The sequence below is a fragment of the Gopherus flavomarginatus genome, chromosome 16, assembly GCF_025201925.1.
Source record: "Gopherus flavomarginatus isolate rGopFla2 chromosome 16, rGopFla2.mat.asm, whole genome shotgun sequence".
Lineage (NCBI taxonomy): Eukaryota > Metazoa > Chordata > Testudines > Testudinidae > Gopherus > Gopherus flavomarginatus.
This window is the reverse complement of record NC_066632.1, coordinates 7499643-7641730: the sequence shown is the minus strand read 5'-3', so window position 1 is coordinate 7641730 and position 142088 is coordinate 7499643. Positions and strand designations below refer to the sequence as shown.

Sequence of the window (142088 nt, the reverse complement as noted above, 5' to 3'; positions counted from 1 at the left end):
GTCCCACAAGGGCCGTGGAATCCGGTGCCTGACGGCTCCCCGGCGCGCGCCGTGGTTGAGCTTATTGCTCCTGCTGCTTCCGTGCCGACGGCACCGCAGCCACACAGCTCATCTAACTCGGATCGCCCGGCACCGACGCCCACCGAAGCTCTGACGACCTCAGTACCGTCGATCCCGGTCCCATGAGGGCCTTCGAATCCGGTGCCTGACAGCTCCCCAGTATGCACTGTGGTTGAGCCTGCTGTTCCCTCCATGCTGGAGGCATTACCAACGGCGAGGGATCTCATTGCCATGACAGAGTCGATGCTGCCTGACCCCGGCACCGCCGGTGCGGGTAATACAGTCTCTTCATGTGACCATCCTCTGTCAGCACAGCAGAGCGGCACCGTTCATGATCACGGTCCCGCAGACACTCCAGATCCTGTCGGCACGCCCGACACCACTTGCAGTCCCGGTGCTGTTTTCCTCATCGGTACTAGTCGCACTCGCTGCACCGGTCGGTATCCCATTCGCCGACCCGCTATCGGCACCGTTCCGACTCCCGGCACCGCGACAGGTACCTTGACTCCTGTAGCCTCTCCCCGAGCCTCGAGATCTCGGTCGACCTCCAGGCACCATTCTGGTTGCGGGTCTGGATCTCGTTCCAGGTACCGGTATGCATCCCGGTGCCGGCTCCCGGTGCCGAGTTGGGCAAGGTCCGATAGAGTCAGAGACTCTGCCTGTGCCTTCTTTTAGTACCTCCATGGCCATTCGGACACGCATGCGTGTCATCCCACATGCGCAGATCTTATGCTCAGGACCACGATTCTGATATGATGGCCAGCGGGCGCCAGCCCCGAAACCGGCCAAGAGTTCGCTGCCGTCTTGGAGGACGGGGGAAAAGAAAAAGGTACCCAGAGCATCCCTCCAGGCCTCGTTCGATGCAGCAGACTCTCCAGCCAGGACTCTGGCCTTTGGTGTCGCCATGAGGTGCATCTCATGGCTCCAGGTTTTAAACCTCCGGCCGGAGCTGCAGTATGCCATTCAGGATTTACCCTTTGTGGTAAAGGCCTTTCGCGGCAAAGACAGCCCCAGGCTGCCAAGCCTAATGGACGATAGGGTCCTAATGCGCTCTCTCAGCATGCATTTGCCAGCGACCAAACACAGGCCTTTCTGCCCCCACCCGCCATACTCTGTGCCTAGCCAGAGACAGGACTTTGGCAAACGGCGAGGCCAAGGCGGTCGCAGACGAACCTTCCAAGGTGTGCCTGAGGGCGGTGTACCAGTCACAGACCGGGATCCCAATCCCGCTTTCTCCTGGCGTGGCCCTAGTTAATTTCAGATCGCTAGATCCTGCGCACGGTGGAGCATAGATACCACCTCTAATTTATTCCAGCCCTGTCCCCGTTCAGGGACCCCTCTCACGAGCAATTCCTCGTACAAGAGGTGCAGATGCCGATGGACGAAAGGGGCAAGGGGTTTTACTCCCGTTATGCCCTAGTTCCCCACTCGAACGCAGGTCTCAGACCTTCCTAGTCCTGCACGGACTCAACCGGTTTAGGATAAGGTTGAAGTTCTGCACGGTATCCCTGGGAACCATTATTCCATCCTTGCCTCCTGGGGGCTACTATGCCGCCCTGGATATGAAGGACGCGTACTTTCGCTACGCCATCTTCCCTCCGCACAGGAGATACCTCCGCCTTCTAGCTGACTGTCAGTACTTCTGGTTTACGGCCATAGTCGCCGCCTACCTTCGCTGATGTCGGATATGCGTTTTTCCGTATCTGGACGATTCGCTTATCCGAGGAGACTCTGAGACACAAACCACTCAGCGCGTGGGCATCGTCACGGTCTTATTCACAGGTCGAGGCCTGATGATCACTATAGACCAATCCACTCTGGTTCCCACGCAGAGGTTGGACTTCCTAGGAGCTATCTTGGTCTCCTACCTAGCCGGAGCCTGCTTATCACAACTGCGGTTTTAGGCGATGGCAACAATCATCTGAGGTCTGCAGGCTTTCCCAACGACCTCGGCTCGTACTTGTCTCAGTCTCCTGGGTCCATGGTTGCCCGCAAGTTGGTAACCAAACATGCCAAGCTCCGCCTCCGTCCTTTCCAAGTCCGACTCACCTCGGCGTACCACCCGGACAGGGAGCCAATGGTCATGGTAGTCACCGTTCCCTCGAGCACCTTAGGCTCCCTAGAGTGGTGGCTAACTCCCTCCCTGGTGTGGGCAGGGAGGCGGTTTCCTCCACCCCAGCCCTCACTGCCCCTGACGACGGACGCATCATCTCTCTGCTCAAGTGCTCACGGTCACCTCCGAGCTTAAGGCCTTTGGTCTTCTCGGGAGCTGGCATTCCACTTCAATGCCCCAAAAATGAGAGTAGTCCGCCTGGCGTACCAGGGGTTCCAGCGGCAGCTGCGAGGCCGTTGTATCTCGGTGTTTACAGCCAACACAGCGGCCATGTGCTTCATAAGTATCCAGGGAGGGACATGGTCCTCCCCCCCCACTTTTTTGTCAGGAGGCCATCCATTTCCGGGACTTTTGCATGGCCTACTCGATGGAGCTGGTGACGTCCCTTCTCCCAGGCGTTCGGAACGTCTTGGCGCTTGGACTCAGCAGGTCTTTCCTGTCTTACGAGTGATCACTCTGCCCATGTGAGGCGTTCTGCTGTCCAGAAGCGGAGATGTTTCCTCACATAGACCTGTTCACTCACCGAGAGAGCAGAAAATGCCAGATGTTCTGCTCCTTCCAAAGTCTCTCCTCAGGATCGATCTTGGGCGCATTCCTGATGCCGTGGAAAGGCCAACTCCATTATGCCTTCCCACTGTTCCCACTGGTTCATTAGGTCCTGCTCAAACTCCGCAGGGGCAGAGCGCGCATCATCATGATCACTCCAGAGTGGTCCAGGCAGCACTGATATACCACGTTGCTCGGCCTGTCAATAACAGACCCAATTACCCTGCCACCCCACCCACACCTCATCACTCAGGGCAACAACAGGCTTCGTCACTCGGACCTGCAGCCTCTTCGCCTCACGGTGTGGCCGCTGCGTAACTGAGCCGGGGTGACAGGAAGCCTTCCACCTGGTCAACGTACCGGGCCAGGTGGAAGCATTTCTTCTACAGCTGCAATACGCTCGATCTTGCTCCTGCTGAGGTCTCGACCCCCTCTATTTGGCCTACCTCTGGCCTTCAGCGGCAGGTCCTGGCGGTATCATCGCTGAGGATACACTCAGCAACCATCTCTACCTTCCAGCCAGGCTAAGGTGGACGTTCCGTGTTCTCATGCTCTATGGGTTCGAGATCCCTCAAGGGCTTGGAGAGCTTGCACCCTCGGGTGCGCCGCCAGCCCCAACCTGGGACCTCAACCTAGTTTTAATCAGACTTATGTCTCCCCCAGTCGAGCCGTTCACGACTGGCCCTCTGATATACCCGTCTTGGACGACAAACTTTCCTCGTAGCTGTTACATCGGCCAGACGGGTCTCCGAGCTCAGAGCTCTTACGAAGGTTCCGCCATACACTAGGTTTCACAAAGACAAGGTGCAGTTATGACCGCACCCGGCTTTCCTCCCTAAGGTGGTTTCGGCCTTTCATGTTACCCACAGCTCAACGCAATGGGCACAACCATTGCACTCCTTGGACATCTGTGGAGTGCTCGCATTTATATTGCGCTGCCAGAACCATTTCGTAAGGTGCCCCAGCTCTGTCACGGTAGCGGGCCAAAGGGAGGGCTTGCTTGTTTTCCTCTCAGAGGATCACATCTCGGGTGATGGCAGACTTCCGAACTTGTTATGATTTGGCTCATATTTTCCCCAAGCCACATCATCGTGCAGTTTACCAGGGCTCAGGCTTCATCTGCCGCCTTGCTGGCTCGTGTTCCTACCCACGAGATCTGTCGCGCAGCTCCATTGGTCCTCGGTCCATACCTTTGCTTCGCAGTATGCCCTGGTTCAACAGTCAAGAGATGCTGTAGCCTCTGACTCAGCAGTTTTCTTTCTGCCACATTTCACTCCGACCCCACCGCCTACATAAGGCTTGGGATTCACCTAACTGGAATGGATATGAGCAATCACTCGAAGAAGAAAAGACGGTTACTTACCTTTGTAACTGTTGTTCTTCGAGATGTGTTGCTCATATCCATTCCACACCCGCCCTCCTTCCCCACTGTCGGAGTAGCCGGCAAGAAGGAACTGAGGAGCGGGTGGGCCGGCAGGGATATATATCAAGCGCCATGGTGGCGCCACTCTAGGGGGCGACCTGCCGGCCCACCGAGTTGCTAGGGTAAAAGTTTTCCGACGAATGTGCACGCGCGGCGCACACACCTAACTGGAATGGATATGAGCAACACATCTCGAAGAACAACAGTTACAAAGGTAAGTAACCGTCTTATCCCAGCCGCGGCCGAGAGTCAAAGGGCTCTGGGCTGCCTGCAGCGGAGGGGAGCCCAGAGCCCTTTGAATCCCGGCCTGCGGCTGCTGATTGCCCGCTCCCCGGACCCCTGCCCCTAACTGCCCCCGCAGGACTCCATCCCCTATCTAAATGCCACTGCTCCTTGTCCCCTGATTGCCCCTGCCCCCGACTCCTATCCCTAACTGCCCCTTGGGACCCCAGCCCCTATCTAAGCCTCCCTTCTCCTTGTCCCCTACTGCCCCCTCCTGAAACCCCCCCAACTTTCCCCCAGGACCCCACTCCCTATCTGTCCCCTGATAAACCCCTGGGACTCCCATGCCTATTCAACTGATGCCTGTCCCCTGGCTGTCCCCTTGAACTTCCGCCCCAATCAACCCCCCCTGCTCCCTGTCCGTTGACTGCCCCCTGGAACGCCCTACCCCTTCTCCAACCCCCAACCCCCTTACCGTGCCACTCAGACCAGCGTGTCTGGCTCCATGCAGCTCCAGATACGTTGCTGCCATGCTCCCCCGCGGAACTCACAGCTCTCCCACTCCCCCCAGCACCTACCTTCCAGATTTGAACACCTCAAAATTCAGGCATGCTCAAGCTCAGTTTGGGCAGCTGTTACTTCATTTCTCCCAAATCAAATATACCGATCCATTGTAACTTTCTGTAGAAAAAGTAGACTAAAACCGAGCAAGAAATGCTTCCTGGTGGTTATTAGGACTGGAATTCCTATTTTCAACAGCCATTGCCTTTTTTGTTTGTTTGTTTGTTTGTTTAAAAGGAAGACAGTGATACTACATTGGCAAATTCCCCATAGAAAGAAAGAGTGGAACAAAATAATAAAGGCACCTCAACTTTTCCTCATTTATGTAGGACAGTCTTATAATATGCATCCAGATATCCTCCAATCACACAAGCTGAAAATTGTTCCACTTTACTGCAGCTCTGTAACCATATGGGAACCAATCCTGTCTGTATTTTGTGCACATCCAAAATTCCTGCAGAATGACTTGCCCTGGGAGCGAGTTACCAGTGACCCAGGGCTGGGGCGGCTGGAGGTGTGTGTGTAGGGGCACTGGTGGGGGAGAGCCCAGGGCTGGGGCAGCAGCGGGGTGGGGGGAGGGCACTGATGGGGAGGAAAGGGGGAAGCCCAGCGCTGAGGCGGCAGGGGGTGTGGGTCAGTGGGGGGAGAGCCCAGGACTGGGGCAGCAGGCGGGTACAGGGGGGATCCCAGGGCTGAGACGGGGGGCAGCCAATTTTTTTTTTGCTTGGGGCAGCAAAACACCTAGAGCCAGCCCTGCTGGGTTCCCCCAGCCGCCGGATCCCCAGGCGCTTTAATTTGACCCTGAGGACTCCCAGCCACCTCTTCAGCTGGGAGCCCCTGGTTGATTTAAAATAAAGTATCACCTCCCCACCCCCAACCTTCCTTTTTGGCCCACAGCTGTTTTGGTGGGGTGGGGCTGGGGAAGGAGGGTTTATTTCCGCAGGGCTGGGTGGCCCTGGGGCGGGGTGTTTCTGCAGGGCTGGAAGGTTTCGGCCCTCAGCTGTTTTCTTTGGAGTAATGTGGCCCTTGCCGCTTTATGAGTTGTGCAGGCCTGATCTAGCTACTTATGAGGCCGGGGCAGGAGAGGTGAACAGCCAGGCCGCCCCCGGTGTGCAGGAATGCAGTGCGCTAGCAGCAGGGGGATTGCCAGAAGCAGAATACTTCCATCTAAATGTGGATATGTGCGCCCCTTCCTTATTGCAGGGAAACTCCTTCCATGGGTGTGAATCTGCTTCCAAAGGGGATCAGGTAATGAGACGCCAGCTAAGTCCCTATGAATGAAAAGCAGTACTGTAAGTGATGAGCCCTTCTGTACAGCCCCTTGCACAAGAGGGTTCCAAGTGTGATCAGGCTGGAAACCAATTGTGTGTTGTGAAAGAATTGGAGGGTTTCAAATTTGTTCCCATTCTACATTGGAGTGAGTCAGAGCAGGACCTTGAACCTGGGTCTTCCACAGCAGAGGTGAGTGCCCAAACCACTGGGTTACTGGGGGGGGCAGGGGTGTCCCCTTTTGACCTGAGAAACCTTAACTGAAACCAATCTGTCCTTGAGAGGTTTTGTTGTCTATAAATCCCCATTTTCTGGTGATAAAACTCCCGCCCAGCTCCGCCTCCTGCGGCCTCCTGCCTCCTGCTGCCACAGCCTGTACAAAGGAGCTCGGCTGCAATTTTTTAATGTAACCTTCGTATTTTTACTGGTAGCAACCTTTGTGCTTTGGGCACAGGGCTGATGCTATTTGTGTGTGGGGATTTTCTTTTCTTAAAGTACCAGTCACCAAACCATGCGAGTTGATTAAAAAGCAATCCGGGCTTGTCTGCATGGGGAAGTTTGACTGGAGTCGCTATGTGCTACTGTAGCTCTTCCAGTTAATTTCCTCAGGTGGAAAAACCCTCCCTGTCTCGCCCTCTTCACTGCAGAGAAAAGCTTGAACCAGGAGACCTTTCAAAAGTCCCCATAGTAGGAAGTGAATAAAAACACCCTGCCAGGTATTTATAAAATCTCATGATTTTGAAGCCAATCTCAAGATTTGGTTTGAGGCCCATCGTTATTTTTCACCAGTTGGGGTTGGCATCACTGGAGCTACGGGAACAAGGCCAATAGCCTGTCCAGTTTCCGCTTTGCAGCATTTTCTCTGGTCTCTGTTGCTGTCTGTCTATGGGCAGATCCCCCTGTTTGTTTGGTGTGGATCTTGAATGAGTGGGGGGCCTAAAAAGCGTGTAAAAATTGGCAGAGGATTTTGGGGTGCAAGGGGCATTGGGCCTAAACTACTTTTAGTTCCTTTTTTAAAATCACAGAGATTGCACATTGACTGTCTTTAATGTGTGTGTCAGGTATTATCCCCCTCTTACAGAGTGGAGCACATACAGAACCCAGGCATCCTGGCTTCCAGCCCCTCCTCAAACCACTAGACACCACTCCTCTCCCACCGCTGGAAATAGAACCAAGAGTCTGGATTCTCCAAGTCCTTTTCCCCACCCCATCTATGTCAGCTACATCTCTGCAGACTGTCCCTGTCCACCATTTTGGATGCCTTCCATGATTAGCCCAGCAGGGTGGCTTCAAGCATGGCCCCTCCTTAATCCACTCCCCCATGTCAGAGGGCATAGGACTGATCGTGTGACCGGCTACTATTTCCAGCAGTGCTAAGAGACCATGTTCTAGTGGTTAAAGTGGGTGCATGAGTGTGGGGGTGGGGTTGTGTGCTGGGACTCCTGGGTTCTATTCCCAGCTCTGGGATGGGATCTGCTGAGTAAGGCCAGGGCAGCTGGAGCTGGGAGTCAGGACTTCTGGGTTCGAGTCCTGGCTCTGGGAGGGGAGTGGGCTCTGGGAGTCAGGGTTGGGTGGGGCTTGGAAGTCAGGACTCCTGGGTTCTTTGCCACCAGCTGTGTGACCTGAGCCCTTCTCTCTGCCTCATTTTCCCATCTATAAAGTGATGATAACCAAGGCTGCCGTTCTAACCCCAGCCCCCTCATTGACCCCCACTTCCTTCATCGTGCCGGCTGGAGCATCATACTCCAAGATGTCCTACACAGAGCTATGCCTGGCACCATCCCTCAGACCAGGGGCCGTTCGTTGAGGCCGGTAGCCACATAAGAAACTAGATCCTCAGCTGGCATCAGTCTTTCATCTCTGTTGACTCTAAGGGAGTGGTGCCGATTGGCACCAGGTGATGCCAATGGCATGTCAATTGGGAATCTGGGCCAGGGCTATCTGAGAGCCAGGTCTGACTGCCAGGTAGCTCCTAATCTGCAAATCCAACCCAACAGCCATGGGGCTGCACACTCAGGGTGAACGGCTCAGTGGCGTTTTCAGCTGGCGTCGGCCAGCTGTGCAGAGAGGCAAAGCGGGTGATGCCAGTCTGCCAGCTGTGCTGCAAATCCTGCCACCAGGGGAGTGGGCAAGCAGCAAGGGCCCTGCAAGGGCTTTTAGGCTTTTGCTGCCACAGTCCTGGGCCCTGGCAGCTGTCTGGGACTTGGGCCCTGTGGTCCTGTGTCTAACGCAGTGGTTCCCAAACTTTAACAATGTGTGAACCCCTTTCACTAAAATGTCAAGTCTCGTGAACCTCCTCCTAAAAATGAATATTTCAAGGGATTTTCTCCTTTACCTGAGTATAAGTTATAAAAGCAGTGATCTTGGAAATATTTAATTGGTTTTTATGACATGCTTATTACACACTATTTATAATTAATTATTATTTATCATTACAATATTTGTATTATATTATGAAAATGGCACCACTCTTCCAAGATCTCACTTATATCACTTTGAATAAGCCTGTTATAAGACCAGGCTCCTATGTTTCATCAAGGAGTATCAGATGTGAAACAGCACAAAGGGATTTAAGAAGCCAACTCAAAGAGTTCCTCCTACACAAGCATTCAGGGCTTGAGCAGTCCAGGCAAACAGCGCACGTTACAACAAAGCTTAAACTTGTTCTTCATAATAATTTTAAAAACAATACTAGCTGCCTATTTAATTTTAAAAACAGCAACAAATATCCACCTCCCTTTCTGTTACTTATAAGGAGTCTTGAAGTTTAAATCTCCTCAGTGTGATCAGGACCGGCTCTAGGTTTTTTACTACCTCAAGCAGATAAAAATTTGGTTGCCCCCACCCCAGTCCTGGGGTCCCCCTTGCACTCCCTGCTGCCCCAGCCCTGGGCTCTCCCGCCCTCTGACCCGCACCCCCCTGCTGCCCCAGCCCTGGGCTCTCCCCGCCCGACCTGCACCCCCCTGCTGTCCCAGCCCCAGACTCTCCCCCCCACCTGCATCCCGTGCCCCCCCAGCTCTGGGCTCCTCCACACACACACCTGCACCCCCTGCTGCCCCAGCTTTGGGCCTCCCCACACCCGCACCCCCCTGCTGCCCCAGCCCTGGGCTCTCCTCCCACTCCCACCCGCACCCCCCTGCCGTTCCACCCCTGGGCTCTCCCCCCCCCCCCGACCCACATCCCCCTGCCATCCCAGCCCTGGGCTCTCTTTCCCCCCACCGGCACCCCCTGCTGCCCCAGCCCTGGGCTCTCCCACTCCCACCTGCACCCTCCTTCTGCCCCAGCCCTGGGTCACTGGTAACTTGCTCCCAAGGCGGGTCATTCAGCAGGAATTTTAGATGTGCACAGAACACAGACAGGATTGGTTCCCATAGGGTTACAGAACTCTAGTAAAGTGGAACAATTTTCAGCTTCTGTGATTGGAGGATATCTGGCTGCATATTATAAGACTGTCCTAAATAAATGAGGAAAAGTTGAGGTGCCTTTATTATTCTTTTGTTCCACTCTTTGTTTCTATGGGGAATTTGCCAGTGTAATATCACTGTCTTCCTTTTAAACAAATACAACTAAAAAAGGCAATGGCTGTTGAAAGTAGCAATTCCAGTCCTAATAACCACTGGGAAGCATTTCTTGCTCAATTTCATCCTACTTTTTCTACAGCCAGTTACAGTGGATCAGTATATTTGATTTGGGAGAAATGAAGTAACAGCTGCCCAAACTGAGCTTGAGCACTCCTGAATTTTGAGGTGTTCAGATCTGGAAGGCAGGTGCTAGATTCCCTTTCTGAATATTAGCCAAATCTGGAAAGGAAAAGTCAATTTCTGCTTCCATGGCTCAGAAGTGGAAATCCTCCTAGGTGCCTGGTACTGTATCTAAAGCTGCCCAGGTCCGGTAGAGCCTCCCCTCCCTTACCTTTCATTTTAAATTCTAGTGGGATCCACGTACCTCCCTTGCTAGGCTTCAGCTGGGGGGGGGGCACTGTCCATTTAGTCCACCCAATTCCTTCCTGGGGCTGCAAACTGAGGTCACACCAGTATCCGTAAGCCAGTCTGGGGATGTCTTCTGAAGGGGATATCTGGCCAAAGCCTTCTAGTCCTTGGGCACACTTGTTCCCCATTCACACTGCCAGCCCTCTCTAGCACTGAGCTCAAGCTGCAACACGAGGTTTCAGCTACCATACTCCCTCCCCTCCTTTCCAGTTGGTAGTGGCCAAGGGAATGCTGGGAAATGTAGTTCTTTCCCTGCTCCAGGGCTGGCTTTATAGGCAGGGAGCTAACCAAGGAAGCCCCCTGTTGGTTCTCAGCTCCCAGGCTGGATCTCTGCCAGCTGCCACCCCTGCAAATGGGCTGCCTCAAGCAGCTGCTTGCTTTGCTGGTGCCTAGAGCCGCCCCTCTGTTGCAGGCACAGAGGGTGCCCGAGGCAAGCAACAGTGGTTCGTGCCTGGAGTGCGTAGCACCAATGAACACACACCAGGATAGAGAAGCAAGCAAAGTTTATTTGAGATCTCAAAGCGGTGCTGGGAGACTTGACATGCCTCAGATCCAGCCCCCTACACAAGCGGCTTTTCCCTTTTTATAAGTTTCTTTTTCTCTTTCTTCTTTCTTCTTTCTTCCCCCTGCCCCTCCTCATTCCTCCCCCTGTAGCAAGTAATCTTGGCCGCGGCAGCTCGTTAGTAAGTTTTCCTTCTGCAAGTTATCTTGTCCTTCTACTGAAGGTGCACAGACCTCATTATTTCTGCTTTAGACCAGTTAGAACTGTTGCAACTGATAACGGTTGTTACACCTGGCCTTTTAGGTCGATTAAAGTTCAAACATGGAGGGACTCTTGTCTGCTGAGGCCTAAAACCAGGAAGGCTCCATACCCTTGTGGCCTTCCACCCTCCTGAGTTACTTAGGGTTATGCTTAGTGACACCAACAACTCCCTCCTTTGAGAATACTCAATAAACTTTTGGCTGAGTGTTCTCACATTTAAAGGATAACATGCGATTAAGCTCTAGGGAGCTGGAGTGCTTTACAGCAAGCAAGCAAGAGAAGAGTAACAATACACAACACCACACCAGTGAGCAGGAGGTGAACAATGCCTTCCCCTAGTCCCCCCAGGTTGGGTAAGCAGCCCCAGAGGGAATCAGAAATAGCGGGTTTCCTTTCCTGGGCCTTCCACTGTTCAAAAGCCTGTTTTGGCTGACAGGATGTGCTTGTTAATATCCTGTGCGCTTTCTGGGACATAAGTACAGCATTCATCCCCTATAAGGGCGCACACCCCGCCCTGGGAAGCCACACTTCCACCCAGGAAGTGTCCATGTATGTCTCCATGATCACAGATTAGATGGTATTTCTGATGCGTCTGTAAGGGCAGTGGGCCAAGTCTGGTACTCAAGATCACTCCAAATGGCCATCAGCTGGTCATACAGGAAATCCTGAATTCCTAAACATACTAGATCCCACTGCAATGCCTTCCCAGCCTCAGTGATATTCAATACCATCTTTCCTTGGTGTAGTACTATAATACACCTGTTATTTAACTATTCTCAGGTACTGTCAAAAGGCATCAACATTAATAGCATGTGGGGGGTTACATTATTAGTCACTCTCCAGGACACAGGGCGCAGCCTGTAGAATAAACCCAAAGCTCCAATCAATACCACATTCCCAAGCATGGGTCCCACAAATGTCCTCCCGCCAGTGTATAATTCTTTGTTTCTTCACCAGGGTCAGTTCTTAATGTCCTTTCTAGTCAGGAATTCCTGGACTTTGGCAATTTCTGAGTGTTCCTTCTTCTTTCCCGAAACAGTTGTGGCTCAGCATCCTACAGGGGAGAGGTTACTAGCACATCAACCTGTACTTTTTCCCTGCTGTCCAAAAGGCACAGTGGAGCTAGAAGGCGAAATAGGCTAATCATCAGTAGGAGAATTCTCCCGATGTGGAGGGGTCTTTTTGCAGTGAGAATCTTGGGTCCAAGCAGTCAGTCTTTGGCACTTCACAGTGGTATTGGTAGGTAGCAGGACTTAATAAGGGCCTTTCCAGGGTGGAGCCAGAGCAGTCTTTCGTTGGTGGACTTTACATCAATCCCGTCTCCTGGTTCCAAGGAGTGGCAGGGCTGCTAGGGTCTTTGGGTAGCGCTTCTTTACCTGTGAGAAAAGAAACTTAACACATTTCATTAGTGCCTGGCAGTGTTTTGCAAATCTCATAGCTGCGTGGGCAAATTCAAGCCCTCCTTTTCCTGATTGTTAGCCAAGTCTTAACTGTGAGCAGTGTCCTTGAGTGGAGTCAGTGTCTTATCTATAGCCTGAGCTTGCTATTTTATATTATTTTTTTCAGTTAATTCATTCTGTTCTTTGTCCTTCTTCCCTTCTTGGCTTCTTTTAATCTGCAAAGGAAACTTCCACTTTTTACTTATACGCCTTTTTCCCAACAATGAAGACATAAACATTGTCATTATACAGTACCTTAGTCTTATTATTTAATATATGCCACACACACCCTTTTACTAAAATAACCTTATTACAGAGCTTTGGAGCAACAAGCCAGGACAAGCACACCCACTTTGAGGAGTTCACTTAATACAACCTCTTGTCCAATAGCTTCCCACCATCCCCAGCCCTCTGCCTAGAAATCTGAGGTAGCCAGAAAGATCCCATGTACAATATGGGGAGTGGGCTAACTTTTCATGTCTTTGCTTTCAAAGACTGTTGGTATGCAAATTTTGACAACAATTTTTGCAATTAACAACTTGGCCAATGAAGTTTCTTTTCCTTACTTAAGGAAATGCATTAGTATAACTTTAGTATATCACATTCTCCTGATTTATCCAAACACTTTGTATTCCAAGTTGAACAAGACAAGTATCTGCATTTTAATTTAACCTTTTTGTTTAATTTTAAAATAGACTATTCTATGAAAATATTAAACACAACAATTCCGGCCACAAGACAAACACCACAGGACAGAACATAGAACACAAGACATAATTCCTATTGTGCCAGTAAATGCATGGTACGTTGAATGCTGTTCAGCTGGCCTCAGTTTTCTCTGGTTATCTGAAAGACAAAAAAACAGAGGTCTACCCACCCCTTCTGGGCAGACAATCATCTCTTGAAATATACAAATACCCTTGTTGACTTCAGGCAAAACAGAGGAATTACCCCATATTTTCTTGTATTTGTTTCATAGGCAGCCCAGGTTTTCAATTACATAACACTGTATACATTCTTCAGCTAATTCAGCTAAATTGTTCATAGCCAAATCAAATGATTGCAATCCAATAATTTCTTTGCCTGAATTTATTTACAAACATTTCACAGACACCAAGAACTTTCTTCTTTAGCATTTTTACAAAGTTCAACGGCTGTTTCCTCCAGCAACTACAGAGTTAACTTCTCACTCTCCCTTAAATCACTTGCTTGTCTCCCAACAGCCACTTTTATCAACTTAACTCATCATTCCAAGTAAGTCCTAGGTATTTGAAATCCCCATGCTTACACTTACTGACTCCTTCCTTCCACTACACCCTTAAAGTTTTCCAATCTGTTTTCCAATCTCTCTGTCTGTTGCCTGCCCACCTGGGCCCGATCCGGCTTTTCTTACTGAACCGTCCCTTCCATGGGCTCCAACTTGTTCCACTACCAGTTTAGCTAGAAGGGTGGGCTTCTCAACTAGCCCCCACCCCTCCTGGTCTTTTCCCTTAAACATTCTTACTCACAAGACTACCCGAGTCCTCCCTCGTGAGGCTTGTCACCTGGACAAAAACACATGGCCCATTGGGCAAAGGCCATTTACTTAACATATAATCCAAACCCCTTTAGAGGGTTTACCCAAAGACCCATCCATCTGTCTGCTGACACTTAAACAGAAGAGAGAATTACACAGAGCAGAGGAACTTACAGTCTAAGCCAGGCTTTCCCACTTCTATACACTGACCGCTACAGGGGACGGGACAGAAGGATCTCAGTTCGACCTCAGAGCTTCCTCGCACGCATGGCTTCCACTCCGAGGAATTACGAACGAGAGGTTCAGTTCCGCCCACACTCCTAACGCCCAAATGAACAGAGCAGAAAAACAACAGTAACCGGTTAAACAGAACAGAACCAAAACCAGATAGCGTTTTCTTATCCTGTTAGGACTCACTTTTACTCATGCAGTTCTCAACATATAACACCAACAGTACCAAGCAAAGCAAACATAAAATAACAAGGGTAAAACAAATAGATGGTGTAAATTCTGCAGGGCTTCCCCCTTTTTAATCACTCACCAAACTGTGACAAATTTCTGTTACCAATCTATCCCTCATGTCAGGTGATCAGGCTGACACTACAGGATCATTGGGGGAAGATAAAGAAAACACACCATATAACTGAATTTTTAAAGCTCCAATAATAAAACAACAACGGAGAGTGTTGGGAACACTCCCTCATCACTCAGGAAAATATTAATGCCCCAAGCCCGAAGCCCCTTTCATACTCATGTAACCCTTCTGCCCCTCTGAGTTGGCAGCAACAAGGGCCGGGTTCAGTATCCAGGGGTTCCATTTCAGTAACACAATGCATAACCGGCTCGAGCCCCCACCCAGTGACCTAGGACACTCACATACCACACCCCCCTGGGCGCCTCTAGGAGGCAATACTTCCCCTCTCGCAAGCACAGAGTCTGAGTGTAGCAAAATCTTTTTAATAAAGGAAGGAATCAATGCAGCATCCCATTGGAGAAACACCACAAACAGGGTTATAACACAAACCATAAAAAAAAACCCACCTCCAAGTACGTTTGGCACTGTCCTTTTTCCCCTTAGGGTTTTAAGTCCAATCACCCCAAAGTCCAACAACCCAAAAGTCTCTGGTCAATGCCACCCCAGAGTTTGAGAGTTTATCTGTAGAGGTCTCTCCCCCCAGCCTGGGTAGAAAGGGGCACCTTACATGGTCCGGGGCCAACTGCCCTGCCTCTCCGTGGGTTCTGCTTCCGCCTTCTCCACGAACTGCTCCGCTTTACCAGCCGCTCCACTTTGCTCCTCCAGCCATCCTCAGAAACTGCTCCGCTCCAGGAGGGACCAACGTGAGGATAGGAGAGACGCTCGAGATGAGAGGTGGCGGCAGGAAGATCAGAGGTGTAGACAGGAAGATCAGAGGTGGCGGGATGCAACGCTGGAGCTGCTCCATGATCAAACTGACATCCTCCGACGTCTGGTGGATCTTCAGGAGGAGCAGCGGGGTCACAGAGTGCCGCTCCAGCCCATGTTTAACCTCCCTCAGTACTCACCATGTTCCATATCTTCCACACCCAGACGTGTAAGAACGCGTGGGGGAAGGCTTTCTGCACCTGGCCACTCCACCCCCATGGACAGTCCAACCAAAAGGCTGTCATTACATTGAAATGTGCTTAATGGCCTTTTCCTTCCCTCCTATCCTTCTCCCAAACCACACCCGGGATACCTTGTTAATTCTCTGCCTCTTTTTATAATTACATGCTTTTTAAACGATAGTGACTTTATTTCCTTAAGCAAGCTGCAATCAAAGAGGGACGGTGGGTTGCTTACAGGGAATGACTTTTAATAAAGAATACATGCTTTTTAAATGATAGTAACTTTATTTCCATAAGCAAGCTGTAATCGAAGGGGGAGGGTGGGTTGCTTACAGGAGGAGTCAATAAAGGGGGGAGGTTCATGAAGGGGAAACAAACAAAGCAGTCACACCGTACCCTGGCCCGTGATGAAACTCGTTTTCAAGGCTTCTCTGATGCACACCGCTTCCTGGTGTGCTCTTCTAATCGCCCTGGTGTCTGGCTGCACGTAATCAGCGGCCAGGTGATTTGCCTCAGCCTCCCACCCCGCCAGAAAGGTCTCCCCCTTACTTTCACAGAGATTGTGGAGCACACAGCAAGCAGCAATAACAAAGGGGACATTGGTTTGGCTGAGGTCTGAGCGAGTGAGTAACGTTCTCCAGCGGCCTTTTAAACGACCAAATGCACATTCTACCACCATCCTGCACTTGCTCAGCCTGTAGTTGAACAGCTCCTGACCACTGTCCAGGCTGCCTGTGTATGGCTTCATGAGCCATGGCGTCGAGGGGTAGGCTGGGTCACCCAGGATAACGACAGGCATTTCAACATCCCCAACTGTTATTTTCTGGTCTGGGAAGAAATTCCCTCGCTGCAGCCATTTAAACAGAACAGTGCTTCTGAAGACGCGAGCATCATGAACCCTTCCTGGCCATCCCACATGGATGTTGGTGAATCATCTCTTGTGATCCACCAGTGCTTGCAGCACCATTGAAAAGTACCCCTTGCGGTTTATGTACTGGGTGCCCTGGTGCTCTGGTGCCAAGATAGGGATATGGGTTCCATCTATCGCCCCACCACAGTTAGGGAATCCCATTGCAGCAAAGCCATCAACTATGACCTGCACGTTTCCCAGAGTCACAACCTTTCGTAGCAGCAGCTTAGTGATTGTTTTGGCTACTTGCATCACAGCAGCCCCCACAGTAGATTTTCCCACTCCAAATTGATTCTCGACTGACCAGTAGCTGTCTGGCATTGCAAACTTCCAGAGAGCCATTGCCACTCACTTCTCCACTGTGAGGGCTGCTCTCATCTTGGTATTATGGCGTTTCAGGGCAGGGGAAAGCAAGTCACAAAGTTCAAAGAAAGTGCTCTTACGCATGCAAAGGTTTTGCAGCCACTGCGAATAGTCCCACACCTGCAAAACTATGCGGTCCCACCAGTCTGTGCTTGTTTCCTGGGCCCAAAATCGGCGTTGAATGGGTAGAACCTCCCCCATTACCAGCAGGAGCTCCAAAGTGCAGGGGCCCGTGGTTAGGGAGAATTCAGTGTCCATGTCTTCATCACTCTCATTGCCGCGCTGCTGTAGCCGCCTCCTCCTCTCCTGCATTTGCAGTTCATGGTTCACCATAAACAGCACGAGAATGCGCGAGGTGTTTACAACGTCCACGATTGCGGTCTTGATCTGAGCAGGGTCCATGCTTGCTGTGCTATGGCGTTTGCTCAGTTCACCCAGGAAAAAAGGCACGAAATGGCTGTCTGCTGCTTTCAGGAAGGGAGGGGTGAGGCTGTACCCAGAACCACCCGTGACAATGATTTTTGCTCCATCAGGCACTGGGGTCTCAACCCAGAATTCCAAGGGTCAGGGGAGACTGCGGGAACTATGGGATAGCTATGGGATAGCTACCCACAGTGCAACGCTCTGGAAATCGATGCTAGCCTCGGACCATGGACACGCACCGCCGAATTAATGTGCCTAGTGTGGACGCGTGCAATTGACTTTATAATATCTGTTTTATAAAACCGGTTTAAGTTAATTCGATATTACCCTGTAGTGTAGACGTACCCAGATATGACACAGGTTATGCAGAAAGTACAAGCCACCTCCAAATCCTTCTCAGTGATGGATTTGGCTAACTGCTTTTTTTGCCATATCCCTACACCCAGAGTCCTAGGATAGGTTTGCATTCACCATAAAACACCAACAATTTGCGTTTTGTAGATTACCGCAGGGTTTTCAGGATTCCCCCACTATTGCACACCGACATGGAGTAGATATGTTGGATCACCAAAGTCAGCGGGAAAGACCATTTGTCTTCTCCTATGTAGACAAGTCTGATTTTTGGGGAAACCAAGGAATAAGTCCGGAAACTTACTGGAAATATTTTGGCATTAATCCCAGAAACAGGGTTTAAGGTACATTTTAGAGAAAGTGCAACGGGTGCAACCACAGGTAACCTACTTGGGCCTAGTGCTTGGGTAGGCGGAGGGGCAGGTGGAGCTGGGCAAGGCGAAAGCGGTACTGAGTGTGTGCACCCCCACGGATGTCACTCTTTATGAGTTCTGCTGGGTGGAGTCAATTCCCTACGGCCACATACGTATAAATATGCAGCGATCACACTTCCCTTATGGACGTTATTAGAGAAAGACCCTTAAATTCGCTCAAGCAAAAGGCTGTCCCAGCCCCGGCTTTACGCTGCCCCAGTGAGTCAAGGCCCTTCGTTATCAGACTAGCTGCAGTGGGTGACAAATTCAGCCGTCAAAGCCCATAGCACAGAGCCAAGTATGGAAGCCACGTGGAGCAGCCGAGCCGATGCTCCCGCCGGCAGCGTAACGCGGCCCTTGGCGCTGGGAGCCAGAAAGGCGCCGGTGAGCACATTTCTGATACTCTGCTGCTATCTAGCGATGTGAGTAATAATTGCAGCCGAACTCCGGGAAACACTGAACGTGGCACATCCGTTTATGTCCGAGAGGACAGCAGGGCCGCCCGGGGGAGGGGAGGCAAGTGGAGCAATTTGCCCCAGGCCCCCACGAAATTTTTTTGGGGCCCCTGCAGCGGCATCCTTCAGTCACTCCGGGGGCCCCGGAAAACTCTCATGGGGCCCAGGCCCCTGGAGCTTCTTCCGCGCTGGGTCTTCGGCAGCAATTCAGTGGTGGGGGGTCTTTCCGCCCCGGGACCCGCCGCCAAAGTTCTGGGTCTTCGGTGGCAATTCGGCGGTGGGGGGCCGCCCCTGCCGAAGACCCCAGACCCCCTGAATCCTCTGGGCGGCCCTGGGGGACAGAAGGGACCTTAAGAAGGCTAAGGCAGGTAGCAGACTGGGAAGATGTGAAGGATGATGTAAGAATAGGGGTGCAAAATTGTGTGCGCTGTGCAAAGGACAAAGCTTGTCCCCCTCACTGGCAACCAATGATGCACCAGAGACGCTTGGGACCATGGCACAGAATTCAGGTGGGTTTTATTGATAAGTTGCCTAGATGCAAAGAAGGATGCCAGTATTTGTTGGTTATTATAGATTCATTTTCAGGCTGGGTAGAAGCATTCCCCACTAGGGATAATAGTGCTAAAACTGCAGCTAAAAATCTCTTCACTGAAGTGGTGTGCAGATATGGAAACCCTGAGGTTATAGGCTCAGATAATGGAAGTGCATTTGTGGGGCAAATTTTCACAATGATGTTACAAGCCCTAGGGATCACCCAGAAATTCCACATTCCATCTCAACCCCAGTCCTGTGGCCAGGTAGAGAGAATGAATCGCACTATTAAAAAGGCACTGCGAAAAGCCCAAGGCACATGCCCATTCTTGTAGTACAACTCCTCACCTAGCTGGGACTTCTGCATCCTGCAGGTCTATCAATGGAGGCTTATCCCTGCACAGTTTCCAGTTTCTTGTAAATCTCTTCTCCCAAAAGGCTTCTGTCTTGAAGTTCTGGAAAATTGTCACCTGTCCTCTTCAATGGCTCTCTGCCTGGGCACTAAGGAGAGACAGTATCTCTCTGACCTTTTGGGGCAGGGAGGGGCAGGGCCAACTTTAGGAAGTGTGAGGCCCAATTCGAACAGTATTGACGGGTCCCCAGCAGGGATGACTAAAAAAAAACCACACACGCATGTAAAAAACCACACAAATGTAAAAAAAAAACACGTGGGGCTTGTACTCACAGGGGGGTGCTCTGAGTCTTCGGCGGCACTTCGGCGGTGGGTCCTTCACTCACTCCAGGTCTTTGGCAGCACTGAAGGACCTGCCGCCGAAGACCCAGAGCAAGCGAAGGACCTGCCAAAGTGCTGCCGAAGACCTGAAATGCCGCCAGGTGAGTAAAAATTAAAAAGGTACCTCTAGCCAGGGAAGGGATTTGCACTGGGTGCGGGGCCCTCTTAGGCACGGGGCCTGATTCGGGGGAAATGGTGGAATAGGCCTAAAGCTGGCCCGGGGGGGGCGGGGAGGGGAGGGCAAGGATTGGCCTGAGAAACTACCTCTAATCTTAGCTGCCATTCGCAGTAGTGACAGGCTGAGAACTAAGATCCAGCCATACCAGATTCTTTCTGGACAAGCAATGAAGTTAATGATTGATCCTGAACACCCAGAGGATCATCCTACAGCCACTCAGGATGATTATTTCCAATGGTTAAAACCATTGCAGGAGGATAAAACCACATTACAGTAGAGGATCAATCAGGCTATTGAACATATGAATGAGAAAATGCAAAAACAAAGAACCAATGAACCCATTTTATAGGAAGTTGGAGATCGGGTAATGTATTTAAAATTGGGTGAGAAGGATCACACCTTAGAATCTAAATGGGTAGGTCCATATTCCATAGTGACTGTCTCAGCCCTCTGGTGCCGCATTGAGAAAGGTGAGAAGCTTAAATGGGTCCATGTATCCCAGAGAAAACTGTTTTCTAAACAGCATGTGCTTCATCCCTTGTAGGAGCCGCTGTCATTGGATCCCATATAAGGAATCTGGGGAGCTTCAGCTGATTGCCTCCAACCGGAATCCTGGTGTCATAAACTAATCAACCGTTTTATTTCCCTCTCACAACCTGGGCAAGCGTCTGGGGGGACACCAGTGGAAGCGGATTGAAGGACACAACAAAGATGTTACTATTTGGGGGATTCCTGGCACAATTATTCGCTTTAGGAACATCCAATGTGCATTGGGGAATCCAGTGGTTTAATTTCACCACTGGAAACCAGATCCAAATTGTACCAACATCTAACCATACATTCTATAGGCCCTTTGAATTACTTACACTACACATCAGGGTAAACATCACACCCAATGACCACCATTGTCTATTCGAGGTTAGCTCACTTACCCAGCCTATAATAGATTACAACCATCATTGTCATCCCGTCCTTCCTGGATACCATACATTCCCACCCTTTAAACCAGGACCCCTAGAGACTCGACAATAACAGTATGGGTGAATGAAACTCAATTAGTAGGAAACACAACCAGGGCCAGTGTTTCCATTAGGCGACCCTAGGCGATCGCCTGAGGCGCCGGGATTTGGGGGGCAGCATTTTGTGCAGTCCCCACGGAGCGTGCGGGAGCTTCGAATTCCACTCCCTTCGTGCTGCCGAAGAAGGACCCTTCATCGACATGCCATGGAAAACAGCGGCAGGCAATTGAGCTACCACTGACGTTTCAGCAATGACTGCCGCTGTCGCCTGCGGCATTTCGGTGGAGGATCCTTCTTCGGTGGTGCGACGGGAGCAGAACTGGAAGCTCCCGCACGCCCAATAGGGAGCGCGCAAAATGCCGCCCCCCCCAATTCTGCCTAGGGTGCCAGAAACCCTGGCGCTGCTCCTGAACACAACAGTACTGGTTTTAAAGGGTCCACAACCAGGGGCGGCTCTAGGCATTTTGCCACCCCAAGCATGGCAGGCAGACTGCCTTCGGTGGCTTGCCTGCGGGAGGTACCCGGTCCCGCGAATTCGGTGGCAGCCTGCGGGAGGTCTGCCGAAGTCGCGGGACCAGCGGACCCTCCACAGGCATGCCAATGAAGGCAGCCAGCCTGTCGCCCTCGCAGCGACTGGCACAGCGCCCCCCGTGGCTTGCCACTCCAAGCACGCGCTTGGCATGCTGGTGCCTGGAGCCACCCCTGTTCACAACCCATAAAAGTACCTCGTTCTCATTTGCTTAAGATGCAGCCTCCCATAGAGGTACAAGTGGTGCCACTAATTGTAACCCTACACCTTTCAATAAACTGGATCAGGAATCATCTGACTGTAACTTGGCCAGAATGTGTGCACCATAACTCCCCCCTGTTTGAAGCATGGTTCAGATCTTTACAACCAGAACATCTCTTCCCTCGTCAGCGACAAGGTATAACAGATACTTCATTAGGAGGAATAGGGACAGGGACCGGAACTCTAAATTCAGCAGATCTAGAAGCCAGTGTGGCAGAAGCATTGCATCGTACTATTGTACAAGGGAAAGAGCACCAGGCTGCTGAATTGGTACAAACTGGGGCAGACACAATGAACTTGCAAGGGCAGATTTGGGAACATGTTAACCAGGCATTCTGGGCTCAATACGCCACCATGAGGGACATAGCAAATAAAACAGCGTTAGCCTTGTGGTGTTCTGAACAAGAGTTATTAGCTATTATGCTGACAGAAAGGGAAATGGAGTGGGTACGAGCTAAAGATATGAGAGTCTTAACTCCTCTGCTGACAAAACATAAGAATAATCTCTTCCTTCCTTATGTTTGTGGATGGTACAAGGCCCTGGAATTGAATGGACACACATCGACCCTCACGGCGCAGATCACTGTACAAGTAATACGGGTCCAGCCTCACAAACATAGTTACTCTGGGGCCATTCATAGCCCTCCCAGTTCTCCAGGGCAGACATCCTTGGGCTCCTCGGTTGGCAGGAACCTATTTGAACGAACAAGGGGAAATCATAGACCATCGCTTGTGTACAAGGTGGACTGCACAACAATAGGTATGTCCTACCTTACCAAAATTAGAAGAGCCCTGGTCATTAGAACATAAATGTCGGGCAAACTGTTACTGGGATGAACTAGATAACAGGACCACAAAAGTGTATTTTGATATAAAAAGTTGTGTCTGTGCCTATGGTGGGACGGCTGCCCCACTCCTATGAAAGATGGGGCTAGAGCAGCCAGAGCAGCTGTGTAGATGGCTAGCCAATTGGGGAGGGCCTGTAGGTGAGCCAATCAGGGCTGAGCAGGAGGTGGCCAATCAGGGCCAGGCTCAGCCCAATATAAAGGCTGCCCAGGAGAGGAGCAGGTAGTCACTCCCAGATTTTCAATGGAGAAGGTCGGTTTCCTGAGTGAAGGACACCAGCACCCTGGACAGTGCAGTGCTAGGCAGGCTCAGGGGGAGCAGAGGAGAGCTCCAGCCCAATACCTGCCAGACTGTGGGCCCTGACTGGAAGGGTCTAGAGGGTGTGAGGGGCCAGAGGGGAATTGGCCCAGAGAGGATAGATGAGCAAGAGGCTACAAGGAGGGCAGGGAGGCTGCCACTAGATGGTCCCTGGGCTGGGGCCCAGAGTAGTGGGTGGGTCTGTGTTTCCCCCACACACCTTTCCCCTCGCATTGCACCTGACTGACGAAGAGCAGCTGTGTGAGACTGCAAAGTGCCCGAGATGTGAGGGGCTAGGCCTCAGGTTGTGGTTGGCTCATGTGGCAGGAGCAAGCAGAAAGACTGTTGTTAAAAGCACCTCTCCCTCCCTCCCGGAAGTGAGTGAGGACAGACTAGGGGCACTGCCGGAGGGCAGTGAGTAGAAGCAGATGTCACCAAGCAGGGAGCAACATGGGTCTGGACACCAATGGGGGAGCAGACAAAGGGCAAGACACCATGTGCAGAAGGTGCTCCAGGACTGGACAGAGCTAATTCCTGGAGCAACCAGCAGGAGGTGCCAGCGGTGGTGAGTCTTTACCCCATTACAGCGCCACTGGATTAGAAGAACTTGTGTGGCAAGATAAATACATCTCAGAACCGCCAGTAGAGCAGTGTATGTGTAATATAACTATGTTAAAAAGTCCCCCCTTAACCTATTAGTTCCCAGCTCATAAGGATAAAAGAACTGACACACTGGATACCAGTAATATTCTAGACTTGAACTTCCCTTTGGGGGTCAATTGGAAAATAAACACATTAGCCAACTGACTGGAACCACATGAACCCAGGTTCAGACCTGCAGTTTGGCTATTTTATATCAGGGATTTGAAATATTAAGAGAATCCGCACAAGCAGAACAAATCATGATGCATCATTGATATGATATTCTTAAAGGATGGTCCCCCTCTTGGTCTTCAACTTTAAAAATTATGTCACATCCAATTGTTGTTTTCTTTATTCTGATAAGTTTAATGTTAATTTGTAATGTGTGGCATGTGCTGCTGGATGAAAAGGCTGTAACCACAACCCTCACATTGTTTCCCAGTATAGAGCCTTAAAACAATTACAGAAAGTGTGTCCCATTCAACACCCCTGGACTGAAGGGTCAAAAGGGGGACAATGTAGAACTGATGAATGAAATTGTTTCTAATTTTTCACTTAATGTAACTTCTTAAGTAAAGTTTTAGGAATGAAACAACATTCATTCATAAAACCAGTTACCCCAAGAACTGGCTAATTGATAATTAAGCTGTTTGTTGAGCTCCTGGTTCACGCTCATTAGAGAAGTCCACTGCTGCTCAGCTCAGTTAAGCTGCTTGTGAAGAGCCACAGCTGTTCACCTGCCTGCCCTTTGTAAGTTTCACTGTCCTCCAATTCCTGCTTAAATCACTGACACTTGCACTGTCTCAGTATTGTAACTTCTGTTCACCGTTTGTGTAATCCAAACTCCGTTTTAAAATGCTCATTCCATTTTGTAATCAACCTCCAACCCCAGACCGTCCTCATGAAACAGAGTTCAAACCCCACTGGCTGAAGATGCAGACAAGAGCCCTAACAAAGTAAGAAGAGTCCACCCTAAAAAGAAAAGGTACAATAGAAGGAAGATCAAAGCCAGGTCTGAGGCTGAAAATCACGTCTGCAATTGATGGGTGTGTGACGAACTGGGAATGTTCTTAATGTTTTCTCTGAATACTGTGTTGGTGCCTCAGTGTCCCCATGGCAGTTCTTAAGTATCTGGCAGAGCAAAGGGCCAGTGCACCTAAATGCCTGGCGCTCTGTCTCCTAGCCACTGATGGCCTGGGCCCCTCCTCTGCAAAGGTGCCAGCTGAAGGTGTTGGAGACAGAGATCAGGTGACCTCCTGGCCCGGGAAAGGGGCTGAGCAGAGAGGAGGGGCTGGGAGGGGTTGTTAGTCAGGAGCTGGCTGAGGGCAGACGTGGGGGTCTGGCTCTCGGACCCCCAGAATGGACCCAGCCGAGGGGTCCGGTTCTCTGTACCTACAAGCTCTGTTTTAGACCCTGTTCCTGTCATTGAATAAACCTCTGTTTTACTGGCTGGCTAAGAGTCACGTCTGACTGCAAAGTGGGGGTGCAGGACCCGGTGGCTTCCCCAGGACCCTGCTGGGGTGGACTCGCTGTGGGAAGCGCACGGAGGGGCAGAGGATGCTGAATGCTCCAAGGAGAGACCCAGGAGGTGAAGACGTGTGAGCTTCTTGCCCTGAACAAGTCTGCTCCAAGGGAGAGAAGGCTCCCCAAAGTCCTGCCTGGCTTGGTGGGGAGCAGTTCCAGAGCATCGCCCGGTGACTCCGTGACAGGGTGATCGATCACCAAACCCAGAGGCAACGTGACACAGCAAAACCTATAGATTCTTGGTTCAAACTAAAGCCTATTTTAAAAAATGGGTGAGATGGAAGACTTTGGGTAATGTTCTGCTGCCAACATCAAAGGGCATCAGTGCGTGCCCAGCAGAGACCCAGCCCTTCCTTGTTCTCGGCTTTCCTGGCCAGTTAGCCGCCAGGAGCTACGAACCCAAGCTGCGAAATGAAGCCACAAACTCAGGCTACATTTAGGACTGGTAACTATGCAGCAGCTGCAGAACATTTGGGGTGTACGTATATATAAGTATTAGGTATCAACTAGTGGTTGTAGATCAAATTGTTATCATAATAAACATGACATCTTTGCCTTATCCCCTGAAACAATCCTGTGTAGTTTTGTCTGCATAACACAGGTTACTATGTAGCTGTTACACACCTCCTGTGCCACTCCCCAGACATAGCTGCATTTCGGTGCTGGGTGAACTATTGTAGAACTGATGTGAATGAAATTGTTTTTAGTTATTCACTGTATCATTGTAACTTCTGTTCACCATTTCATTACAATTGCCATTTTGCCTACATTGTAACTTCTGTGCACTATTGTAATTCAAAACCCATTTTAAAATACTTACTCCATTTTGTGGAAGGCTTGTGCTGCAGCCCCCATTTTTGCAAGCCATGCTGTAATATTATTAGTCTAGTATAAATGTGTGAATGAGGTATGTATGGGTGATAGGATCACCCTCCAGCGCCAAGCCCATCCTAATGAGATAAGGATCAAATACCAACGGCTGAAGACCTAGACAACAGCCCTAAACAAAGTAAAAAGCATCGACCCTAAAAAGAAAAGGACAAAAGAAACAACAAAAGGAAAATCAAAGCCAGATCGGAGGCTGAAAGTCAGGCCTGCAATTGACGGGTGATCCAGCACCAAACCCAGAGGGGACGTGACAAAGCAAGACCTATAGACTTTGAATCCAAACTAAAAGCCTATAAAAAGGAAGGGTGAGATGAGAAACTTTGGGTAACATTCTGCTATCAACATCAAGGGGCATCAGTGTGCACCTGACAGAGACCCGGCTCCTCCTCGTGCTCAGCTTTCCTGGCCAGTTAGCTGCCAGGAGCTACGGTCCCAAGCTGCGAACTCAAGCCATGAACTCAAGCTACAATCAGGCGACTGGTAACTATCCAGCAGCTGCAGAACATTTGGGGTGTGAGTGTGTGTGTGAGTGTATGTGTATAAGCATTGAGGTATTTGTTAGTAGTTGTAGATCAATAATAAATGTGGCATCTTTGTCTTGACCCCTAAAATGATCCTGTGTGGGTTTGTCTGTACAACACTATCCCCACACAGAGTTGTTGTGTGACTGTTACACAGCTGCCATGTCCCACGCCAGAGGTGACTAGATTTAAATGCTAGAAGAATTGATACCTGGACCCATCTCTTGGGGTCTGTGAGACTTCACCCCTTTGTGCAGGCCTGCACAACATGCGGCCCGCATGGGCTCACTGTGAGGCTATCATAACTTTCCTACTCAGATCTGAACCTTAGAGTTCAGAACATGAGAAGCTAGCATGAAACCTCCAAACTTAATTACCAGCTTGGATCTGATATCGCTGCCACCACCAGAAAATTCCAGCATCTGGCTCACTCTGGTCTCCCCAAAACCTTCCCTGGGGAACCCCAAGACTCAGATGCCCTGAGTCTCACCACAAAGGGAACTAACCCACTTCCCTTCCCCCTCTTTACCTCCTCCCAGATTTCCCCGCCCTGGGTACTCTAGGAAATTCCCTGCTTCAAGTCCTTGAAATACAAGCACCGAGAAATCAAATATCTCTCTCCCCTCACCCAGAGGTTATGCAAATTCAGGCTTAGTAAATCTAACACAAAGAGATTTTCCCCCTCCCTTCGGTCCTTAGCCTTAACCAGAAAAAAGAAATCTCAAACAGGTCTTAAAAAGAAAGCTTTACATAAAAAGAAAGAAAAAGACATAAAAATGGTCTCTGTATCAAGGTGACAATATACAGGGTCAATGGCTTAAAAGAGAAAATGAATAAACAGCCTTATTCAAAAAGAAATACAATTTAAAACATTCCAGCAAACTACACATATGTAAATACCAAAAAAAAAACAATATAAACCTATTGTCTATCTATCTTTGTACTTACAGCTTGGAAACAGAAGATTAGAAAGCCTGGAGATAGAGAGATCACTCTCAGAGCCGAGAGGGCCACCGAACCAAGACAAAGAACACCCACCCAAAAACTTCCCTTCCTTGACATTTGAAAAATCTTGTTTTCTGATTGGTCCTCTGGTCAGGTGTTTCGTTCTCTTTGTTAACCCTTTACAGGTAAAAGAACATTAACCCTTAGCTATCTGTTTATGACAGCGGCCCACGTGGGGTGACTCGTTGGGCTCACTGTGTGGCCCATGGGGGTGAATAGGCAAGCGGTGGGTGAGGGACGGGGGCTGAAGAGGCAGGCGGACAGTGGTGGGGGGGTGAGGAGGCAAGCGGGCTGGGGGTCAGGTGAGCCGGCGGCCGGGGATGGGGGCTGAGGAGACGGGCAGGTGGGCAGTGGTGGGGGGCTGAGGGGGCGAGTGGGGGCGTGGGGGGCTGAGGAGACGGGCAGGCGGGCAGTGGTGGGGGGCTGAGGGGGCGAGTGGGGGCGTGGGGGGCTGAGGAGACGGGCAGGCGGGCAGTGGTGGGGGGCTGAGGAGGCGAGTGGGGGTGTGGGGGGCTGAGGAGACAGGCAGGCGGGCAGTAGTGGGGGGCTGAGGAGGCGAGTGGGGGCGTGGGGGGCTGAGGAGACAGGCAGGCGGGCAGTAGTGGGGGGCTGAGGAGGCGAGTGGGGGCGTGGGGGGCTGAGGAGGCAGGCGGGCAGTGGTGGGGGGCTGAGGAGGCGAGTGGGGGCGTGGGGGGCTGAGGAGACGGGCAGTGGTGGGGGGCTGAGGGGGCGAGTGGGGGCGTGGGGGGCTGAGGAGACGGGCAGGTGGGCAGTGGTGGGGGGCTGAGGAGGCGAGTGGGGGCGTGGGGGGCTGAGGAGACGGGCAGTGGTGGGGGGCTGAGGAGGCGAGTGAGGGCATGGGGGGCTGAGCAGACGGGCAGGCGGGCAGTGGTGGGGGGCTGAGGAGGCGAGTGGGGGCGTGGGGGGCGGAGGAGATGGGCAGGTGGGCAGTGGTGGGGGGCTGAGGGGGCGAGTGGGGGCATGGGGGGCTGAGGAGACGGGCAGGCGGGCAGTGGTGGGGGGCTGAGGGGGCGAGTGAGGGTGTGGGGGGCTGAGGAGACGGGCAGGCGGGCAGTGGTGGGGGGCTGAGGAGGCGAGTGGGGGCGTGGGGGGCTGAGGAGACGGGCAGGCGGGCAGTGGTGGGGGGCTGAGGAGGCGAGTGGGGGCGTGGGGGGCTGAGGAGACAGGCAGGCGGGCAGTAGTGGGGGGCTGAGGAGGCGAGTGGGGGCGTGGGGGGCTGAGGAGACAGGCAGGCGGGCAGTGGTGGGGGGCTGAGGGGGTGAGTGGGGGCGTGGGGGGCTGAGGAGACGGGCAAGCGGGCAGTGGTGGGGGGCTGAGGAGGCGAGTGGGGGCGTGGGGGGCTGAGGAGACGGGCAGGCGGGCAGTGGTGGGGGGCTGAGGAGGCGAGTGGGGGCATGGGGGGCTGAGGAGACGGGCAGTGATGGGGGGCTGAGGAGGCGAGTGGGGGCATGGGGGGCTGAGGAGACGGGCAGTGATGGGGGGCTGAGGAGGCGAGTGGGGGCGTGGGGGGCTGAGGAGATGGGCAGGCGGGCAGTGGTGGGGGGCTGAGGGGGCGAGTGGGGGCGTGGGGGGCTGAGCAGACGGGCAGGCGGGCAGTGGTGGGGGGCTGAGGGGGCGAGTGGGGGGGCTGATGAAGTGAGCAGGGTCAGTGGCTGAGCTGTTCTGCTGATCTGGCCTGGCTCCCATCCCCTCTCCAAGGGGTGCAGCTGTCTGGAGGTGCCGCCTTCCTCCGCCCCACCTCATTCATTCACCAGGGCCGTCAGGGGACGATCTTATTCTACTTCTAGCAATACGATAATTATTCTACCTTAGGGGCCCGCTATAATATATTACCAAGGTTCAATAGCGCTGTTTCAGTGGGGCAGCGCTGGGGAAGGAGGGTTTGTTTTTGTGGGGTGGGCGGTGCTGAGGGGGAGTATTTCAGGGGGGCTGAGCGGCGCTGGGTTGTGTTGTTTCGGGAGGGCTTGGCGGCACTGTGGGGGGGTCGGCAGTATCGGGGGGCGGGGTTCAGCCCTCAGCTGTTTTCTTTAGAGTAATATGGCCCTTGCCGCATTACGAGTTGTGCAGGCCTGGCTTTGTGTGTGTGAAGACTGAGGTGTAGTGAACAAAGGGATGCAGGAAGCACTATTACCCTTTGCCATGTCTTGGGCTTGAGACAGTGAATCTGGACGATTGGGGTAGCTAAATACCTGGTTAGGTACAGGATAGACAGAGTGAGGAGGGGGATGGATAGAAGAGAGGTGTGTGTGGATGGATGGAGGGGAGGGGGAATGGATAGAGGGTGGGGGGATGGGTGCAGATGTTTGAAGATGAATAGGGGTGTGGAAGGAGGGAGGGATGGAGTGGGTGGGGGATGGATGGGATTGGTGGGGATGGATAGAGTGGGTAGGGATGGGTGAGAGAGTTTGAAGATGAATACAGGGGATGGATGGGTTGGGGGATGGACAGAGGGGTGTGGATGGAGGGAATACAGTGGGTGGGGGATGGATAGGAGTGTAGAAGGAGGTGGGGATGGATGGGGTCAGTGGGGTGTGGATGGAGGGATGGACAGAGTGGTGTGGATGGAGAGATGGAGTTGATGGAGGGATGGATAGAGGGGGTAGGGATGGGTGGGAGTGTCAAGATGAACAGAAGATGGATGGATGGGGTGGGAATGGACTGAGGGCTCTGGATGGAGGGATGGGGCGGGTGGAGGGATGGATAGATGGATGTGGATGGACGGCTGGGATGGATGGAGAGATGTGGATGGAGGGATGGGACAGGTGGAGGGATGGATGGATAGAGGGCTGTGGATGGATAGATGGGGAGGGTGGAGGGATGAACTGAGATGAGGAGAGTGGAGGGATGAACTGAGATGAGGAGGGTGGAGGGATGGATAGATGAATGTGGATGGAGGGCTGGGATGGATGGAGGGCTGGGGCGGGTGAAGGGACGGACAGACGGCTGTGGATGGAGGGATGGACAGAGTGGTGTGGATGGAGAGATGGAGTTGATGGAGGGATGGATAGAGGGGGTAGGGATGGGTGGGGGTGTCAAGATGAACAGAAGATGGATGGATGGGGTGGGAATGGACTGAGGGCTCTGGATGGAGGGATGGGGCGGGTGGAGGGATGGATAGATGGATGTGGATGGACGGCTGGGATGGATGGAGAGATGTGGATGGAGGGATGGGGCAGGTGGAGGGATGGATGGATAGAGGGCTGTGGATGGATAGATGGGGAGGGTGGAGGGATGAACTGAGATGAGGAGAGTGGAGGGATGAACTGAAATGAGGAGGGTGGAGGGATGGATAGATGAATGTGGATGGAGGGCTGGGATGGATGGAGGGCTGGGGCGGGTGAAGGGATGGACAGACGGCTGTGGATGGAGGGATGGCCTGAGGGCTGTGGAAAGGGGCAGACAGCTGCACACACTCTACCACCAGGCATCATATAACCCAAACCAGGCCAAAGTCCGGGGTTTGGATCAGGTCTGGGGAACCCCAGCATCCATGACCCCCCCACTCCAGCCAGACAGCCCCCGCCCAGCCCCCCAAGAAGGCTGCTGCCCAAACCAGATAGACAGAGACAAACCCCAGATGGGAGGGGGGCAGGAGGAGAGCTTGTCACACCACTGACACCCCCCGCCCCCAGCTGCATGGAGCTGTCAGAGTGAGCAGCCCCGGGGCAGCCGCAATCGATTGGATCCATCACCAGGCTCCCTTCCCAGCTCCCCTTTGGCCCCCAGCCAGCCAGGGGGGAGCAGGGGCTGAGGCCGGGGATCCCCGCGCACCTGACAGCTTGTCAGCCCTGCCAGTTAGTCTCACTCTGCTGAAGGCAGGAGCTCCCGGCCCCTCGGCCTGGCGTGCACCCCCACCTCCATGCGATGCCTGGCATGGCGGGTTGGATGGGGGTGGAGGGAGAGCCCAGATACCACTATGATGGCACATTTTGGAGAGAAAGAGGGGGGCACTGACAGAGCTGGGGGCAGCTAAGGACTGGGCTAGCAGGAGGCTGCGGGTCAGGATTGAGGGGCACCGGCAGAGCTGGGTAGGGGGAGCCCGGGGCTCGCATTGTATGCTCATACTTAGGGCCCTACCAAATTCACGGCCATAAAAAACGCATCACAGGCTGTGAAATCTGGACTCCCTCCATGAAATCGGGTCTTGTGTGCCCCGTACTATACAGATTTCACAAGGAAGACCAGCGTTTCCCATGTTGGGGGTCCTGACCCAAAAGGGAGTTGCAGGGGGTCCCAAGGTTATTTTAGGGGGCCAGAAGGTGGCAGCTGTTGGCCGGGCACCCAACTCAGAAGGCAGCACCCCACCAGCAGCACCGCAACCCCCCCTACAATAACCTTGTGACACGCCCCCACAACTCCTTTTGGGTCAGGACCTGACAGTTACAGCACCTGACATTTCAGATGGAAATAGCCGAAATCATGAAATTCATTATTTCTAAAATCCCATGACTGTAAAATTGACCAAAACGGACATGCATTTGGTAGGGCCCCACTCGTACTGCAACTGAACGCACCCCGCCTGCCCTCCAACACACAGAGCCTGGAGGCCATGAAATGTCCACTGGTGCAACCCCTCCGCCCCTACCCCAGGGCCAGCAGGTGGTGCCTTCCCCTCACCATCAGGCTGCAGGCCCAGTGAGGTGGGCACCAGCCGGGTCCAGCTGTGGGGCAAGGAGAGGGGTTGGGGGAGGCAAAGTGAAAGCCGAGGGCCATGGTGGGGCAGAGGGGCGGCGCCTCCGTCCTCAGCGCTAGGGGGAGGGGAATTATCGACATCTCCACACACACCCCATTCCTGCCTCCCTCCCCACCCCACGCCATCCACCTCCACACACCCCACCTCTGCCTCCCCAAATCCCCCCATCTCACAATCCCACTGCTCACTACAACACCTGCCCATCCCTCCCCCCACACTTCCACACACTCCATCCCTGCCTCATCGAATCTCCCCCACACCCATCCCACAATCCCACTCACACACCTGCCCATCCCTCCCTCCCACTCATGCCTCCATCCACCTCCACACATGACGCACCCCATCCCTCCCTCCTTCCCTCCCCACACACCATCATCCTCCAAGTACCCATCCCACCACTAACAACCCCCCATCCACCCCTCCCCTCCATGCCGACCATCTACCAACCCCCCACCCTCGGCCTGGCGAGTTTCTCTAGTTACTGCCACATGGGCAGGTGGCTCTGAGGACTCCTTCCTGGCCCGGGGTCAGACGAACAGGCAGCGATTGCTGACATGTCAGGAGCCGCGCCCGGCCGGGCTGCCCAGGACCCTGGGGCAGGGGGTCACTGCGGGGCACCCAGCTGAATGGCCAGTCTGTGTGGGGCAGGGACTCCCACCATGACTGCTGCAGGCTAGGACATAGGGAGCCCCCTGGTGGGGACATGGGGCAGCGCAGGCTGGGGAGCCCACGGGTACCACACGAGTCTCTGGGACTGGCAGCCTCCAGGGAAAAGCCCCTTTGGGGTAATCACAGCCCAGGCCCACCTCAGCTCTGCCACCAGGGCCACTCCTGGAGACCCGACAGCGCCCCCTGCTGGGAGAGGCCAGGCTGGACTAGCTGGGAGCTCCCCCCAGCCAGCGCTCCCGCCAGGGTCGGCTCCAGGCACCAGCTTATCAAGCAGGTGCTTGGGGTGGCCACTCCGGAGCGGGGCGGCACTTTCAGGTATTTGGCAGCAATTTGGTGGAGAGTCCCTCACTCCCGCTTGGAGCGAAGGACCTGCCACTGAATTGCCGCAGATCAAAATCACAGCTTTTTTTTATTTCCGGCTGCTTAGGGCGGCAAAACCCCTGGAGCTGGCCCTGGCTCCTGCCCTGCAACCTCGGGCACTGGGTGGAGTCAGGGAACTGGATCCAAGGCCTTTCACCCCTCAATCCCAATGCGCAGCCCCCCCACTCCTCCCTCCCCAACTCTCCCAATCCTCACCCCAACATCCCCCCTCGCCTGATCAGCCCTTGCTTGGCTTCTCCCTTCTCACCTGTGAGTCAGCTGGTGCACACCTGGGGCTCCTTAGCAGCCGGGGGCGGGGGCCTGCAGGGTGTGAGGAGGCAGCAGAGCCTGATTGTCATAAACAGATAGCTAAGGGTTAATGTCTCTTTCACCTGAAGCACCTGACCAGAGGACCAATCAGGAAACCGGATTTTTTCAACTCTGGGTGGAGGGAAGTTTGTGTCTGAGTCTTTTTCTGTCTGCCTGCTTTCTCTGAGCTTTGGAGAAGTAGTTTCTGTTTTCTAATCTTCTGTTTCTAAGTGTAAGGACAAAGAGATCAGATAGTAAGTTATATGGTTTCTTTTCTTTGGTATTTGCATGAATATAAGTGCTGGAGTGCTTTGATTTGTATTCTTTTTGAATAAGGCTGTTTATTCAATATTCTTTTAAGCAATTGACCCTGTATTTTGTCACCTTAATACAGAGAGACCATTTGTATGTATTTTTCCTTTCTTTTTTATATAAAGCTTTCTTTTAAGACCTGTTGGAGTTTTCTTTTCTGGGAAATTTCAGGGAAATTGAGTCTGTACTCACCAGGGAATTGGTGGGAGGAAGAAATCAGGGGGAGATCTGTGTGTGTTGGATTTGCTAGCCTGATTTTGCATTTCCTCTGGGTGAAGAGGAAAGTGCTTTTGTTTCCAGGACTGGGAACGGAGAGGGGGAGTCACTCTGTTTGGATTCACAGAGCTTGTGTCTGTGTATCTCTCCAGGAGCACCTGGAGGGGGGAAGGGAAAAAGGATTATTTCCCTTTGTTGTGAGACTCAAGGGATTTGGGTCTTGGGGTCCCCAGGGAAGGTTTTTCAGGGGGACCAGAGTGCCCCAAAACACTCTAATTTTTTGGGTGGTGGCAGCAAGTACCAGGTCCAAGCTGGTAACTAAGCTTGGAGGTTTTCATGCTAACCCCCATATTTTGGACGCTAAGGTCCAAATCTGGGACTAAAGTTATGATACTGATGTGCTGGCCCGGCACAGACACCCCTGCCCCTCCGATCCATTCCCCTGCCTGAGACTCAGGGCTGGGAGGTCCCATCTGCTCCGTCGCTGTGAGACGTCCCATCCACGGCCCCCACTGCACCCCTTGCTCTGTCCAGCCTCAGCTCCCACGCCCACCCCCCGTTTCCATCCATCCTTCGCTGGACACTCCTCTCTGTCCATCACAGGCTGTGTCTGTCTCTAGTGTCTGTCTGTCCTTCTGTCTTTCTGTGCTGTCCCTGGAGCTGCCTGGCACATGCTCCCTCTTCCCAGGCCATGCCCAGTTCCGGGCAGCCTCGTTCCAGCCTCTGTTCTGTGCAACAATGCGGGATTGTGGGGTGGTTTTGGTTCTAGCCACGTCTTTCTGGCCACTCGGGCAGCACGCCCACCTCCACCGCCTGGCTGCACCCCCATCATCGAGGGAAGGGGCCACCCCTCTGCATCCCCTCCTGGCCAGGCGTGGCCCTGCAGATGTGCCCCACTCTCCCTTCCCCCGGCTGGGGGCAACCAGAGGGGTTGCTTAGAACTGAGCAATGAAACGCCAAACACTCAAATGACCGTGGGTCTCCTTTCAAGGCTGGGCCTTGGATCCAGGGGCGGCTCCAGGCCCCAGCACACCAAGTGCATGCTTGGGGCGCATACCGCGGAGGGTGCTCTGCTGCCAAAGCCGCAGGACCAGCGGACCCTCTGCAGGCACGCCTGTGGGAGGTCCACCGGAGCCGCCTGCCGCCCTCCCAGTGACCAGCAGAGCGCCCCCCGCAGCATGCCACTCTGCTTGGGGTGGTGAAATGTCTAGAGCCGCCCCTGCTTGGGTCCCAGACCTAGGGGAGGGGGTGGGGGGTGACACATCGATCTTTTGGGATCCCAGCAGGTCACTATGTCCAGAGTCCCCCAACCTCCCTGGAGGGAGTGAGTCAGACCCCTGGGAAATCTTGAGGTTTAGGGTCCAGTCTGGTTCCTGTGATGTGATGTCTAGTTAGGGTGAAGGAGAAAACCTCTCCCAGCTGCAGCACTTCTGCTGCTTGACACCACAGAACCTGGTGTCATGGTATCTTTCCCCAATCTGAACCTTAGAGTCCAAAAATTGGGGTACCAGCATGAATTCCTCTAAGCTTAATTACCAGCTTAGATCTGATAAGCTGCCACCAATCAGGAATTCCAGTGCCTGGTACACTCTGGTCCCCCCAAAACCTTCCCTGGGGACCCCCAAGACCCAGACCCCCTGGATCTTAACACAAGGAAAGCAAACCCCTTTCCTCACCGTTGCCTCTCCCAGGCTTCCCCTCCCTGGGTTACCCTGGAAGATCACTGTGATTCAAACTCCTTGAATCACAACACAGAGAAATTAGGTCTCCTGGAGAGACAGACAGATTCACGCTCCGTGAATCTAAAACAAAGCGATTCCACCCTTCCCCTCCCTTCTCCTTCCCTGTTAAGTACAGACTCAGTTCCCTTGAGCCTCAACAAGGGGAAAAAATCAGACAGGTCTTAAAAGCAAAACTTTTAATAAAAAGAAAGAAAAAAAAGTAAAATTTATCTCTGCAATTTAGATGGTAAAAAGTTTCACAGTCTGTCAGCTTATAGACACTAGAAAGAAGCCTCCCCCCCCCGCAAAATACAATTTAAAATACTTCCAGCAAACTACACATTTGCAAATAAAGGAAAACAAATAAAAAGACTATACCACCTGTCTACTTTTGTACTCACAAAATTGGAATAGAAGGTTAGAGAGCCTGTAGGTACGTGTGGTCACTCTCAGAGCCCAGAGAGAACAAAGCAAAACCCAAAAAACACAAACAAAGGCTTCCCTCCACCGAGATTTGAAAGTATCTTGTCTCCTGATTGGTCCCCTGGTCATGTGTGTGGTTCCCTGTTTGTTCACCCTTTACAGGTAAAAGAGATATTAACTCTTAACTATTTGTTTATGACACCTGGTCCCTGGTCTGGCTTTTCAGATGAGAATTTGGGGCCCCTTGAAGAACTTGGGGGTGTGTGTCCCCTTTGCACCCCTAGGAGCTCCCTATAACACAGCCTCATTTCAGGGCCACTGGGAGGGCAGTTAAAGGCTCTTGGAACTGAGCCGAAGTTGGGATGATCCAACACATAAAGGTCCAAAGGAAAATGGCTCGGGGTCCGGTCAGGCCTGGTCCGTGGCTGTGGCCTGACATTGGAGGCTGTGACCGAGGGGGAACATCCTGGGACTGGCTTGTAAAATGATGCGGTCTCTGATCTGCTCCCGTGATGGGGGGAGTGAGGGATTGGGATCTACAACTGCCCAGAGCCAGTGAACCCACCCCCGGAAGTGAAAGATTTCCTGGCCCGCCACCCTGACGTGCAGGAGCTATCCTGGGACAAGGGGTTGGACCCCAGCCCAGCCCACGTTCAGCAGCCTCTGGGGGTGGCTGGTTCTCGCTCAGTCCTGAGCTTCAGACCAGCACTGAGGGGCCCCCGGTGATCTGTGGGTGCAGGCGGGGAATCTATAGAGCCATAAAGGGGAACGGTGCTGCCCCCGCACAGCCTCGCTCTCAAGAACCCCATGATCCCCCAGGACAGTCATGCTATGCAAAACCTCTCGGTGCTGGGAATAAACCCCCCTTCCATCAGCTCTGGGCCCCAGGGGCTGAGATCCCTCTGACCTCTCCCCACTTCCCTGACAGTCCCCCAAGGCCATCCACCAGCAGTCCCAGCTGTCCCAGCCCAGCGTGCGGGAAGCAACTGCAGTACTGCCAGGCAGGGAAGGAGCCAGCGTGTCTGGCATTGATCAGCTTGGAGTTCATCTGCGTGGGAAGCTTTTAAATCCTTGGTCATTTCCCTGGTTGTGTCGAGCAAAGTGGGGAGGGTTGAGGTGGAGTTAAGGCTGAGGGCTGACCCAAGTGTAACAGAGAGCAGAGCCCTGGAGGTGCTTCGCCCTGGAAACGGGAAAAAGAGGCAAAGAAAAAGAATGAAAAATGAAGGAAAGAATCTGAGTCTCCCAGGAGAGCTAGTGCCTGGGTCTGTCTTTTAACCTTGCCCATGGTTAAAGCAATTCCCTCCGTCGCTAGGGGGTGCCAGTGCTGGACCCTTGCTCTACGACACCTCCACTTTTTGGAGGAATGATCCAGGCTCGGCAGCGTTTGAGGCACTTGCTTAAGAATCCAGTGACCTTTTGGACTCATGTTCTAGCATCTGAGACTGTGTGGCTCATTGATCTAGGCCAGGGGTGGGTAAACTACGGTCCAGGGGCTGGATCCGGTCCACGAGTCATTTAAGCTGGTCTGCGAGCTCCTGCTGGGGAGCAGGGTTTGGGGCTTGCCCTGCTCCAGCGCTCCAGATGGGGTAAAGTGTCTGGGCCACACCACGCGGCTCCTGGAAGCTGTGGCATGGCCCCGCTCCGGCTCCTAAGCACTCCAATAGGAGCTGCAGGGGCGGTGCCTGCGGATGGGGCAAGGCACAGAGCCACCTGGCTGCACCTCCGCATAGGAGCCGGAGAAGGGACATGCTGCTGCTTCCGGGAGCCGCTTGAGGTAAGCACGGCCTGGAGCCTGTACCCCTGAGCCTCTCCCCACACCCCAACCCTCTGCCCCAGCCCTGATCCTCCTCCCGCCCTACAAATCCATCGGTCCCAGCCCAGAGCGCCCTTCTGCACCCCAAACCTCTCTTCCCCAGCCCCACCCCAGAGCCCTCCCCCTCCCCAATCCCAATTTTGTGAGCATTCATAGCCCAACCTACAATTTCTATTCCCCGATGTGGTCCTCAGGCCATAAAGTTTGCCCACCCCTGGTCTAGGCTATTGGGTCAATGGCCCTCTAGAACCTAGATCACAAAAATATTTTGGCATTGTTCTAGCCCGCACCATTTTAATGTCTATCTAGAACATGCCACACCATTCTGGAGCCCGAGTCTAGAACACAGCGGCATTTTGTTGTTCGTGTTTACACTGGGGTGCGGCCAAGGATCACCCGGACCAGTACATACATGCAATAAAATGACACAGGAGATGACGGCTGTAGCATTTTGGAGGTTGGCTCTAGAAAGCAGCTGGGGCAATGCAGCCCAGGGGCCAGCACTCTGCCCTGTGACTCAGAAGCCAACAGTTCAGCCCAGGGCTCTGGTAGACCCAGGACTAGAATAGGTGCCGCTACATAGCCCAGTTATTACCATTTCAGAGACTGTCAGACAAGGGGGTTTCCATCTAAACCATCTCTCCACTGCCAGGGAAAGGGACCAGGGCTAGTGTGGAAACAAAACCCCAGCTTAAATACTTCACATCGCAAGGGCAACTCTTGGGGGAGCACGGCAGCCAGGGCTCTCGGAAACAGGCAAAGGAGGGGGAGGAATAGCTCCATTTGGAGTAGGAAAAATAATCACAGCTTCTGACAGGTGATCTGTTATTGACGAGCAATGTGAGTAGGGAGGGGCCCCAGCCCTTTAAAACCACCACAGAGGCTGGTGAAATTCTGGGCTTGATTTTTGGTTCCTAGCTACTGACACAAGCCTGGAAATTAGCAGAGCTCTGAAACACTCCTGGGCTGCACAGCTCCCGCCCACACAGCGAAGGAGGAGCCTGCATCCTGTCCAAATGGCTGAATGGAGTCGTTCTGGATCAAGCCCCAGCCAAGACTGATGTGGTCCAGTGGGTGGCACCTGGGGTAGGAGTCAGGACATTGGGGTTCTTTCTCTGTGCCTCAGTTTCCCCTCCCACACAGGAGATTGTAAGGTCTTTGGGGGCAGAGGCCGTATCTGAGTATGTTTTTCTGCAGACAATGGGGCTTTGATCTCAGCTGGGATCTGTGCAGCACCTGGCACAATGGGGCCCTCCTCTGGGGCTTTCTGTACAACACTGGGGACAAGCAAGCCCTGATTTCAGCTAGGGCCTCTAGGTTCTGGTGTGTTTTTAATAACTCACAGTTTGGGAACACACGGCAGAGGGAGAATTATTCGGATGACGGTTTGGAATCCTGACTGGCTTTCCGTGCTCTAGCTCAATCATCAGATATGGGCCGGGGAGGCAGGACTAGCTGGATGGATTCTCTGATGTATATAGTGGGTCAGCCTGGAAGGCCTGAAAATCTATTCTAGGAATCAATGAAAGTTGCAAACAGAAAGAGAAGGGAAATTCCTCCAGGACATTATTTGTTGCAAACTTTTGGCCCCATTCTAGCAAGGACACTGTTACCCCCTTCCCCCCGACCGCCCCATTTCTGTTAGCAGGGTATCAGTTTTACAATGCATATAGAAGGCAGCACTGCTATTCCATGTTAGGGCATTGGGGTCAGCGCTGAGGGGGGAGAGGGCCCCCTGCTGAGCCCACACCCTGCTCCCTGCAGCACAGCGCCCCCTAGTGCTGCACTGGGGCATTGGGGTCAGTGCTAACAGAGAAAGCACCTCCTGCTGACCCCTCACCTCACAGCATAGCAGCCCCCCCAATTCTTTTCCCTCTCTATGCATCCCCTGTGAAATGGCCAATCACGTGGTGCCAGTGGCTTGGTTTGTTTGGTTCCCCTCCTCCCTGCTCACTCTGTCTCATTTTCCCTCTATTTATTCTTCTTTTTTCCCCCCTTGAGAGAAAAAATGTTGCTCTCAGCACGAGAAAATATAAATAGCAGTGAGCAGCATCTGAGACGGATGCAGGGAGCAGGGCGGCTGCAGAACATCCAGTGGAAGAGCTTAATGATCTGATGCTTCCTCGCTAATGAATCTTCACTTTGTGTTCACACGCAGCCTGCTGATCTAGCTCCCCCTCCAGCCCGCCCCCCAGCAAACAGCCAGCCCTGCCAAGGGGCTGAGCTAGGCCCCATCACCCCACTTCCCGCATGGGGGAGCTGGGCCCATCTCCCCGCTTGCAGCTGGCTTTGGTGGTGCTGTAGAGCAACAGTGGTGGAGGCTTGGTTGCCCCTTTAAGGGATGGGGGAGATCATGGGCTGCTTCCATCCCCCACACCCAACAACCCGGGGCTCAGGGTCTGGGTGAAGTAAATCTGGGTCCATCCAGAGGGGGTGCAGCTAAGCAAGGCTGGCTCAGAGGTGTGGGGAACAGAGCAGGGAGCCTTTCTGCTCTAGGGGGTGCCCGTCTGGCAGGGGGCTGCAATGGGACACAGGAGCCTTTCTCCGCTCGGGGGTGCTGCTGGTAGCAATTGAACTCTTACCCACTGCCCCCCATTCTGCTGCCTCAGGGGCCCCCCTGCTGCAGTTCATTCTGGCTCCCAGCAGATGGGCCACCACAGTCTCAGATGCAAGCAAGTCACATTAGCCCTCTTGGCTGCGGCCTGGTTAGTCACACACAGGCTCAAATGAGCCAGGGAACCTGAACTCCTAAGTGGCGGTGTGGTGCACTCTTCTGGTGAGACACAGGACCACAGGGCCCAAGTCCCAGACAGCTGCCAGGGCCCAGGACTGTGGCAGCAAAAGCCTGAAAGCCCTTGCAGGGCCCTTGCTGCTTGCCTGCTCCCCTAGTGGCAGGATTTGCAGCACAGCTGGGAGACCAGCATCACCTGCTTTGCCTCTCTGCACGGCTGGTCGGCGCCAGCTGAAAACGCCACTGAGCCCTTCACCCTGAGTGTGCAGCCCCATGGCTGTTGGGTTGGATTTGCAGATTAGGAGCTACCTGGCAGTCAGACCTGGCTCTCAGATAGCCCTGGCCCAGATTCCCAATTGACATCATGCCATTGGCATCACCTGGTGCCAATCGGCACCACTACCTTAGAGTCAACAGACATGAAAGACTGATGCCAGCTGAGGATCTAGTTTCTTATCTGGTTACTAGCATCAACCAACAGCCCCTGGCCTGAGGGATGGTGCCAGGCACAGCTCCGTGTAGGTCATCTTGGGGTATGAGGCTCCAGCCGGGCATGATGAAGAAAGTGAGTGTCAATGGGGGGGCTGGGGTGAGAACAGCAGCCTTGGTTATCATCACTTTATAGATGGGAAAATGAGGGAGAGAGAAGGGATCAGGTCACACAGTTGGTGGCACAGAACCCAGGAGTCCTGACTTCTAAGCCCCATCTGACCCTGACTCCCAGAGCCCACTCCTCTCCCAGAGCCAGGACTCGAACCTAGAAGTCCTGACTCCCAGCGCCAGCTGCCCTGGCCTTACTCAGCAGATCCCATCCCAGAGCTGGGAATAGAACCCAGGAGTCCCAGCACACAACCCCACCCCCACACTCATGCACCCAGTTTAACCACTAGAACATGGTCCCTTAGCACTGCTGGAAATAGTAGCCAGTCACACGATCAGTCCTATGCCCTCTGACATGGGGGAGTGGATTAAGGAGGGGCCATGCTTGAAGCCACCCTGCTGGGCTAATCATGGAAGGCATCCAAAATGGTGGACAGGGACAGTCTGCAGAGATGTAGCTGACATAGGTGGGGTGGGGAAAAGGACTTGGAGAATCCAGACTCTTGGTTCTATTTCCAGCGGTGGGAGAGGAGTGGTGTCTAGTGGTTTGAGGAGGGGCTGGAAGCCAGGACGCCTGGGTTCTGTGCGTGCTCCACTCTGTAAGAGGGGGATAATACCTGACACACACATTAAAGACAGTCAATGTGCAATCTCTGATTTTAAAAAAGGAACTAAAAGTAGTTTAGGCCCAATGCCCCCTGCACCCCAAAATCCTCTGCCAATTTTTACACCTTTTTTAGGCCCCCCACTCATTCAAGATCCACACCAAACAAACAGGGGGAGCTGCCCATAGAGAGACAGCAACAGAGACCAGAGAAAATGCTGCAAAGCGGAAACTGGACAGGCTATTGGCCTTGTTCCTGTAGCTGCAGTGATGCCAACTCCAATTGGTGAAAAATAATGATGGGCCTCAAACCAAATCTTGAGATTGGCTTCAAAATCATGAGATTTTATAAATACCTGGCAGGGTGTTTTTATTCACTTCCTACTATGGGGACTTTTGAAAGGTCTCCTGGTTCAAGCTTTTCTCTGCAGTGAAGAGGGCGAGACAGGGAGGGTTTTTCCACCTGAGGAAATTAACTGGAAGAGCTACAGTAGCACATAGTGACTCCAGTCAAACTTCCCCATGCAGACAAGCCCAGATTGCTTTTTAATCAACTCGCATGGTTTGGTGACTGGTACTTTAAGAAAAGAAAATCCCCTCACACAAATAGCGTCAGCCCTGTGCCCAAAGCACAAAGGTTGCTACGAGTAAAAATATGAAGGTTACATTAAAAAATTGCAGCGAAGCTCCTTTGTACAGGCTGTGGCGGCAGAAGGCTGCAGGAGGCGGAGCTGGGTGGGAGTTTTATCACCAGAAAATGGGGATTTATAGACAACAAAACCTCTCAAGGACAGATTGGTTTCAGTTAAGGTTTCTCAGGTCAAAAGGGGACACCCCTGCCCCCCCAGTAACCCAGTGGTTTGGGCACTCACCTCTGCTGTGGAAGACCCAGGTTCAAGGTCCTGCTCTGACTCACTCCAATGTAGAATGGGAACAAATTTGAAACCCTCCAATTCTTTCACAAAACACAATCGGTTTCCAGCCTGATCACACTTGGAACCCCCTTGTGCAAGGGGCTGTACAGAAGGGCTCATCACTTACAGTACTGCTTTTCATTCATAGGGACTTAGCTGGCGTCTCATTACCTGATCCCCTTTGGAAGCAGATTCACACCCATGGAAGGAGTTTCCCTGCAATAAGGAAGGGGCGCACATATCCACATTTAGATGGAAGTATTCTGCTACTGGCAATCCCCCTGCTGCTAGCGCACTGCATTCCTGCACACCGGGGGCGGCCTGGCTGTTCACCTCTCCTGCCCCGGCCTCATAAGTAGCTAGATTATCGATTCAGATAGGACCACTGTGAGCACCTCATCTGACCTGCGTAACACAGGCCACAGGACTTCCCTAAATTAACTCCTGTTGGAATTGGAGCAAATCGTTTAGAAAAACCTCCCACCTCAATTTAAACAGCGTCAGTGATGAAGAATCCACCATGATGCTTGGTGAATTGTTTCAATGGCTAATTACACCCTAGTTAAAAACCTGCCCTTTTTTCCCAGTCTGAATGTTTCTAGTTTCAGCTTCCAGCCACTGGCTCTCCTTAGACCCTTGTCTGCTAGCGGGACTAGCTCATTATTCCCCAAGGTACTTCGAGACAGGGATCACGGCATCCCTTAACCTTCGCTTTAAGAAGCTCCTTGCACCTCAACATAAGGCAGGTTCCTCCCCCCATTGAATCATTCTCATGGCAACTCTCTGCTCCTCTCCAATTTTTCACCTTCCTTCTCAAACTGTGGACACCAGACCTGGCCCTGGCATTCCAGCAGCTGTCGCCCCCCGCCCACCAGCCACAGGGATAAAATAACCTCTCCACTGCTGCTCGGGATGCCCGTTTATCCATCGACTACACGCCACCTCCCCATTTCAGCGGCGACACTCGTCCCTTTGGGTTTTCAACTCCAGGCGAGTTCAGGTACCGTTTATGGCAGTCGCCAACCCCCCCAAGCCACATCCCTGAACTCCTTGGGCCTCCGGGGAGAGGAACAGCTCCTGGCTCATCACAGCAACGACAACTGGCCCCTAGAGCTGAACAGCCCAAATGCCAGTCTGATTTTTTTTTAAACAAAACTTTATTGGTAATTGTTTGAAATATGTTTACAACAAAGCACACTGTTAAATAGGAAGTGAGGGTGGTGGTGGGGGGGTTGTTTTGTTTTTTCCAGTGAAACAAGTGTTGTCGGAGGACACAGACGTGTTTCCCAGGGCGGGGTGGGTGATATCCTCACCCTCTAGATGGGACTCTCAGGCTTCTTTGTGGAAAAGGGGGATTTGGGGGGGGAGGCCTAGCCACAGGGCTCCCCCTCTCTGCTCCAGACAGCGCTCATGTATTTATAATATATATAATTTATCTATGAAACCAAAAGAAGCTCACACCTCCACCCCCGAGAGAAACAAGAAATTCAACCGGCTGGTGAATACACAGGAGTGGGGAACAGGCTGCGGGTGTTAGAACAGGAGCACCACAGGGATGCACTGCATTGGGGCAGGGAGGATGTGTTACGAATCAGACAGGAGGAAGAGTAAATGAAAAGAACAAGCCCCCCCCACGCACCTTCCCCCCTTCAATAAAGCAGGATCATAGCTAGGTATCAGCCCCCCCCCCCCACTGATCTCTCATTGGAGGGGCTAATCATGGCTTAACACCTCTCCAACCTCACCCCAGATCTAATGGGGTCACTCCCTGGGGGGGGGGGCAGTTAGGAGTGTGGGGAGGGGGGGAGATCAGGGCCTAATTCGGATCCTGTGTTCCTACCCACCCTCCCCCTCTTTCTGGTTTCTCCTCCTGCCTTGTTATCTTAAAATGTAAATCGAGAGCATAAAATCAGAGGTGCAGAATGGAGCCCCAGGAGGACTGTGGGTAAGGGGAACCCTTCCCCCCCCCCCACCAGAAAATCCTTTAAGGCTATTTCTGCAGGGCACCATTTGGCCTACGGGAGGAGGGAGGGAGAATAGTGTATCAGCCTCCACTGACCTGGGGGAAAATAACCAAGTGCCCCAGAACCAGAGGACAGGCCAAAGAGGTGGGGGTGGGGGGTTGCTCACATTCACAGTCTAGATTCAAAAGGCAGCATTTTATTTCCAAAGGGAGCTAAAAATACAGAACCCACCGGGCAGATTCCCTCTCCCAGCACCTCCATTCCAGCCTGTAACCGACCCCCAGATCTCCCCCGCCGGTGTAAGATACCCCCAAACCAGACACCTCGCAGAGAACCGTGGGGGTGGGGAAGTACTGTCAGTTTCTACCTGAAAAAAACAGTTCTTTTTTTCCTTGCTAAAACCTGGACACATTCAAAGCTTGGAGAGTTAAAATTCCTGGCACCGTGGAGGAGGGGAAGGGAGGTTTCTCTGGGGATGGCAGGGACTGATGTAGGGAAAGTTAGCTCAGCCCAGCCCCACGCCTGGATCTTTAAAACCTCTTACCACTCCCCCTCCGCGTTCCCTAACAGAAAATAAACTTTATTTTACTTATTTATTTTTAATTTAAAAAAAAAAGGGAGCCCCACCCCCAAGTTTATAAAATGAGACAAGATTTCCCTCCTCCTTCCTCTTTCCAGAATGGTGGGCGGGGGGTTGGGATTTTGTCTCCCCGGGGGGGGGAGGGGGGAGCGGGGAGGGATTCAAAGCTATTCTGGATGCCAGGATATTGATCTGCCATGTCGGTGGCTGTTGGGGCATCTTTGCTCCATACCCTGCTCCCAGAAGCCTTTGCAAATAGCCATGAAGATCTGGGGGGAATTTGATGGCAAAATACGCCCCCCGCCCCCTCCTTCAAAAACTAAAAGCCACCAATAAAGCCGGCCAGGATGGTGGGGGTGCAGCATGTGTGGACTGAGAGGCAGTGTGGGGGTAACCGGATCAGTGTGTGTCGGGGGGGAAGTAACCAGTGGGAGCTGAGTGTGTGTAAATGTGGGGAAATCTGTTTAAACCCCAGGTGAGGAGGGGGATGAAGAGAGCTGCTGGGGTGGGCTGCAGGCTTGTGACGGCCGGGGGGGAAGCATGTGCAAGTGGGGGGAATAGGGATGCGTATGGGAGAATTTAGACTCCTGCCCTTCTCTACTATTGTTTACTTAGTACAGGTTTAGAATAAGGGGTCTCCCGTTCCCCCCCTCTCAAAGCAGATCCAGGCAAATCCCTACCCCCTGCCACAAAAATAAAAACACACAGGCAAGGAACTCTGGTCTTTCTGCTGATCAAATCCAACCCCGCCCCCACCTGCTCTGCACGTGCCCTCCCGGTGGGGGGGCCGCTGGCCCTAGAACTCAGCAAACTCCTTGGCGCACTTCTCAGTGATCGAGACCCGGATCTCCTCTTCCTCGTAGTCGTCGAAGTTACTCGTGTCGCCAGGGCCTTTGCACTTTGGTATAAAGGGAGCTTCCACCTGCAAAGGGAGGGGAGGTCAGGGATCAACATTTGTATACCCCCCTCACTCCCGGGTCACCTAGGGGTGCACGATCAGGCCCCAATGCTGTAACAAAGCAGGCAAGGATGAGATCCCCCACCCCCCCATCCAGCCAGAAACCATCACACTTTGCAATCATGGAAGGGGGAGCCCATGACCCTGCTTAGGAGCCCAGAATCAGGGCCCCCAGTACTCCTAAGGGATACAGGATCGGGCCCCTCAGCAACCAGGTGAGGGATGCAGGATCAGTGCCTCCTCAAGCCCCCGTTTATCTACCCAGAACTCCCTCCTCTCACTTTGCAATCAGGGAAGGGCAGGGGGTCATGAGCCCCTTGGATCCCCCACTTGCATCACCAGGACCTTCAGCACAGCCCTCTCCCACCTGAGCTAGAGGAATAACGCCATCAGCTGGCAGCAGCAGTAGCAGGCTGTTATCCTCAGGGGCTGGGGACAGGACCATGCTTTTGCCACCATGTTACAAACAGGTGACTGGGGGCTCCCTACTTTAAACCAATGCTGGGTGAGCCTATCTCCCCATAGTGGTTGGACCCAGCTACAACACCCTGCTACAGAGTCCTGTAATCAATGCGCTCTAGAGGCCTGGGCACTGATGATCCCAGGTTCAATTTCTGCTGACGGAGGCTACACGCATGTGGAAATTACCCAGGCTCTCCTCTGCCCGCCGCCGCCCTCCTACCTTCCTCTGGTAGACGGCGATCCAGTCGGTGGTAGCAAACCACTTGTGGTTCTTAATGTCGTTGACCCCGTTCTTGAGGTTGCCAAAGCGTTTGGTGAGGTCCACCTGCAGCAGGTTCCGGAGCAGGTCCTTCAGGTCTGAGCTGAAGTGAGACGGGAACCGGACCTGGGGTGTGGAGGAGAGAGAGAGCTCTGGCTTTTACCTGCCCTGCCCTCGTGGCTAGATTCATAGGTACACCTAATACTGTACAGGCCCTAGCACAGAGGCATCCTGGGCTACGCCTGGCTGCTGAGGCACTATTGTAATACATCTAGTAATGTATAGCCCCTAGCACAGGGGGTCCGAGGCTACGCCTGGGGCGCCTAGGCACTACCATAATACATCTACTATGTACATCACCTAGCACAATGGGGTCCTGATCCATGACTGGGGCTTCTGGCACTATCGTAATACACCTAATAATAAATAACAAGCCCTTTAAAAACACTCCAGGACAATGAGTGGATGAGAAGTGGGGGCGCTGCTAAGGACTGACACAGGAATTGAAATGGTTAATTTGCAGCTGCCCCTCAGCTCTTATTGAGCATTTTTCCTCCACAGATCTCAAAGCAGGGCTGCCGCATCACTAGCCTCATTTTACATAACGGGAAACTGAGGCACAGGGAGACATGATTTACCCCAGGTCACTCAGCAGGTAGGAGAACCGGGAACAGAACCCAGGCCTGTTGAGTTCCCCACTAGGTTTAAAGCTGACCGTGTCCAACATGAGTGCTTGGAGATCCTTGGCGAAAAGGCATTGGGGTGGGCAGAGGAATACTATGGGCTCTTGGTTACTATGGCAATGAGTGCTCTACCAGTGCCTGGAGATGACTGATGTGTTTAAGGAATGTTTAATCTTGCAACGTAGGAGGGTTGTTGAGGGTTTTGCAACTCACAACAGTGTCTAAGAAAACTGTTCCAGGAGTCCGCATGAGATGGGAAATAGGGTTACATGGTGAGGGAGGGTCCATGTGTGGGGGACACAATGGGGGCGATGTTCATGCATTGGAGAACAGGGGTACGTAGCAAGGGAGGGTCTATATGTTGGGGTGCAGGGGGAATGGGGTACATGACAGGGAGGATGCCCACGTGTTTGGAATTGGGAGGGCATGAGCATGTCAGGGACACAGCATGTAAGCATCACTCTGATAAGTCGCTGAGACTTGGCACCCCCTTTCAGCTGGGGAACCCCCCAAAAACTATCACACAAGCGTCCCCTCCCCCAGCCCATATACCTTGCCAGAAACAATCTTCTCGTAGATCTGAATGGGCTGGTCTGCAAAGAACGGGGGGTAACCAGCTGCCATCTCGTAGATGAGGACGCCCAGGGCCCACCAGTCCACAGCCTTGTTATAACCCTGCCCGTGGAAAACAGGCCCCAAGGTTACACACCGAATATTTGAGGGGTGGGGGGAACCACCTGGTGGCCAGGGATCAGCTAGAGATCAGGCAGCGGACAGGCCCTTCCCAGCTCACCTTGCTGAGGATGATCTCGGGGGCCAGGTATTCCGGGGTCCCACACAGAGTCCAAGTTCGGCCTTTCACCCGCTTGGCAAAACCAAAATCTGTTACCTGGAGCCAAAACACAGAGAAGGGAGAAGCTGGATCAGCCTGGAGGCTGTGACAGCAGGAGGGGAAGTGGGGGAGCAAATGATGGATGTATTCTGGCTGTGTTACATTTCTGGGGGTGTCTTGGCTTTGGGAAGGGGATGGCAGCAGAGAGAGATTTGGGAAGGGAGGAGATCACTGCAGGGAGCCAGGAGCCAGCGCTGGGATGGGGAAGGGAAGGAGTGTGGGGGAGGGGCGGCAGCCTCACCTCTATGTATCCCTGCTGGTCTATCAAGAGATTCTCTGGCTTCAGGTCTCGGTAGATGAGATCCAGCGAGTGCAGATACTCAAAGGTCAGGACGATCTGAGCAGCGTAGAACCGGGCGTGAGGTTCACTGCAATGAGGTGGGAGGAGAACATGGGCATCCTGGGCCAGATCTGCCCTCTCTCAACCAGCCCAGCACCCTCGGCCCCCTGACGCCCCCACCTTCACCTTCCTTATAGATTCCTGACTCCATCCAGCCTGGCAACCCAGGGCAAGTCCCTCCCAGACCAGCATCTCCCCCTTAGCCCTAACACACACACCCATGGACCCCAGCTCCAACCAGCCTGGCCCCATCTAGCCCTGGCATCCCTGGCCACTGACTGTGGCTAGTGCTGGCAGAAGACCTCAGCAGCCCTCCCCATGGGGAATCCCTTCCTGACCAGCCCAGCTGGGGATCAGGTCACGCCCTGCAGCATGAGGATCAAAGCCAGCGTCGCTGCAGATGCTGCTAATGCATAAAAGGTCTAGTTCTTTACCGAACTAAATCACAAGTTTACAGCTGTGAAAACTGTGGCACAGAGTGATTCTCCCCCCTTCCCACAAGGAGTGAATGGCAGAGGCAGGAATAGGACGCAGGAGTCCTGACTCCCAGTCCCTCTGCTCTAAGGGCTAGATCCAACTGTCCTGCCTGAGCCAGGGATACATCCCAGGAGTCTAACCATCACCCAGCTCTAACCATTAGGAACACTGGCCCCAACATTGGCTCCTGTGGCAATGCTCACCTGAACCTCCCGATCCGCCGTAGGTGAGAGAACATCTCCCCGCCCGGGATGTATTCCATCACCATGTACAGATTGGAGTTATCCTAGAAGCAAATGCAGCAGCAACGGAGTGCAAGGGGGCCCCCTGTCAGAGCCTGCAACACAAGAATGAAACTGCTCCCCACACCCCTGCTTCGTTATTAGCCCCTCCCTTTCAGGGCGTGAACACATCTCCAGCGAGCCTCATCCACTGGTCTGGCTTCTACACAGCACACAATGCAGCGCACTCGCTATCTGGGAGATAACAGCCTACTACTGCTGCCAGCTGCTGCTGTTACTCCTTTAGCTCAAGGGCCAGAGGGGCTGCGCTGTGCTGCCCAAGGTCCCAGGCACACACCTGCAACAGTGGGAGTTGCTGCACAGACATGCCTGGGGAACGGACTAACTAATGAGAGGGCACGAGCTTTATTTGCTTGGAGTATTTAATGCTAGAGACCTAGAAGATCCAACATCTCCCCACATCTCTGGTCTAGGGGCAGGGACGGGCAGGCCCAAGAGGGATTTCCCAGCTGCGATGTCTATGATCAAAGGGGAAACCCAACCTGCCGCCAGGTCGGACACCCCAAAGGAGCAGAAGCAGGAAGTGAAACGTCTCAAAAGCAGAGTGTGAAATTGACCAGGCTGGCTTCATCCTCCCTCGCAGCTGCAAAGTCAAAGAGCAGCCTCCAAACTAATTGTGCTGAACCCAACTAAGCCATTCCGCTAGGGAGACCCTACCCAGCTCAGTGGTGAGAACATGAGCACTAAGCACCCACGCACATGCCAGCGGAGACCACTGGCCCTGCCCTCAAGCCCAGGGTCAATTTCCAGCTAGCCCTGGAGAGAGGGTCCAGGCGGAGCAAGGGCTGAGCTCCCCATGCTGTATGGTCGGAGGCCTCTTTCTGCAGCCAGATTAGGAGAGCAGGAGCCAAGAAGCAGAACGTCACATCCGCACATTCCATCTAAATGATATCAGAACAGGGTAATACCGGGCTGGTAAGAAGGCTTCTGCCCTAATAGTGCCCAGCATCACCCGGCACAGAAACAGATCTTAGGATGCTCTAAGGAATCACTTAGCAGCAGTGTGGGTGTGAAATCTCTACTTCTTGATTGTTTTCCTTTGCTGGTCCCCACTTCTCGATTGTTTATCTGTCTGGGTCTTTGATTGTTTCCGTTACATAACTAATTCTGCCAGGTGCACATCAACACAGGTCATGGTGTACGACGGGGTGTACGACTGTTTCACACTCTGCTCCGATTGGTCAGGGAATTATTTTGTAACACGTCTGTACAATGATTGGCTCAGGTAGAGCTAAGCTGGACTCAAGTTTCACTACATAAACTGGGGTTCAAAAGGAAGTTCTCGGGAACCAGCTCCAGGGCACAACCCAGCGACAGCACTGCCAGACCCCAGCACCCTGCCAATGACTCCAGCTTCTGCACGGTGTCCCAGGACGACCGGATCCTGATCCTGACTGGCCAGCAGGGAAAGTTCGTCTGTCTCATTGGCAGTGATGGGCATTGTGTGAGCAGCGTGTGTATTCTGTTCTGGTAACTGTGATGAAGTGGGGGGGTTTCTTGGTTTTTTCAATGGTTTGCATGCAGAGGGGGTGGGACACAGTCTCCCTCAGTGTTACTGGTTTAACGAGGTGAGGGGAGAGGGAGTTTGTTGTTACAGAGGACTGGGGATGGAACTTGGGACCCCAGCCAATGGCCTGGAAAGTGGATACCCGAGCGACTGGTGACCTGGGCCTCACAGCTCGGGGGTCACAGCTGGTTCTGGCCAGTGGGAGGACAATGGGCTGGGAAGAGAGGACTCTGGTGACCTGAACAGGTGGTTCCAGCCAGAGGCCAGAAGAGAGGAGAGGGGGCCCAGGCGACCCTGTTTACCTGGAGAGAAGACAATGGACAGAGGCGAGGCTTGGGGGAAGTGATATTGGATGTCCAGCTGGGAAGCAGGGGGGCTTCTGGGCTGGAGAGAGAGAGCAGGCAGAGCCCACCTGGATGCAGGCAAGACTTGGATGTGCTGTGCTGAGGGAGCCCAGGCCTGAGGGCCATGAGAGTTTCCTAGGCTGTGTTCAGACACTCAATAAACCGTCCTGTTTTACGCTGGCTGAGAGTCACTCTGGTCTAGAGAACAGGGTTGCATTATTCCCTCTGGGAGTGGTGGCCCTGCGGTTCAGAGCGAGTGGACTCCCTGAGGGGGCCCACGGTGAGAGACAGGTGTGCTAAGGCTCAGAGAGGTGTGGTTCCAGGAGCTGAAGGGGCTTAACCCCCCGAGAGAAAGTAGACCCCTGAGAAGGGCTGTCTCACTGAAGGGGGTTCCTCCCAGGGACTGCATGGGGCCAGGAGTGGGCACGACCTGTGAGTCCGTGACAGTAACTGTTAAGAAACAAAGGTTAAGGTATTTCTGTGTGAGTCTCTCTCACTAGGAAAAGACCCTGTAAACCCGCAGAGTGTGAGGTGACGCCCTGAGTCCACGAAGGGTGAGGCTAGGTGCCTAAATTAAGCCCTCGTCCAGACTAACCCGCGGCATCGGCGGGTTAAAATCGATTGCTCGGGGATCGATATATCGCGTCTAGTCTGGACGCGGTGTATCGATCCCCGAGCGCGCTTACATCGATTCCGGAACTCCATCAATCCGAACGGAGTTCCGGAATCGACACGGAGAGCCGCGGACATCGATGCAGCGCCGTCCAGACTGGTGAGTACCTCGATTTTAGAAATTCGACTTCAGCTACGTTATTCACGTAGCTGAAGTTGCGTATCTAAAATCGATTTTAATTTCTAGTCTGGACGTGGCCATAGAGGGTTACGCCTTAAGCCCCAGGAGCAGGGTAAAGGTGGGTGCCCTAGAGCGTAAGGGGAATGAAGCCTGAACCCTGCTGTCTCTCAGGGGATGAAGGGAGCTCAGGCCATCCTTGGTCTCCCTGCTCAGGCAGTTCTGGTCTGCGTGACATGGGCCTTCCTGACCCTCTACCAACTAAACAGGCCCCAGCTCCTTAGTGGTACCTTGATGGGGCCCAGTCAGCACATACCAGGCCAGACTCCTAGCTCAGTGGGGTAAATACAGACCAGTCGCACTGATTTCAACAAAGTTCTCCCACATTTACACCCGTGGATTCAGAGATTTATTTTACGCTGTGGTAGGAGAATTGATTGGCTCAGTGAGCCAGCCTGTGTAACAGCAGCCGCTGGCCCCACTGCTACTGTGTCACCCGAGAGCTACACGGCCCGGAGCAGGGGTGACATTTCCATTGCGATTTATCCCACAGCCTCCTCTGAGCTGACAACTCTTTGTCACTACAACCCACTAACCTCAGGCTGACAGAAGAGGAGACAGGTCTCCCTTCAGAGCCAGCCCCTCTTTAATCAGGCCAGCCACAGGGGATGCTGTGGAGCTCAAAGGCACAACTATCTTTGCTCTCCCCTCTACACACAGGGTGTAGTTCACAGGCCACAAAATCCAGGTTCAGAGAAGAGGGTCCAAGCCCCATTCCTGGGGCCTGACTTTTAGATTTCACAGAAACTCCGATCAGGAGAAAATGATCCCATGTGGTGGTTTCAAAGTCTCCACAAAGTCAATTGTGCGTGAAGTTAGGACTTCCTCTGAGACTCCCCTGCAAGCCAGGCCTCATGCCCTAGGGTCAGTGCAAGGGAGCTGAAAACTGAAACTGACTAGGAACAAAAGCAAAACTGACCGGGGGGGAGAACCACTGTTCAAAACCTGGAGTCAAAAGCAGAACAGAAGAGACTGAAAAAGGGGAATGTTCCAAACAGATTTTTCTTAGCTCCAAACCTGATCACAGATGTCACACCAGGAATGTTTGCTCTCGGCATATAAGAGACGCAGACTGTGCCCTTCCACCCCTTCAGCACAGCTTTAGTTTTAAACAGGAAAGAAAATTGAGGGGATTGTGGGAGTCAGGGGAGAGACATAGCCCAGGGCCGAGCTGGCAAGCGAAGGACACCTACCTTGAAAGAATACTCTAGTTTGACGAGGAATGGAAAGTTGACGGCTTGGAGGATCCGTTTCTCGTTGAGGGTGTGCTCAATTTGTTTGAGCTTCACTACCTGGGAGAGAAAAGGAAATAGCAACATCAGATCTTCCTCGGCTGGCGCAGCACCCCTTGCGCCTCCTGCACACTCCCCTCTCCTGCATCCCCACGCAGGATTCAGCTCAAATCCCTCCCCCGCATTGGGGATTCAACGGCCCCAGGCCAGATCTCCATGGCAGCCCCCAGCATCTCACCTTCTGTTTATCCAGGATCTTCATGGCATAGTGATTCCCGGTCTCCTTGTGTTTCACCAGCATCACCCTCCCAAATGAGCCCGTGCCCAGGGTCTTGATTCGCTCAAACTGATCCAAACTGGCCGTGTTCTGGAAGGGGAAAAACAAATCTGATGGAAGAACAGACTGGTCCTGGGGGCATCAGGAAGGAACCTGCCCGGGACAGTAGAATTTGCACTGCATGACTGGAGGAGTCTTTAATGACCATGAAGGGGTCAGAGCTTCAGTTTTTATAGCTCACCAGAAAGGCAGCCCCTCCAGGGTCAGCACTGACTGTGATGGGCGAGCGCCCCCTACTGAGCCCCCCACTCCCTGCAGCGCAGCACAGCACCCCCTAGCACCGCACTGGGGTTCTTCTTGAGAAAACTGATATGACAAATTGGCCCTGTCAATACTGGTTCTCCACTTGGGAGGTACTCCCTTCTCTTCATGTGTCATTATAGAATGCCTGCATCTGTAACTTTCACTCCATGCGTCTGAAGAAGTGAGGTTTTTTTTTAACCCACAAAGCTTATGCCCAAATAAATCTGTCAGTCTTTAAGGTGGCACCGGACTCCTTGTGTTTATGGATACCGACTAACACGGCTACCCCCCCCCCCACCCCCGATAATTGATAGGAAGAAGTATTTCACATTTCACCACCAGAGGGCACCAAAGGACCATTACCTTTAGAATGAGACACAGACAAGGGATTCCCTGCTCCTTGGGCAGAACCAAACTCCAGTTCGACAGGTGACCCGCCCAGCTCCATTCAGTGGGGGCTGGTGGGTTAGAGGCAGGGGAGGGGCTAGGCATCAGGACTGCTGGGTTCTAGCCCTTGGTCGGTGAGGAGAGGGAGTGAAGTGTAGTGGTCAGAAAGCAGGAGACTAGGAGTCAAAAGATCGCTTCCTAGTTCCGCCACCAACTTCCTATATCCTTGACCAAGTCCCTTTCCCTTCTAGGCCTCAGTTTCCCCATCTGTGCCATGGCGTTAATGACACAGGGTGTGCAGGAGGCCTAGCAAAGTGACAGTGCTGCGGAGGGACCAGCAGCTCTGCCTCAGGAATTACCCAGAACCATCCCAGAGGGGATTTCCAGTGGGGACAGACCAAGGGCTGACCCCAAAAGCTTTTCTGGCACCTACAAACTAAGGCACTGCACCCAAGCACAGGGCAGCAAATGGAGGCCCTTTGACCACGGTCCCTGTTAGCACAACCCCCTGGGAATCAATCTGGGGCTGGGCTGGACGACCACGCTGGAGCCTTGGGAGGAGGATGGGGGAGGGGGAGACAGGCTGGATCAGGAGGAGTCGCACATGGTTAGTGTTCCCCTCCCCCAGCAGAGAGGAGTTGAACCTCCATTGTTCTTGGCCCTCCAGTTATCAGAGGGCAGATGGGAGGGGGGAGAAGAGCACTCAGTCCCGCCCCCCAGGAACAAAAATAACTCCAGACCCTCAGCGGAGGCTGTTTGGGAAGGGGGCTCACTGATGGGGAAAGAGATCCAGGGGGTGGTTGTAGAGTAATCGGCCTGGGGCTGCAGAGGCCTTGATTGTGGGGTGGAGGTGCGGGGGGAGATCTGGGATGGGGACACAGTACCTGGGAGGGGTTCTCCCATTTCTTCAGGAAGTCTTCTTTGGCTTTGGCTAGGAACTCCTTCACTGTAAGGGGAACAGAAAGGGAGCAGCATGAGGAGCCAGGCAGGGTGGGGCACCCAGGCTGGTGGACAGAGCTCCGCTTTCAGCCCCTCCCCAGTGAAGAGGCATGCAGTCACACAAGGGGGCGGGGATTGTAAGCGTATCAACAGGTTGCCGGTGAATGATTGGCCACAAACGGTGGCTCAGCTGGGGATTGGCTAGAGAGAGGTCCACGCAGCAGCGCTCCCGCCACACCCGCACCCCCGGGCCTGCCCCTGGACTCACCGAACAGCCCCTTCAGGGAGGACTGATGCAGCTCCCAGTGCCTACCAAAGGGGGGGCACTTGTGCCTCTACCCTCCCGCTGAACATGCCACTCAGGGGTGCCTGTTCCACGACCTTTGACACACAACCTGCACCCCACAAGGAGACACTCATACAACCCTCCAGTCAAATGACGTTAAGAGACGTGGATCACGTCGCCCTAATGGGAGGATACTGGATCTACTACTGCTGCCAGCAAAGCGGGTGAAGGGGGAGGAGATTCCCCTTAGCTCAAAGGGCAGAGGCCTGTGTGTAGCCTTCTCTCAACCATGCAGGCAGCCCACACCAATGACACCAACAGCCCACAAGGGGGTGACACACACACACACACACACACACACACACACACACACTGCAGAAAGCTGCAAACCCCATTTGGGCTTTGCCCACAAAGGGGTTAAAACAACCAGCTGCAGCCTCCACAGCAGCAGTCTGGGAACTGCTCTCTGGCACCCAACCAGGGGATCCTTCCTTTGCTAGCTGGGCTCCCTGTCCTTGCTGCCAGATCCCAGAACCATGGGAGGGGGGACAGGGACTGGAGCAATCTGCAGCATCTGGAGGGATATTTGGTACCAAGAGCCCCTTGTATCTTTGCTGCCTCCCGCTGCTCCCAACAGGGACAAGTCCCGCAGCTCCTAATAGCGCAAGAGATGCCCACGGGATTTGAATGGCTGCAGCAGCGATGCCAAGCACAGAGCAGCAGCAGGAGCTGGCTTTGAACCCAGAGCTCACCCCACCTCCACCATCACAGGCAAGTCTCCCCCACACCAGAGTTGTATAAAGTTAATTGCCTCCCGGGGATCACTGGTGCTCATATGCCAGGAAGGGGACAAGCTAAAAGCCTAGATCCAGATCTGGGTGCTGCAGTTCTTGGGGTCACGGACACACAACCCAGGGGTCAGCTCCCTGCCACCCCACTCTCACCACTACAACCCAGTCCCTTCCCAGGAGCCCTAGCTCCCAGCCCCCCACTTGAATCACTAAATAGCAACACTTCTGTGGAAACCCAGCACCACCACGCTCCAGTCCTGTCCCTGCCCGAAGGAAAGGGCTGATAAATAGGCCAGGCGAGGGCCGAAATGCACCAGAGAAGCAGCACAACATCCTACAGATGGGACTGATTCACTGCTGGAGGGAAGGAGACCAAGATTATGGGGATTCCCTTGATCCCATAGGATAGGGCAGGACAGCCCTGAAGGGACCAGCTATTTGCTGGCTAACTACTCCGGCCGATACCGCCTTCACCCTCTCGTCCCACACCCCATTTCCTGTGGAGCCACACAGAAGGGGGCTGAATTCACATCTGCTTCCCCCAAGTCGTGCGCAGGAGCCGCGGCTCAGTCTGTCTGACCTACTTTCACTTGGTCTCCCCTTCTCTCTGGATTATTTATAGAAACAGGCTTGGCTCACCAGCCACTGTCTCCCGCCATCGATCTCAGCCCCGGGTGGGGTGAAGGGGGATCCTTGCATGGACACAGGACAGATAAGACAATTTCCTGCACTGTCCTGGCCAGACCTTACAGAATTAAGTTTAAGTAGCTTAGGAGTTCATTGCATTACAAAGGCAGGTGGTTATGTTTTATTGTGGGACTGTATGTGATGTTTACAACGGAAACCCAGGGAACGGTTATGGGCTTTGAGGGACCATCTGAAACTATGGGGCCTTTTAATATTAAGTACGTTTCCTAGAAAATCTCTAGGGGGAGGCATGTGCAAATGTAACACCTCTGGTTATGCAAAACCTCAGCTACTGGAAGCTGCTCCCCAAGGAGAAACCCACTGCCTGTGAGTTACCTGGCTGGAAGCGGGATGATCTTTGGAAAGCTTATTAGCAGGCGCGTTGGTTCTTTGCTGGGTTTTAAGAGGGTTTCCCTGCAATGCTTTTACCTTAAGACTCCATGTGCTTGCTAACAGCTGTGCGGTACCTTATACCCGCGGGAGACTGGGCTGTTTGTAGCCTCTGAGGACGGAGGGCAAAGCAGGCCGGCTGAGGGGGTCTGACTTGCTGGGGAACTCACAGTATAGGCAGGGAGCTGTGCAGCCTGGAAATCCCCCGGGCAGGGAGGAGAGAGACGCAGGTCTCCGCCCAAGAGAGGTGATGACTGGGAGCCAGAAGCCTAAGTGGCTTCCCTGGCTGGGCCATGGGGGGCAAATACAGGCACAGTTGCCCTGACCTTTTGACACCCCTCCCCCACTGTTCTTCCCTGGCAGCATCCACCCAGCTCAGTGCCTTGGGAGGGGAGATCAGCCATTCTGCCTTTTTCTGGACGTTAAGGAAGACTTATGAGGCTCTGCTAATCAATCACATGAACTGGGGGCAGCCCCAGACAGCGATGGAGAAATCTTCTCTGTACCACCAGCCTCTAATTCACTTGGCCCAACACCAATAATTTGTTCCCTTTCAGGGCCTGTCTCATTTTAGAGTCTCGTTCTTTCTCTTCAAGGCCTTGGGCCCAGGAGCCCTAGAGCCGAAAGCTCTGGGATGGGGATTGTGGCTGACAGCCCCACTCCTCCAGTCCCATGGCACTTTCTACCCCCCAGGTGAAGCTCGTCTGTGAGGGAGCTGACAGAGATTCTTTGGGGGCCCGTCCAAGACGGTGGAACTGCCTGCCACAGGATCTAAGGATCATCTTGAACTTCCCCACCTCCTGCTCCCAGTGCTATGTGCCCTCCTCTGACCAGCCTTCTCCACTATAAACACAGCACAGCACAGGCCTATAAAAACAGACCCTACCAAAACCAACACCTCCTCTGCAGACACAGCTCTCCCCCCACCACGGTGAGAGACTGAACCGCAGGGGACAGATGGGAGTCACCTTGCTTATGGCATGGACTGAAAAGTGCCCAAACACTGTGAAAGTGAGGGCAGGTAGGAACGTGCACAGTGTCTCTGCACTGGTTAGTTTCACTCCTTCGCCAGCAGGGGTAAGACATCATCCTGCAGGTTCTCAGCACTGTGGCAGGACGAAGGCTTAACTGAGGTTCCAATCCCGCAGTTGAGGTATGGACAGACCCTGGCACTAAGCCCCATTGATTTCTAGCGGATCCCCCCATATAATCAATTGCAAGCTCTGGGAGTTCCATTGTAAGCTCTTTGGGGCAGACACTGGCTCAGTTCAGGTCTGTACAGAACCCAGGCACAAGGAGTCCTCGGCTGCAACCAATATCTCTGGGGGTTACTGTAATTAAAAGGCCATTCAATGAGCAGCCAATTCAAATTTGGCCTCCAAAAATGTAAGTTTGGTTAAGCCCCCCAATGCCTTCTAAAGACAAATCTTGAAATAGTCCCATTATTTTTAAAGTAAATCCCTCTTGAAACAGACGAAGGGTCCCCCAACCCTCTTGCAGCTCAGAGAACCCTAAAGTGAAACCGACTATAAGCAGGAGTGACACTGATACCTCTGAGATTTCCTTTGCTCAGCAGACAGACCTACCTATCTCAGGGTTTTATATGGATGCCCAGCTCCCTAGTACCCGAGCACCTTCTATGCAAAAGCAATAGCGGGAACAGGGTAACATTTTCCACAGGGCTGATAGGCTTTAGGCGCCTGCATGCCATTGACAGTAACTTGTAAACAGTGAATGGAAAACTGGATTTTTACAATCTTCTCATTCTAATAACCCTGAGGTTTTGCAGCCGTTCCCTTCCACCTCAGTGGCCTTTCAGTTGAGAGAGCCCCTTTAAAGACCCATGAACGCATTTCTATTCATGTCAGTTTTGTCAGATAGCATGAATCTGGCATATGAAACTAATTGACCAGGTCTAATTACACAATAGACTAACACACTGACCTGCGCCAGGATAAACACCAGAGGATAGCTGGCTAATGGAGATGTTTTCATACCTCTAATCTTTTGTACCACCTTTCAAAGAACTGAGCAAAACCTTAACCTCCTTAATCCTTCCAGGAGGCAGGTACTATTCCCTTTTTTATGGGCAGGGAAACTGAGGCAGGGAGCCATGACCTTGCCCACTGTTGCACAGGAAGTGGAAGAATTGAGAAGAGCACCAAGAGTCCTGACTCTCAGCCTCCACCCCCTCTAACCACTAGACCCCATTCCTCTCTTAGAGCTGGGAACAGAACCCAGGAGTTCTGATTCTCAATCCCCTGCTCTAACCACTACATCCCACTCTCCATCCCAGAGCCAGGAATCCCAACTCCCAACCCTTACTCTGATCACTACACTGCACTCTTGCTTATCACAATGTCCAGTTCTCTTGTATCCAGTGCAGCAGCACAAGGTATTATTCGAATATCTGGGACAGGGATCAATCCTGGTGCATGAGAAGGTCGGACCACTTAGGACCGTAGATCTGGTTAACAAAGCCATTCTCTGCGGAAGGGAAATCAGCGCCTGATTCAAAGCCCAGCACCAGTGCTCTAGGGACCTGTATTAGCAGAGATCAGAGTGATCTGGAAGAGAGCTGAGTCTCCTAATCAGAGGGCAGACTGCTCTTAAAGAGACATGGCAAGTTTTAGACCAAACTTTTGTGATTACAGAAACCTAATGCAAGCCAGCTTCTGGGTAGCAGTTTCCAACCTCACGCTTCACCTTAGAGCCTCTGCCTTTCAAACCAAGTTCAAGTTCTCGATCCCCATCTTCAAGGCACTCCATGGCCTGCACCAAGAGGGATCTAAACGAGCGTATGACTTTGGCAGAAAGATAATGGCTGATAACTCTACTTTCTTGGTACAATGGCACCTACCACCACAGTGAAGTTCATCTGTGCAGGAGACAGTTTCCTCAGGGTCTGGTTGTAGACTGTGGAACTACCTGCCACATGAACCAGGGACCATCCCAAATCCAGACGCCTTTCTTTGACCTACCAGAACCTCTAAAACAACAAGACACTCCACTTCTCCCTCCAAGAAGAAGATGAGAGAACAAGGCACGTGACAGATGTGCAGTCACATTGCTTAATGCACAACTGGAAGGCCTTCAGATACTGGGGTGATAAGAGCAGAATAAGAACCTAGAGAGAAGAGAATAGTCTTGTTTCCAAAATCCCGTTGCAGGATCAGGGCCAGGTCCGTATGAAAAACAATTGTGTTGCACGAAGGCCGGGGTCACAAAACGTAACACCATTTCCGCCCTATTTGGGGGAGGGGGGCTAGGTTGACAAAACTTTAACCCCCCTGCTCCTAAAACCAGCGTTGGGACCACAGCCTTGCAAACAAACACAGGAGAAATCAGAAACAAAGTGGAATCGACCAATCTAATTTCACCACGTCCCAGAGGCACAAAGGGCATTAATCATGAAGACCAGATTAGAGGTTTACAGGGACCGGTCAGCTTGGAACGCAGCCAGAATTTAAAGACAGGCTCGTTCCTCCTCCCATTTGGAGTGTAACTGACAGGCGGTCAGGGCTCCTGAAGGAAAAGCTTCCCCAGCAGCCAATACTAAATGCTTTAAAAATGGTCACTAAAAGGATCATTTCATCCGCCACCAAAATGCAGCCATCTCTGGGGTGAACCAGGGCAGCTGTTTAAGGACATTGTACAACAGCAAAGAGAGATCCTGAAGCTACAGGCGAAAACTCAGGGAGGGAGAATGGCACCGGGGTTAAAACCCACACAGATCCCGGCCCTGCGTGCCCCACAGCCCAGCCACGATTGTCCGATAGGAACAAACGTGCTCACAGCTCCTCCAGGAGCCTGTTCCACTCCCCTCCTTCCTCCCTCTCAGCCCAGCACCAGCACCTGCCATCAGTGATTTAGATTTTAAGCCCTTTGAGGCCTGTTCCCCCAGGCCACTAGATGCAGGTTAGCAACCTGCCTCAGCCCCACTAGCTTTCTGCATTGGACGCCATTGCTGGCCATGGGAGGGTTTCCACTGGGATGACGCCTGACCAGGATAGGGGGAGGGGTGGGGCAAGCTGCAAGCACCATGTGAAAGAACTGTCTCTAGTGCAGCCCCTGGCCTTATTCCGATTCCAGCTACGTCCCGCCCATCTCATGCCCCCAGCTGCTCCAGATCCCCATCTCCTGCAGTGTGAACTCCATCTTCCCTGGGTGGAGCTGAGAATCCACCTCCTCCCCCTCCCCCGGCCCATCCCTCCAGTGCCGGTGGCTGAAGGGTTAAACCCAGCTCTTCCCTGCCACTGGGGAGCCCCTGTCTCTCTCTGGGGAGCACCAAGTGAGTTTCCAAAACAAACTTTTATTTCCTTTAATGAGCCCAGTGGGGAAAGAGGCCCAAGGGGGCATGTGTTGGGGCTGGAGCGTAAGCAATCCAGGGCCAGCTCCTGACGCAAAGGATCTAATGAAGAACTAATACAACCCGGTCTAGTGCCCGTGGCTCATGTTACACCCAGCACCCTGCTAACGATTGCAGAGGCCAGTGCACGACCGTCCTGCCTCTGGCACGGGCTGGGGAAGAGAGCCTTCACTGCAGTGACCGGGGTGGACAGGCCAGGTGGCTGTGGGAGCCAGGGATACGGAGCCCTGAACCCTGACATCCTCCTGCTCGATGGCCGACGGGTGCACTGAGCTGCCAGGTTTTCACCTCCCATGGGGATTGGTTACAGTGATGTCAAGCCTATGATTTTATGGTGTTGACAGGTCCCCACCAGGCCCCGCCCCATTGAGCTAGGCACTGTACAAACAAGCCACGCTCCCTTCCCCAGAGAGACCACAGGCTGCTAGTAGAAACTGGCATAGATAGGCAGCGCGGCCTAGCGGCTAGGGCTCTAACCTTGGGCAAGTCACTGCCTCACTCCAGGCCTTGGTTTCCCCTCCCCTTGCAGGTCTATTTAGACTCTGCTCTTCAGGGTAAGGAGTGTCTCTGACTAGGAGTATGTACAGCGCCCTGCACAATGGGGTCTTGAACTCAGTCAAGGCCTAAGAGCTACCGTAATGTAACCAGATGCAGGTAGAGGTGAGGGTTCGGGTCTCAGAGGGTAAAACTCACAGATGGGTTAAGCAGATCTCAAAGGAGCCGACCAGTGACCAGAACTGGCTTGTGCCTTGCTGAGCCACAACCCAGGAGGGCAGGGAAAATCTGGGTGACAGCAGAATTCACCTCCTGCCTCTAAGAGACATGGGTTGAATTGCGGCTCAGGTCACAGAACCAGTGTAAAACCCAGCACAAGCCACTGGTCTGTCCTGGGGAGAGGCCCTGGGCCTAGACTAGCAAGGAGACAGTGGGTTGGGAGGAAGGGGGCACAGCAGAGCTGAATGGATGGGGGGTCAGGATCACCATGTGCCCGCCGGGAGCCATCAGCTCCCCTTTGCAGGAAGGAAGGAAGGGCCGGACGCTGGCACTTTAACATTCAGGGATACTAAGAGAGGGGAGATAACCACACGCCCTGCCTGGGATCCCCTCCCAAAAGACCCCCCCTTACCATCCATGCTGTGGTTAGGAGGTCACGGCAGGCGGAGAGGGAGATCTGGCCTGGTGCCTTGGGAGGGGACTTTGACCTAGGCAGCAGGAGGAAACACGACCTCTGCTTCGACCCTGGCTTCTCCAGCGAGCCGAGGAGAGACTCGAGCCAGCACAGGGCCCAGTGTAGCTCCAGGTCATGTCTGTGGCACCACCTCTCCCTCGGCTGCATCGGAGGGGCCGGGTTTATGCCAGGCTGAAGGGCCCCATTTCGCTGCCCAGATCCTTCAGTGACAGCTGCCTTCAAGCTCCCTTGGCGCAGGGGTCTGTGCCGGACTCCTTGGTTCCTGTTTGCCACTAGACGTGGATCTGCCAGCGCCGCCAATCCCACCTGCCTGGAGATGGAGGCAGCAACGAGGCGAAGGCAAATCTCCAAAGTGTCCCTTCACCACCCCGGTAAGTGGGGCAGCTGGTTCTGGAAAGCAGCGCCTGCCACCAGCCCTTCCATGAGTTCTGAGCTCTCGACGTGAGGACGTGCACCCAGGGACAGGGTTGGAGAGGACAGGGACAGAGCCAATCATGTGGTGCAGTGCAAATAAAGCGAGACAACATTCACACAGCGATGCTCCAGGGGTCTATTTATACACAAAAACTGCAGCTCCTCCCCTCCCTCCCGGCTGCTCTAACTGGGTTCTTAACTCATCACCCACAACCCCTTGGGGCATCTGGACACTGCCCTGATCCACTACTGGAGGAGGAAGACAGGATCCCCCAACTCCTCTCCCCACCCACTTCAGCCGCCTCATTGTAACTCCTTATCTTCCCCATGACCTATGGAAGCCCTTCTCTAGCCTCCCATCCTGAGGATCTCAAAGCACGTTAGAACACCCACGGCAAGCGACCAATTCCAGTTTACAGGTGGGAAAACAGGCAGAGAGAAGGAAAGGAATCTTGCTGAAGGTCCATGGCAGGACAGTGGCAAAAGGGGAACAGAACCCAGGAATCCTGGTTCGCCGCACCTCCTTTGCTAAGCAATACTCCACCTCTCCCTGCCTTGTGCAGGGAATAGAACCCAGGAGTCCTGTCTCCAAGCCACCTGCCCCTTTCCTGCTCTAACTCACTAGATCATGCCCCTCCATAGGGCACCCCACAAAGCAGAGATGCTAAACAGGGATCTTCCATTCAGCCTACTGGACACAGACACACCCTGAGGGGTTCTCTTTGGCTTGCCACTGCCAAGCCGGCAATACCTGCTGTCACCCCTGTCTCCCCTAAGTTCTGGCCTGGAGTGGCATGGAAGGCACCTGATGTAACCCTGCTACTGTCCACACACAAACACCTCTGACCTCAGTTGGGAGGTGCTAGCCGGCCTAGCTGGGGTTAGGCTCCACTTTTACTCAGGCTGGAACCCACCCACTTTGCAGAGCTAAACCCTTGTGTGCCGACAGTCCCCCAATGCCTTCCCACAATTCCCCTGCAGGGCAGACAAGTTCTCCTGCGATTGCCAGGGAAAGAATCTGAGCGTCTCAGCACAAAGAGCCCTGCGATTTCTCCCCAGAACAAGCACAGAGCCAGTGAGGACACAGTTACTCAAACGGGTGGCTGCTCAGACCCAGACTAGGCTACCAGGGGGCTGATCAGCCTGGCTAACTCTGGAGCAAAGACCCACCCCTAGGCTCCCAGGAGCTGGCTTAGCCCTGAGAAACTTGCCATTGACCAGCGCAAGACCAAAGCTAGCCAGGTCCAGGGGGATTCCAAGGGGCTGTGACAGCCACTTTTCAGCCAACACCAAGGATCGAACCGGGGACCTGAGGAGCTAAAGGCCAGAGTTTTTATAGCTTTCCATTACAGCCAGGCTCTGTAGCTGGGGTGGGAACAGACTCACAGTGTCTATGGGTCAGGGACACACAACGCACACTAGGTTACACTCCCCCCTCCTCCCCCAAGGGAGCATGGGCCAGGGTGGTTAAAAGCTTCAGCGGATGCCAAGAAAGCCAAATGCCTCCTGCTGCCTGGCCATCCCCAGGCACGTAACTGTACCCTCATGCCAAGAGAGAAAGTCAAAGACATGACTTGAAATCCCTTCCTGCCTCCTCTCCTTCATACGCTGGCTCATCCCTAAGCACATTCATTATATACACATGGGACTCATGGCAGCCAGCTCAGAGACAGGAAATGGCAGCTGGTCAACAGCGCACAGCAATGCTGCATGAGGACTGCTCACCCAGCACCAAAATGCAGCTGCTTCTGGGGTGGGGACAGCAGCTGGTTAACAGGCACATTGCGATGCAGAAGAGTGAAGGATCCAAGACACTGGGAGGTGGACTTCAGAGGAGGTGGCGTATCCTTAACCACGCTGGGATTTGGTCAGGGTTATTGTGGGACCTGCTCCAATGTCCAGTTTGGTAATGGGGCATCTTGATGTTGCTTTGGATAAGCCAGGAGCGCTCAGGAGGCCTGACGGACTGTGTGAGTTCAGCCAAGTAGGGTGACCAGATGTCTCGATTTTATAGAGACAATCCTTATTTTTGGGTCTTATTACTCCCCACCCCCATCCCAATTTTCCACATTTGCTATCTGGTCACCCTACAGACACGTCATTTTCCAGTTCTGTAAACTGGGGCTGAGGACTGAGCTGAGGGGCAGAGTTCATTCACAAAAGTGCTTACAAGTTCCTTGGCTAGAGGCTGGCGACATCACAAAGGATAAGCTGGCCACCTGGACTAGTCAACCCAAGGGCTGGCAATCTCAGCGCTGGGCATCCCGCCCCCTCCCCCACTCCTGCATTTCTGACAAGAAGCCCAACTTTCTCAACACTGGGATGTTGCCAGGATCTTTCCCTCCTTGGCAAATGCCACTGGGATCCCCCATCTAGAGAGCGCCAGGCTACTGCCAGATCCTCTACAGAGCTCCTGGAGTTTCCGATCCCAATTGCAGCACGCTGCCCCACCCCCACCCACCATCAGAACAGATGAAGGACAGAACTTTGCCCCAGGCCTGGAAAGCTCACGGAGCCCCGATCGATTTCCCAGAATCCCAGTGGCCAGATTTAATGCCACACTCTATAAACACAGCTCCATGTGTGTGAGGGGAGGGGCCAAAGCTAAAAGCAGGCGAGAGCCCTGCCCCCTTTGAGCAATCTCTAGCCCAGCTGTACATCACACTGGGAAATGTGTCAGGCTGGCTCAGTTTCCAAGGAGGGGAAGCTGCTTTCTGCTGCTTTGAGACAAGGGAAGCAGCGGCAACCGCTCTGGCAGGGCAAGGGGGACTGGAATAGCATAAGGGGAAATTTGTCCACCACCAGCCAGAGATCTGTCGGTCAGAAGGACCTTTGCCTGCAAGGGAAAGGCTGGAAGCTCCCTCCCCGTGGATGCTTAATACCAGAACAATCCTATACTACTGCTCAGCACAGACACCCCTGCTCCGACCACTGGACTGTGCTCTCCCTGAGCTGGAACAGATTCCTTCAGCCCTACGCTAACCATTAGACAACACAGCTCCCAGAGCCAGGGACAGAGCGCAGGAGCCCTGCCTCCCAGCCTCTCACCACTACGACCAATACAGGAGCAGGTGGGTGAAATTCTCTAGCTTTAGAATCCGGGCCAGCACTCCCCTTGCAGAGTTGGGAACGGAACCCAGGAGTCCTGGCTCTCAGGCTATGGCTCGAGGGAATACTCTTAATGTCCCTAGCCAGCTGTTCCGAGGACCCAATGTCACCTACATTGTGGGCCCACCACACCCTACTTTTGTGGCACCTCTGTACCCCGCAGCCCAGCCACCAGCTCATGTGCAAACCCTCAGCTACTTGCCGATGTGCTGGCTGGCGCACAGGGGACAGAACCAGGGACTCGACAGATAAAAGCAGGGGCTGCTTCAGTTTGAGCCCAAGAGTCCAGGCTCCCTGGCGAGGCCGGTAAGATTCAGATCCTCAGCACATCAGACACAGAAGGGGAACCCCTCACACATGCTCAGCAGTCAGTTACACAGGCCCTGCAGAAGAGAGGGCAGCCAGGCAGGCAGATACAAGGGCGTTCCCCCTCTCCCCCTGCCCCAAGACTGGCTCCGCTGATCCTGGCTAGCGCCCCCTCCCAGTAACACACCCCAAAGCAGTCATCATTTATATTCACACAGCATCGGGCCTCCCAACCCATCACAAAGCTAGCGACAGACAAGCTGTATGCAGGGATGCTCAGCTGCAGCCACCTCTGGGGTGAAACATGCCAGCTGGTGAACCCCGCAATGGCAAGAGCAGGGGTTAAGGAGGCAGAATGGAGTCAGGGGAGCTGGGGTTGGGGCCGACCCTGGGCTTAGCCTGGGAATAGTCGGGGTCACAGCACCGTTGGCATTGCATCAGCACCCAGCACCGGAGTCCACATTGAGAGGGGAGAGCACCATCCTGCAGCACAGCGCCCCCTAGCACCAAGTTGGGGCATTGGGCTCAGCACTGACGGAGGGGAGAGAGCAGCCCTCTGACTGCGAAAAGAAAGCGCTACCCACCGAGCCCCCATCCTGCAGCACATCACCCCCTAGTGCAGCATTGCTTGCAAGGCGCAGTGCCCCCTCCGGAACTCAGCACCCCTGAGCTGCACACTGGAGTATTAGCGTCAGCTCCCACCTCTGCAGCACACCACGCTTCCTAGGAGAGCTCCCAGGCATGATGGTTGGGAAACGGACCCCACTTCCTCCTCAACACCCCCCACCCACCCCAGAGCATCCAGCTTCCCGGTGACTTGAATATTCACCACCAAGGCAACAGAGCAGCGTGCTCGGCCACCTGTGAGCGAGGAAAGAGGCAGTCGCAGGCAGCCAGGGGTTAATGCCAAGAAGCAGAGTCTCAGTTACCCAAGGTCAGAGAGAAGCCAGCTCTGTTTCAGATGGTTAAATCTCCCCCCTCAGCTAGTGTCCTGCGAGCTTCCCCCCCACCACAGCACCACCTATCTACAGCGGGTAAACAGAGCACAGACCAGGAGCGTCAGCTCATGGGGGGAGCGAGGGGGCTGCACATCTTTGCTTCCCAGATCCTAGGTGGGAATCAGGCTCCAGGTCGGCAGAGCAATTTATTCTAACTCCACGGCACTTTGAGATGCCAACTGGTTTCACGCAAGGGCTGCTGACCCGATTCCTAGTGGGAATTGCCCCGATTTCTAGTGCCAGTCTAGTAGCAGCCTCAGATGAGGAGGAAGCAGGGTTTGGCACCAGGGGCCCCTCGCTCCAGCCACCAGGAGGGTCCCTCCAGGGCAGACAGTGCATGGGTGGCAGACGTGCTGGGGCTCTCAGCTGGGAGCACCAGGGCTGCTGATCAAGTGTAAAATTAACCAAGGGCAACAATACCGAAGCCTGGATGTCTGAGACAAAGAGGCAGGTGGGAACCAGCAGAGGGAGATTTAGTTGCTACTGGGCAGTGATCTAAGAGGAGTCTCCTCACCTCCAGCCAGTCAACAGTTACTCCAGATCGCAGCTGGATGGGCCGCTGTGGTGTAACTAACACACAGAGGGTCCGGCCCCTTTAAGAGGCAGCAGCTATTAAAGAAGGCAGCACCCCCATAGGGCTCCTCCTACTCCCTTCTGACAGTTTCCAGACCCAGCATGGGTTTGCTAATTGCTGATGCTCCACCCAGGAGCTTCTGCAGTGGTGCCCTCAACATGAAGCAGTGCAACCCCGCCCCCCCCATGCCCTGCCTGGTATCAGTGCCTTGATCTGCTGGGTCAGAGAAGTGGGCAGAAGCAGTGCCAATCAGTGGATCAGACCCTGGCCTGGGAATCAGGAGACCTGGGTTCTAGTCCTGGCTCTGCCACTAACTTCCCATGAGACCCTGGAGATGTCACTTTGTGCCTCAGTTTCCCCATTCGTACACTGGGGATCATAGCCCTGTCTCACAGGCAGGTTGTAAGGATAAATGCATGGACAGTGAGGTGCTCAGATGCTGCAGTGATGGGCCCTCAGAAGTACCTTAGATAAGGAGAATAAACCCAGGAGTTCTGGCTCCCAACCCCCCCGCTCTAACCACTAGACCCCACTCCCCTCCCGGAGCCAGGGAGAGAACCTAGGAGTCCTGACTCTGGGTTCTACCAACCTCTGGCGCGTGGTCCTCACTCACTAGGCTATCAAGAAGTCAAAGCTCCCCGCCCACGCCATGCCTGCTGGATCTGGAGACAGCGCTTGGAAGGCCGAGACAGCAGAGGGTTAAAGGTGCCGGAGAAGCTGCTGGCACCAGGTGCTTTACAATCTGCTATTTTAATCCTGGCTGCACTGCCAAGGCACTATTGTTACAGCCTTGTTTGAACATCCAGCGTGGGGCCTGGGATTGGCGGGTGGGTCAGAGATAGCTCATCCCCGCATCCTCCCTCCCTTCCCTGCCGAGCTAGCCCAGAGCCACCAGGAGAGGGAGCAGAGCCGCTCAGGGTCACGTGGGGACTTCCAGATCCCCCAGGGGAATCCCACACACCCAAAACTACAGCCAGAGCCACAGAGTTGGGACCCACGCGAGTACAAGCTGATGAGCACCCAGGTAACACTTGACAGGCTGAAAATGGGGGAGAGGAGAGGGAGTTTTCATCTCTGATGAGTCCCGGCTGGGGAGGGAAGGAAGAAGTGAAAGTGGATGAGAAGGAAAGAGTGAGCCAGGACGTCAGAAAAGAAGTGTAAGTGACACATGAGAGGGCACAAATCTGTCCCAGCAGCACAGGGAAGTAGCCATGACTATCCCACGGAGGGGAGACAGTGGGTCCTTGTGCCACTCAGGGCAAAGGCATCCGAGCGCCCAGCCTCCCGCTCACACCAAAGATCTGCAGTGATCAAGGATCAAGCGTTTGGCCAGCAGCTTCCCAGGCGCGGTGGGAGGTGCCACATGCCAGGGACTGGCCTTTGGAATGGAGGGAGAGTGGGACTAGAGAGGGGAAGAGAGACAGAGAGGGAATAATGTTGAAGAGAAGAATCCATAGACCGCACTCCCTTCCCAGAGCTGGGGACAGAACCCAGGAGTCCTGACACCCAGCCCTTGCTCTAACCATTAAACCAGTAAGAAGACTGGGAGCCAGGACTCCTGGGTTCCATAGCCAGCTCCACCCCCAATCTTGCGAGACTTTAGACACAGACACCCCGCTCTGTGCGCGTCACTTTCCCCCCATCACAAAACAAAGAATTTCTCCCTTCAGAGGGGTTGTGTGTGTTGGGGCGGGGCGGGGGGGAATTAGCTACCATCTGCAGAACAGCAAGAGCCAATGGAGTAGCCTACGCCACACAAACTGGTTGGGATGCCCGGCGCAGACACTCAGCGAGGAGAGAAGTCACATGCGGTGTGGCGGGTTCAGCCCTCCTGACGTAAGAGCTGCCATCTCCAGACCTCACATCCCACCCCGGCGGCACCACCACCAGCTCCTCAGCATGGCAGGAGGCTCACGCGGCTGGCACAACACGGCCGATGGATCAGGAGTGGCGGGAAGACGAGTCCCTTTACGTCAAGCTGCTGCCAGCGGTGACTGGAAACCGAGAGCTCCTAAGGCCTCATCCGCTGGGTGAGCTCCCCCCTCACCTCGACCCTGCCCCGCAGGGAACCTTTCCACGGGGGAGCTGGGCAGACCAGACTCAAGCCGTGGTCTCCCCACCAAAGCCACCACAAACTTCAATGGCACCTGCATCACAGGAGACCCCTCCCGCCGCATCCCCACTAGGACTCAGACGCTGCATCTCTTTTCCCCAGCACCAAAACATGGCAGCCCGACCTCCTGGGATCTGGGGCTGCACATGGTCCTACCCCCAGGGCTCCCATCCCAACTCACTCTGCTCATTCCAGGCAGCAGTGTGCTCCGACACATGGGCCATCCCGCTGCCAGCCGGGGCCCCCACCTCGCTGCGTGGCCCCCAGTAGAAGAGCCGCCCAGCCAGACTCTCCAGCTTCTGAAGCGGTGACATCTTAGCGCCTTTGTTCCTGCTGGGGTTGGGGCAGGTCATTTCTGCTCCATGGCTCATGTTTCCCTTCATTTATTTATCTCCCTCTCTCCTCGGCCCTCACAACCAGCGTCGACGCGAAGCTCGGCCTCGATCCAGGAACCCTCCGGCCGTGGCCATTTCCCAGCGGCGGAGACAGCAGGATCAGGGACTAGAGGAATGGCCCCAAGCCTCAGCAAAACTCCTCCACTCCCGACAGAGACCGGGGGCTTGAGCTGATAGCTCCTGACTTCTGACCAGGAGAAAGAATTTCCATCCAACAGCTCCCGTGCCCCGCAGCAGCTCCAGAGCGTGGCTGTCAACTCAGAGACCGGCACGCGACTCTTCAGGGCTGGCCAGTCACATCCATGCACACTCCTCCCTGCCTCTCGCTCGAGGTGGGGAAGACCAAGGGACTTGGAAACGGTTTCTTCTCTCCCCCTCTGTCCGGAGAGTTGGCTTCCCTGGTGGAGGGAATGAAGCCAGAGTAGGGGAGTCTGGTCACTTATGCAGCCAGCCAAGTCAGTTTCACTTCCTGGAGGGTGAGGGGAGCACAGATTCTGCTTCAGAACTTATGGGACGGGTTTGCCAGAACAATGGCCAGTGGCAAGGGGCAACACCCACACAGCAGGGCTTGAAACAGTGCCCTGGGTCCCCGCTCCTCTCAAATCCTTGGGCCGAAAGCAGAGGAAGAGGCTCCCTCTTGCTTCACTGCTGATCCTGCATGAACTGGTGGGCAGACCCCTGGAAAAAAAACCATCCTACAAGTACAGTGCCCCCCAAGCCAAGCCACTGGGGCTGCAAAGGAAATTGCGGGGGGATGGGCTTGTGGCTCACCAGAGGCCTGAGTCAGAGGGGTGCAGGTCCTTAAATCCACTGCAGAGACGAACAGCAGGGGGCTGTGGCGCATCAAAGGTGACTCTCCAAGCAGCGTTCAAGAGACCCACACTCAGAAACCCTCGGCGGCACCCTGCAGCAGCACCCCAGGGAGCAGATCCTGAAGCACCACAGGGTCTGACTCTTGTGTCGTGCAGTCCCAGGCAGTACCGACCGCCAGCAGGGGAGGGACCCAGGACTAGTCACCTGGAGGTTTCTTTACTTTGCCTTTCCCAAACAAGCGCTGCTGCACTCCTTGACCTTGGGAGCGGGAAGCCACTTTCAGCGGAAGCCAAAGAGCCGGATAGAGCTCTGCAGGAGAAGCAAGAGGGTGGGATGGGGAAGGAGGAGGTCCTTCCTTGCGAGTCTCAATTTCCAAACAGCTGGGGTTTGCAGAGACTGGGACTCTGCAGGCAGGGGGGAATCCAGAAAGGAAGCTGCTCACTGTGGGTGCAACGGACAAGGGAGCTACTGTGTCAGCCCCCCATTGGCGCGGAGGAGGTAATGGACCAGCCGGCCGAACAAGTGCACCCAGAGGAAGAGCTGGATCCAGAACTGGAAGTCGAAATCCAAGTTTTCCTCAATCCCATGAAGGTCGCTGGATCTGAGCTCCATGCCGCCGCCCCCGGTGACGCAGACCTCGGCTCCTGGTTGCCGGGACCCTGATTCAGGCTCCCCTATCTACGCCACCCGAGGTTCCCCCATGGCTGCACGGCTTCCAACCAGACCGCCGGGACCCTTTCAGGGCGGGGGGGGGGGGGGAGAGCGGGACCTCTGGAGGAGAAATGTCTGGCTGGTAGCAGGGTCGGAAGCAGTCAGCTTCGCTCCTGTCCCTTCCCAGGCTCAGGGCTCAGCCTGCCCTGGTGAGGAGCGCGCTAGGTATTGTTTCAGCAAGCGCCCCATGGGAGCAGCCTCAAAGGGGGAGGGAGAGCCAGGGCTGGGCATGCTGCCAGGTTCATACGAAGCCCTTAAAGGCATCGGCTCCCTGCTCCACATCTGCTCTCAGCTGCCCCATCAGCCGCCGCAGCTAGCCACTGGGCGACCGGTGCTCCTCAGGGATCTCGGCACACAGGCCCATGTGGCAGGACGGTGGGGGAATCCTAACTCCGCCCTGGATCCCATGGAACCTGGCCCGGCAGCTCAGAGCATCCTAGTCAACTCCCTCATCTCAGAAGTGGCGTGGGGTGGAGGTGATCTACAGTATCTCTAGGGCAGCAGTTCAAACCCAATCCAATGTGAAATTAATTTGGCAGGTCTCTGTCCAATTCCCAGGGGGAGAGACCTCCCCATCACAGAATCATCCTAGACAGGCAAGACTCCTGGGTTCATTCTCACCATTAGACCATGCTGCCTCCCCAGGCAAGGACTGGAACCCAGGAGTCCTGGCTCTCAGCCCCCGTTCTAAACACGCACACACACCCCAGCCCCCACTCACTGCATATGAGGCAAGGCCATGTTAGCTGCTCCTATCCCTTTCGGAGAGAGAGGCTGGTGAGGGGCAGATTATCTTCTGGGCTCCCATTCAAGCCCCTTTCAGGCCTTACAATCATAGGACTGGGGGTGGGGTGGGGAGGGGTCTCCCTACACAGTTTCCAAATGGGAGGGAGATGGTTTTGTGATGGGGAGGCCCCTCCTTCTGGGAACTGGACTGACACCTGTCAAACACCTTTCACGCTGCAGTGGGTTTGAGCAGGGTTACTAGGAGTCAGGACTTCCGGGTTGGAGGGCTGAGAGTCTGATTTTACCAGCTCATCTGGTCTTTGTCAATACAGCCAGTCGGGGGCAGCTGAGGCCAGTGCTGCTCCTGCACGCAACAGGATCGGCTTCTTTGAGCTGCGCCTGGGTGAACGGAAGCCTTGACATTGACCAGCCAACAAGATCAGATCAGCTGAACAGCTGGGTGAGAAGGTCTCGTCAGCTGCTGCATGCTCAGCACCCCAGGGGTGGGTCTTGAGATAGACCCTCCCATCTGGGACCTGTGCTGGAGCCCCCCCCCCCCCACTATAAGGCCTAAAAGGGGGTTGAGTGGAAGCCACGCTCCATGGAAGGACTGGAGCAGGCCATCAGTGCCCTTCCTCCAGAGCTGGAGCCTAACCCCCTTTCCATGGAATCCAGGGTGATCAAGCTGTTCAGGTCCGAACAATTCCATTGTCAGCCCTGTCTGAAGGCACCAGCAGAGGGAATTAACTGGCTGATCGGGGTGGGGGTAACAGATATGTAGCTGAGTCCGCACTCCCGAGGGGCTGCCCCCCTGCCATGTGCCAATCTGACAGGCTGGTGAGAGCGGCACCCAAAGGGTTAACCTTCTGCAGGTGCAGCTTTGGCAGGACCGGGGGAATTTTCTGCCATCTCAGGTGGCGGGTCCCACAGGCTCAGCACGAAAGGTTTAAACTATTCCAGTGTGCTCATTAAAAATCATCATCTCCCTGCAGCCAGCAACGAGCAGCAGCAGGAGGGACAAATGGACACAGCACACGGCATTTTGCCCTCCTCGGCAATCGGAGCACCATGGCCCGGCCTCGGATGGTGACCTCAGGGTAGTCAGCCTCATAGTGCAGCCCCAGTGAGAGCCCCACTTGGTACACCCAGTTTAACCAGGGTCTTGTCTGCTGTGGCAGCCTGAAGCTCATTAGTCCTTCATTTCAGCAGCAGAATCCCTGCTCCACCCCAGAAGTGGGCGCATCAGAAAAGTGTTGAATGTTCATTGCCTGAACAGCCCTTGCACCCAAGGAGGCACCACTGGGAGTACTGGCCATTTAACCCAGACAGGTTCATTTTGGCCTAGCAGGCAAAGCCATCCTGCTTCAGAAGCCACCGCAGGGACTCATGATCTTTGAACAACTGAAGCCCACCCAAGCAGTTGCAGGTGTTGAACATAGACATCTTGCCCCCTTAACCCTGCTTCTGCTCCACCAGCAGCCAGCTGGGTCTGCGAACACACAGGGAGAAGGGAAGATGTAACACACAAAGGGGGGTGGGAGGTAAGAGACAGCAGGAAATATAGATGTAGGCTCTGCACAGAACCCTCCACTCCCTAAGTTACCGCAAGCTTTCTGTCCCAATTTACCACGGTCTGGGGCTGATTCTCCAGCACAGGCAATTTTCAAAACAAATGTGGATGCTTTTTTAAGAGATCTGCTCCAAGGCAAACGGACAAGTCCTATGGCCTGTGCCACGCTGGAGGTCAGACTAGCACAGCAGTTTTCAACCTTTTTTAGGGGTCTGCAAATAAACAATTTCAAATGGAGGTGCAGACCCCCTGGAAATCTTAGACACTGTTTACAGACCCCCCAGGAGTCTGCCGACTACAGGTTGAAACCCACCAGAGATGAACACAGTGGTCTCTGCTGGCTTTGGACTCTCTCACAAGCGGCCTTGTGGGAAAGGCAGGGGACTGGGATTCGGGAGATTTGGGGGCCGTTCCCAGTTTGGACACTAACTTCATGCAAACTTAGGTGAATCATTTCCACTCCGCTCCCTGCCTGTAAAATGGGGCTATGAATCCCTCCAGTGTCTGTCTGCTCTCTTTAGGGCAGAGACTCTTTCCAGGTGTTGGAGGACCTGGGATCGGGTCATCACGTGCTACTGTAATACAAATATACAAACCCATCCAATTCTCAAACAGGTAAAGATTAAGCAGAAGGAATGCAGGAAACCAGCTGGGATGTTATAATAATAATAATTGGATATACACCAATCTCCTAGAACTGGAAGGGACCTTGAAAGGTCATTGAGTCCAGCCCCCTGCCTTCACTAGCAGGACCAAGTACTGATTTTTGCCCCAGATCCCTAAGTGGCTGCCTCAAGGATTGAACTCACAACCCTGGGTTTAGCAGACCACTGCTCAAACCACTGGGCTCTCCCTGCCTCTCCCCCATCACATCACATCACATCACAAACGGGCCGATGCAGGAGAGAATTGCACTCATTTTCAGCCCCAAAACTATGCATATTTACAAAGAGTTCCTCAAAAACCAAATGCAGAGAGCAATTTTGCAGGATTTCAAAAGCAAATTCAGCAAACAAAAACAAAGTTTGCTTGAGGATTTAGAGAGTTGTCACTGGTTTAAGGAAACATTACAACAAAAACGAGGTTTCCTTCTTGTGGTACCAGAACCTGGGTTTATTAAACTTAAAGCTTGTTTTTAATATAAATCCCTCCACACTTATTGCCTTTGCAGGTATTTCAGCATGGACAAATTGGGGGGAAAAAACCCAGCAAAGCTGGTCAATTTCACTCCCATTGGAGTCAGTTTAACTTCTGGTACTTAAGTAACTCCACATTGCTGCACTGAACTGTGGTCAGTAGAGGGAGATACCTCAACAACTGCTGGTGCCGATTTCTTGTTTTCAGCCGCTAAACTGCATCAGCCCACTAAAGACTTCCTTAATCTGAATTTGAAATAATGGCTGCAGCACTGGTCAACCCAAATCAAAGAGGATATTGCAGAATTAGAAGGTTCAGAGAAGGGCAACGAGAATGATCTAGGGCCTGGATAAATTCTCCTATGAGGAGAGATTGAAAGGATTGTTTACCTTTAGAAAGGAGACCAATAAGAGGGGCCATAATAAATATCTATAAAATAATAACTGATATGAAGAAGGGAGACCAGGAGCTTCTGTTCTTCCTGTCTCATCCCACAAGAGCCCAGGGACACTCAAATAGAATTAAAAGGCAGGGAATTCAAAACCAATATGAGGAAACACTTTTCAATCAGCCTGTGGAACTCACCACCACATGAAGTTGAGACCAAAACCAGCCTGGACATTCACATGGATAAAGATTATCCAGGGCTATAATTTAAATTACAACAATAATTCTGGAATGGCTATTAAACCTTATGCTTCAGGGTTTAAGCTGAACTACTAGACATCAGGATGAGACCTATGGTGGTGGAAAGTTCCCCCCCACTGCTACTGTTGGTTCTTTACCCTTCCTCTGCAGCCTCTAGTGCTGATGCTACATGGACCTCAGGGCTGACCCAGTCTGGCAATTGCTACATTCAGGTTATTTTTCCACGTTGGCTGTCGCTGCCCCAAGATATTAGGGGATCATGAAGGAGGAGCTGCTTGATGGGATGGCACAATGGGAACAGAGGGCCCCATGGAGATCTCCTCAACCCCACACTATCAAAAGTCTGAGGTAACACTGAGCTCTTAATTAGTACTTTTCATCTGCAGATCTCAAAGTGCTTCATAAAGGAGGCTCAGTCTCACAAGCTCCATTTTACAGATGGGGAAACTGAGGCATGAGGGGGAAGGGACCTGCTAAAGGTCATAGCTGGGAATAGAATCCAACTCCCCGTGCTCTATGCACAAGGCAGCACTGCCTGCCAAAGCAGCTTGCACTGTCACAATGCTGCACTGTTTGGTTTGCAGGGGAAGCTTTAAAAACCAAACTGTTCGCTTTGGAATATCTTAATTTCCAGGGACTTTGGGGTATGTAACAGCCTTGTTTTTACAACCCCTAAATCCAAGGTTTAAATAAGGTGTTGGCACCCCACGGCACGCGAGCCGATTTTGAGCGGCATGATGCTGCCTGCCGCGATCCCGGCCCCCAGCTCCACTCAGTGCCCCCGCCCACTGCTCTCCCCTATGGGGGCAGGAGGCAGAAGCTTGGCCCTGCAGCAGCCAAGCTTCCCCCCTCCCCTACTTCTTCCCCAGTGTGCCGCTTTCCTGCGCCTCCTCCTCTCCTTCCCTGCCCCGAACCAGCTGATGGCCCTTGCGAGGGGAAGGGGAAAGAGTGGCAGCATTGCTGCACCTTAGAGGAGGCAGACAAGAGGTAGGGACGGGGCCTTGGGGAAGGGGCTGGAACACGGCATATCCCTTCCAGCCCCCTGTCATGAGCCACTCAAGGCAGAGGCCTGGGAGCACCCCAGCCCTTTGCCCTGACCCCTGAACCACCCCCCCCACACACCCAGCCTTCTGCCTTGCACCCCCAGACACTGCCATCCCTCTGCCCTGACCCCTGAACCCCCCTCCCCAGGTCTGGGGTCCTGGCTCCTGGCCCCTTGCCAGCCGACGTCCCGGCCGCAGGCCCCGCTTAGCCCGCTGTCAGCCTAGGTGAACAGAACCCCAGGCTGGCAGCGAGCTGAGCAGGCCGGCGGTATAAGATCAGCATTTTAATTTAATTTTAAATGAAGCTTCTTAAACATTTTGAAAACCTTGTTTACTTTACATACAACAGTAGTTTAGTTATATATTATAGACTTATAGAAAGAGACCTTCTAAAAACGTTAAAATGTATTACTGGCACGCGAAACCTTAAATTAGAGTGAATGAATGAAGACTCGGCACAGCACTTCTGAAAGGTTGCTGACCCCTGATCTAAATCAACTCCAGCCCTGTCTACATAAGGAAATGCCCCCTCCTTCATCCCTCCCAAAAAATTCTAACCAGTTTTAAACCAGCTGGAGCGAGAGCATTCACCAGGCTCCGACAGCTTCAACCATCAGTTAAGATGGGCCTGGGAAGCCTGGGCTGTGCCATGACTCCAGCCACTTTTCAGAACCAGTGAGAAGTTTTGGGGGGAAATTTTCACTAGTCTTCAAATAAATCTCTCTAAAATCTTACCTTGCAGCGAGACAATTCATAGGTGCACCGAGTTTAAGGCCATCATTCTAGACTGACCTCCTGCAGAACCCAGACCAGGGCGTTCCACCCAGTCACACCCGCATCCAGCCCAACAAAGTGTAGTGGAATAAGAGCAGATCCTTTAGAAAGAAACATCTAGCCTGGATTTAAAGACTCCAAGCGATGGAGGATTCACTGCATCCCTTGGTAAGCTGTTTCCACGGTCAATTCCACTCCTTGTTAAAAATTTGCTTTTTATTATTCCCAATTTGAATTTCTCAAGCATCAACTTCCAACTGATGAACTGTCTTGCCTTCATCTATAAGATGGAAGAGCCCCTGCTTTCAGAAACCTTCTCCTAGGGTATTTATAGATAGTGCTCAAGCCATCTTCTCTTGTTAGACTGAACAGATTGAGCCTCTTACCTCTGTCACTCAGACCTGGTAGATCTTTTCTGAGCCCACTCTACTCCCCACCCCTCATCTGATTTAAAGCACAGACACCAGAATGGGACACAGCTCGATGGTGAAAGGCTAGAAATGGATTGTGCAACTGGCCAGGTGAATTTCCCTGTCCCATGCTCAGTCAGATGCAAGAGAACATTAACCAAACAGCATCAACTGTGAACACCAGTAACATTTTTAGACACTAGGACACATGTATATGAGTTTTATGTTGACAGCATCCTTTGAATTTCCTCAGCCTGTTTGTCGCAAGAGATGGAGGAGCCAGAATCCTCTTACACTGGGGCTGGAAAAATGATCTTAAGGTATAGCATAACATGCTTGTGAAAAGGGCAGCACATCTAGCATGTGGCCCTCATAGAGGATGACAGCTTACTAGTGCTGCCAGCTACTAGAAATCACCCCGTCAGGTGACACGGTAGAGGACCTCACTTGAACACTGACAATCCTGGGTTCAAACCCTGTCAGGACAGGGTTTGCTGTAACATCACCCCTGCTGAGAACTAAACGACCGTTCCAGATACCAGCATTCTTGCACAGGGGACAGATTTTCCCACATGTTTGGCTGGGGTAACTCCCCAAGTGTCAGAGCAACGAGGGCACCCTCAGCAGAATTATACATGTGCCACAAAAGAATGTGAACCCACAGTTTTGATAGTTACTGAGACCAGACCACGAAGCAAACCCCTCAGGGCAGCAACATAACTAAGAGCTCCACTCATCTCCTCTAGACAATTCAGTCCCTTGTCCCTTTTCCCCTTCTGTCCCCCACCCATATCAGTCAGCTCCTTGGTCCTGCTCCTGACTCCACATATCTCATACAGTTGCCCCTGAGGAGGAAGCAGCTGGGGGTGGTTGAGTCCCAGTGACAAAGGGACCTGGATTGTGACTCAAGAGACCAAAGTTAAATTCCCAGCTCTGCCTACAACTCCTTGTGAGACCTTCCCCTGCCCTGCTTGGTGCTTCAGTGTCCAGATCTCTGAAATACGGATAATACTCTTTTGCCTCACTGTGAGGATTGAGTCTGTTAATGACCATGAGGGGCTCAGATCCTACGTCAATGGGAGCCATGCAAACTCCTAGATCAGGCCACACGCACCTTCCCACCCACCCCAATACAGATCACCGGCACATAACAATCCCATTAGAAGGGACTGCCCTCAAGATCACAGTTCAAATCACGGGAGGAAAGAAGAGACCATTCCTGCCCCACTCCAGCCAGGTACCCGACACATTCCAAGCTGCAAAATTCATTTGAAGACTCACCACCCTCCATCAAGAAATTCAGAGTCAAGGCCCCACCCCTTTCTGGAAGGCTCCTCCCACAGCCCTATGCCAGGACATCACAGGGATGAAAGCATGTTCCCATGGCAACCACCAGTTCCAATTTTTTTAATTCATACCCCTTAATTTTCCTTCTTTTAATTATTTGGTGGATTTAGTGCTGGGATTGGGGCCTGATTCCCAGCACCGCAGAATGAGGCTTCTGAGTCCCCCCCAAAACAGGGGGAGGAGGAGGACATCCCATCGCCCCCGCACACAGATGGAGGCTTGATCCTGAGGGCCCATTCAATCCTTGGTCTCTCTGCCAGCCAGGGGCCCAGTCAGTGCCAGCGGGGTGCTGACACTGGACATCCAGACCCCTCAGACCGAGCCGAGACCCAAACCCTTTCCAGGGGCCGGTGAACGAGGCACCACAGGGACCTCAGGCCAGCCCTGCCCTGCCACCACAGGGTACGAGTGACCCATATCCTATGGGGCAGAACAGGGCCCGGGGCAGGGGAATAACCAGCACCCCCAGAGGGGAGAGACCCTGTGTCCTCATATGTGTCCCATTCCCCGTCCCGCCACGACCTTCACCCCCACCCTGGCTCACCCCCGGCCTCCATCTTGCTGCCTCAGCCTGTGGCCTCCTCTGCGCTCGGCCTACGGCTCCTCGGCAGGGCCAATCCACCCGGGCCCAGCGCCTGCCACTGCAGGGGGCGAGGGAGGCACTCGCTCTCAGCCAGGGTCCCCAGCACTCTGCCAAGCGTGGGGCAGATTGACCCCACCAGGGAGCCGTAGCTGGGGGACGAGGGTGGGGGCCACCCAGGATCTGAGCCCTCTGGGACTCCATAGACAGGCGTGGGCAGGCCAGGGGAGCCAATGGGGGGTGGGGGTAAGGGCTTGGCCCCATGGGGGCTGGAGGGCCCAGGGCAGGGGATGTGCCCCTGCCCAGGGCTGGGAGGGCGACAGATTTAAAGCAGAGGAAAATCAGAGCGAAACGAGGGGGCAAGGAGACACCCCTTGGAAGCCACACAAACCTCACGGGCTGCAGTTCAGAGCAGGGGAAGCGTGTGACATAAAAAAATCCTTTCCCCTCCCCTCCAGACAGTGTGTTTGTGTTTGTCCTAACCGACCGTCGGGCCATTGCTGTCAGAGAGACGGCAGCAGCAATCTCACGTGATGCGGGTTTGCCAGAGTGTGATCGCTGCTCTGTGCCTCAGGAAGATCGGTGCCAGGCTGGCATTCTTCCCCTGCATTTCAAACAAACTCCCTCCAAGAACCGAGTGTTTCACCCAAGCCGGGCGATTTCTCTCTCTAGCATCCACCTACCCCTCATGTTTTATTTAACCAGATCTTTTGTGTCACAGAGGGAGGCTGGTGCAATGGTTAAAGCGCTAGCCTGGGACTTGGGAGATCCTGGCTTAATTCCCTGCTCTGCCCCAGACTAAACTTGGGCAAGTCACTTAGTCTGTGCCTCAGTTTCCCCATGCTACAGAGGGGGATGATAGTACTTCCTTGCCTCACCAGGAGGGCTTGGAGGAAAAATATATTACCAGTTGTGAGGCACTCAGATACTATAATAACTGGAGCCAGATAAGGACCTTAGACAGAAAGATAATGCACTTCCTTATGGTCTATACATTTTTTATCCCCTCATTTCTTGTTCGACAGCATTAAAGAAAAAGCAGCTCAGCAGCTCTTAGTCATTTTAAAATCATTAATTTTATCTCCCTATCCATCAACGAGACTTAATGCACCTCTGCTACTTACCTAGTTTACTCCTGAGGTCTGCAAAAGCCCTGTTTTCCCTTAACCCTTTTTGTGATTTTCTGCTCCAGCTGCCTCTCTGGAGATCTCCTCAACCTTCTCTCGTCACTCAAGAGTCAGAGTTGAACACGCGTGATTCCATTCTGCCTCCCTGAAATACCCACCACAATTCAACTGGGATTTCTTCATCTTCACTTCCTGCCCTAAATTCCTAGGCCCACTCCTTCCCATCCCCTGTTATACTGTAACTGCTACAGGGGACGCAGGCCAGCAGCTCACAGTGAGGAAGCAAGAGGGTGCAGGGGGAAGGTGCAGTGCAGGCAAAGGGAAGGGGTTGCCGGTTTGATCCCTCCTGGGACTCACTCAGGCCTGTCCCAAGAGGTCAGAGGCCCTAGTGCCTCAGTTTGCCCAAGGCCAGCAACCGCCTCAAGGCTCACACAGACTCTGATTCATCCCAGCAAAGCCAGAGTAGGGTGGGCAGCCGTCTACATACTAATCCCACACCACACCCAGGGGGCAGATTGTCCAATTGCCACCCCAGGCAGATCGACTCCCAGATCAGCCGCACCCTCAGGCAGCCAAAAGGAAGGAGACTAGCACCCACTGCCCTTGCACTGTTGCTCAATGCAAGCATCTTTGATCTATGCCCAATATGTCCCCGTTTGCCCAGCTGAAGCAACGGCTCCAAGATGAGAAGAGCTTAGACACATGCTCAGGGCTGGTCTTCACTGCACGGTTAACTCAGGTGCAGCCCTTAACTCGAGTCATTTCCAGTCCACCCCCAAGTCAGCTGGCCCAAGAGAGGCTATGGGCTACAGCCTGAGTTAGCCCAACTCATTAGCTGCTGAGACAACTGCTGTGTAGCATAGACACAGGCCAACCTCCCTCAAGCGCCACTAGTCCTCCAACGGCTTCCCACGATTCCTACCTCCCCTCCAGGTGGCCAGAGAGGACGGACAAGCTCTCCCCCAAGTCACTGGGAAAATCCATCCAGAGGATCCATTTACTGCAGCTCTAAGAGGTGCTCCCAGGAATCCGAGCGATGCACACGAGCAGGGATGCAGAAGCTCATGTGTTCGACTGCAGTGGGGCCTCTCACACTCGAGCTCGGCCAAATGAACGCTGTCGCAGACAGTCCCTCGACGGGTCTGAGCCAGACCACCCTCCCCATCCCACCAGCACACAGCAGACCAGCTCCCCTCGAGGGCCCCAAGGCCTCCCCACATGTCTCCCACATGTTGTGCCCAGAACACACTTCACTAGGAAAGAAGCTTCCCTCACACCCCATGCTCAATCCTTAACGAAAGGCTTGGATGATCCTAAAAGTTAGAGTCACTTGGTGCCAGATCTGCCCCCACATCTGAGCTCCTAAGGCCTCCAGCTGACGTTTACAGTGTTGCTTATGGCCTATAAAGCCCTCCATGGCCTGGAACCAGCCTTCCTGTGTGGTCTTCCCCCACTCCATACTGCCCCAGCTGCCGGCTGTAGTGTACCCAAGCTATCAGGAAGTTCTCTACATCAGCAAGACTGTGGCACGTGCTCCCCACGCCCGCTCCAGTGACCATCTGGAAAAGTGAGACACCCTCCCCCTTCCCCCCCAGATTAGAGGGTCTGAGGAGTAGGGTGGCCACCTCTGAGGTACAAGAAATGGGACACCCGCTATGACCCTGAGCCCATAAAACTGGCCAGCTGGCCCTGCATACTGGGCCAATTTCCCAGGAAAGCTACTTCAAAAAAGGAACAATCTTGGGGAAACCTGGACCAGTGGCAATCCCAGCAGGGAGAGGGCTGAGAGTTTGCTTCCTAGATGAAAAGGCAGAAGAGAGCCTCGGGTGACAGCTGCCAGCTCAGTTCTGGCTGGACCAACCATGTAACACTGCCGGGTTTGAAGCTGTAGTGTTGATGGTGTAGCACGGCCTAGAACAGAGGTGGACAAACTACGACCGGTGGGATCCTCCTGCCTGGACTCTGAGCTCCTGGTCTGGGTGACTAGCCCCTGGTCTCTCTCCCACTGTTCTCACTCTCCCACAGCCTCAGCTTACTGTGCCGACGCTGCAATGCTCTGGGCAGCAGCACAGCTGCAGAGCCGCGGCCTGACCCGGTGCTCTGTGCTGCATGATGGCGCGGCTGGCTCCAGCCGGACGGTGTGGCTGCCTGTCCTGGTGCTCTGGGCGGCGCAGCTGTAGCACCGCTCGCCACCATGCTCCAGGTAGCACGGTAAGGGGGCAGAGAGCAGTGGGGGTTGGATAGAGGGCAAGGGAGTTTGTGGTGGTGGTGGGTGGGGGCAGAGATCAGAGGGCAGGGAAAGGGGGGTTGAATGGGGGCAGGGGTTCCGGGGAGTCAGTCGGGGGGTGGGGTTGGATGGGGTAGTGGGAGCAGTCAGGGGTGGAAGATCTGGAGGCAGTCAGGGGCCAGGGAGGGGTGGATGGGGCAGGGGTCCTGGGGTGGGCTGCCAGGGGGTAAGAAGCAGGGGGGGTGGGATAGGGAGTGGGAGCCAGGCCACGTGTGTCTGTTTGGGGAGGCACAGCCCTCCATACAATTTCAGAAACCCGATGTGTCTATAGGCCAAAAGGTTTGCCCACCCCGGCCGAGAACCTTGGACAGGTGTCTTTTTAAAATCAAAATATGTAAGGGCGGTGCCAGCCCTGTCCCAGGCACATTTAATCATTAACTTGCAAGAGGAAATGCCCATGTCCCCGGGGAATATCTCGGTGGGAGCCAGCTGATGGCAGGGACATGCACACGCTGGGAGATTAGTTCCCTGGGCATCGCTCTATGGGTGATTAGGGGGGTGAAAGTTCCACTGTGCCAACCCCAGAGGTGGCTGCCTCAGACAAACCCAACACTGAGGCTCCAGCAGATTTCCCCATTTGCGAGTTTCTGATCCCAAAGCGCCCCCTACAGGCTAAGGCCTGCAACCAGCACAGTAAGGCACTCAGCAGGGTAAGCTGCTCCGGGCAGAAAGACATGGCCACATGGTAGATGCCTCCCAGGTTCACACTATGATGTGGCTGCTGAGAGCTTGTTTGCCATGGGAAGGACCCTGCCAGCCCTGTGGAGATGCCAAGGAGAAGAGCCTGGCATGATGCAGGGGGCTCCACAGGGGGGCACGGCAGCATCAGGGAAGGCAGTAGCCATTTCTCAGCTGTGGTGAGCAGTGCTGAATGCAAGGGGGGAAATTCAGGACTCCTGGGTTCTATCCCCAACTCTGGATCTAGTGGGACAGAGCAGGTGGGACAAGAGTCCCAACTCCTGAGTTCTCTTCCAAATCTAGGCAAGTCACTTCACCTTCGTCTCAGTTTCTCCATGTGTAAGCAGAGCTGATCCTGCCTGCCTCATCTTTGGGAAGACGCTGGGTCCTTTCCATCCAAAGTTCCCAACCTAAGCACTAAACCACATTGGTTAATATCTTCTTCCCTTAAAGCCATCATCATCCCCAGCCTGACCTCACACACCCAACAAAACAGGGCTCACTGGTCAGAAACCAGCCTGGGAACTGACCTGCAAGCCCAGTGCAAAGAGGCCCACAGGTGGCAGTGCCACAGCCCATCTGCCCCAGCACAGGGCACCCCATAATCACCTCCTCACCACTGCGCACCCACTCCACCAGGAGCTGGTTAGAGCCAGGCTTTTGCTGCAGACCTGGCTGCCAGGCGAAACTGAGCAGTGGTGGCAGGAAACAAACATTTTCAGCAGATGCTGCTCAGTTCTCTCGGGATGCTGGCTGCCCCTGGTGGGGGAGATGGACAAATCACCTCCCTCCCCCACCTGGTATCTCCATGGACACAGGAACCCCCTCATCCCAGCCTGACAGGGGCCAGACTCAGAGAAAGTCACTAGGGGGTTACTGCACCTGCCTCTGAGCCAGTTGGAAGATAGGCGACTGGCACATGCACAGTGGTGTACTGGGCAATCCAGCATGGCACTGCCCACAGCCGTGACTCTGCAAACCCTTATGCCACATGCGGAGCTTTACTCATGGGAGGACAGTTACGCCCCTGTGTCCTTGCAGGATCGGAGCCCAAGTTCCTCACAGAAAACGGATATAAAAGCAACATAAAAAGCTCAGATGGTGCTTTCACCAAATCAACGGCGCAGAGACGCAGCTAGCGTGAATCAGCATGGCTGTATTGACTTGAAAACTGCATTACACTAGCCGAGGATCGGGCCCCATTGACTCCAATGGACCGAGGGTGATTTGCACCAGTCGAGGAGCCGGACCTGTATCACCAATGCTTAACTTTGTTTTCTTAAGTACCACCAGGCCCTGGCCCCAGCCATCACCCGGGGTGCTGAGGGGAATATCCAGCTCATGCCCAGGTCACCATTCGCCGCACAGTAATCCCAGCATGCTCTGCCTTAGGGGGGAAACTCCAACCTGTCCAGGCCTCGTCCCAGCCCTTCTGCTTCTCAACTTCACCTTCTCTCTTTTGGCTGGCACAAGGAGGAAGCCAGGAACACCTGAGCTCACAGGGCAGGTTAGCAAGGCAGCCCAGGGATCGGCTCAACCATGAGAGAGGTTAATCAACCTTCATTACATGGAGAGTCTTTAAACCACAGGGACTGGGTCAGCCCCAAGGTCCATCTAGCCCAGGATCTTCTGCCAGCTGCCAGCAGGAGCTGCTTTGGAGAAGGTGCAAGACCCCTGTCGAGATGAGATCACCTGCCATAGGGGAGATGCCTCTCTGCCTCAGTCGGAGGGCGGCTCATGCTCTGAGGAGGGAAGGGAGGTCAATAGTCTTTCCAGCCACCTTGGTTAGTTTTCTTACTCCTCACTATTATCACTCTGTCCACCTAAATGTCTTATTGGGTTCGGAATCCTGGTCCCTCTCAAAGGGTATGTCTACACTACCCCCTGGATCGGTGGGTAGTGATCGATGTATCGGGGATCGATCCCCGAACATGTTCACCATCGACTCTGGAACTCCACCAAGGCAAGAGGCGGAAGTGGAGTCGACGGGGGAGCGGTGGCAGTCGATCCCACGCAGCGAGGACGCCAAGTAAGTCAATCTAAGATACGTCGACTTCAGCTATGCTATTCTCGTATCTCGTAAGTTGCGTATTTTAGATCGATCCCCCCCAGTGCAGACCGGGCCAGAAACACAACATTGTATGACAGTCAGGCGGCAGTGAGTTCCACAAGTTAATAGCACAACAGGACATCCCCTTTGCTCAGTTTTCAATGCGCTGCCATTCTGGCAAATGTTTGGGCCTCACTAGGCAAGCTGAGCAGAGGAAGGGTGGCCCAGTGGTTAGAGCACTTCCCTGGCTGACCTGGGTTTGATTCTCAGCTACCGCCAGACTCCCTAAGGGTGTCTCTACACTGCAATAAAAGACATGTGGCTCAGCCGCAGCTGGTCTAGGGCGGCTGGCTCAGGGGCTAAAAACTGCACTGTAGACGACATTTCTCAACGGCTCCACGTTAGTTCAAAACCATGTCATTTCACCATCCCAGGGAATTTATACTGAAAAGGTAACAAGAAAAATTAAAAGGTCAAAATAAAGGCCAAGCATTCCAGCTGACCTGCTACCAGGTCGGCTTTCGGATGACCAGCGCAAAAAGAGTTTGACTTCTCACCCTCATTTAGGGACGGCACTTTTTTTAATATCTCCAAAATCCTCCTAGGACGGCTCTAATAAAGCAGGGAGAACAGCACTGCCCCTTCCACACAGATGCTGTGAAGGTAACTGTACTCACATGTGAGGTGCACAGATACTACAGTAATTAGAACCATATCAACACCCTATGCAGAAGCACCCCATATACTTTCTCTATCCCATTCACAGAACGTCACCCGTCGGATTAGTCAAAGGCATTTTGATGGTGCTCCTTCAACCAGAGGCCAAGACACTGCTGAATCGAGGGGATGTCTCTCTCTCTCTCTCACACACATACACACACAAATTTTCTGCTCTGAACGGAAAGTTGATCACGGTAGCTCCACAATGCACAGAATCACTGCTAGGCTACTTTAGTCAAGGCAGGAAAAGCCAGCAGAGCTCCTAATGCCAGTTAAAGGCATGGGAGGATGGGTCTCAATCAAGCTCCCCTGATCTGTCCTTCCACCACGCCATCAGGGGTTATTTTGTAGCTAAGATGGAGAAACAGGCGTCAGGACCCTGAGGTTTCTCTCCAGTTCTGAGAGGGAGGTCTGGTGGTCAGAGCAGGAAGGGCTGGGAGCCAGGACGCCTGGTTTCTTTCCCCAGCTCTGAGAAGGAGGTGAGGTCTAAAGGGGAGAGGCTGGAGTCAGGACCTCTGGATTGTTTCCGTGCCTCAATTCCCCATCAGGAAAAAGTGACTGACACTTTCTTTTTCTCAACCTTTTGCTAGTCTTGGTCTATTCAGGCTGCAAGCTCCTGGCACAGGGACGGCCTCTCACTGCACCTGTGCAGTACCTGGGACTGATCTTAGGATGGTGCTATCACACTTCAAACATACCGCTGGGCACAGAGTGGGGTCTAGTGGGTTAGAGCAGGGGGTGAGGCAGAGGGTCAGAACTCCTGGGTTCTGTTCCCAAACACAGGAGGGCAGTGGGGTCCAAGGTTAGAGAATGGCACAACTAGGAAACAACTGGAACTGGCCTCTGCTACCAACTTGCTCTTTGACCTCAGGCAAATCACTGCACCTGGAAGCCTCAATCTTCCTCAACCCCCTTCCCCGTTTGTGAACGGCCACTGACCGCACCACTCCTATGCACGCTGGGGCCTAACACTGAGAGATGCTTCCGGGTACGGGGACAGCTCCAGGTCTGATCACAACAGACGCCCTCTTCCCCTCACAGGGGCTTGGCAAGATGCAACTGTTCCATGGCGCCTCCAGCCTTCTGACCACCCCTACCCCTGGAAAATGGAGAAGCCCAGTGAGCCTCAGGGAAGGTGGGTCCTGAAATCACCAGCCCCAAACCAAGGCTCACTACAAAGGGAGACCCACCTTCCTGGCACAGCAGAGTGCATGTGGCTCGTGTGGCACTGATGACAGCAAGGCATGGCAGGTGGGCGGCAGATTCCATCCCAGCTGCAGGACTGCTCTCTGTTGACCATTAACTGGGGCTCCACTCCAGCGCCCAACGTATGTGTTTGTACAGGATTCTCTGGTGTTATAGATACTGTCTAGTGGGTAGAGCACCGCACTGAGCCTCAGGACATCTGGGGTCCTGGCTCTGCCACTGGCCGGCTGGGTCAATGTGGGCAAGTTGCCTCCCCTGCCTGTACCTCAGTTTCCCCCTTTGTAAAGCATATTGAGATCTGTGGATGGACAGAGCTGTTGAAGAGCCAGTGATTACCACGTGTGTGTGCAAAGCTCTTAACACAAGGCGGCTCTGATCAGGGCTGTTAGGTGCTACTGCCATACAAATATAGTCACCGAGGGCAGGGGGAAGAGAGTGATCTAGGGGGTATTTGCCTCCTCAGAGACATTACCTTTTGGGCTCAACTCAAGGTTGGATACAGGGCTAGATGGACCCAATGGTCTGATCCGACATGGCAGGAAGGGGAGAGGGGAAAAGATTGGTCTGACCCAGTGAGACAGGGATGCCAGTTAGATGGATTTGGTACAGCAGAGGGGGGTGGATCCCAGGTTAAATGGGCCCTTTGGTTGGATCCGGCATGGCAGGAAGTGTGCGTATATGGGGGGGTGGAGGGAAGAACGGGACTGGTTCGATCTGGGATGGTGCAGGGGGACATCGGGCTGGATGAGTCATTGGTCTGGCATGGCAGGGAAGCCAGTGTTAGATGGGCCCATTGCTCAGATCCAGGGAGGTCACACTAGCCAGCAGTCTACTGGAAGAGCACACAACCAGACAGATCATTGACATGGCAAACCCTGTGTGCGTGAAAGGAGATTCCCCTGTGGCACAAACTTAGCAGGGAGGCTCTCAGACAGAGCCAACTGCCTAGTAAACCTCCCCGTGAGGCTCAATTTTAATCAATTATTTTTGTCCTTAGGAAAATCACGACACTGATGTTCATTTTTATAGAACCTTTTACTCTTTCCTGAGCTCCCTCCTGGCAGCAGCTCGGGCTGCCTCGGCTCTGGCTACGCGGCCTCACAGGCTGGCGCTGGGATTCGGCTGCCGGAAAAGCGATGACTCTACCTGCCTCAGCACCAGCTCTCTGCCCTGCTGCTAGACAAGCTACCCACAGGATCTGTCCAATCGGCTGTTCTCCTTATCCAGCCAAGGGTTCAGAAGAGTCTCTCTGAGCAATGCAACTCTTGAGTTCCACCTTGCATCTTCTACGGGGGCGCGTCTGTCTGTCCTGAGCTCTGGACCCTTCCTTGGTTTTTAAAAGAGCCAGCTCTCTATTGTCAGCGCCCGAGCGCAGCCTGTCACACCTGCCTAAGAGCGATCACAACAAAAGCACATTAGTATCAATGCACATTTGGTAATTGAGGCTCTTGGTGAAGTAACCAGCAACTGGACACCACAAGAAAACATGACCTAATTCCTTTGTGCCCCTCTGGAGCCATCCACTCCCAGCCTTTTCCCTGCCAGGACCCTGCTCCCACTTCACATGGGAAGGGCAGGGAGATCATGACCCAGAGGCTTGGAGGGCATCCCCCCTTTTGACAAAATATTCTGAGACTCAGACCAGTTAGGTGTATTTTGAGGGCGGAAGCATATTCTCCAGCAGACAACAGAAGCACAGACCCAGCCAGCAGTCTATGGCTAATTCTCCCTCCCATCCCAAGCCCCATGTTGCTTCCCAGAGTGGAACAGACACAGAGATCTAGCAAGCGGAGGAAGGTCCCATTTTATACCGCAAGCCTGCTCCTCTCCCTTTACAGCACCAGCCCCCGATCAGCAAACATTCATTTACTAGCAAATTTGGGGGAGCCGAGACCCACAACCCCTACGGCTGGTGCTCCCTGACCCAGCCAGACAGGTTGCAGGCAGCGCTACCAGTGGGACTTGAATCCAGGCAATGCAAAGGGAGAAGGGATCAGCTAACTGTTCTCAGCTTATGGCTAGAGAGGGGGTGAGGGGAAACAGCAATTAAGAGTGAACGCGTAGGAGTGGGAAGACGGGGGGACCCCAACAAAACCACCTCTGCAAATGCGTCCAACACCTGGTTGGAGAGATCAGGGTGCAATACCCCTGGGCGATGGTCCTCAACCTTTTTTTTATTTGCAGACCCTTAAATATTTTTGAATGGTGGTGCAGGTCCCTTTGGAAATTGTAGACAGTCTGAGAAGCCCCAGGGATCCACAGACCACAGGTTGAGAACCACTCCCCTAGGGTCCCCACAGCCCCAACCTGCCCCACCCCCAGGGCATAGGGCCAGAAAGAAACACCTCAGGTGTGATTGGAGAGGGGTGTCCTAGATAGATCCCTCCAGACACACGACGAGGTGCGGTGGGTGAGGGCGCAGGCAGCAGAAGTGCAGCAGTGTGGGGCATGGAGGGACAGGGCGGGTGCCCAGAGATGAAATGAGACTCTAGGACTATGGGCTCACGGGGCAAGGGCAATACAGCCAGGCCAGCACGGAGCTGTTGGATGTCCCAGGCAGAGTGAAGTGGGGGGGCACCGCCCTGCAGCAGCCTGATCTCTCCGAACTCACCCGGCCCTTTCTCCAGAACTGCTAAGCCCTGCTCCCCCCGACCCCCACAACCCCTGGCCGGTACCTCCTAACGCAGGGCGGGTCCCGTATTCATTCCCCTCCTCGATCGCTGATCCCCCACACTCAACATTCCCGCCCCCGCGCTCTCTTCTCCCCCCTACCGGCTTGGGCCCCGAACTCTCCCCATCCCTCCCAGGGCCCCGATCCCCCAGTCAGGCCTCCCATGCCCTGCTCCCACCCCAGGCCCCGATCCTCCCGCCAGGCCTCCCATGCCCTGTACCCCATCCCCCGGGCCCCGATCCCCCCGCCAGGCCTCCCATGCCCTGCTCCCACCCCGGTCCCCGATCCCCCCGCCAGGCCTCCCATGCCCTGTACCCCATCGCCTGGGCCCCGATCCTCCCGCCAGGCCTCCCATGCCCTGCTCCCCCCGGGACCGATGCCCCGCGCTCTCCCCACCCCCAGCACTCACCGCTCTCCAGCTCGCCGCCCTTCTTGGCCGTGGCCGCGTTGCCCATCGCGGCGCTGGGGCCCGGGCGGGGCCGGCTGCGGCTCCCGCTGCCCCCGCTGCTCCCTCCGGCGCCCGCTGCCTGCAGGAGGCTCGGCTGGGCCCGGCCAGGCCCCGATCCCCCCCGCCGCCAGGCGGAGCCGCCGAGACCGGTATCGCCTCCCCTCCCCCCGCGGCGGCGGCTCCTCGGGCTCCGGACCCCGCCCCAGCCCCGCGCACCATTGGCCGCCGCCGCCGCCAGCCGCCCGTGCGATCCCGGCGCCCATTGGCCGAGCAGCGCACCCCGCCGCACCATTGGCCGATTGCTGTGACGCGCGACGCTCCCTGCTGCTCCCTCGACGTAACCCCGGCCCTGACTGGGCCCGTTCCCCTCAGCCGGCCGCTTTCATTGGCCGAGAGCCACGTTTAGCTCCGCCCCTCGCCGCTGATTGGCCTCAGAGGGCTGAGGTCGCAGGGTTCTATATTTAGAACGTCGGGCGAGCCAGCGTTCGAAAGAATGTTCAACGTGAGGGGCGGGGCCTGCGAGCTAAGCGGGAGGAAGGCAATGAGAGGGACAGAGCTATAGCCCCATGGGGTGGGGGTGGCATGGGGCCGGGGAAGGGGTCTAGGAACTACTTTGAGGGGGCATAGGGACCACCCTGGGGTGGCATGGGGGTGGGCAGCGGGTCAGGACTCATCCTGGGGTGGTATGGGGATGGGCAGCGGGTCAGGACTCATCCTGGGGTGGCATGGGGATAGGCAGCGGGTCAGGACTCATCCTGGGGTGGCATGGGGGTGGGCAGCGGGACAGGACTCATCCTGGGGTGGCATGGGGATGGGCAGCGGGTCAGGACTCATCCTGGGGTGGCATGGGGGTGGGCAGCGGGTCAGGACTCATCCTGGGGTGGCATGGGGATGGGCAGCGGGTCAGGACTCATCCTGGGGTGGTATGGGGATGGGCAGCGGGTCAGGACTCATCCTGGGGTGGTATGGGGGTGGGCAGCGGGTCAGGACTCATCCTGGGGTGGTATGGGGGTGGGCAGCGGGTCAGGACTCATCCTGGGGTGGTATGGGGATAGGGAAGTGGGGCTAGGAGGCCGCGGGGGGGTCATGAGGCCAGGGAGTGTAGGCGTGACAGAGCTATGTAAGACTGACAGGGAGCCAGCAAGGACGGGTCCACGGGGTGACCCATTTGTGGGTGTTGCCCAGGGGCACCCTGGTGGCCCCACTCCTTCACTCAGCCTTTCTTGGCGGAGGTTGAGCAGCTGACACCTTAGGCCTGGGAAGAGGAACTGCTCTTAGCTTTACCTGGCCCCTGGGATGTGCCTCCATGACCCTGCTGTTTTAATAAGCATCATTCCTCAAAGGACACACAACTGGGGGCCAGTCAGCATCTGGGCTTCTGCTGTGGTGCAGCCCCAGGATGGGGCGGGGGGCAAGGTTCTCCTCCCTGGACCTGTTTCCCCAGCCTGTCTATTCAGGCTGTGAGCCCCTCACAGCAGCACCCAGCACACTGGGGCCCCAGTCTTGTCAGGGTCCATAGGTGCTATTCTAGGACAAATAAATAGTTTGGTGGGGCCTCAGTCCCAGACTTGGAGCCTCTACACTGTCTAAGTTTAAGTCCCACTAGGTGGGAGCTGCAACAGATTCTAATGCTCTGAGGATTGGATGCGGGGCAGGGTGAGACCCAACACCAGGGGTGGCTCCAGGCCCCAGCACCCCAAGCGCGTGCTTGGGGTGGCAAGCCACAGGGACGCTCTGCTGGCACCACGAGGGCGGCAGGCAGGCTGCCTTCGGCGGCTTGCCTGCCGAGGGTCCGCTGGTCCCGCAGCTTCAGAGGACCTGCCGCAAAGATCCGCTGAAGCCACGGGACCAGCAGACCCTCCGCAGGCAAGCCGCCAAAGGCAGCCTACCTGCCGTGCTTCGGGCGGGCAAAATGCCTAGAGCCGCCCCTGCCCAACACATAGGAAAGAGGGGCTCTCTATCCACACACCACAATACACCATCAGGGTGATGATCTTGGGGGGGTGGGGCAGGAGGAGGGAGAGATTTCCCTAGCCCTGTTCCCCCCGCCTGACTCTCAAATATGTCTACCGAGCAATTTGTCTGTCTTTCACATGATGTGGATGGCATCCACTGGTAGGTATTTCCCAGGGCAGGATCACCCCCTTTGCCCAAACCCCCATTTCAGATCACACTAGACATATGCCCCCCGCTCCATGAACCAAATATAAACTTAGTTAACTTCATCAAGGAGCCTTTGCCCAGGAGCTGCTGCCACCTGTCTGTTTTGAGAAAGCATCTGTTTAAACAGAAATAGGATTTCCCACTCTTGGATTCCCTGCCTCATCTTTGCAGTACACCCTCCCTGGCATGGGGATTTAACACACCCAAAGGAAAGGACACTTGTGAGATTCCTTTGATAAGACATTGGCAATATAGCAAATTGCTGGTCAAGCCACATAGGTGTCACTGAGGACAGAAATTTGCCCTGCTGATCCTGATCCAGCAAGCTGATGGCATGGGCAGAGCCTTACAGTAGCAACTGCTACAACTGAGATTGGGGCCCCACTGTGCCAGGTGCTGTACTTCCACATACACTCCAGAAAGCTCTATACAGGCTGCTGCTGGGAGCCACAATAGAATCCAGCTCCCCCTTTCCATCAAGAAAGGCTGGTCCCATAGTTAAAACACTGGGCAGGGACTGTATGTTTCTCACTGCCAGTGCAGCACCCCAGAGTTGCTACTGCCATATTAAATTAATTGCTTAAGCTGTACTATTTTAGTGTCACCAACTCTTGTAATTTTAGCATGACAAGTGCAGTTGATGTTTAAAGCCCCTGCTCATAGACTCATGGGATTATGCAAAAAGATCAGCATTTAGTTTCTAGCCTCCATTGCTGCAGAGAGAACGTTGAAAAACATGACCTCTAAAGCCTCAAAAAAAAAAAAAAGAAAAAAGAAAAACAATAAACATCACACTTTATTTTAAAGAAGCTCATGGTTGTTTTTTTTTTTTAAATGCTTGCAGTTAGCAATGCTTTTCCCTTGACACTGCTTAGTGCTCCAGGCTTTCTAAAAGCAATTCCTCCGTTTAATAGAAGCTGCATCTTCCCAATCAGGAGGCTAGTCACTATCCCACTCAGGAGAAAGGAAAGAGACAGGCACAAAATAATAAATTAAAAAGCAAAGTCAGACCACCAAAACATTGTGCTTGATGGTAGACAGGACTTGCAGCCGGCAGCCACAGTGAAGTTATGTCCACGTGGCTCTCTCCGTCACTCCTTCCCCTGCTCGCAGCCTGGGAAAACCGTGCCCTGATCTAAAGTAAAATTGATTGCACACAAAATGACCTAGAAGGCAAATCGACTTTTAGATCAAGATAACAGACCAGAGCAGCTGCTGTAAGGCTGCATAGGTCCATTGACTGCAGTAGAGCTGCAGCAGTTGAAGATGTAAAAGTTACTGGTAGCCCCCTTAACAGCTTACAAGCAGCCAGTAGGGGGAAGCAAAACAAAGATCTGGTCCAAAGGTTCCAGTGGAGCCATGTCTGATTTACAGCAGCCTGGGATTTGGCCCAGACTTTAATAGGAAATGAAGGTTGAAATTAGGTAGTTTAACCTCAAAAGGGGATTTTGCAAAAGCTCTGAATTGATTCAGTTTTGAAACATTAAATCAATACAAGATGGGTTTTTAGGAAGTCTGCTGGACTGAAAGCAAACTCACTGGTTTCAGCTTATCCCTGCAGCCAAACACAGCCTGGGCTGGGGGAAGGAAGCGAAACTGACAAGAAAGGGTCACCTTGTGGGGTAGGTTGAGGGACAAAAGAGTGTAGCAAACAGCACCACCTCTGAGAAGAAAGTTTGATCTAAGAGACACAGGTGTGATTAGCTGAGGGCAAGCCAGGGGGGTTTTAAAGACAGATGGGCTGCAGAACTTGAGGTACATATTGGTTATGCTTCAGGGGCCTAAATATCCCTCTTCAACAGAGCTCTTCCCATCATTACCTGTAGTGGGGTAATGCCTAGGAGGCTAGACACAAAAGACCATCCCTACCACAAGCAGCTTAGTCTAGTATTACCATCACACAAAATGACATTGATCCCCCTCTGCAAAAAAAAAAAAAAGCACAACAAATCACCTCCAAAGAACCTCCTAGCCCTGAGTTTTGCCCCCACACTGGAGAATTCGGGCTCCCATGAAGCCCACTAGGGACTTTACATGGAAGATGCTCAGACCTTATGGGACTGGGTGGCTGTTTATGTGGTGAAAGATAGAGACGGTAATTTCCTGCAATATCCTTGAGAAGTGTGTTTATTATTGGGGGCTGGGGTTGTATATAACCTCTCTGGGAGCAGATGGGACAGAGATGAGACTGGGGAGTTCAAAGGACTATTAAAAATATGCCAGACAAATACAGGCTGTTAGGACAATACATTTAAAGTGGATTTCCTGGAGAATCCCTAGAAGGGAACGTTAATGCAAATTTCCCCAACTCCAGTTACTCAAAAACCCAGTTTTGTGTGGAAAAGGGCAGCATCTGCTGATTACCTGTCACAGAAGACCAAGAGCAAAGGCCAAAGCTGTGTAAAAAAATCAGCTCATCAGCCCAGCCTGGGTTCCTGATCTAAGATGGATGACGTTGTAACCACTGGAAAAAAACTGTTGTGGGGCTTTGAAGGACTAAAACCTGCCAGAGCCCCATGGTGGAGTTGGGGAGACCTCTGGTGAGCTTTTTAGCATGTGTTTAGATGCTTTTATTGTTTTAATGTTTTCTCTGTAATGCTTTTCTCTTAAGATTAAACATACTTGCTTAGAAGGAGGTGAGTGGCAACTTGCGCCTGTGTGGGCAAGGCACTCATCTCAGGCCTCAGAAAGCAAAGCAGAGGCACTGGCCTTCTTGGTCTGTCTGTGTTGCTGAGGACCTCACAGCATAACGCAGGGAGCTGTGAAGCCTTGAAACCTCGGGTCAGAAGGGAGATTGATGTGGGTGTCCTCCAAAGAGAGGTGATAGCTGGGAGCCAGAAACCTAAAGTAGGGGCCCTTGGTGAGCCATGAAGAGGGAATACAGGCGCAGTTGCCCTGAAACTGTGACTTTGATGTATGGAGGACTTGTTGGAATTACAAGCTGTCATTTTAATGGGGTGGGGTTCCTGGTCCTGCCTGCAGGGTTTGAGGCTCCAAAGGGAAGTGTGCAAGCAGTCAGTCTAGAATGAACCAGCCTCGAACAAGGTGGGGTGAGTTATGCCTTGCTGCCTTGGGGAGCAGCCTGCTTCATCTGTCTTTGCTTGTAGAGTTCTGAATTCTAAGTCACATTATGTTAGAACCTAGTTGCAAGACAATTTAGGTTTTTATCTAATCTGTGGGTAAGATAGAAACATAAAATGTAAAACTCCAAAGGTAGATTCAGACATCTAACTATCACCTAAATAAAATACCACCATCTAACTCTCATATAGCACCTTTCAGCCAGAGAGCTCAAAGCACTTTGCAAAGGAAGTTTTCCCCATTTTACAGATGGGAAAACTGAGACAGAGAAGGGCAGTGACTTGCCCAAGGTCACCCAGACAGCCAGCAGCAGTGCTGAGTATAGTAGCCAGGTCTCCTGTGTGGTCAGAGCACCGCCCCACTGCTGGCTAAGAAGCAAGTCAGTTTCCATTATTCCTAAAATAAGATAGTCCGACACCGCAAGGTGATCTGTCCTCAGGCTCACAGCACCCGCACAGCAGTGTCTTGATTTTTGCAGGGCTGGAGCTGCTCAGTGTTTTTAGACTGATTCACTAACAGCGAGCTGCCTACCAGAAAGAGTGGGGTGCTCTTTCTTTACAATGGAGGAGGAAGTCTGAAAAGTTGAGGTACCCAGACCCTGTTAAATGAGGGAGATTTCCTGCTTGATTTTCTTCTTGGGAATATCATTAGTGATCCAGCAGGAACAGCTCGAGGCCTCAACTGAGATCAGCACCTCATTGTGGTAGGTGCTGCGCATGCACCTAGTGAGAGAGAATCCCTGACCCCAAAAGCTTCCCATCTGAATAGAAAGGGTAGAGGGCCAGTAGGGAACCAGGAACACAGAAATGACATGACCAAGATCACACAGCAGATCAGTATCAGAGCTGGGAACAGTCCCCAGTTCTCCCCGCTCTAGTGGCTGCTTGCTACTGCTGAGATAAGTTCTCCAGCATGAGCGTGGTGATTTCACAGCCTTTAATGGAACTGTGTGTCGAATTCTAACAGAGACGTCTTTTTCTCCCAAGTGTCCAAACGGCCATAGAATCAAAGAGGCATTACAAAGCAAGTGGGGGAAAAGTCACTTCCTCTTCTAACTTGTCTGGTTGCCCTAGCATGACTTTTGCGATCTGACATTCTTGGCAGTTCTCTAGTTGCCCATACAGCCTTTCAGGAAAAATACGTTAGACAAAAGCCGCATTCTTCATGTAAAGAGAAAAAGATCCTTCTGGCTGTCTGATGATCAGGAAGCAAAAACAAAGTAGAAATAGAAGAGGCAGTAATCCCATTCACCCCTGCTGTGAGGTTCACCTTTCCTGCAGCAAAGGGTGAGATTAAAATACCATGTTCTGTAGTACTGAAAGGTGACAAGTTCAGAACTGATCAAAAGAAATACTCCATTCCTCCCCACATGATCTGGGGAACTTACTGCCATTGGATACTGAGCACAAGAGCTTAGCAGGATTATTATTACTTTAAAAATCAGATATTTATGTGGCTAATGAGACCATCCAGAACGAGAACAAAAGATTTAAGCAGCAAACAAGAGATTAAATCCTCCCAGGGTCATGAGCTAGCCTCTAAGTCTTGCAACTTCAGAGGATGCTTTGGTTATGCCATCAGTGCAGGGTATGTCCACCTTCCTCTTAAGCAGTTTAATGCTGGCCTGTTAGACAGGAAAACGGGCTGTATAGACCATGGGTCTGATCCCATGAATGGAGTCAAGGAAGGAAGAGATGGAAACAGGGATCTTGCCAAGAAGGGGAAATGCACTTTCCCTGCCTTGCTGAGAGTTCCTGACTGCTGCTTGCCTGCCAAGGCACAGACAAAGGAAATTGCAGTGTTGGGGACTAGGCTCAGATTGGTAAATAAGCATCTGATTAAGGGCTCAGGCCACTCCTCCTGTGCTGGAGGGCTGGTTCGGCATGATTCCCATTAGACAAGATCAAAACAAACTGCAAACACAACAAAAGGCAGCAATTTTCCTCCTCTGTCAGGCCTTGGGTAGCTCCTGGCGGCTGCTCACTGAAGGCCTGATGCAAAGCACAGTGGAGGGTGTTTGCTCCCCATGCTGCCATCAACTCGGTCCCTTTCTTCATTCGTGAACGTTCTAGGGGCCTGGCTCAAGTGAATGACTGGTGCAGGGAGGGAGGCAGGCAGGCAGGGATCAGTGAGCAGGGCAGGGTGCCCTGCCAGCCTACATCCCTCACAATCATGTGAAGCAAACCAAGCAGAGATTGGTGGCAAAGGATTTGCAGGCAGAGGCATCCCAGCCACCTAGATCAGTGGTCCTCCCGCCAGATGAAGGACCTTGGCTGCAGTCGAGCATCTGTCAAAATGCTGCCGAATTTTGCAGCGCCGTCTCTGGATGACGCTGCTTGTCGGCAGCAAGTGGCATCATCCAGAGGCGTCATTCCGGCGGATGCTCGACCACCGGACAGGATGCAGGCGCATTTAGATGCCCCTGCAGGCACCATGTTGGGGACCCCTGACCTAGATCATCCCCCAACCTCAAGGTGGGAGAATGATAGCCCAAGCTGCAGTCACCCGAGCCATCAGCGTTCAAGTGTCCAGCGGCCTTGGCAGAGTCCTCTGGCAAAGCAAGGAGCTGCTGTTTCACATTCCCGCCCCCACTGCCAGGGCACAAGAGGACAGGGGTATAATATGGTGCCTCCAGCAGAGAGGGCCTGTTAATACTTGCTTTCTCCTTTGCAATTCACCTTTTACTGTAAACTACACTGTGCACGCTCAAAACCAGCTAGGCAGGGGGGTAGCCCAGTCCAGTGTCTTAACTGTTAGTCTATCCTTCCTCAGTCCCCACACACACTTGCCTAGGACACCATCTGGGCAGAAGAATGCATACATAGGATCAAGGCCTTCTTTTGGTCCACAGCAATTGTTTGTCATTAGCCAGAGCGATTCGTTAGTTCCTATAGTAGAGTAGATAATTAAGCCCATCTCAGCTCCGGCTGTGATATTGGATGCTTCAGAGGAAGCCAACTAACCTTTTTAATATACTCAGCTAGTGGTCTGTTGTTGTGTAGATGGTGGTATCAGTCCTCTCCCTTGCTGGAAAACAAGCTTGTTAATTGCAACAGGAAATCCCTGGGGGTGGGGGTGATTGGAAAGATGTGCAAGAAAAAAAAAAATGGGAAAAAATGGATGCTTGTCCCTAAATCCTCCCTTGGGCACCCAAAAACAGTTTCTTGTACAGCTTTAGGGCTAAAGCAAAGCGTCAGAGAAAGTTTCAAAAATCCTCAAGCACAGGAGTTTAGTCATGTTTACTGGACTCAGCCACAGCTTTAATACAAAGGTGACCTTGAAAGGATCCATATAAAATCAAGCGCATTTCTTTTTTTGATGGAGAAGTCAGGCTTGAAAAGTTGGAAGTTTTACTGCTTGTATTTAAGCCTTAGAAATAATCAGAAACACTCAGCTGGGGCTTCCCCGTTTTGATTGAAGATCACAGGAAAGTTTGTGATGGAGTCTTTTGAGAAGGCTTTAAAGAGGAATGCTTCCTCACTGGACGTGTCATTGATGTTCAGTAGGTGTTTACAAAACACCAAAAGGGTCTGACACAGTTTAAGGTTTTGTCTAGGCTGGGATCATATATCCAGGATGGGCTGTTGTCTGACCATGCACTAGAAAGCCGCAGCTGTTTACTGCTCAATTGTGCCAGGTGCTGTACAAACACCGAACAAGATTTTAAGATGTTCAGACACAGACCATCTAGATTTGAAAGTGATCGGGTTAAACTGATGCAAACTCCTACTGTAGACAGGCTTAAATCAGTTTAAGCCTCACTCAGACAGATTTAGCCTGCACCGGAATGTTGGCAAATTAAGCTGTGTGTTCCCATTAGGGGTATGCCCTTGTTTAACAAGAGTTTAAATCTCGTTAAGCTGGTGCACCTTTCTAGCATGCACCTGGCAGTCATGTACACCAGCGTGAGCTGGGGACGGTCACTGCCATTTTAATTTAGTGAGATAAGGTAGGTAGGTGAAGTAATATCTTGTAGTGGGCCAACTTCTGTTAAAGAGACAAGCTTTCAAGCCACAGAGCTCTAGATGTCATGTGGCTCAAAGGCTTGTCTCTCTCACCAACAGTAGCTGATCTAATAAAAGATATTACCACACCCACCTTGTCTCTCTGGTGTCCCTAGCCTCTGTTTGTCAGAGGATGGAGATGGATGGCAGGAGAGAGATCACTTGATCATTGCCTGTTAGGTTCACTTCCTCTGGGGCACCTGGCATTGGCCACTGTCGGTAGACAGGATACTGGGCTAGATGGACCTTTGGTCTGACACGGTACAGCCGTTCTTATGTTCTAATATCCCAGGACCAACATGGCTATGCCACCACTGCGTGTTAATTTAGTAGCATTTTTACACTCCCCGTGCACTAGCAACTGCACAAAGCACAGCTTTAAGGGAGAATCCACCCCCCCACGATTTACACAACGGCTTTAAACCCCTGGACTTGAGGTTTGCCCCGGTGGCAGCAACACCAGTGTGGACACAACTCGCCAGCTCACCGTTCTCTCTTGTGATGAGCCTTTCACCAGTTCTCCCACCTAGGCAGGACCTGAAACATAACCTGGGAGACACAGGCAGAACACGCTTGGGAGCTGATGGATAAAGCATCTAAGAGGGTACATGCCCAGGCCTCTTCAAGCTGCATTATTATGGAGCCTCCAAGTCTCAACTGAGAGGCTGCACAGAGTGTGCGTGACAACCCCTGCCCCATAGAGCTCACAGTCTAAATAGACAAAGAGTGGGAGGGGAAACTGAGGCACAGAGGGGTAAGAGACTTGCCAAAGTTTACAGAGTCAGTGGCAGGACTAGAAATAGACCCCGGGACTTGTGTCCCATCCACCACACCCATTTCTCAAACTTTGCAGGTTGGCAACCCCTTACCTGAAGTCAAAAATGTTCACGACTCCCTCTCTCTCTCAAGTTGACTATAAAGAATAAAAAGAGCTCTGGTTATGATAATACTAAGCCTGCATGTGCGTGGAGAGGCTGGCAGGATACTCACCTTGAAGAGGACAGGTACACAGGTTGTCAGGGGGTGAGATTTTCTTTGCTTTAGATGGCAATAAGATTTTTCAGTCTCAGGACCCCCACCCTCAGGGTCACGACTCACTGGCTGGCAAACCATATCGGACCATGCTACCTCTGAAGAACGCTGCTGGCACAGCCCCCAGACAGAAGCACCATGACTATGAAGGAAGCAGGTGAGGCTGTGCTGCCAGGCCCCGCGCTGACGCCATGCAGTTTGCTCCAATGCATGAGACAGCAAATCGTTCCAAGAGCTTTATTCCTACATTGACTTAAGACACTTTCAATAGTTAAAATAAAAAACAAAAACAAACAAAAAACCATGTATGCAAAGAAGACTCCTACTACATCAGAGAAGGAAATGGACAAGGTCAGAACAGGGCACTTTGGAACAGAACTGAACTAGTGATTCCCCCAAATAATCTCTTTTCCCCCATGGAGGCTGGTGGAGGGCTCAAGATCCCAGCTGGGTTTGTAACTGGCCATTTACTCTAGAGAGTGATTAGGATCTCCATCCCACAGCCGGCTAAGCAGGGGCATGCTCCATTCCGGATCAGGCTGCAGACATTGCTCTAAGAGCGATGGATCAGTCTAGTAGAACAGAAGCAGGTTTCCTAGTGCAACACACCAGACCAGTAGGCGTTGTCAGAGACTCTTCTTGAGGGTGAAGGAAGGAAGTGGATCCATCAGGAGGCTCTGATTCTAATGCACCCTAGTGCACATCAGACGGCTCTTTGCCACGCGGGATGCACACCTCCACCCCTGAGGTGGAGCTATGTGATCACAAGGGCTCTGTACGTTGGTTTCCCTTCACCCTAGGAAGGGCTGTATACAGGAGAGGCCAGGAGAGAAGCTGGAGCAAGTCATGCCCCAGAGGAGCTGGTAGAATCATGATGTGCCATGGCTAGGATGAGACGCTGTCTGATGCCCCCGGGGGGGGGTGGGGGTGGAATTCAATCCTCCAGCTGGAGGGAGCTGCTCTAGAGTTATTCGGATGTTCCCAGGAGGAGGAACCCCCAGGCAGCAGAGCTGCAAAGCCACCGTGGGCAGCATGGGGTGCAGGGGAGACCATACAACTGCCCAGCTAGAGACAGTGAAGGAGGGGTCTGACGGGGAGTCTGGGATCCCAGGCAGGTGCATTCCATGGCTGCAGCAGCCCTGGAAGGAGCAGAGCTGGGTCACCGCAGGGGTGGGGATGGTTCCCAAGGGAGCTGGCTCACATTCCCGGCAAGCCACCCAAGCCCCAGGGGCTCCCTGAGCTGATGGCCTGATGCAGGGTGGGTGGGACTAAGTGCTTGTCTAGGGTGATTCATATGGAGCCAGCAGTGATTGGTGCAGAGACAGAGAAAGTGGGGGAGGAGCCAGCAGACCTACAGCTCCCATTCCTCCCTAGCCCAGCTGCAAAGCAGGTGCCCCCAGTCTCCTCACGCAGGCTAAGGGGAAGGGCCACAGTCAGACACCCCATTGGTTAGGAAGAGGCATTAACCCTTTAGTTACACCACTAGAACATGTCCAGGTTTCCCTGCTGATACTTGGTACCATTTCCCCATAGTACTTAGATGCAGCCCCCGGGGAAGCAAGTCAGATCCCCTTCCCCACACAGTGTCTGTATCCTTGGGCTCCCGTGTCCAGATCTGGCTGTGCCTTGGATCACATGCAGTCCATGGAGTTCTCAGGTAGGATGCCGAGGGCAGTGCCCGGCCCCTTGGCTGAGGTGCAGCTGGCAGACAGCACGCCCTCAGGCTCCGGGTCCACATTCTCAATGTCCTCCATCTGGTCGCTGGGGCCGTCCCAGTTGATGTGGAAGCGGGTGACGCGGGGGTTGGAGGCCAGAATGTTCCTCTGCAGCTAAGCAGGGGGGAGGAGGAGTCAGACAGCTGCAGGGCTTGTTATACAGCAATCTGGGGCCTAGAGACACCTAGCAGACCCCAGCCTGGGTAGGAGAAATCTATGGGGAGAGAGATGCTGGAGAATTTCCAGTCAACCAGCTGGATGCAGTGGCCCTTGCTGGGATTTCATGTTAAGGGGTAAGAAGTGGGGCCTTCCCCCACAAGGCGTAGGGGAGGGTAGGACAGCGCTGAGATATAACCAGGAGTCAAGGCATTTCTTCCTTAGCTTAGTAAAGGTCTAAAGTACCAGAAGCCTCACTCTACAGAGGGGAAAACTGAGGCACAGCGTAGCAAGGAAGAGACTTGGGCAAGGGCATACAAGTCAATCAGTGGCAGAGCCAGGAAGGGAACCCAGGTGCCCTGACTCCCAGTCCCCTAGCCAGGGACCTCGAGCCTCACCTTTTCCCTAGCCAGGCATGGATCAAGAGTTTGTAGTGCTGCACTAGGGCTCAGAGTGTCAGAGAGCTCCCTGATCCCAGCCCCCCGACCCCATGAGGAGCTGGGTCAGACCAGGGCTCTGCAGTGGCAAGAGCTTCCTTGCCCAGAAGGCCCGAAGTGCCCCTTACAGAGACCCCATGGACAAGGCAGGGCGTGACTCAAGAACCCCCCCTCTGCCAACCGCTCGTACCTGGGAGAAGTCTGGCTTGAGGGGGGGGTTCTCCCGCAGCTCAGGGTCCGTGTACTCGTTGTTGACGTAGTAGCCCACGCGGATGAACTCCTGGCCCAGGTAGGTGCAGGTGATGAGCACCACAGTCACCCCCACTGCGTCGCTCTCAGGGATCAGGCTAGGGTTGGGGGCTTCGGCCTGGAAAGGAAGCAACATCCCCACCCCGGGGGGAGATCAGAGAGCATGTCAGAGGGGGACCAGAGCCAGTCACATCAGTGAGTTTTTAAGGCCAGAAGGGATGACCAGATCACCCTGTATGACCTTCTCTCCATCACCAAGCCCAACTGCCCGGATCAGACCAAACTAAGGGAGACCCAATGGTTGAATGCCACAGGAAGAAAACAGGAGGGCCTGAGGTGCTGGTGATGCCAAGGCCCCTGCAATGACCAGGAACTGATTTAGTGAGATCTAACCAGATGAGCTGAGCAGGGACCCCTGCTCTGCATTGAAGAGGAAGGCGAATAACCACCAAGGTCCCTGCCAATCTGCTGAGTGAGGAAGAGAGATTTCTACCCAACCCCAAACCTGAAGATCAGTGTGACCCTGAGCATGGGAGCAAGACCCACCAGCCGAGCATCTGAGAAACTGTTCTCTGCACCCTCTCAGCATACCAGCCCACCCTGTCCACAGTCTGTCTCCAGCTGTGGGCAATCCCTGATGCTTAAGACAAAAGGACAAAAATAAACCTGAACACTACGGCGAAAAAATTTGCTTCCTGATTCCCACAGGTTAACATTGCTCTCTGCAGACATCACACTCAGAAGGATCTTCACCACCATAACAAAGTGTTGCCCATTTCCCCTGCCTCCCCACCCAAAAATACTGCTGCAGATAAAGGGTCCCCAGCTGCTTTGGTTGCATTTCACCCATCCAGTCACTTCCTAGCCCCAGACCAGGCCCTCTAGGCCCGCCCATGTCTCCTGCAGCTGCCTCTTACCTCAAACACAAACATGTGCCTCCCAGCTGGGACAGGCCCCACCAGAACAGAGTCGAGCACCTGGTCATACTCCTCGCTCTCCGCAGAGCCCACATAGATGATCTTCCACTCCAGGTCTGAAAGGGAAGGGGAGCACAGTGAGAATCGACAGCAGCCCTTGAGTAATGCTGGGGAACCGATTCTGCTCTGGATTTATGCCAGCATAACTGAGCACAACACCTACATTTACACCAACATGACTGTCTGACCCTGACTCGTGTGTTCCCCGTCGGTTCCCCATCCAGAATTTAATTATCAGTGTCCCACAACCACCTACAAACTCCAACCCCTTTGTGCTGGGCACTGCCCAGACACGATAGGACACCACTACAAAGCAGACAAGACAAAGGAAAGATTATTATGCCCTTTTACAGGGACACTGAGGCACAGCAAGCTTAAGGGACTTGCCCAAGATCTAACAGTCTCTGTGGCATGGCCCAGAACCAAATTCTGATCTCTTAAATCCCCAGCAAACACCTCAAACATTAAACCATTCACTGAGCTGCAAGCTCCTTCCCTTCGTCCTGCCAACCCTTTTCTTCAAGAGAGAGGGATCACAGGGCTAGATACTGTAGATCACCAACAAGAAATGGGAGACCGTTTGGCAAGAGGTGAGACCAAAGCACCGACCAGCGTCTTGGACAGGTGCAGCCCCACTAGGAAGGGAGCCAGACTCTGCTACAAAGAGCAGACTTTGCTCTTTAAAGCTCTTTAAAGCTCATGAGAGATTTCCTGATTATGACCCAAGGCATTTTCTTAAGTATTGTCTGCACTCACGGCTGCACCAGTTATGGCCAGAATGGTCTCATTACAAGCCCCCATCTGCCTGTTCAGTCCATCTGCTGTTCCTTGTCCGATACTTAGATCGGAAGCTCTTTGGGGCTGGGGCTTCTTTTTTGTTGCTTGTACAGTGCATGGCACAACGGGGTCCTGGGTCACATTACCTCCTGTGTGCTCTTAATTTCATTTACATTAAGCTCAACTCTGGTTTTAAATCAAGTTAATAATCAGTGCTCCTTTGAATACAGGCACTAGGGTTGCCAAGCTGTCCATTCAAAGGGATGAGTTTCAGCTCCAAGCAAGATCTGCTTTCTTTTGCCAAAGCCTGATCCCCAAACTTAAGAGGCGCTCAGGCGTGTCTCAGCCTGAGCCAATGTCAGGCCTATGCCCTCATGCACAGACATCAAGTGTGTATGGGGGTGGGAGTGGGTAGTTTCCATACCCGAGGGACGTGTACCATGTAACATGTAAATACTTCCCAGGAGACTGGATCAGGGTGGCCGGCCTTTGCCAGGCAGAGTGATGCCACACAGCAGAGGGAGCTCAGATTAAGGGAAATACATAGTTTCTCAAAATAAATCAGAAACAGCAGCTTTTCACAGACAGAAGATGTGTAATTTACAAGAGAAGAGATGTGTTAGACAGAGATTACATAATAGGTTAGAGTAGTTTACTAAGACAGGGAAGCCTTCCTTGAGGAACAAACTGCAGCATATATCCTCAAACCCCTATGAGCTGTAGCCCTCTTCCCAGAATAGATAGTAGTGGGGGACAATCCCACACAAGCCCCCAAGAGCGAGGAATTTCAGTCTGATAGATCCTTCCCTTTCCCCCAGCGCACTGGAAAGTTTAGCCGATTGATTCAGCAGACAGGTTTCCCAGAACGGCATGGCCCTTCCTGTTTGGAGAAAGATCCCCCCACAGGGCAAGCCGCAGCGTAAGGCAGGCCATGCAGCGGATGGTGCTGCCCATATGTGGATGATAGCTTCAGAGAAGATGGACGGTCCAACAGCTCATCAGCGCTCCCGCTGCCCCCACTCAGCGGGGCTGTGCTCAGACTCTGCAAACAGCCTATTTTCAAACCATAAAGCCAATGAGACATGCCAATTTCTCAGCCCCAAAGACAGCAGAAAGATTTGGCTGCCGCCACTCCACAGCTTTGACACCCCCTGAAGTTAAGAACCTCACAGCTTAGGCCATAAAGGGCTTTGCAAGCTACGCTTTTGTGACAATACCGCTCTGCAGTCTGACGTCTTGCATTATCCTCACACCCTTTGGAAAGTTTCTCTTTGAACCCTGGGCTCCTTTCTTCAGGGAGAGGAGCCAGATTCCCAGAGATGCCTCAGAAGCACTCAGAGCTCTTAATACAATGGTTCTAAAACTGCAAACTAAGGGCCCTTTTCCTTGATGGGCTGTTTTAAGAAGAAGGGACAGGAGGCGGTTTAGGGTCTTTTGGATGGGAAATCTTAGTGGGGGAGGGCCCACAAAGACCTGGAAACATCACGGCCAATATTCTACCTTTCAGTGCCATTGCTTCACTGTGTTAAGTAATGTCTCATTCACATGTTTATCACTAGCAAATATTCAACTCAGGAAGATTGGGCCAAACTAGTTCTGGCTACACCATGATCTGCAAAATGCAGATGCTTCTGCCCCTAGGAGTCTCCACCCCAGAAGGATTCTCTGGCCACAGAATCAAGCCATGTGTGACCTGCTTTTCAGAGATGCTGGGCACATGTGATTCTCACTCATCAGCAGCACCTCTCCTAATCAGTGCATATTGTACCATTTAAGCCTTTATGTTTATACAAACTGGCACCAAGCAAACAGAAATTTGCAAGCAGAATTCGCTGGGGCAGTCAGGTAAGAGTCTCATCCCCACTGGTAAGGGGCATGGCTGTGCTGGCAGGGTTAACAGGATAGTTCAGCTAAGTTATTTTAACACCAAAGGGCTCTCTGCAGCCTGCTGAGTGCGGATCAGATGCAGAACATGAGGGGTTTCCTTCACAAGCACCTGCTTTCACCTCCCACTCACTTCCCCAGAGCAGCCGAATCTACTCCTCTCTAGGCATTTACAACACTTTTGAGGCCTCTGAGGGCCTGAGCCAGGCTGGAACCCAGCAGCCTCCTGCCTTTTAATAATACCCAGCGTTTCTTGGCACTTCGAATACTGCCTGCGCTTTGCAGACAATAGATAGTTAATCCTCCAGGAGGGCTGGGCAAGCACCCGCTCCCTCTCTGTTCCAGAGCTGGGGATGGGACGCACCCAGGAGTGCACAGCACTTCAGTAGCAGCGAACAGAACCCAGGAGTCCTGGCTCCTGAACCAGGTGTATCCACCCCCCCCCGCTCCCTGGGGCAGAGGGAGGCAGGCACGGCCCATAGCAGGGGGGAACAGCCTCAACTCCTCAGCCAGGCGCCGTGGGATCTGACCCCAACCCCACAGAGCAGGTCCCCTGCCATGGACCCCATCCCGGGGGGAGGAGGGGGTAAGGGCCCATCCCAGAAATGCCCTCCAGCCAGCTGGGGAGACCCTGACCCCTTCCCCCCTCCTCCAGCATGTGCGGGGGGGGGGGAGTCTCACTACAGGCCCGGGCAGAGTGGGGGTGAGGTGAACACCCCCCCGGCACTGGAGTGAGGGGCGGGGGCTATAGCGGGGGTGGGCTCGCAGGCCAGGACCCGGCAGGGTGCCCCGTTGTCTGGGGCTGGGGGCTCCCGGCCGGGCCGGGCCGGACTCACCGTGCGGCAGCGCCTCCCCGCACTCGAACTGCACCTGGAAGCGCAGCGGGCGGCCGAACGGGCTCGGGTTCTCCAGCACCGACACCCCCAGCACCGACACGCGGGACATGCCGCCGCCGGGACCCGAACCCGCCGCCACTCGTCACAAAGCGGCCCCGCCGTCCGCGCGCGCTTAGCCGCTGCCGCGCGCACAGCCGACCAATGAGCGCACGTCACCCGCCTGCCTCCGCCAATCCCCACCTCCGCCCCACACTGTCCCACCAATCAGCGCACTTCGCGCCGGGACCAATGCCCGCCCGGCCCGCTCACTTCCTGCCAATTGCCACGCCCCTCCCTTCTTTCGCCAATCGGCTTTCCCCGATCCATCCATGACGGGATCCGGATGCGACCAATCCTCGTCCGCCTAACTTTCGTTCCCACCAATCAGTGCGAGCGCCAATTTTTGGGACCCCACCTAGCCAATGACCAGCCAGGTCGCTTGGACGAATGAGGCGGGAGGACTGGGGAAGGACAGACGGACACGGGGTGTCTGGGGAAGGACGGACGGACACGGGGGGGAAGGACGGACGGACGGACAGGGGGTGTCTGGGGACGGACGGACGGACACGGGGGGGAAGGACAGACGGACGGACACGGGGTGTCTGGGGACGGACGGACGGACACGGGGGGGAAGGACGGACGGACGGACACGGGGTGTCTGGGGACGGACGGACGGACACGGGGGGGAAGGACGGACGGACACGGGGTGTCTGGGGACGGACGGACGGACACGGGGTGTCTGGGGAAGGACGGACGGACACGGGGGGAAGGACGGACGGACGGACACGGGGTGTCTGGGGACGGACGGACGGACACGGGGGGGAAGGACGGACGGACGGACACGGGGTGTCTGGGGACGGACGGACGGACACGGGGGGGAAGGACGGACGGACACGGGGTGTCTGGGGACGGACGGACGGACACGGGGTGTCTGGGGACGGACGGACGGACACGGGGGGGAAGGACGGACGGACGGACACGGGGTGTCTGGGGACGGACGGACGGACACGGGGGGGAAGGACGGACGGACACGGGGTGTCTGGGGACGGACGGACGGACACGGGGTGTCTGGGGAAGGACGGACGGACACGGGGGGAAGGACGGACGGACACGGGGTGTCTGGGGACGGACGGACACAGGGGGTGTCTGGGGAAGGACGGACGGACACGGGGGGAAGGACGGACGGACACGGGGTGTCTGGCGAAGGACGGACGGACACGGGGGGAAGGACGGACGGACACGGGGTGTCTGGCGAAGGACGGACGGACACGGGGGGGAAGGACAGACGGACACGGGGGGGGGGGGAAGGACGGACGGACACGGAGGGCCTGGGGAAGGACGGACGGACACGGTGGCGGGGGACGGACGGACACAGGGGGTGTCTGGGGACGGACGGACACGGGGGGAAGGACGGACGGACACGGAGGGCCTGGGGAAGGACGGACGGACACGGTGGCGGGGGACGGACGGACACAGGGGGTGTCTGGGGAAGGACGGACGGACACGGGGAGGGAAGGACGGACGGACGGACACGGGGGGAAGGACGGACGGACACGGAGGGCCTGGGGAAGGACGGACGGACACGGTGGCGGGGGACGGACGGACACGGGGTGTCTGGGGAAGGACGGACGGACAGAGAGGATGGGGCTGAGGCCGGACCGAGCAAGGGGTGCAGTGGGGGCCGTGGATGGGACGTCTCACAGCGACGGAGCAGATGGGACGTCCCAGCCCTGAGTCTCAGGCAGGGGAACGGATCAGAGGGGCAGGGGCGTCTGTGCCTGGCCAGCAACTCAAGCTCCTGCTGCCGCCTCACACCCTGCAGGCCCCCCCGCCCCGCTGCTAAGGCGCCCCAGGTGTGCCCCAGCTGACCCACAGCGGGAGTGAGAAGGGGGAAGCCAAGCAAGGGCTGATCAGGAGAGGGGGATGTGGGGGTGAGGATTGGGAGAGGCCTTCCCCCACCCTGCACTAGCCGAGACCAACTCGTCCCCTGCACCAGTCCCGAGAGCTCGGCCGGGGAGGTGGGCAGTGGGGCCTGCCCTGAGCCGGAGCTACGCTGGGAAGCAGGGCAGACCCCTGGTGACCCCAGAAAGCCTGCCCGGCCCAGTCCCACCCAGGGGTCGGGGGAGGGGGTAGAGCGGAGGAGGGGGCTCAGGAAGGGGAGGCGGCGCCATGATCCAGACATCAGGGCCCTGCCTGAGTTTGGGCCCAGCGCTATGGAGCCACTGGTGCCATAGCAAACCTAGTACTGCCTGGGTGAGGCAGAGATCCAAGCAGAGGCAGAGGAGGGGGGGTCCTTTGGGAGGGGTCCAGGGAGGGGTTGTGCTAGGCTGAGGAGGAGACCTTTGTGGAGGGGGAAGGATCGTGGAAGGAGGGAACCACTGGGGGCAGGTGGGGCTGAGGAATCATGGGAGAAGCAAGAGAGTACTTAGACTGAGCCTAGGGTGGGGGGACAGGATCGGGGGTGGTTCTGGGTTGGAGTGCAGGGTCCAGGCTGGGTAACTCCCCTCATTGCCGACAGAGGGGCACTAGCAGCGCTGGGTGGGGACAGGGCAGGGCTAGCAGGGGGCTGCAGGTTTGGATTGAGAGGCACTGGCAGAGCTGGGCGGAGGCAGGCAGGGCTGGGCTAGCAGGGGGCTGCAGGTTGGACTTGAGAGGTACTGGCAGAGCTGGGCGGAGGCAGGCAGGGCTGGGCTAGCAGGGGGCTGCAGGTTGGGATTGAGAGGCACTGGCAGAGCTGGGTGGAGGCAGGCAGGGCTGGGCTAGCAGGGGGCTGCAGGTTGGACTTGAGAGGTACTGGCAGAGCTGGGCGGAGGCAGGCAGGGCTGGGCTAACAGGGGGCTTCAGGTTTGGATTAAGAGGTACTGGCAGAGCTGGGCGGAGGCAGGCAGGGCTGGGCTAGCAGGGGGCTGCAGGTTTGGATTAAGAGGTACTGGCAGAGCTGGGCGGAGGCAGGCAGGGCTGGGCTAGCAGGGGGCTGCAGGTTGGAATTGAGAGGCACTGGCAGAGCTGGGCGGAGGCAGGCAGGGCTGGGCTAGCAGGGGGCTGCAGGTTTGGATTAAGAGGCACTGGCAGAGCTGGGCGGAGGCAGGCAGGGCTGGGCTAGCAGGGGGCTGCAGGTTTGGAATTGAGAGGTGCTGGCAGAGCTGGGCGGAGGCAGGCAGGGCTGGGGTAGCAGGGGGCTGCAGGTTTGGATTAAGAGGCACTGGCAGAGCTGGGCGGAGGCAGGCAGGGCTGGGCTAGCAGGGGGCTGCAGGTTTGGAATTGAGAGGTGCTGGCAGAGCTGGGCGGAGGCAGGCAGGGCTGGGCTAGCAGGGGGCTGCAGGTTTGGATTGAGAGGTACTGGCAGAGCTGGGGGTGGGGGACTCTGGAAATTACCCCATAAAGGTGCCCTGAATGGTATGCCAGGGAAGGGTGCTGGGAGTGGGGCTGTGAAGCCAGAGCCCAGCTCGAGGGGTCTGCGCCCCATTGGGCTCTTGGAACTGGTGGGTGATGGCGGGGGCTGGCTTGGCTCTGGCTCCATGGGCCTTTGGCTCCCAAGGGGTGGCACGTGCTGTCTCCAGGGTGAGGAGGGAACAAGGAGCCGCAGCCTCCCAGACTCCACCACCTGCAATTAACGATCTCATCTTCATTGGACGCCGGGTTACACTGTAATTATAGGACAGCCACCCAGCTGAACAGCGCCTAGCGCCCCCCACCCCCCGAAACCTGCCCAGTCCCTGCCACAGCGTGGGACACTACTAACGGGAAACAGCAGGGGGCTGTGCGTCAGGACTGAGGGGCACCAGCAGAGCTGTGGAGGGAAAGAGGTGGGCGGGGGGTGTGCATCGGGATTGACGGGCAGCGGCAGAGCTGTGGAGGGAAGAGTGAGGGGGCTGCATGTCGGGATTAAGGGGCACTGGCAGAGCTGTGGAGGGAGGGGTGGGGGGGCCTGCATGTCAGGATTGAGGGGCACCGGCAGAGCTGTGGAGGGAGGGGAGAGGGGGGCTGCATGTTGGGATTGAAGGGCACCGGCAGAGCTGGGCGGAGACGGGCAGGGCTGGGCTAGCAGGGGGCTGCATGTCGGGATTGAGGGGCACTGGCAGAGGTGTGGAGGGAGGGGAGCGGGGGGCTGCGTGTAGGGATTGAGGGGCACCAGCAGAGCTGTGGAGGGAAAGAGGTGGGCGGGGGGTGTGTGCATCGGGATTGACGGGCAGCGGCAGAGCTGTGGAGGGAGGGGTGAGGGGGCTGCATGTCGGGATTAAGGGGCACTGGCAGAGCTGTGGAGGGAGGGAAGGGGGGCTGCATGTTGGGATTGAGGGGCACCAGCAGAGCTGGGGAAGGAGGGGAGCGGGGGGGGGCTGCATGTTGGGATTGAGGGGCACTGGCAGAGGTGTGGAGGGAGGGGAGCGGGGGGATGCGTGTAGGGATTGGGGGCACTGGCAGAGCTGTGGAGGGAGGGAAGGGGGGGGCTGCACGTTGGGATTGAGGGGTGAAAAGCCTTGGATCCAGTTCCCTGACTCCACCCAGTGCCCGAGGTTGCAGGGCAGGAGCCAGGGCCGGCTCCAGGGGGTTTGCTGCTCCAAGCAGCTGGAAATAAAAAAAAGCTGTGATTTTGATCTGCGGCAATTCAGTGGCAGGTCCTTCGCTCCAAGCGGGAGTGAGGGACTCTCCACCGAATTGCTGCCAAATACCTGAAAGTGCCGCCCCGCTCCGGAGTGGCCGCCCCAAGCACCTGCTTGATAAGCTGGTGCCTGGAGCCGACCCTGGCGGGAGCGCTGGCTGGGGGGAGCTCCCAGCTAGTCCAGCCTGGCCTCTCCCAGCAGGGGGCGCTGTCGGGTCTCCAGGAGTGGCCCTGGGGCAGAGCTGAGGTGGGCCTGGGCTGTGATGACCCCAAAGGGGCTTCTCCCTGGAGGCTGCCAGTCACAGAGACTCGTGTGGTACCCGCGGGCTCCCCAGCCTGCGCTGCCCCATGTCCCCACCAGGGGGCTCCCTATGTCCTAGCCTGCAGCAGTCATGGTGGGAGTCCCTGCCCCACACAGACTGGCCATTCAGCTGGGTGCCCCGCAGTGACCCCCTGCCCCAGGGTCCTGGGCAGCCCGGCCGGGCGCGGCTCCTGACATGTCAGCAATCGCTGCCTGTTCGTCTGACCCCGGGCCAGGAAGGAGTCCTCAGAGCCACCTGCCCATGTGGCAGTAACCAGAGAAACTCGCCAGGCCGGGGGTGGGGAGGGGCGAATTGGTACATGGGGGGGAGGGGCGGAGGGATGGGTGGGGGTTCTTAGTGGTGGGATGGGTACTTGGCGGATGATGGGGTGTGGGGAGGGAGGGATGGAGTGTGTCGTGTGTGGAGGTGGATGGAGGCATTGGGGGGCAGGAAGAGAGGGAGGGGCAGGTGTGGGAGTGGGCAGTGGGATTGTGAGATGGGGGGATTCGGGGAGGCAAGTGGGGTGTGTGGAGCTGGATGGAGACGGGGGGTGGCAAGGAGGGATGGGCGGGTGTGGGCAGTGGGATTGTGAGATGGGGGGATTCGGGGAGGCAGAGGTGGGGTGTGTGGAGGTGGATGGAGATGGGGGTGGCAGGGAAGGATGGGCGGGTGTGGGCAGTGCGATTGTGGGATGCATATGGGGGGGATTCGGGGAGGCAGAGGCGGGGTGTGTGGAGCTGGATGGAGACGAGGTGGCAGGGAGGGATGGGCAGGTGTGGGCAGTGGGTTTGTGAAATGGGTGAAGGGATTCGGGGAGGCAGAGGCGGGGTGTGTGGAGCTGGAAGGAGACGGGGGTGGCAGGGAGGGATGGGCGGGTGTGGGCAGTGGGATTGTGGGATGGGAGGGATTCAGGGAGGCAGAGGCTGGGTGTGTGGAGCTGGATGGAGACGGGGGGTGGCAAGGAGGGATGGGTGGGTGTGGGCAGTGGGATTGTGGGATGTATGTGGGGGGGATTCGGGGAGGCAGAGGCCGGGTGTGTGGAGCTGGATGGAGACGGGGGGTGACAGGGAGGGATGGGCGGGTATAGGCAGTGGGATTGTGGGATGCATGTGGGGGGGATTCAGCGTGGCAGAGGTGGAGTATGTGGAGGTGGATGGAGACGAGGGGTGGCAGGGAGAGATGGACAGATGTGGGCAGTGGGATTGTGGGATGCATGTGGTGGGGTTTCGGGGAGGCAGAGGCGGGGTGTGGAGCTGGATGGAGGTGTGCGGGGGAGGGAGGCAGGAATGAGGTGTGTGGAGATGAGGATAATTCCCCTCCCTCTAGTGCAGAAAACGGAGCCCAGCTCTGCCGGTGCCCCTCAATCCCAACCCGCAGCCTCCTGCTAGCCCAGTCCTGAGCTGCCCCCAGCTCTGTCAGTGCCCCCCTCTTTCTCTCCAAAATGTGCCATCATAGTGGTATCTGGGCTCTCCCTCCACCCCCATCCAACCCGCCATGCCAGGCATCTGGGCGGTGGGGGTGCACGCCAGGCCGAGGGGCCGGGAGCTCCTGCCTTCAGCGGAGTGAGACTAACTGGCAGGGCTGACAAGCTGTCAGGTGCACGGGGATCCCCGGCCTCAGCCCCTGCTCCCGGCTGGGGGCCAAAGGGGAGCTGGGAAGGGAGCCTGGTGATGGATCCAATCGATTGCGGCTGCCCCGGGGCTGCTCACTCTGACAGCTCCATGCAGCTGTGGGGGGGGATGTGTGTGTTCCCCCCACCCATCCTGCAAGGCTGCCGGGTGCCTGCCTGTCAGTGGTGTGACAAGCTCTCCTGCCCCCTCCCCCACCCTTTGTCCAGGGTTTGTTTCTGTCTGTCCGTCTGGTTTGGGCAGCAGCCTCCTTGGGGGGCTGGGCGGGGGCTGTCTCGCTGGAGTGGGGGGGTCACTGATGCTGGGGCTCCCCAGGCCTGATCCAAGCTCTGGGCGTTGGCCTGGTCTGGGTTAGACGATGCCTGGTAGCAAAGTGTGTGCAGCTGTCTGCCCTCTGTCCATCCCTCCATCCACAGCCCTGTATCCACCATCTCTTCATCCACAGTCCTGTATCCATCCCTCCACCCTCCCCAGCCCTCTATCCACAGCTCTCTATCCATCCCTCCACCCTCCTTATCCCTCCATCCACAGCCCTCTACCCATCCCTCCACCCTCCCCATCTATCCATCCCTCCATCCACAGCCCTCTATCCATCCCTCCACCCTCCCCATCTATCCATCCCTCCATCCACAGCCCTCTATCCATCCCTCCACCCTCCTCATCCCTCCATCCACAGCCCTCTATCCATCCCTCCACCCTCCCCATCTATCCATCCCTCCATCCACAGCCCTGTATCCACCCACAGCCCTCTGTCCATCCCTCCATCCACAGTGATCTGTCCATCCCTCCACCCTGCCCATACCTCCATCCACAGCCCTCTATCCATCTCTCCACTCTCCCCATCTATCCATCCCTCCACCCTCCCCATACCTCCATCCACAGCCCTCTATCCATCCCTCCACCCTCCACAGCCCTCTACCCATCCCTCCACCCTCCCATCCCTCCATCCACAGCCCTCTGTCAATCCCTCCATTCACAGCCCTGTATCCATCTCTCCACCCTCCCCATCCCTCCATCCACAGCCCTCTATCCATCCCTCCACCTTCCCATCCCTCCATCCACAGCCCTCTATCCATCCCTCCACCTTCCCATCCCTCCATCCACAGCCCTCTATCCATCCCTCCACCCTCCCATCCCTCCAACCACAGCCCTCTATCCATCCCTCCACCTTCCCATCCCTCCATCCACAGCCCTCTATCCATCCCTCCACCTTCCCATCCCTCCATCCACAGCCCTCTATCCATCCCTCCACCCTCCCATCCCTCCATCCACAGCCCTCTATCCATCCCTCCACCCTCCCATCCCTCCATCCACAGCCCTCTATCCATCCCTCCACCTTCCCATCCCTCCATCCACAGCCCTCTATCCATCCCTCCACCCTCCCATCCCTCCATCCACAGCCCTCTATCCATCCCTCCACCTTCCCATCCCTCCATCCACAGCCCTCTATCCATCCCTCCACCTTCCCATCCCTCCATCCACAGCCCTCTATCCATCCCTCCACCCTCCCATCCCTCCATCCACAGCCCTCCAGGGTCCAGTCTGGTTCCTGTGATGTGATGTCTTGTTGGTGTGAATGACAAAACCTCCGAGCTGCAGCACTTCTGCTGCTTGACATCACAGAACCTGGTCCCTGGTCTGGCTTTTCGGATCAGAATTTGGGGCCCCTTGAAGAACTTTGGGGGGGGTGTCCCCTTTGCACCCCCAGGAGCTCCCTGTAACACAGCCCCATGCCATGGCCACTGAGCCCGAGTTGGGACGATCCAACACATAAAGGTCCAAAGGAAAATGGCTCGGGGTCCGGTCAGGCCTGGTCCGTGACCGTGGCCTGACATCAGAGGCTGTGACCGAGGGGGAACGTCCTGGGATGGGCTTGTAAAATGATACGGTCTCTGATCTGCTCCCGTGATGGGGCGGGGGGGGGGAGGAAATTGGGATCTATGACTGCCCAGAGCCGGTGAACCCGCCCTCGGAAGTGAAAGATTTCCTGGCTCGCCACCCTGACATGCAGGTGCTGTCCTGGGACAAGGTGTTGGACCCCAGCCCAGCCTACGTTCAGCAGCCTCTGGGGGTGGCTGGCTCTCACTCAGTCCTGAGCTTCAGACCAGCACTGAGGTAGGGTGAGCAGATGTCCCAATTTTATAGGGACAGTCCCGAGATTTAGGGCTTTTTCTTATATAGGCTCCTATTTCCCCCAACCCCCCCTGTCCCGTCACCCTATGCTGAGGGGCCCCTGGTGATCTGTGAGTTCGTGTGGGGCATCAAATGGAGCCATAAGGGGGAACGGTGCTGCCCTCCTGTAGTGGGGTGGTTACCCCACTCCTGCCCCGAAGGGCTTACAACAGTCCTGGAGAGGGCAGTGGCTGGGGAAAGACTGACTGGGGAAGCAGCCACAGCTGAGGTCATGCCCTAATCAGGCCACAGCAGGCCCTATAAAAGGGCTGTGAGCCAGGCACTTCAGCTGCTCACTCTCTAGCCTTTGGAGTGGGAGGGACCTGGCTGTCTGGGAAGCTGAGGTGGGGACTTGGGGAAGGGCAGAGGGACTTGGGGGACTGCAGCCGAGCAGAGTCCCTGGCTGCAGGCCAATGGAAGGGCCTACTAGAGGGTACTAGGGCTGCAGAGGGGCAGCCTAGGTATAGGCCAGAGGCAGCTGGTCCAAATCCCCCTTGCCAGTGATGAGTGGCAATTATGCTGCAGTTCACCCCAGTGATTGGGGGCTAGATGGTGGCTGGCAGTAGACACAGACTGAGGCAAGGTGGGGACAGGGGGTTGGGAGTTCCCTGGGGCGAGGAGACTCAGAGAGACTGTGGGGTACTGCAGGGGCAGAAGCCCTGATGTAAAGGGCACTGGGGTCTGGGAGGGAGCCGGGGCCCCACGGCAGGCAAGACACCAGCCTGCAGAGGGTGCTCTGGATGTGGAGAGCTAATTCCCAGCATGAGCAGCAGGAGATGCCGTGCCACACCCCCGCACAGCCTTGCTCTCAACTCCCATGATCCCCCGGGACAGTCACGCTAAGCGAAACCCCTCAGTGCTGGGAATGAGCCCCCCTCTCATCAGCTCTGGGCCTAAGGGGCTGAGATCCCTCTGATCTCCCCCCCCCCCGGTTCCCTTGCAGCCTCCCAAGGCCACCCCCCAGCTGTCCCAGCCCAGCGTGCGGGAAGCAACTGCAGGACTGCCAGGCAGGGAAGGAGCCAGCGTGTCTGGCATTGATCAGCTTGGAGTTCATCCACGTGGGAAGCTTTTAAATCCTGGGTGTTTCGAGCAAAGTGAGGAGGGGTGGGGTTAGGGCTGGGGGCTGACCCAAGTGTAACAGAGACCAGAGCCTCATCCTGCAAACGGGAAAGAAAGAGGCAAAGGAAAAGAATGAAAAATGAAGGGAAGAAAGAATCCGAATCTCCCAGGAAAGCTGGTGCCTGGGTCTGTCTTTTAACCCTGCCCATGGTTAAAGCAATTCCCTCCGTCGCTAGGGGGCTCCAGTGCTGGACCCTTGCTCTACGACACCTCCACTTTTTGGACCAGTGATCCAGACCTGGCAGCATTTGGGGCACTTGCTCAAGAACCCAGTGACCTTTTGGACTCATGTTCTAGTACCTGAGACTGCGTAGCTCATTGCTCTAGGCTATTGGGCCAATAGCCCTCAAGAACCTAGATCTCAACAGTATTTTGGCAGTGTTCTATCCCACATGATTTTAGTGTTGATCCAGAACACACTGCACTATTCTGGAGCCCGAATCTAGAACACAGCAGCACTTTATTGTTCATGTTTACACTGGGGTGTGGTCAGGACTCACCCGGCACAGTACATATATGCAATAAAATGACACAGGAGATGACGGCTGTAGCATTTTGGAGGTTGGCTCTAGAAAGCAGCGGGGACAATGCAGCCCGGGGGCCAGTCCTGTGACTCAGAAGCCAACAGTTCTAGTCCTGAGTCTACCAGAGCCCTGGGCTGAATAGATGCTACTCCATAGCCCAGTTATTACTGTTTCAGAGACTGTCAGACAAGGGGGTTTCCATCTAAACCATCTCTCCACTGCCAGGGAAAGGGACCAGGACTAGTGTAGAAACAAAAACCCAGCTTAATACTTCACATCTCAAATGCGGTTACTGGTTTTCCTTCTCTTCTTTATCTTTACACCTTGGTTCCTGGCCAATGGGAGCTGCGGGGGCGGTGCTTGGGGCAGGGGCAGCGTGCAGAGCCTCCTGACTGCCCCTATGTGTAGGAGCCAGAGGGGGGACATATCGCTGCTTCTGGGAGCCGTGTGGAGTGGGGCAAGCCCTGGACTCTGCTGTCTGGTGGGAGCTGAAGGGCCAGATTAAAATGTCTGGAGGGCCGGATGTGGCCCCCAGGCCATAGTTTGCCCACCCCTGCTCTAGACCACCACCATAAATGGGCTTGTGGCTCTAGAATGCCATCCAGGCCTATTTCTGTGACCCCCAGGGCCGGTGCAACCCATTAGGCGACCTAGGCGGTCACCTAGGGCGCTAACATTTGAGGGGAGGCGGTTGCCCTGGTTGTCAGTGGTTTTTTGGGCGCAGAACTGTCTGCCGCCTTTATCAGGGACGCCATTTTGTGGGTGGGACCTTCTGCCGCCCAGGTCGCCAAAAAAGCTGGCGGCGCCGCTGGTGACTCCCATCGCCCTTTCCTGTCTCTGCCCTACAAACGGTTCCCACCTTGATTGTTCAATCCAGATTGGATGCTGTTCTAAGAGATCTGCTCCAGGAATCATTTGGGGGAAATCCTAGGGCTTGTGTTCTCCAGGAGGTCAGACCAGATGATCCTACCGGTCCCTTGGAAGCTCGGACTCTATTCTGTCCTGTTCTCAGCATGCTGGCCTGTTCCACGCCCTTCTCTCCCCGCCCTGCCTGATTGGTGCACCGGAAGCCCTGACTCTCCATTCACAGACCCTGGCCTGGCATACTGGGCTCTTTGATACCAATTTTAGTTCTCTGATTTCCTTTAAAGTGCCGTACATTGCTCCGAGGGCGCCTCTTGGGGGAGCGCGGCAGCCAGGGCTCTCGGAAACAGGCAAAAGGGGAGGGGGAGGAATAGCTCCATTTAGAGGAGGAAAAATAATCACAGCTTCTGACAGATGATGTGTTAGTGACTGGCAGTGTGAGCGGGGAGGGGCCCCGGCCCTTTAAAATAGGGGGGGGATCCATTTCCTACAGATGCTGGTGAAATTCTGGGCTTAATTTTTGGTGCCTAGCTACTGACACAAGCGTGGGCTGCACACCCACACAGTGAAGGAGGAGCCTGCATCTTGTCCAAATGGTTGAATGGAGTCGTTCTGGATCAAGCCCCAGCCAGGACCGATGTGGTCCAGTGGCTAGCGCCTGAGGTAGGAGTCACGACATTGGGGTTCTGGCTGGGCCTACCCTGGGCAAGCTACTGCCTTTCAATGTGCCTCAGTTTCCCCTCCCACACAGGAGATTGTAAGGTCTTTGAGGGCAGAGGCCGTATCTGAGTATGTTTTTCTGCAGATAATGGGGCTCTGATCTCAGCTGGGGGCTGTGAAGCACCTGACACAATGGGGCCCTCCTCTGGGGCTTTCTGTACAACACTGGGGACAAGCAAGCCCTGATTTCAGCTAGGGCCTCTAGGTTCTGGTGTGTTTTTAATAACTCACAGTTTGGGAACACACGGCAGAGGGAGAATTATTCGGATGATGGTTTGGAATCCCGATTGGCTTTCCGTGCTCTAGCTCAATCATCAGATATGGGCCGGGGAGGCAGGACTAGCTGGATGGATTCTCTGATGTATATAGTGGGTCAGCCTGGAAGGCCTGAAAATCTATTCTAGGAATCAATGAAAGTTGCAAACAGAAAGAAAAGGGACATTCCTCTAGGACATTATTTGTTGCAAACTTTTGGCCCCGTTCTAGCAAGGACACTGTTACCCCCTTCCCCCCGATTTCTGTGAGCAGGGTGTCAGTTTTACGATGCGTATAGAAGGCAGCACTGCTATTCCATGTTAGGGCATTGGGGTCAGCGCTGACTGAGGGGGGAGAGCGCCCCCTGCTGACCCCTCACCTCGCAGCACAGCACCTCCTCCCCCCTTCCTTTCCCTTTCTGTGTATCCCCTGTGACCAGGCATCCCCCTGTGAAATGGCCAATCACGCAGTGTTGGTGCCGTGGCTTGTTCGGTTCCCCTCCCCCACCCTCGCTCTGTCTCATTTTCCCTCTATTTATTCTTTTTCCCCCTTCGAGAGAAAAAATGTTGCTCTCAGCACGCGAAAAAATAAATAGCAGTGAGCAGCATCTGAGACGGATGCAGGGAGCGGGGCGGCTGCAGAACATCCAGTGGAAGAGCTTAATGATAGGATGCTTCCTCGCTAATGAACTTCTCCTTGTTTTCACACGCAGCCTGCTTTTCAAGCTCCCCCTCCAGCCCCCGCAGCAAACAGCCAGCCCTGCAGGTTTGCCTAGTGGCTATGGGCCTGCTTGGAGATTGGCCTTTAGCTCCCAGCTCTACTGCCACCTCCCTGTGTCTCCTCAGGCATGTCACTGCCTCCCTTTGTGCCTCAGTTTCCCCAGCTGCATCATGGGGTTAAGGAGCCTCCTTGTGTCTGCTTAGCTCTTTGGGGCCCAGCCTGTCTCCTGCTACGGCCAGGTCTGCGCTAGACACATCTTGTGGCTACAGCTCTAATGGCAAACTCCCCATGACAGGGCCAGCTAGCCGCTGGTGCCTCCCTGTGGCCAGGTGTGGCATGGTAGCTCTCTCTCTCTCTCTACCTGGGTCTCCTGCTGCTGGCTGCTTCACCTCTGTGGAGCAGCTAATCGGTGCTGGCTGGAACCGGAGCCTAATGGTTAGTGGGTTGCATTTTCCTGAATGCAGAGGCAGGGTGGTGGAGGAGCCTGGGACCCCCTCACTCCACCGGGCAGCCCTCCCTGGGCCACGTCCTTCCCCCAGCGTGGTCAGCCCCCTCCTGAGCTGTCAGTTTCCCTTTAACAGCCACTTCCACCTGTGGTGGGGCAGGGTCATCTGGAGCCGGAGCTGCTCTTTAACCCCTTCAGTCCCAGTGTGGGCTTAGTCACCCTGACACACTCTGCTGCTGGAGATGCAGAGAGCTCTTGTGCTGGTCTAGTTTATGCCAGAGATCCCAGGAGAGCCTAGAGGGCCAAGTCCTGGCTCTGAATCAAGCAGAGCAAGGAGCAGACCCTAGGTGAGTGCGCCAAGCGCTGGGTTGGGAGGGGATGCCCATTTCCTGTGCTTTTGGGTGAAATATCACTAAAGAGTCCAAACCTCCAGGCTTTGTTTTGTAAAATGGAATGTAAAATGTTTTCCAACCAGGGTCTGTGCAGGGCCCGGCCCAACACTGCCCTGATCTCGGTCAGGGTCTGTGCAGCGCCTGGCACAAGGGGGCCCTGATCTCGGTCGGGGTCTGTGCAGTGCCCGGCACAACGAGGCCCTGATCTCAGTCAGGGTCTGTGCAGCACCCAGCACAAGGGGACCCAGATCTCGGTCGGGGCCTCTTGGTGTTACTGTGATACAGCGAATAAAGTGATGCTTCCTCTTATTCACAAACACTCCCCCCTCCCCGGGGAGCCAATCATCTCTTAGCTCTGCACCTGTTGGAGTCACGGCTGGCAGCGCGAAGTGAGTGCAACCTGCTCTGAAATCAGCCTGATGAGAACTGACACCTCCTGTGCACTGGTGTGAATGACAGCACAAAGGGAGGAGTGTGGGGAGCCAGGGATGGACCCACCCAGAGACATACACACTGTACGCTGGGCTCACACACAGCTCTGTACACACACTGTACTCTGTGCTAACACACACAGCTCTACACACACACACTGTACGCTGGGCTCACACACACAGCTCTGTACACACTGTACGCTGGGCTCACACACACAGCTCTGTACACACTGTACTCTGTGCTAACACACAGAGGTCTGTACACACTGTACGCTGGGCTCACACACACAGCTCTACACACACTACTCTGTGCTAACACACACAGCTCTACACACACACTGTACTCTGTGCTAACACACACATCTCTGTACGCACACTGTACTCTGTGCTAACACACACAGCTCTACACACACACACTGTACGCTGGGCTCACACACACAGCTCTACACACACACTGTACTCTGTGCTAACACACACAGCTCTACACACACACACTGTACGCTGGGCTCACACACACAGCTCTACACACACTGTACTCTGTGCTAACACACCCATCTCTGTACGCACACTGTACTCTGTGCTAACACACACAGTTCTACACACACACACTGTACTCTGTGCTAACACACACAGCTCTGTACACACTGTACTCTGTGCTAACACACACAGCTCTACACACACACACTGTATGCTGGGCTCACACACACAGCTCTGTACACACACTGTACTCTGTGCTAACACACAGCTCTGTACGCACATTGTACTCTGTGCTAACACACACAGCTCTACAAACACACACTGTACGCTGGGCTCACACACGCAGCTCTACACACACTGTACTCTGTGCTAACACACACATCTCTGTACGCACACTGTACTCTGTGCTAACACACACATCTCTGTACACACACTGTACTCTGTGCTAACACACACAGCTCTACACACACACACTGTACTCTGTGCTAACACACACAGCTCTGTACACACTGTACTCTGTGCTAACACACACAGCTCTACACACACACACTGTATGCTGGGCTCACACACACAGCTCTGTACACACACTGTACTCTGTGCTAACACGCACAGCTCTACACACACTGTACTCTGTGCTAACACACACAGCTCTGTACACACACTGTACTCTGTGCTAACACGCACAGCTCTACACACACTGTACTCTGTGCTAACACACACAGCTCTACACACACTGTATGCTGGGCTCACACACACAGCTCTGTGCTAACACACACAGCTCTGTACACACTGTACTCAGTGCTAACACATACAGCTCTACACACACACTGTACTCTGTGCTAACACACACAGCTCTGTACACACTGTACTCTGTGCTAACACACACAGCTCTACAAACACACACTGTACGCTGGGCTCACACACACAGCTCTACACACACACACTGTGCTAACACACAACCCTGCATACATACGCTGTATGCTGTGTCTCACAGGTGTACATACACAGTGCATGCTGTGTGTTCACATACAGCTCTGCAAAGACCCACACAGAGTTTATGGTGTGCTAACACACATAGCTCTGCACACACACAGTGTTAACACACACAGCTCTGTGCACACACACACACTGCATGCTGTGCTAACATACAACCCTACACACACACAGAGTACATTGTGCTAAAACACACCACTCTACACACACACAGTTAACACACCAGCTCTGTGTATGTACACACACTGTACGTGATGCTAACACACAACCCCCCCCAAACACAGTACGCTGTGCTAAAACACACCACACTACACACACACATACTGCATACTGTGCTAACACACAACCCTACACACACACACACACTGTGCTAACACACACAGCGGACCCCTGTGCACCTTGCCCTGGCTGTATTCCCTGGGCGGATCCCGATCCCTGCGTCTCTCTCCCAGCAGTGCCCAGCCCCCCACCAGTGCCCGGGGGGTGGGGGGCGGTTGTGCTGGCACAGGGCCCGTGAATACTTGATGCCGCTCTCCGCTCTCATTGTTTCGCAGCTGAGGTGGAATTTGTCAAAGCTGGAATTTTAATATGAAAATAATAACCTGCAACGCAGCTAATTAGGGGCTGCGGCTGTGGGCTGCTCCTCGCTTTGGAGCGGGAAGCTGGGCTCTGGCTGGGGGGGCAGGGAGTGAGCATCCCTGTCCCCCACCTCCGAGCCTGGACTTCGCCTGCCCAAGGCTGGGACATCCCATCTCACCAGGCAGCTCCAGGCACTGACTCCCCAGATCACCCTCCCCAGCAAGCCCCTAGGTTAGGATCCAGGGCCAAATAAGGCCAAGCTCAGGGATCCTTGAGGGCCAGGTTTGGGATCAGGCTGTTCTATAACTGGGGTGGGGGGGCAGGAGGAGGATGGGATGGGACCCAGGAGTCCTGGCGCTGGCTGGCATTCCCATGCCGAGCAAGGGCGGCCGCGTGGCCCCACATTCTGCAGCTGCTGCAGCCCCTCCAGCTCTGCGCTCACTCCTGGGCAGCGAGGAGCCTACTGGGGGGGCACATCTCAGGGTCCTCGGCACCACTAACCACCCAAAGAATCCTTTCCCAGGGGATTGTGGGAGAACTCTGCTGCACTTGGGGGATTGTGGGAAGGCACTGGAGGACCCGCAGCACATGTGAGGCTCTAGTCTGGGCCCACATTACAGAACAGCTGATGGGTTGAGTGACCCGTAGCTCACCCCCACAGGTTGGCCCACGCTGGAGCTGTGTGTGGATGAGACCCAAGTTCTGGGCAACACTCTAAGTAACTCCACAGCGAATCCATGCTCAGAAAGCAGGGGCAAAACCACCAACCTACAGCTGACAAAAACCCATGTTTCCTTCCCCAAACCACTGAGCATTCGCTCCAAGCATGGAGTGAATTTTCTGAGCCTTTACGAGCAAATCGGCTAATTAGTTTAGGAGCAAAAATTAATTCAAGATGAGTCCTGTAGGAAATCTAACACCATTGGTTTTGCTCCAAATGATCTTAATAACGGAATGACTCAACCAGTGTAACTTTCCATGGAGTTAAAACTTACAGACAGCTCAGGCAGCCAGAGAAAGCATTTTAGAATGAAATATCACTGCAAGTTAAGGCACCCAAACAACCTTAATTGTGCCCTAACAACCTTAACTACCTAAATTTACTCTGACAACCATAACTGTGCCTGACAACCATAAGTGAAACATAGAGGAGGCATGCAGGGTCAAGATCCCCACACTCATTTCTGCTTGGCCTGCTTGGGGGAGGGAGAGAGGCTCTGTTTTTTTCCCACTGAGCCTGCCCCCCAGCACGTTCAGCCCATGTCCCTGGCAGCTGGGCACGCGCAGGGGGTGGAAGGGGCAGAAAGGAGCTGCTTCTCCCTCTGGCTGAGGGTGGCTGCTCTGGGTCGCTGCTTTCTGCAGTATGGCAGCTGCCCTGAGAACCTGGCTGGGGAGGCAGCACCAGCAGCCCACCCCCTCTGCTCTCTACCTAGGCCCTGCTGCTGGGGCCAAGGTGCCAAGCAAACTGGAGCACTCTCCCCCCCCCTCCGGCACGTTTCCAGCTTCCTCAGCCCCTGTCCCCAGCAGTGGGGCTGGGTGGGGAGCAGAGGGGGTGGGCCAGCGCCATCTCCCCAGCTGGGCTCTCTTTAAGGTAGCTGCCATGCTGCACAGAGGCAGCGACCTGGAGCTGCCACCCTCAGCCAGAGGGAGAAGCGTCTCCATCCCGCTCCCCACCCAGGCCCAGCTGCCAGGGAGAGCACCGAGTGAGCTAGACATGTGCTGGGGGGTGGTGCAGTGCGAGAAGGACACCCCCCCCCCCCGCAGGTAAATCTGGTGGGGCAGGGAAAGCGCGGTGGCCACAGGCTGGGTGCTGGGCAGTGGGTCACTGGGGAAGGTTCCCTGGCCTCTACTCAGTCAGAGGTTGGGGCATTGCCCGCGTTCTGCACCTCCCTTGCTGAGGTGTTCATTAGCTCTGGGAAGACACTGGTGCTGTGAGTCTCCCTGGGCCAGGGCTGGCCCCAGCCAGGCCCAGAAGCACACACTTCCCACTCCCAGTCCCCAGGAGCTGGTGGGATTGCCTGCCCTGGTCCAGGGAGGTGGGGCTGGAATTTCCTCCCAGAGGCAACATGGTCATGTGTCCTCTCCTTTCCATTGTGCCTTGCTCCCGATATCAGGAAGCACAAGTTTTCTATGCTGACAACTTTAACAAGCTTAAATTTACTCTGACAACCTTAACTGTGCCCTGATAACCTTAACTACCTTAAATTTACTCTGACAACCTTAACTGTGCCCCAACCAATCTTAAATTTGGCCTTCACCAGCCTTAACTGGAAACATTTGACTATGGCTTTAAAAGTCATACCCAGCTACCTTGGGCCCACAACAAGGTTAAGGTTGGTGAAGGGCAATGTCTGGGTACTGTATGGCACCACTAGTGGGCAGGTGGCATGCCTTGATCTATCCTTCTCCACTTGCGACCATGCCAGCACCACCAAGGCAGCCCAGCGGTTGGAGCTGCTCAGGGCCTGCATGCAGTACAGCGGGCTGAAGCTGAGCAAAACAGAGGTGATGGTGATGGACAAAGGAAAGTGTTCGGGGGAGTTTGCAGCCATGGGGCAGCCTGGGTTCCTGTTCACAACTGGGCAATTGAGCCTATAGTCCAGGAGCTCTCTCAGATTCCTCACTGGTGCAGATCTCTCACATCGCAACAGTCACTGGTGATGTTTTCTGCCGTCGCCGGCTGGCTCGCACATCCCACCCTGGCGGGGGGTGGCCTGTCTCCTATTATCTGTGCCTTCAGCTTGATTCCTGCAGTGGGATTGTGGCTCCGCTCCTGTCTCTTTCCACACAGACAAATGAGCCGGAGACCTGCAGGTAAAATACCCGGTGCTTTAATGACAAAGTTTGTTGCCTTTCTGGATGGCGCAGCCTTAGCACTGCCCCCTTGCTCTCCCTGCGTCCCACCTGTGCTTCGCACCCTCAGTGGTGAGGGGGTTTCCCTCTCACCAGCCTCCCCTCAATCGATCAGTTCAGCCCAGCTCCCACGCCCTGGTGCACGCTGGGTGAGGAGCTGTAGGTCACGGGGTGTGGGAGAGACAAGGTCCTGCACCCCCGGCTTTCTGCGATTCATCGTGTCTCTCAGCCAGCCAGTAAAACAGAAGGTTTATTTAGATGACAGGAACACAGTCCAAAACAGGTCTTGCTGGTACAGACAACAGGACTCCCTTTAGTTTGGTCCATCTGGGTGCTCCAGGGAGGCCACAGCCCTGTTGGTTGGGGCGCCCCTCTCCATTTCCCAGACAGCTCCAAACTGAAACTCCCTCCAGCCTCTCACTCAGCCTCCCCCCGGCTCTTCCCCAGCCTTTGTGTCCTTTGTCCAGTGTCTCGGGCAGAGATGTTACCTGGCCTCCAACCCCCTCCTGTGTTCTCATGTTACATGCTCAGGTTCCTCCCTTCCCCAATGCAGGCCGTCCCAGCACAACTCCCCTGCAGCCTTCCCAGGTCAATACTCCCCACTCAGCATTCAAAGAACACATCAAGAACATTCCCACTTCGTCACACTGTAGTAGCAGCGAGCGGAGCTCAGGATCAGCTGCTGGGCTCCAGAGTTTGAGCACAGCGACAGACCTGGGCACCAACCTTTCTGCCCTGGGAGAGCACAAGCCAATGCGACTGCCATGGCGTGGCTCCTCCGCAGTGCTGACTTCCCTTCCTCTGCGCCCTGCGCTGGCTGCCCAGTGAATTTCACACCCGGGGGAAGGGCTCGGGCACGATCGCCAAAGCCTCCGTGGGCTAAAGCTCTGGGACAAAGGCCATGATCCTCGATAAGGGCCCAGTAGGAGTCGCAACGACAAGAGTAAAGCTGGTCTGGGCAGACCGACCTTCTCAGGGGCTGGGCCCAGGCTGGCGTATGAACCCCATCCCTCAACAACTAAGGATCATACCAAACCTCCCTGCTTCTTGCCTCCCCTAGAGTAATGTATTTGGTAGATGTATTTCATAAATGAACAGATACAAACCCCACGAAAACACGCTGCTCCACTGCCCGACGCTTCTCCCTCTGGGAGGAGGGTGCGGGAAGTAATGCCACGCGCCCAGCTGCGCTGGCATGTTGCTTGCTGCCTGGCTGGGTGGTGCTCAGATGCCACGGGGAGGAGCACGGTGTGAAAAACCTCAGTGGACAGGACAGGCTGGAGTTCAGACTGTGCCCGAGCTGCATTTCCATAGCAGAATCTGGCTGGGTTTCGGTTTCATCTTGATGCTGAATTCCCGGGGTTTATAACACTTGGTTTCAGGGCTCATGATGACATCCCTGAGGGTCTGTTACCCCCGGGATGCTCACAACCTTCACTTCATGTCAACATAGTTTGTAAATTGGGACTAGAACCGAGGAGTCCTGATGCCCATCCCTTTGCTCTAACCAGTAGACCCCACTCCCCTCCCAGAGCTAGAGATAGAACCCAGGAGGCCTGATTCCCAGCCATCTGCTCTAGCTGCTAGAGCCCCCTCCCCTCCACAAGCTGGAGAGAGAACCCAGGAGTCCAGATGCCCATCCCCCTGCTCTAACCACTGGACCCCAGACACAGAGCCCTCCAGCCCAGCCAGGGGCAGCTATTTGCCTTACAACTCCATCCCAGCCCTGCAAGTAACCTGCTCCTGCTCCTTCTCCTTGGCACGGGTGGGTTCAGCACCAGGCCTCCTGCCAGCTCTGCTCACACCCTGGCTTCTGACCTGTCCCAAATGTACCCCAGGAGTGGTGGGGGAACCCAGTACAACAGCGACCCCCTCCCTTCCCCCCAGTCTGGCAGGCACTGACTCAGCGGGATCAATCCGGAGATATGTGTCAAGGAAAACAGGGACTGGTTGGCTCAGGGAGGCGAGGAACAGGATATGGGGTCTCCCCCCTCTAGAGGGCACCGCCTTCAATCTGGCCCCAGGCAGGGGACGGGATGGCTCACAGTGTGGGGAATGGAAAACAGAGGCTGAATCCCCTTGTTTACAGATGGGGAAACTGAGGCACAGAGGGGCGCTGTGACTTGCCCATGGTCACATGCAGCACGGCTGGTGCTAAAACCCAGGTGTGCTGTATCACAGCATTGCACTGTACCCACTAGGCAATGCTGCCTCTGTGCCACACCAGCACTTTATCAATAACCCAGACGTAGCGGCAACCTTTCAGGAGCCTTTGAGATAGAACAAACTGGACAGAGCAAAAGCATTCCGTGTTGAGATGCAACTGCCTCTGAGGTGGGAGCTGGTTATACAGGGATCCTTCTCCTAGTGCTGAGATGCAGCCACCTCAGGGTGGGACCCATCAGGTGTTTATACAGGGCTCCCTTGCCTAGAATTGAGGTACAGCCGACTATGGGGTGGGACATGAGGGCTGTTCATACAGCAATCCCTTGTCCAGTGCTGAGGTGCAGTTGCCTCTGGGGTGGGACATGGGCTGTTTATACACGGATTGTTGCCCCAGTGCTGAGATGCAGCCGCCTCTGGGTTGGGTCACTGCCTGCCCATTAAGGAGCCAACCACCAAGAGATAAAATGAACCCCCCTGTGCTCCGCCTTGCCGGGCTACTTTTCAGGCCCTGCTGGGAAGTGACATGAGAGCCCTTGGTGGCAGGTGGGGAGAGGGCAGCCGAGCACATCCCATGATACCCCCGTCCCGGCTCGTCCATTCTCCGGCTCCATGGGGGCTGCTCTGAATATTTCACAACCCTCCTGAATTATTAAGCGCACATCACTGACTTAATAGACCAGGGAGCAGCTGGGGCCTCTGGAGGGTTGCAAGGGAGCTAATGGGGGGGAGCCTGGGACTAGACAGAGATGCACAAATAAAGGATGACAGCATGATAGAGCGGGATGCGGGGGGGAGCAGGATCAGAGCTATTTAAAGCCTCCTTGTGTTTATTTGGTCCATGGCTGGGGGTGGGGTGTTGAATATTTGAAGGGCCGAACTGGCGGCTGGGGAGAGGCTGGAGACGTCTGTCCTCTCGTTCAACTTTCGTACCTTGGTTCACCGTGCGGTCGCGCGCAGCCGGGGGGATGCGCCGCCCAGGTCTTCTGCTGGAGAGCGGCCCAGCTGTGCAGCCTGGCTGGCTTTGTCCGTCTCACCGCATCGGGAGGGGGCGGGGGGGCGGTGTGAATTAAACCCTCCCACTCCCTGGTGCGGGGCCTTGTCAGTTCATCCTTCCCCTGGCACTGAGATGCAGCTGCCTCTGGGGTGAGACATCAGAGCCCAAGTTCCCCAGAGCCAACGGCTCATTAGGTCATTGGGTTAAGGCACATCAGTGGCCAAGCCAACTGTGGCCAAGGGAGTGAGGTGGCTGGGCTCATGTTCGACCTCCTTTAGCAACCTTAACCCAATTGATCAGGTGTTCACTGTGCATCTGGGTGAACTGGGGTGGGGAAGTGGGGTTCAACCCCCACCCACCCTTTGGGACTGTAGCCAAGTGCTTTAACCACTCAGTCACTGCACCGCAGGCATATGATCATTGTATATCCAGGGATCTGTTGTCCGGCGCCGCGATGCAGCCGCCTCTGGGGGAGGGGGCATGGCAGCTGTTTATACAGGTATTAGCCAGCTGATGCCGAGATGCAGCCGCCTCTGGGGTCGGGTGAGGGGGCTTTTTATACAGGGATCCCTCAGTCGGTGTTGAGATGCAGCTGCCTCGGCGGTGGGGAGTAGGGGCTTTGTATATAGGGAGCCCCTCGCCTGGTGCTGAGATGCCATTGACTGTGAGGTGCAGGATGTTACTGGAAGGATTCCTTGCCTCTCACTGAAATACCACCACTTCTAGGGACCCGGTAGCGCTTACATGGATATGTTGTCTGATGCTGAGGTGCAGCCGCTGCTGGGGTGGGATGTGGCAGTGCTAAGATGCAGCCGACCCAGGGGTGGAACCCTGCCTGCCTATTCACAGGCCAATCACCCTGAGAAACTCCTGTGCTATGAGGAAATAGAGGCACAGAGCAGGGAAGTGACTTGGCCAAGGTCACCCGACAGGGCCAGAAAGAGAACCCAGGTCTCTTGAGTCCCAATCACACGCTCTCTCCACTCAGCCACGCTGCTGGGGAGGCCACAAGCTGATCACAGCCCAGCAGCATGGCTGGAATTCAGACTCTCCTGCTTCCCAGTTGCCCACCACTGGAGCTAAAGGCAGCCTCCTGTGGCAGTGCAGGGCCTATGACTCACAGATGAGCCGTTCAGTAGGCCTTTTGGAGTCTCAGGGTTGCTCTAGTTAGTGCTGTGCTCCTGGTAACCCCTGATGGGCCCTGTGGGGGAAGGGAATAGCCACAGCACAGGCCATCCCAGCCATGCCCCCCCATCCACCCTCTGTGGGCCCCGGGGGGGCAGAGACTAGCCATAACATAGGGCACTGAGGCCACATCTCCAATCTATGCTGTGGGCAGGGAGCACAGAGCCACACCAGCTGGGGAGGCCCAATGAGGGCCTGAGGGGGGGACATTTTTACCCCATATATGCTGCCCGAGAAGTGGGGCTGATTGAATCATCAGAACGTGCCCTAGATACGGACGTGTGGGGGCGGGGTGGCGGGGAGCATGACTGCCTTTTCCATACAGCGCCTGGTTCTTCTCCTCCTTTCTCCCACTCCTTTCTTTCTGGCCTCGGTGTCCAGCTGTGGAGCAGCGCGGTGCGAGGACTGGAAAGACAGGGGTTAATGACAAGCCATCTCAGTAGCCTCCGAACAGGGAAAATTGGGTGGTTAATATGCAGTAAAGCTGCCCTGAGAAACTTCATTAAAAGCTGGTTAAGACTGCAGCCCTGCGCTGGTGCGAGAGATCTCCAGGGAGCCAGTGTTCACGCACATTCACTCCACGCGCTCGGCTCTGTCAATGGGTCCTAGCTGCCCCCTCACCTCCACTGCCTCTGGGCCCTGGGTGTCTCCAGCCTTGGCCCAAAGGAGCCTGAGCCCTGCGTGGCAAAGCGCGTCATCACCTGAGAGAGACTAATTCTTCCTCTTTGTATTATTGTAGCATCTAAATAGCCTGAGATCAGGGCCCTGCTTGGCACTGGCCAGATCCCGACCGAGATCAGAGCCTAATTGTGCCAGGCGCTGCACAGACCCCGACCGAGATCAGAGCCCAGTAGTGCCAGGTGCTGTCCAGACCCCGACTGAGATCAGAGCCCAGTGGTACCAGCCACTGCACAGATCCTGACCGAGATCAGGGTCCCATTGTGCCAGGCGCTGCACAGACCCCGACCGAGACCAGAGCCCAGTGGTGCCAAGCGCTGTCCAGACCCCGACCGAGATCAGGGCCCCTGTCATGGTATAAATCCCCACTCTGAACCTTAGCATACAAAAGATGGGGTACCAGCATGAATTCCTCTAAGCTCAATTACCAGCTTAGTACCCGTAGCGCTGCCACCAACCAGGAATTCCAGTGCCTGGTACACTCTGGTCCCCCCAAAACCTTGTCTGGGGACCCCCAAGACCCAGTCCCTCTGGATCGTAACACAGGGAAAGTAAACCCTTTCCCCCTGTTGTCTCTCCTAGGCTTCCCCTCCCTGGGTTACCCTGGAAGATCACTGTGATTCAGACTCCTTGAATCTTAAAACAGAGAGGAAAATTCACCTTCCTCCCTCCTTCTCCATCCCCCTCCCAGACTCTCCCTGAGAGAGAAAGTAATCCTGACACAGAGAGAAATTTAACCTCTCTCCCCACCAATTCCCTGGTGGATCCAGACCCAGTCCCCTGGGGTCTCACCAGAATAAAAAAACAAACAATCTGGTTCTTAAACAAGAAAAGCTTTTAAAGAAAGAAAAAACAGTAAAAATTATCTTTGTAAATTTAAGATGGAATATGTTACAGGGTCTTTCAGCTATAGACACTGGGAATACCCTCCCAGCCTAAGTATACAAGTACAAATTAAAAATCCTGCCAGCAAAATACAAATTTGAACTCCTCCCAGCCAAATACACATTTGCCAATAAAGAAAACAAACATAAGCCTAACTCGTTTTATCTACCTAGTGCTCACTATTTTGAATCTATAAGAACCTGTATCAGGGAGATTGGAGAGAAACCTGGTTGCACATCTGATCCCTCTCAGAACCCAGAGAGAACAACAACCAAACGCTAACAGCACACACAAAAACTTCCCTCCCTCAAGATTTGAAAGTATCCTGTCCCCTGATTGGTCCTCTGGTCAGGTGACAGCCAGGCTTACTGAACTTGTTAACCCTTTACAGGCAAAAGAGACATGAAGTACTCCTGTTCTATTAACCCTTAACTATCTGTTTATGATACGCCCCCCAAATCGCTGACAGCGTGGAACCTCACTGGCAGTGATTTCTCCCTAGAACTTTGGAATAAACAGATCAATAAACATATGCACCCTTACATATGCTACTAATTATGTACAACTACAAGATTCTTCACATTGTAAGGACAATTTTTAACCAGTTAATTTTGGGAAACTTTCATGGGAGAGTGCATCAACTCTTTGATTTGTTGCCGCTGCAGACATTCCCGGGTTGTGGAGAGGTTCACCTCTTCCACGCCACCGTCACTTTTCCCTTCATAGTAGACACCGTCAGGCCACTCAGCGTCATCTCCTCCCTGGGCTGTAAACTGACAAACCTGTCAGTCTCTGGAATAAAAGGGCTTGAGAGAATTAACGTGGTACACTCTGGGCTTTAGGGAGGAACTGGGAAATGCTATGAGGTAGTTAACAGCTCCCAGGCGCTCTTGGACCGTGAATGGCCCTTCCCATGATGCTTCCATCTTATGGGCCTGTTGCACCTTCAAGACCATAACCTGGTCTCCTACCTTGAAGGAACACTCCCTGGTATGTCTATCATACCAGACCTTTTGCTCTTTTTGAGCATCCTTTAGGTTTTCTTTAACGAGGGCTAAGGAGTGTCGGAGGGTGTTTTGTAGATTGCTTACAAAGTCCAGGATGTTAGTTCCTGGAGAGGGTGTAAACCCCTCCCATTGCTGCTTCACCAACTGTAATGGCCCTTTAACTTCGTGGCCATACACAAGCTCAAATGGTGAGAACCCTAAACTGGGATGTGGGACAGCCCTGTAAGCAAAGAGCAACTGCTGCAACACTAGGTCCCAGTCGTTGGAGTGTTTATTCACGAATTTACAAATTATGGCCCCCAAAGTTCCATTAAACCTTTCCACCAGGCCATTGGTTTGATGGTGGTACGGGGTGGCAACCAAGTGATTCACCCCCTGAGTTTTCCACAGTTCTTTCATGGTCCCTGCCAGGAAATTTGTCCCTGAATTGATAAGGATATCGGAGGGCCAACCTACCCTGGCAAAAATGTCTATTAGGGCCTGGCACACAGTTTTAGCCCTAGTGTTGCCTAGAGCTACTGCTTCCGGCCATCGGGTAGCAAAGTCCACGAAAGTCAGTACGTACTGCTTTCCTCTGGGTGTCTTTTTTGGGAAAGGACCCAGAATATCCACAGCTACTCGCTGAAATGGGACCTTTATTGTGGGGAGTGGCTGGAGAGGGGCCTTGACCTGCTCTTGGGGCTTTTCTACTTTTTGGCACACCTCACAAGACCGGACATACCTGGCAACATCCTTGCCCATCCCCTCCCAGTGGAAGGACTTCCCCAACCTGTCTTTGGTTCTCTTTACCCCAGCATGACCACTGGGATGATCATGGACTAAGCTTAAGAGCTTCCCCCGGTACTTAGTTGGAACCACCAACTGTTTTTGTGGATGCCAGTCTTCCCAGTGTGCACCAGAAAGAGTCTCCTTATATAAAAGCCCTTGTTCTATAACAACCGGGATCGGTTAGAAGAGCTGAGAGGCGGTGGGGTGTTCCGTGCCACCACCCAAGCTTTCTGAAGGCTGTCATCTGCTTTCTGCTCAGTCTGGAACTGTTTCCTGGAGGCTGGAGACACCAGTTCTTCCTTAGACTGTGGACTTGGGCTTGGTACTTCGGGAAGCAATGTAGGTGATGGGGTTGTTTTCGTGGCTGGTGAACTGCTCTCCGCTGGTGCACCAGGTGGTATTTCAGGCTCTGGCGGAGCCTCTTGGGTATGGTTGTCTGCTGCTTCTGCCAGTTCAGGCTCGCTGGCACCCTCTGGCGTTGGGGTTGAAGATGCATTTGCAAGCGCTGGCGTCAGTGCTGGCAACGGTTCTGGTGCTGGTTGCGTTTCCAGGTCCAGTTCTGGGACTGGAAGTACTGTGGCTGTTGCAGTCATTGGCAGGGGATCCAGGTCCACTACCTCTGTCTGGGTCTCTGCTAACACAGATGGGGCCCCTGTGGACAGCTCAGGAACAGGGATGGGTCTGGAAGCATGCCTGGCTTGGCTGCGTGTAACCATTCCCACCCTCTTGGCCCACTTTACCTGGTTGGCCAAGTCTTCCCCCAGTAGCACGGGGATGGGATAATTGTTATAGACTGCAAAAGTCCACATTCCTGACCAGCCTTTGTACTGGACAGGCAGTTCAGCTGTAGGCAAGTCTACAGCTTGTGACATGAAGGAGTAAATTGTCACTTTGGCCTTTGGGTTGATGAATTTGGGGTCCACTAATAATTGGTGTATAGCTGACACTTGTGCCCCCGTGTCTCTCCACGCGATAACCTTCTTTCCGCCCACTCTCAAAATTTCCCTTCACTCCGAGGGTATTTGAGAGGCATCTGGGTCTGGGGATCTTTGGAGTGATGGAGATATAATGAACTGTACTCGGCTGGGATTCTTGGGGCAGTTGGCCTTTATATGTCCCAGTTCATTACACTTGAAGCATCGCCCCGCTGACTGGTCACTGGGCCGAGGTGGGTTACTGGAGATTGGTAAGGTGAGAGAATAGGGAGTCGGCGGCTTTCCTTGGGTTGTAGGTGGGGTCTTGGGTTGCCCTCGGGTATAGGGTTTATTGTTGGTGTGACCCCTGTGATATTCGCTCCCCTTGCTAGTAGCTTTTTTCTTTTCTGCCACTTCCACCCATCTGGCTCCAATCTCCCCCGCCTCAGTTACAGTTTTGGGCTTCCCATCTAGGATGTACCTTTCTATTTCCTCAGGAACACCCTCTAAGAACTGCTCCAATTGTATTAGGAGGTGCATGTCGTCCAGAGATTTAACATTGTCTCCTGATATCCAGGCATTATAATTCTTTCCAATGTGGTAGGCGTGTCGGGTGAATGACACATCAGGTTTCCACCTTAGGGCTCTGAACCTCTGACAGGCATGCTCAGGTGTTAGCCCCATTCTGATTGTGGCCTTGGTTTGAAAAAGTTTATAATCGTTCATGTGTTCCTTAGGCATTTCAGCTGCCACCTCTGCTAGGGGTCCACTGAACAGTGGCCTCAGCTCTATCATGTACTGGTCTTCGGAGATGCTGTACCCATGGCAGGTCCTTTCAAAATTTTCTAGGAAGGCCTCAGTGTCATCACCTGCCTTGTAGGTGGGAAATTTCTTGGGATGTGGAACAATAACTGGAGAAGGGTTGTTAGGGTTGGCTGGAGCATGCTGCCTAGCCGGTGCTAATTCCAGTTCATGCTTTCTCTCTTCCCTCTCTCTTCTTTTATCTCCCGCTCTCTCCTGTGGGCAGCCTCTCCTTCTCTTTCTTTCATCTCCATCTCTTTTTGTTTTATTTCTAGTTTTTGTTGTTTCTTTTCCATGTCTCGCCTGTGGTCTGTGTCTTTGATTTGTGCCTCTGCCTCCAGTCTTGCTCGTTCCTGTTTTAGGGTGTCCTTGGTAGTTATGGTTTCTGCTTTCTTGTGTTGGGGTGCCCTCTGGTGTTTACTGTGTGAAATACTGCTTTTCTGTTGCCTTCTTTGGGTTGCTTAGCAACAGAGTCTTTTTTTTTAACTCCTTCTATCTAGCTATTCCTGACAGAGTTAGAAAGACAAAAACCCATTCATTTGGAAATGTATTTTGCTGGTGTATGGTGACTCGCAACTGGAGTCCCTTTGTTTAACAAAGATCCTTGTTAAACACTAATGCCTTTGCCTTCAGAGCACTCAGAAGGGAGAGACCAAAAAAACTTGCAGACCTTTGCTTTTAAAAACAATCTCCACTAGCCTGTTTTACACATAGCTAGCAGCGAAAGAGAAAGAAAAAATCCTACTGGCTTTTGCTCCTAAACCCAAACCTCAGTCTGCCTGCAGATAGCTAGCAGGGAGAGAAATAAAAACCTCACTGACTTTTGGATTTTATTTTATCTATCTGTTTATCCCACACGCTGCACACCATGTCATGGTATAATTCCCCACTCTGAACCTTAGCGTCCAAAAGATGGGGTACCAGCATGAATTCCTCTAAGTTCAACTACCAGCTTAGTACCCGTAGCGCTGCCACCAACCAGGAATTCCAGTGCCTGGTACACTCTGGTCCCCTCAAAACCTTGCCTGGGGACCCCAAGACCCAGTCCCTCTGGATCTTAACACAAGGAAAGTAAACCCTTTTCCTCACCGTTGCCTCTCCCAGGCTTCCCCTCCCTGGGTTACCCTGGAAGATCACTGTGATTCAAACTCCTTGAATCTTAAAACAGAGAGGAAAATTCACCTTCCCCCCTCCTTCTCCCAGACTGTCCCTGAGAGAGAAAGTCATCCTAACACAGAGAGAAATTTAACCTCTCTCCCCACCAATTCCCTGGTGGGTCCAGACCCAGTCCCCTGGGGTCTCACCAGAATAAAAAAACAATCAGGTTCTTAAACAAGAAAAGCTTTTAATTAAAGAAAGAAAAAACAGTAAAAATTATCTTTGTAAATTTAAGATGGAATATGTTACAGGGTCTTTCAGCTATAGACACTGGGAATACCCTCCCAGCCTAAGTATACAAGTACAAAGTAAAAATCCTTTCAGCAAAATACAAATTTGAACTCCTCCCAGCCAGATACACATTTGCAAATAAAGAAAACAAACATAAGCCTAACTCACCTTATCTACATAGTACTTACTATTTTGAATCTATAAGAGCCTGTATCAGGGAGATTAGAGAAAAACCTGGTTGCATGTCTGGTCACTCTCAGCACCCAGAGAGAACAACAACCAAAAACTAACAGCACACACAAAAACTTCCCTCCCTCATGATTTGAAAGTATCCTGTCCCCTGATTGGTCCTCTGGTCAGGTGACAGCCAGGCTCACTGAACTTGTTAACCCTTTACAGGCAAAAGAGACATGAAGCACTCCTGTTCTATTAACCCTTAGCTATCTGTTTATGACAGCCCCATTGTGCCAGACACTGCACAGACTCCGACCGAGATCAGGCCCAGTGGTGCCAGGCACTGTCCAGACCCTGACTGAGATCAGAGCCCCATTGTGCTGGGCACTGCTCAGACCCCGACCGAGATCAGAGCCCCATTGTGCCAGGCGCTGCACAGACCCTGACGGAGATCAGGGCCCCGTTGTGCCGGACGCTGCCCAGACCCCAACTGAGATCAGGGCCATGTTGTGCTGGGTGCTGCCCAGACCCCAACCAGGATCAGGGCCCCACATTGTGCCGGGAGCTGCCCAGATCCCAACTGAGACCAGGGCCTCCATTGCACAAGAAGGTCACAAAGGGTATCAATCTGGGGCACACCCAGGGGGTCACCGAGAGCATCCTCTGCAGAGGCCCTGTGGGGTCCATTCTAACCTGAGGGCAATGCGTCTCCTTGCTGGCGATGCTGCAGGGCAAGGGAACCCTGGGGGTGCATGCAGCTGAGAAATCCGAATCTCATTCCCTGTCCTACCAGCTGGCCGGCTCCAAGCTGCAGCAGGTGCAGGGGGTCCCCCGGTGCCATGCTCAGGGCAAAGGTACTTTAAGGCCCTCCCCCCACCCCAGGTTCCTGAGGGCAGTGGGGCCAGCGTCTTTGTGAGGAGCCATCGGGCGCGGATTGTTCTTTGCATTGTCACCAGGCTGCTCTAGGGCCCTCCTGGGGCAGGGCACTGGGGGCAGGTGGCTGGGTATGTCTGTACGGTGTCGGGAGCCAGGTGGCCGTGTGGGGCTGGGGTCTGTGGATGCTGCTGTTGGGAAGCTGGGGAGAGGGCTCCCAGTCGTGGGGAAAGGGCCTGGGCAGGGGCACCGGCAGGTGGCTGAGGTGAGGGAGGGGGCTGCTGGTATATGGAACACCAGGGCCCTAGGGGAGACTTGGGGTGGGTGTTCAAGGGGTAGGACAGGGGTAATCAATTATTTTTTGTCATGATCCAAATTTCTTGGTCAAGGTACAGTCAAGGTCCAGACTCCAGAGAAAAGAATAAAAAAGTAAGAACTGTAATGATACTAACAGGTAAATAGAAAGGCTGTGGGGTCCATTCAGAAGCATCCGGCAGTCCGAATTTGGCCTGCGGTTCACCTACTGACTACCCCGGCGTAGGGGATACAGAACACGTGTGGGGGCGTGTTTGGACGGCGTGTAGATCTCCTGCGTGGCTGATCGCGGTGCAGCTGAGCATGATGCGTGAAGGGGAGCGTCATGCCCAGGAGCTGGGCAGGTCAAAGGGCAGCCCCAGGGTTTCGCCAGGAGATCCAAGCCAAGCAGGAGGCACAGTGCGGCAGCTGGATGGGTCAGGGCGAGATAGCAGGATGGGATCTGATGGGGCGGCCAGGCTGGGTCAGGCAGGATGGCAAGGCCGGGGCTGGCGAGGCCGCACGGTTGGGCCGAGTTGGGTAGGTCTGAGTAATAAGGACCAGGCAGCAACTTCTGTTGTTGTTGCTCAGACAAGGCTAGAAGAGAAGCAGCAGGAAATTTATATATAGTCACCAGCCAATCAGGGCCAGGGCTATGCAGCCAATCAGGCAGCGGGTCGCAGAACCCAGGCCCACCCCCGCGTCTGTAAATTTCCCAGTGATCATATGTGTTGGGGACAACCTGGCCAAGGCTGCTTCCCAAGAACCCTGAGGGCCTGCATTCAGGCCCAGGGTCCTCATGTCACACACCCTGCAGCGTGACCTCAGTGCCTGGAGGTCTGGGCGTGCCCCATGGAAGGAGCTGACTTCTTCACAGGCATGTACATGGTAAGCTGGCTCCCAGGTCCGCCCCTTGGATCCGTCCCCGGAGGGTCTAGGATTGCATGGACAAGCCTGAGCTTGATACATTTCTGGAGGGGATGAGGAGATGGCCTATAATGGCATGGAGCCGATCCGTGACTGATAGCAGCAAATTTCCCCAATGGCCAGAGATGGGACACTAGGGATGTGTGGGTGTGTGTATGTGTGTGTGGCTGCTAGGTCTTTCCCGCATGCTCAGGGTCTAACTGATCACCAGATTTGGGGTTGGGAAGGAAGTTTCCCCTTGGTCAGATTGACAGAGATCCTGGGGGGTTTCGCCTTCATCTGCAGCATGGGGCACGGGCCAGTTTAAACTAATGTAAATTGTGGAATCTCTAGGACTTGAAGTCTTTACACCACAATTTGAGGTCATCAGTAGCTCAGCCAGAGGTTCGGGGTTTATTCCAGGAAGGGATGGGTGAGGTTCTGTGGCCTGTGATATGCAGAAGGTCAGACTAGCTAGAGGATCATGATGGTCCCTTCTGGCCTTAAAGTCTATGAGTTTAGGAGTCTTCTATCCTCTTGCCTCTGAA

At 54.3% G+C, this 142088-nt stretch overlaps 2 protein-coding genes across 6 annotated transcripts; both read right to left on the bottom strand.

The window, feature by feature from the left end:
• Positions 1-44904: 44904 nt before the first annotated feature.
• LOC127035393 (cAMP-dependent protein kinase catalytic subunit alpha) lies at positions 44905-92220 on the bottom strand. Of its 5 annotated transcripts, none has more exons than XM_050925220.1 (10): positions 92044-92220; positions 55462-55523; positions 53849-53977; positions 53572-53670; positions 49579-49661; positions 48800-48926; positions 48460-48555; positions 48219-48341; positions 46945-47109; positions 44905-46226 (listed from the first exon to the last, which is right to left on the bottom strand). In XM_050925220.1, exons 1-10 carry the CDS (start codon positions 92087-92089, stop codon positions 46101-46103), a joined length of 1056 nt encoding a protein of 351 aa, XP_050781177.1. In that variant the 5' UTR covers positions 92090-92220; the 3' UTR covers positions 44905-46100. The 5 variants fall into 5 exon arrangements, with proteins under 5 accessions (XP_050781177.1, XP_050781176.1, XP_050781175.1 ...); XM_050925219.1 differs by lacking the exon at positions 92044-92220 and adding an exon at positions 88948-89844; XM_050925218.1 differs by lacking the exon at positions 92044-92220 and adding an exon at positions 70923-72840.
• Positions 92221-102585: 10365 nt separating this feature from the next.
• On the bottom strand, positions 102586-109571 carry ASF1B (anti-silencing function 1B histone chaperone). Its single transcript, XM_050925229.1, has 4 exons — positions 109394-109571; positions 105837-105952; positions 104861-105037; positions 102586-104191 (listed from the first exon to the last, which is right to left on the bottom strand). The coding sequence occupies exons 1-4, from the start codon at positions 109500-109502 to the stop codon at positions 103994-103996; spliced, it is 600 nt and encodes a 199-aa protein (XP_050781186.1). The 5' UTR covers positions 109503-109571; the 3' UTR covers positions 102586-103993.
• Positions 109572-142088: the final 32517 nt, after the last annotated feature.

Coding starts and splice junctions, on each gene's coding strand:
- LOC127035393 (XM_050925218.1), bottom strand. CDS start 71,124: ATGAAGGGAAACATGAGCCATGGAGCAGAAATGACCTGCCCCAACCCC. Junction 55,524..70,922: donor TGCTGCCTGGAATGAGCAGA/GTGAGTTGGGAT, acceptor TTCCCCTTACAG/TGAAGGAGTTCCTAGCCAAA. Junction 49,662..53,571: donor AACTAGAGTATTCTTTCAAG/GTAGGTGTCCTT, acceptor ATTTGCTTCTAG/GATAACTCCAATCTGTACAT.
- ASF1B (XM_050925229.1), bottom strand. CDS start 109,502: ATGTCCCGCGTGTCGGTGCTGGGGGTGTCGGTGCTGGAGAACCCGAGC. Junction 105,038..105,836: donor GGCACATGTTTGTGTTTGAG/GTAAGAGGCAGC, acceptor CTTCCTTTCCAG/GCCGAAGCCCCCAACCCTAG. Junction 104,192..104,860: donor TCAAGCCAGACTTCTCCCAG/GTACGAGCGGTT, acceptor CCCCCTGCTTAG/CTGCAGAGGAACATTCTGGC.